The sequence below is a fragment of the Molossus molossus genome, unplaced genomic scaffold (assembly GCF_014108415.1).
Source record: "Molossus molossus isolate mMolMol1 unplaced genomic scaffold, mMolMol1.p scaffold_m16_p_9, whole genome shotgun sequence".
NCBI classification, from domain to species: domain Eukaryota; kingdom Metazoa; phylum Chordata; class Mammalia; order Chiroptera; family Molossidae; genus Molossus; species Molossus molossus.
In genome coordinates this window covers 22,863,219-23,007,397 of record NW_023425403.1, presented here as the reverse complement: position 1 = coordinate 23,007,397, position 144,179 = coordinate 22,863,219, and the positions used below count along the sequence as shown (strand labels likewise).

Sequence of the window (144,179 nt, the reverse complement as noted above, 5' to 3'; positions counted from 1 at the left end):
CAGGCATGGAGCACGACAGCTCCCGGGAATCCCCATCGCGGGACGGTTCTTCCTTGCCCGGAGAGTGGCTTTCTTCCTCCCTCGGACAGGCCTTCTCCCAGATTGTGCACCGTCTTAACGACCAGGAGTCCCGACGCGGCAGGGCCAGAAATCGAGCTCTTCAACACCTCGATGTTCTCCTGGAATCCAGACCGTGTCATCGGTTATTTGAGGGGAGTGGCGCATCGCTCCTTGGAATGCCCGAGATGCTGGGCAAGCTGGCAAAAGCGCTGGAGAAGTGTGCAGCCCCACCCAAGGAGCAGGAAGGTAGAGAGGATGGTTACTCTGAGGGGGCCGAGCAAGCGGCAGAAGTGGGATCACTGTTCATTAAGCTATTAAGAATAATTGTGTCTGCCAGGGGTTGCTTGCTTTTCCGTGAATGGGAGAGTGTCGTCCAGCACTTGGCAGGACCCATCTATATTTTTGCCGTCACGCACAGCTTGCAGCAGCCATGGACCACGCCAAGGTCTCAGTTCATTGCTGGAAAGGTGCTCGCCTTACTGCTTCAAATTACTGGATGTGATTCTGTGGCAGGATTCCTGTACGGAGAAAGTGAAGATGAGAAAGGGAAATTTACTGAGATTATGGAGCTGCTTAAGCCCGATTTGAATAAGTGAGTATCCCTGCAGAAAGGGCCAACTAATTGAACTTCAACCTGTTTTAGAATGTTAGAGCTCAAAGGAACTTTATAGTTCCTTCATCCCTAAGGTAAAGGTGTTGTAATAGCTGATCTCCTAAGGCCCAGAAAGGTTGTGACTTGCTGTAAATGACATAGCTAGATAGTGGTAAATTTGGCATTAGCATACAGGTGTTCAGACTTTATTTTTTAGTGTTCTTTCCTGTCCTCATGACGACTGCCCTGGAAATTGGAAGTTCTGTCTCATTTATTTACACTTAACTTTCTTTAGTTAGGTGGAGAGGATTTAAACTTAGTGTTTGAACTTGAACGTGAAGATCTTGAAACTTATCAAAGTAGATAGGGATAATCATTAGATATGGAAGCAGTGTTTGGGATGAAAAATAAAAGCTTTAGATTGTTATTAGATAAAGTGTTTTTTGTGCATTTCCACTTGCTACTTTGTATGTTAGTATTAGTGATTAGTGGACATTTGTTCATTTCCAAAACGACCATGGAGACATTTGACCCAACCAAAAGGTCCTTGAAATTTTGTCCTGTCCAAAATGTCCACGAAGACATTTGGTCCATGCCAGCCCATCTACCTAACCCCATGTGTCATGACCAGTGAGGTTATCCAGTTGAGAAAGATTATTCTTGACAATACAGTCATAACACAACTATTGGACCAGTAAACATGATAGTATTTTATTATTAATCCTGTAAACCAGGAGTATAAATAAACGTTATGGGCTTTTTGAACCTAGGGACATTTTCTAAGCCTGGGCATTGTTGTTGACAGGACCAAATGTTGAGTGCTGTTTGGCATGGATCAAAGATGCTCATGGATGTTTTGGACAGGATCAAATGGCCTGCAAGGGTATCTGTAACACTGTAGTAATAGAATAAAAGGTGTACATAACTGTCATTTTACTAGGTACTTGTAATTAAGACTTCGTTTTGAGGCTGATGGTGCTTCCTTTTATTGCTTCTGAGTAGGACCAGGTCAGATAATCTCTGTGAACCTCAGTTTTATTATTTGTAATAAAGATAATATTACCTATTTCAGTTATTTTGAAGATTAGTTGAGTAATGTGTATAAAATAATTTTATAAGCTACAAATTGCTGTTCAAATATTGATTCATTTGTTCCATAATAATAATAACTGAAGACATTTCTATTACTCATCTCTCCCTTCTCAACGTATCTTCACTGAAACCACCTCCACCATCACCACAGATGTTTTGCATTACTGTGGTTATGAATGGCTACTTTTCAGTGGATAAGCTTTAGACCCAGAATTCTGGATGAGTGTTAAATGTATTTAGTGTAATTTCTGTAAATTATTTTGATCCAAATCTTAAAATCTATGTTATAACATCAGGAGTTACCTTATATAGGGTGTATTTTTATTCAAAGACAAAGAAATACTTTGTTTAGCTTCATTTTCTTTGCTAGTTAATACCGTGTCACTTTACTTAATTTGGTTTCACATTCCAACTTAGGGAATCCTGGAAGAATAACCCTGCCACCAAACATGTTTTCTCATGGACTCTGCAACAGGTCACTCAACCCTGGCTGAACCAACACCTAGAAAAGATACTTCCGCCATCATTGCTCATCTCAGATGACTATCAAACTGAGAACAAAGTCCTGGGTGTTGACTGCCTCCATCACATTGTGCTTAATGTGGTAAGTAGTCTCTGTTCTGTCATCTGTGTTGGTGGGACAGACTGAGTAATGTTCCCCATTCATGATATTGCTATTTTATTGTTGCCTATGTTTATAGCCTTTATTAACCGGCTTTCTATAAATGCTGTTATGTGACTAAATTCACATATTTATATTTTTTCTCTTTATATTCATTCCATTTACCAACCTAGTAGAAGTTATATCTCATAGGTAATATGTATAAGAAACACAGGCTATTATTATGCACATGAAACATAGGCCACTGTCAAACTGAATAGCCAAACTTTGCTCCACTTTCAAGGAGCAAAAAAATCAAACTATGAGGGATTATACCAAATGTGGAAGCCATCACTCGAGGAAGTTTATTTCTTTCTTAACTGTGTGTCATGGAGCTTTTTAAAAATATATATATTTTAAATGAATTAATTTATTTTAGAGAGAGAGAGAGGAAGGGAGAGATAGAAACACAAATGTGAGATACATTGATGGGCTGCCTCCTGCATGCCCCCTACTGGGGATCGAGCCTGCAACCAGGGCTTATCTCCCAATTGGGAATCCAACTGAGACCTCTCAGTCCATGGGACAATGCTCAGTCCACTCAGCCACACTGACTGGGCTGGAGCTTTTAAAATATACACAGAAGTAGAGTGGTATAATGAATCCCATATACACATAATTCAGTTTTTAAAATTATCTACATTTTGCCAATCTTGGCTAACTTTTCTTTTAATTGGGTGATTTGTTTGATTGCAGCCAGCTGCTGATCTGCTCCAGTATAATAGGGCCCAGGTTGTGTACGATGCCCTTTTCAACCATCTGTATACACCAGAGCACCACCTCATTCAGGTAATTGTAAGATTCGTTGGTAACTGAGCCTGAGTTCTCAAATTTGAGTGGAAAGTGACATTATGTGAGTAATAATAGTTGAGAGGCATTTTCTTCTCTTGGAAAGTGAGGATGATAACTAAAAACATGGCCAAGCTGAAACTATGGAGGTAGCGATGACTAGTAAAAATATCTCAATACCAAGCCACCATCCCCATTCTTGAGTAGCCACAGAAATGCCAGCGTTTTGTCTTCATCTTGGGTCAATTACATATCATTTGTTTTAAGTGTCCTTCCTTCTGTGCTGCCTTATTATCAACACACACACTTGAAACCCCTTGTGTGTTGGATGTGTTAGTGTCATTTACTCTTTCATCCAATAGACATTGAGTTCACTGTGTGCCAGGAACCATTGTAGGTTCTAAGAGTGAATGAATCAGGATTTCTGGCCTTAAGAAACCCTTTGGGAGATATTTATGTAAATATGTGAATATTTATACATGTGTCTGCAGTACAGAGTGATAAATCTATTGAAAGAGGTTTGTTAAGTGCAGTGGGTGTTCAGCAATAGGCAGCTAACGAGGTTTGGTGGTGGTGGGGGTTTTAGGATTCCAGAGGAGGTGGTATTTGCTTATGAAGGATAAATAGGAGTTTCTAGGCAGGGACAGGACGCGGATGGCGGGAGGTGGGCGTGGGCGTGGGGGTGGGGAGGAAGTCTCAAGACAGAAGAAACAAGTTATATAAAATTAAAGGTAGAACAGCCATCTTTATTTTGTGACTGCCCACCCTTAACCCCTCACCTTGCCACCTTTCTTCTTTAAATATTATTTTAGGCATTGAGAATCCAGGTACTAACAGCTAGAAAGGTTAGGACTCTTGAAATGGTGTTTAAGAAGGAAAAAAACACTTCCAAAATACTACAAGAAAAAAACAAAGAGCCCAGGAGAGCTAGAGGGATCGCCTAGACCGTGAAACTTCAGATAGGGTGGTTCAGGTGAACACAAATAAGGACCATCTTAGATTCCATTTAGGGGCAAGTACATGTAAGTATCACTTAGACTTAGTAATACAGTGACAATAGACTCAGACTCCTAAAATTTAGGTTAAAATCCCAGCTCTGCCTTCCTGTTTTATAGCTTACCAAAGAACAGTCCTGAGGAAAAGGTGTTAATTTATTTGAGACCAAGATGGAAGTAAAAAGAAAAGATTAGAAAACAGGAAGTAATATATATTTAATGTATTATTACTCATAAATTTTTTAGAATTCTATGACAGTACATTAATCAAGTTGCTAGAAACCTCAGTGTTGTGACTGGGACTGGATGGCTGCAGTTCCTGCCCATGCCTTTCTTCTAGGCTGTGCTCCTGTGTCTGCTGAATTTATTTCCAGTCCTGGAGAAAGCCCTGCGCTGGAAGGGGGATACAGCTCGGCCCACCACACACTGCGACGAGGTGCTACAGCTGGTCCTGACCCACATGGAGCCAGAGCACCGCATCCTCCTGCGCAGAACCTACGCGAGAAACCTACCAGCTTTCGTGAAGAGGCGAGTGCCCGTCTGCTGGTCTGGCCACACTCCTTGGCTTCATCCCTTTGGTATCACATTTTCTCTTTTGTTTGTAGGTTGGGGATCCTAACTGTTCGGCACTTGAAGAGGCTGGAGCGAGTCATCCTTGGTTATCTGGAGGTTTACGATGGACCAGAGGAGGAGGCTAGATTGAAGATATTGGAAACCCTGAAACTTCTCATGCAGTATACTTGGCCCAGGTATAACAGCCAGCAGACCAGTGTGGTGAGGGGAAAAACGCAGGTTTTCTCTTCAGAACTTCATTGTACATGCAGTACAGAGTATTGAGAACACACCATATATTTGAATACCTCCAATTTTTATTTATGTTTTACTTTCTTTTTAGAGAGAGAGGGAGACGGATAGAGAGAAACATTGACAAGAGAGAACATCGATTGGCCGCCTCCTGCACGCCCTGCTCTGGGGATCAGGCCCACAACCCGGGTATGTGCCCTGACCGGGAATGGAACTGGCAACCTCTTGGTGCCAACGCTCAACCACCGAGCCATACCTCCGATTTTTACATACCTATTGGATTTTGAACTGCGAAAATGGCATTTAAAAGATAAAATACACCCATTGTTGCTTCAGGGGTACATCTTTAATGATGCACATTAAATATAAAAGCCCACGTAGAAGGGCTGCAATAAAGGCATGCCTAACTTTGTTCATCCTAATGTTTTTTATATCCATTTGAGACCAGAGCACTTCACTGCACATTGTTTAACAGTGATTGGGATAATACTCGTTTAGGATATGATTGCTTAGAAAGCGCTCCAACTCTGTCTTGAAGGTGTCAGGAACAGTAAACTGGTACCCAAATGTGTTAAGTCAACAAAAGGCCTTCTTCTCTTTGTTTTAATCCTCACACAAGGATATATTTTTATTGATTTTAGAGAGGATGTGGGGGCGGGGGGAAGAGAGAAACATTGATTAGCTGCCTCCTGTACAGGCCAGACTGGGGTTGAACTTGAAACCTGGGTGTGTGCCCTGCCCAGGAATCCCAAAACCTCTTGGTGTATGGGACAACCCTCCAACCAACTGGGCAACAAAAGGCTTTCTTGCATGAAATAACAAAGTTTAATTCATCTAGAGTCCAGTGCCTCAACTACATATCTATTCTGAACCATATTATCTGATTTCTTTATAATGTATCCAGGTGTTTCCTTAAGTCCCATTCGTAACCAGACTGTATTTGTTTACTCCTTTTTTCCCCTATTGAACAATGAGCTCCAGGATGGAAGACCACTTTGGAATACTGAGCATACCAAAGTTTACTTAGTACCTGGTATTAAGTACACAAATATTTGAAGAATGAGTGTACTAAAAGAAATGAGTAGATGGAGAAATGAAACTGAATCAGATTAATACTGTCAGGCCTTTAAAGAGCAGAGACCAAGATTCCAAAAGTAAGAGATTGGTGAGCAAATATAGGGATTAGAAAATGAATGTGAGCCCTGGCCGGTTTGGCTCAGCGGTTAGAGCGTCGGCCTGCGGTCCGGAGAGACCCGGGTTCAGTTCCCACTAAGGGCACGTACTTCGGTTGCAGTTTGTCCCCAGCCCTGGATGGTCGTGCGGTGGCAGCCACTCGATGTGTCCCTTTCACGTCGATGTTTCTCTCTCTCTGTCTCTTCCTCTCTCTCCCTCCCACTCTATCTGTACAAAAAATGGAAAAATGTCCTCGGGTGAGGATAAAAAAAAAAAAGAAAATGAATGTGAGCCCTGGTCGGTTTGGCTCAGCAGTTAGAACTACGGCCTGTGTTCCAGAGAGACCTGGGTTTGGTTCCTGCTAAGGGCAGTACCTCGGTTGCAAGTTGTCCCCAGCCCTGTTTGGTCGTGTGGGTGGCAACCACTCAATGTGTCCCTTTCACGTCGATGGTTCTCTCTCTCTCTCCCTCCCACTCTATATGAACAAAAAATTGGAAAATGTCCTCGAGTGAGGATAAAAAAAAGAATGTGAATATGTATTGGGTATTGTGAATGCATGAAGGAATGTATTGTGGAGGGGCGGGGCTTGGGAAACAGCAGAGTATACATTGATTGATGACAGGTGGAATGCTAAACAGTACAGATTACAGGAAACCATTTAATATTTTTTAGATCAAGGTAGGGGATACAAACTTTTCCCAGGCAGGTTGGAGTGTACGTGGGCAGTGTGCTGTAGAAAACAATGGGGCTTGCAGTTAAGAAATTTTGAGTCTCTCTGGTTCTGCTTCCATCGATGTGGCTTCAGTTCCTTCAGTTATGAAATGAGGGCTTTATACTAGCTGGTCCTTGAAGTTTCCAGTTTAACATCCTGATTTAGAGTATGAACATAGTTTTTCTCCTTGATTCCAGAGTTTCCTGTAGACTTGTGGTCTTATTGAAGGCTCTCTTGAAACTGATATGTGATGTAGCAAGGGATCCAAACCTTACACCTGAGCCTGTTAAGAGTGCCCTGTTAGAGGAAGCCACAGACTGCCTGCTTCTCCTGGACCACTGCTCTCAAGGACGAGTAAAGGTAAGGGACAGTCTGCAATGTGGTTTCAGTTAGGCCACTTTATCCTTGAGTAATTCCTATGATTTACTATTCACATGTCTGACCAAGTCTGTCAGTCAGTGTGGAGGGTTCAGGTCTCCACCTCTGGAGCTCTGTTGACTGACTTCAGTAGTTTGAGCAAAGGTCTTTAAAACTGCTCAGACCAAAAGGCAGGAGGATTAGAACATCTTTGGGGCTAGGATAGAGAATAGGCAAAAGGATCATGATCAAGAGTTTGTAAAATGTAAGTTCTGTTCCAGTCATTAAAAAAAAAACACAAAAAACAAAAAAAAAAACCAGGTGAAATAATGGGCTATATAAGCCACTAAGGAGTAATAATGTAGGTAGAGTAATTCATATCCCAGAAATGTTTCCAGTTTTTCAGGGGCAACTATGTTTTTCCATATTCTTACTTATTCACATGGGAATTTTTTCTTTGGTCTCACATTCTCCAAAAGATAAAGCCACAGCATATAATAGCTGTGTATGCATTTATATATATTTAATAAACTATTGCCTCATTTCTTACCCCCTTTTAGAAGTCTTCAATTAAAGAGGTATACAGCTGCGTGAAAAGAAATTCATATCCTAAAAATATTTAGAGATAGTATAGATTGTTGTTTTATTAGTTTATTCAGATTAAACTTCATTTTGGCTAAATATTTCAGGCAGTTTTCAAGTCCTAGATCCAATCTCATTCCTCTTGGCTGGCGTGAAGCTGCTTCTCCATGAGCCAGCAGCACGTTTCCAAGCACGCCAACAGTTCTTACAGTTACACCTGTTCTGTGAACTGGCCCTGAGTGCCATCCCTTTCCTTCTTTGAGTATGGTACCAATAAAGAAGAACCAAGGTAAAAGGAAAAGAAATAACAAAATCAAAGCCTGTTTGGTTTCACGTTTCAGGGTCTCCTGGCTAAAATTCCCCAAAGCTGCGAAGACAGCAAGGTGGTGAACTGTATCAGAAAAGTGCAACAGGTCTCTGAAGGCACCCCCTACAGTGGAACTTAAGATTTGTACTACTTTCTAAAAGAGAAGATGATTTTCTTTCTGTAGAAATGGAATTATTTAACGAAAAAGGTATTTTTATACTGGACATTATAATTTAGATCTTCTTTTTTCTTCTTTACTTTTACTCCCATAGAAGTAGGGAAAAGAACAAGGAAAAATTGAAGTCTAGACACTTCTGAATAAAGATGGGGGGAGGTGCACCCACTGTGAGTAGCATTTCAGATTTGAAACATTTATAACCACAAACTCATCTGTTAAGTTTCTTGGGCTCAAGCTGTCACCTCAACACATGCCAAAGCTATAAAAATACTCTGTTACAATTTTAAGGATTTCCTCCACTCCCTCCCAGACTTCTTGCTTCCCAGAAGTGGCATAAATATAAAACACAAATATTGTGTTAAATACAGCATAAAGAGTGAAAACTGGAGGTATGTATGTGATGAGGATAAAGTACAGAATGTTCAGTCCTGATATAAAAAGAGAAATCACGTAGTTTTGTCCTTGGCCACAGGCTCTGTCTCCTGCTCATACTCTATCTCCACATAGGCTCGTTTTCTCCGCAAAGGTCCTCTCAAGGGTGTCTTGCCTTTGTGTTTGGCATCAAGGGCCTTTTCTTCTTCCTCACTGGAGGATTTCTCGTCCTGATCTTCATCACTGCTGGCATCCAGTTTATCCATGTCCTACCATGGGGAGGGGAAAAAATAAGAGGAGAGATCCTAGGTTCATTCTCCACACTCCAGTGTCCTCTCAACTGAGAACTAGAGAATTCTCTGTGTTTGGAAACCCCCCTTTCTTTTACCCATAAATCTCACCTCAAAATCACTTATGTCACTCTCATCCACGTCAGCTTCCACAAACTCTCTTTTCCCCACGTCCTAAAATAAAGCAACTGTTAGGTTCAGAATGCATCATGAAAATTCAACACAGACATCTAGTTTTATTCTTTGATAAATAAATGCATAAATAATAACCAAAATCAGAATCTACTTGCTAGGCAACGAAAATCTACATATTTCCAAGTTTAATACTTCTGTAATCAGTATGTAAGATTTATAAACAGTTCTTTATACATTCAACTAAAATTATTAATTTCAAATAATCAAAAAATAGTTTACTATTAAGAAAAGTATGCCTCTCTACCTATGATAGTATACTGTGAGAATAAACATCTACTTGCTAAATCTGCCCTTTTCCTGACAACATATCACTTTAAGGACCTCTCCTATGTTAACAGTAAGATTAAATCCTTGTAAATTTCAGTAGGTTCCTTAATGGTATATTCTGTTGGCTGATATGGGTTCTTCATTTGTCATCTTGCAGGGAAAATGTTAGAATACCTATCAATAAGATTAAAATTGTCAATGCATACTTTGTTAGCCGAACCTGGAGAACAGCAGCCACTGCTGAACCAGAATTAACCTCATGCTAGAAAAATTAAGCTTTTGGTTAGGGGACTGAAAACCAAGAACTACCTCTCAATTACATTAAAAATAGATCTAGCCTTGGCCAGTTTGGCTCAGCAGTTAGAGCGTTGGCCCGCGGACCAGAGTACCGAGTTTGGTTCCTGCTAAGGGCACATACCTAGGTTTCAGTTTGTCCCCGGCCCCAGTTGGGGTTGTGTGGGTGGCAACCAGTCATTGTCTCTCTCTCGCATCGATGTTTCTCTCTCTTTTCCTCCCACTTTGTCTGGAGATAAATGCAAAAATGTCCTCAGGTGAGGATTTAAAAAAAAAAATGGATATAGTCCTATAGATTACTGCTTGACAGAGGAAAAATACAAACACTACTTACTTCCTCATCATCTTCCTCATCTTTTTCCTCAGCATCTGAAGAGTCGCTCTCTGCCTCCTGCTGTTCCAGGGCCTTGTCGAAGGCATGAATGGGGAAGTTGTAGATGTCGCCGTACTGAACAACACAAACAGACTGGCTGTAACCATACTTCGATCTTACACTCAAAGCCCACTGTCTGGCAAGCATATTATTTTTCTCAGTGAAATGAGAATACTTAATTTGACGAGTAATATTTCTATAATTGTTTTTGAGCCCAGAGCTGGCAGTGTCTTTAAAAAGCCTATTTTGACATTTAAATAATCAGTGGTTAACACCAAACTAGTAACTTCTGTGAAGGATGAAAGAAAATCACTTAAAACTTTAGTAGTCTATAAAACCCAAGGATTACAACAAATGTAAAATTTCGCTGGCAAAGAGGAAATAATAAAGAAAAAAAATTTTTTTATTCATGTTGTCTATATAAATGACATTAAATCCTAAGAAGAGAAAAAAAGTTCATTCTAAAGAACCTTAGAAGAGGAAAGGCAGGAGGATCGAGCTGTATGGCTATTGTAGGGCTCTGGAATCCCACGTCTGGGAGTAGGAGTTGGGGATAATGGCAAAGGGAAAGGCCTCACATACTGAATGGAGTGTCAAGAACAGTAGCATTTTAGGTGCTTGCAGCAGTGAGCTAATGAGGAAGCCAGGACCTACATGTTATTTATTCTAAGAATTAAATCAAGATGAACATCTTTCTAGCATCCTTAAAAATAAAACCCTTGTTCCACTAGTCCCACATTTCCTAGCATGATAGTACCACCTAAAAAATAAAATTTGTACCCCAGGCTCCGAGCTTTCTCACCGTATCTTGTTTAAGTCTCTCTAGCAATTCCTTTTCAATGGCATTGTCCAGCTGAGCAGCTATTAATGCCTTTTCCTGTAAGAGAAAAAGAGCAAACCCACTTCATCAGTACTCCTTTCCCTGTAGAGTAGTACCAAGTTCTTATAAGAAAGAAGATGTGATCACTTCTTGCTCTTATGGGGGCTTCTGCCTCTCCAACCAGATATATTTCTTTTTTACCTCTCGAACCTTCTTGGGAACATTTCAATTTAAAAAATTCCTAGAGTTTTTGTAAATAGCATTCTAAATTAAATTGTAACAAAGCCATTGATAGATACAAAGGCAGACAGGTCCACGTACATTTAAGCGTCTTAGAAAATTAGTAATCTTGAAGCAGATTCACAGAAAAGGGAACCCCACTCATTTACATTTGCTAAAACCATGTTAGATCCCATGTGATAGCAAAAAAGAAAAAATGCATCTTCCTTCAAAGATCTCTCATTGGAAATGATATGGCATCAACCTGTACCACCCACAACCAAACACAAATCTAACCTCAATCCACCTTTCTAACCTAATACAAACAATTAATTAGTGCAAATCATAGAGTATTTCAAAGTGTTACATACTGAAGCTATGTTAATAAGACGAACAGTGTGTCAGATACACCTCAATGCATAAGACTGCAGCACATGGGCCAGTTAAAAGTGTACTGTGATGTTCTACATTATTCTCTAAGGTGGGTACTTACATCTCTAGAGTGATCCACTGAGATGTAAGAACACATTCAAAACTAACATGTTACAAATATTTTGTATGCATCCGGAGACTGGTGCCTTGACTGTCCACAGAGCAAACAGCCGAGTGTCAGACACAGTGCACAAAATCCCAAGGGAGAAACACTGCAGTCTGAAAGAGGTGATCTCCTTTATTCAGATTATTACAACACTAGCTGTTTATGTTTACTTGGTTATGTGTATTTACAGATGACACCGAACTGTTTGCAGTAAGACAGGGAGTGGTTATAAAGGTATGCTGATTATTTAATGGTTTAGTATTTAAAGAGTCATAGAACTTAAAGAACCATGCATTTTTCACACACAAAAATGTTCCAAATTTGCCAACCTTTTCTAAAATGACAAATAGTCAGTAGTATGTAACACAGCAGGAGTTTTAAAAAGTAAATACACTGTCTCTTCTTTCAATCAAGGGAATATTTTACCAGGGAATTTAAAAGGAAAAGAAATTGTTCTGTAGATAGAACACCTTAAAAAACCTGTATGTAACATTGCTGAAAACATCTCCTACAAAAATTTGAATCACTTAAAAATTTTGGAGACAATTTTCCAACCCATTTAAAATTGTTTTCTATTTTCCAAGGATGTTTTTTGATGCCAGGAACAGGGAAACAAGAATGGGCCTAGGCAGAAGCAGCAACAGGAGAGAGAGCCTGGGCAGTGCTCTGCTTCGGCTCGCCGGAAACTGTCCAACCCACTTAAAAGTCTTCCACAGCCACATTTGCCAGAGGACTTCAAAATTGTCTGGTAAAAGCAGAAAATTTTAATTTCTTTTGAAAGGTTGTATGAACACCTGTTTAACAACTGGTGGTGCAGAATGAAAATAAAGAGCAAGCACTTAATGCAAATAATCCACAATGCCCTTCTATAAGTATCCCTGACGTGTCTATCAATTAGGAGAACCCTTAAAGACAAATTTATACTCAGCTAAGAACCAGGCCATCACAAAAAATTGTACCTATGACTGCAAGTATACATGTATAACATTTAAAAATAATATACTGGAGAGCATATGTTCAAAATTTTATTGATGGGCAAGTGATCAAAAAAGTTCAAAAACCAATGATAAAATAGATTTGAGATATGGAACTCTACACGATTAATGGAAACAAAAGCATCAAGATCATTTAAGTAATTTCTTGACAGAACATAAGAAATGATCAGGTAAATATCTACTGCAAGAAGGGAAGCAAGCAAAGCAAATGCCTAGAGTGAATCAATAGTTGAACTTGTCAGGAAAAGCTAATTTCTGGGTCTTGAAAAGCATAAGAAAATTCAGCTCGACTGAAGTACCAGTAAGGTGGGGAGGCAGACTGCTTTGCAACAAAGGCTGGAGTTTCCCGACCAGTCTGTCCATGGACAGCCGTCTATTAACATCGCTAGTCATTACTATGGTAACACAGCTGCCCAGTTCACTTAAAAGAAACAAATACTTCCAATCAGTTCCTTACTAACAATTCCAAAATAATAATTTAAAAAAAAACAAACTCAATTTAGTGGCCTAGTATGACCTGAAGTAACATGAGTCTAGTTAAAGAGATTTAAAAAATGCCTTCTAGTGTGAATGAACACTCTTATATTTCACTGCAAAACTGCAAGTGCATTTGATTAGAATGCTCAAACCCTGCTGAGGGTAACATGTAAGATCAGCAGCATCCCAAAATTCTGAATTCTGAAACATCTGACCTCCAGAATTTCAGACAAGGAGTTGTGGATTTCTATTTAAGGGATTCTATCTGTTCTCCATTACATATAGCCTCAAGCACCCACATTTTAACCTGTCCTAAAAGTCATAACCTTAAAATATGGAATATCATATCTTATGCAAGCATAACTGCTATCCATTAGTGAACCATACCCAGGGCCTGAACAGTTCACAATGGTGACTGAATCTCTCATGAGCTCTACCTACACAGCCCTACCCTCAACGAAAATATAGACACTATGAATGTCAGAACAGTAAGTTACCTCTCTTCTTTTTTCCCTCCGCTCCACTTTCTTACTCAAAGGAACAAGTTTCTTCCTATGGGAAATAACACATATTATCAGAAAACCCAAGTACGTGTGCTATGTGTTCCTTTAAAAAAAGAGAAAAACAAGGACTAGAATTCACTTTGTAGGGTTCAGCTCAATACAGCAAGATTATATACTTTAAATTGAATGCTATAAAAAAAATCAGACATTTTGCCCGGCTCGTGTGGCTCATTGGTTGAGTGTCGACCCATGCACCAAGAGGTTGCCGGTCTGATTCCAGGTCAGGGCACCAGGAGGCGGCCAATGTTCTCACTCATCGATGACTCTCTCTCTCCCCCTCTCCTTTCCTTTCTCTCTAAAATCAGTAAAGAAAAATTAAAGAAAAAAATGCAGATATTTTTATTACTATGTGGCTGTTTTTGTTTTCTTTAGGCATTCTGAGACTTCTGGGGACATTCACTATGCTAACAATGCTTCAGTGAACTAAGAAAGAGGAATTTTCTGTAGAAGACTGACATCTTCAGTATTCTCTGCAGGTCACAATTCAATTCATTATCACTTTTAACAAGTTTTCATTGAACTCAGAGTAAAGTTCTTATATTGTCCTGTTTACTCACATTTTTAAGGTAATTTTTAAATCCCTCATTGTAAAATTCTCTCGGGGAGTTATAAACAGAGTTCTGAAGCTGATTTCCAGACAGGGAGGGGATAGTCAAGTTCTACAAATCCTGCAAACTCAAAGGGCACGCCTTTAATCTGAGGTAAACTGTCTTCTTAGTATACCACAAAAGGCTGCCCAACATTGAATTTTATAGAAAGCGTTATTAGAGGCTTCACAATTTCTCAGCTTTATAATATGATCCATGACAAAATAGATTTAAAAATAAATAAACGATCTAAATACTTACTGTCGCTTGAGTGTAAGTTTTCGAATTCGAATTAGGTACTGGGTGATCTTGGTGAATCTCTGCTTACACTTGTGTCGAATGAAACGGGGCCAGTAAATTAGATTTTCATCTATTTGCTCCAGTGCTTTCTCATAGTTTTTATGAAGCCGGACCTATCAAACAGAAAAAGCTTGAAGGGCAGGGTCAATGACTAGGTCGTCACTGTTAACTTCAAAAGTTTGATCTAGATGTAGTCAAGGAAGAAAGAAAAATGTGGCCATTTTTGCTCTTGATCAATGGTTTTTGTAATTTTATGTTCCAAGCCTTACCCGTTCCCAGAGACGCCTAGGAAAAGCTGCTCGTTCTATCACCTTCATATACAAGTAGCACTGTCCTGCAGGATAAAATAAATACCTGTAATATTACTGAGAGGGGCTAAAGGACATCCTCTGCAAAGCTGCTGAGCAGTTCTCATGGAAGATGGAACTGGATGTTACCTTTTTCTTCCTTGATAGTGGCATACTGACTGTTTGCCAGGGGACAGGACGACCGGTTACACAGTCCAGTCAGGCTGTATTCGTTTCTGCAAAAGCTCTGTGTCTTGGTTCTAGAATGAGAGGAACGGCACGCACTATAAGATGGGTTACCAAGAAGGCCACTAAAGGAATCTTTATCCAAGCTGCAAATTTAGACCCACCTTATTTTGAAGGAACAAAATTGCTTGTTTCCTAGTGTATCCCAGATAACCTGCAAAACAAAGTATAAACCCATTTCAATTGCTCTGATCCAAAAGATGGCACATTAATTCAAGAAACAATGCCCTATGGCAGTGCCCTGCTTTACCTCTTGAGGAAAGGAGTCTTTAAGAAATGAGGAGGAAAAAAATGCTTTGTAAATAGTCTGACTTCTTTTCTTTACACAAACAAGTTTCTTATAGAAAAATGAATACAAATCAGCAATAACCATAACCCCATTATCCAGATATAAAATTTCATTAGTATTTATAAATATTTTCATGTTTTTCTATATGTGTGTACATTCCAAGGACTAGTATGTCTGTATGTATATTTTCAACAAAATGAGGTCATATATATTTTGTAAATTTCATTTTTTACTTAAAATGTTCATACCCACTGTAAAAAGCTACGCAGTACTAGACTTTTGGATACACGTACCATAATTTTATCTCACTGAGGGCAAGGAAAATCATCTGCTATCCTCCACTAAGGTGTTCTTTATTCATTCAGCAATTATATACTTAATTTATGTAAGGCACTGACATCCCTAAGTCCTGACACACAAGAGGCACTCAAGTATGCTGAATGAAAAAAGGTATAGTCCTTAAAGAGTGTTATCTTTCTAGTTATGGAGAACGATACATACACAAAGCAGTAGTTTAAGTACAAAAGTCGTGTGTAAGAGTATGAGCGCCACTGAGCGAACTGCCTTGAGAAACTGGGAAGGGCTTTAAAACAGTTAAAGGGAAAAACATAAATGGAAAACAGTGGAACAACATTTTTAGAATTTTACAGCATGTGTTTGATAGGGGATGGCAAGAAACAGGTCAGAGGAAATGAAACTGGAAAAGTAGGAGCTCAATTTGGCTGGTGGCTTTAAATATCATCTCTAAATTGATGACTCCTAAATTGTTATTTCCTGGTCAAAGTTCTCTCCTGAGCACCAGACTTGTATATACATCCAGCTGCCTACCTGACACCTCCACTTGGTAGTCTAAAAGGCATTATACACATTAACTTGTCCAGATGGAGCTCTCAATTCCACACCCCTCAAAAGAACAACACTGTGCTCCTTCCCTAGTCTTCCTCATCAACAGAAATAAAACCACCACTGAACTTTGCTCAAATCCCAAACCTCTTGATTTCTCACTTTTCTTTATCATTTCAGCCATCACCAAGTCTTGTCTATTAAACTGATAAAACATCTCGAATTTATCTATTTCTTTTCATATCCACCACAACTGCCGTAATGGAAGCTTCTTTCATTATACCCTAGTCTCCTTGCTTTCACTCGTTCCCTCCTTTAAAACGTTTCACACAATTAGAGAACTTCGCACAAATGTAAACCAGATGTCATTTCCTAATAAAACCCCTAAAAACATTTCCTACAAGACTCTACATGATCTTAGTGGCCTTGAATATATTCCTTCTCTCTTGCCTCCAGATCTTTGTACTTTACTTTCCCAAGTGCTTGGGCTGACTGCTTTCCCCTCAGCGGCGGTTCGTTCTCATGCTTCAGATCCCAGCTCCAATGTCTTGTATTCAGAGCAACCCTCCCAGACCAGGCCTATGTGAAGTGGTCTCCGGATTACTCTCCACTTCTGTTACACAGTGCAGTTGTATTTGTTCACTCTCTGTCTCGCCCACCAGAGTGCTCCAGGGAAGCAGAAGTCTTTAGTCTGGCTTATTAAGTACCAAATCTCTAGGAATTACCACAACGCCTGGCACACTGTAAGCACTCAAGTATTTCTCCTACAAATTACGAAACGAATGACTCTAGGATGCTTTCAAAATTATGACTTGGGCGGACAGTGGAACAAATGCAAAGAAAAACCTAAACACAGGAAAAGCAGCCGGAAAAGGTAACGTGCACGTGGATGAAACGGATCCTCAAACTGGATGTGTAACCTTCGCCGAATCGCCCACCCAGCCCCCACCCAGCCCCGGCCCCAGGGACCACGCCTAGTCCCTCACGTCCAGGCACCAAGGACTGGACCCGCCGACCCCCTGGACTGAGGTGCTGGCGTTCTGGCTCTTCAACCACGCGGGGGCAGCGGGCTGGAGGTCCAGGGTAGACACGTGAGCGCCCCACGCCCGGAAATCGGGGTTCTGGAAGCCTCGCTTCGGGAGCCACACGAGACAAGCGGGCCGGCTGAGTATGCGGCTCTGAGTCGCCTAAAGAGGGCGAGACACCCTGCCTAAACCCCGGGAGGAAGAGCAACAGGCGACTCACATCATCGGACTGCATGGTGTCGACAAGTCAGCGTGCGGACCCGGCCAGGTCCCGGAAGCGGCCATGCTTCTTCCGGCGAGTCACTTCCGGAATCCCTAGTCTCACCTAGCGCGAGAGCTCCGCTTTCTCAGACTCGCACGCCGCGCTGCGTGGCGGCCAGCTTGAGGGCGCCTGCGCGTCCCCGCTGCGTCCGACCGTCACTGCACGCTCACGAGCGTGGGTCTCGTCCCGGCTCACCGAGCGACGCACGCGCGGCTGAGGGCCTGGTGCCGCCCGCGCAGAAGTCACCCGAGTCCCGGAGAGCGGAGGCCGAGCGCGGCCGACGTGCGCTTGTCCAATGCGCAGTTTTGTGACAGCCCAGCTCGCCAGGCCCCTGTCCTAGTGCCCACGTCAGGCAGCGTTGTTGTACTCCTTCGCCCAATGTGTGCATCTCGAGCTCGGTCCTTTTTACCAGGAGACCCTCGCTCCCACCCATACTCCTCCAGCACTTACCCCTTCTCCCGCACGTAACCTCCCCCTGACCCCTCCCGCACGTAACCTCCCCCTGACCTCTCCTGCACTTACCCTCCCCCCTTACCCTGAAGGCACTCTTGGTGGGCATTGGGCTCTGACTTTTGAAACTGATGTATCAGGTAATACTTCAAAAATTTTTGAAGGTCTAGGAACTTTTTCAGCTTTTTATTTTAACAAGGAGGAAAAATAACCTTTACTAGCCCAGTTGTTTTTCAAAAGAAAGACCATTTTAATACCAAAAGAGTATGAAAGGCACAATCTCAGAATAAGAATGAGCCCTTACTTTGCATATCACATAAAATAATTACGTGTATCATAAAGAATATAACTTTGCTGCATGCAGGTGAAACTGAATTAGAACCACCCCGTTGGAAAGCATTGTTTTAGCACTGGTTTTTAGAGCCAAACTTAGGTTATAAAAACCAACTGGCATTTATTAAATACCTTTGGGCAAGTCAGTTAGCCTTTATGAAACTTTGTCATTTGAATAATGGGGGTATGTGAGGACTAGAGGTTTGTTAATGGTATACTTTACATTGATTCATAGAAAATCGTGATTGTTTTCACTAGCCTAGGGCCCTAGACAAGGCTGCTTTTGAAACCTAGAGTACACAATCCCTTCTACTTTAGTAAAATCAATTTAAAACAATGTGGAGGAAATCGAAAGCTGGATAGTACTAGCCACCTGCACCAACCACACTCCCTGAATTGTTTCAAGGAAAGAAAGTAGTGTATTTTTTCAGTTTGATTTGGGATAATACTCCTTCCCTACTCACCACCAACAGGTGAGTCCTGTGAATAATCTTTTTTTTTTTTTAAATTGAGGTATAAGTTGACATACAACTTTATATTAGCTTCAGTTATACACCATGATTCGATTTTTGCATATATTGTAAAATGTTCACCACAATAAGTCTAGCTAACATCCATCACCATAGTTATTCATAATTTTTTTCTTGTGAGAACGTTTAACGTATACTCTTAGCAACTTTGAAATATACAATACAGTATTAACTATATTCACCATCTGTACTTTATATTCCCATGATTTATTGATTCTATAACTGGAAATTTGTACCTTTTGACTCCACCCATTTTGTGCTTGCCCCCCCAACCCCCAATCAACAATTTGTTCTTTATATCTTTTTTTTCCCCTTAATCCTCACCTGAGGATATTTTCCCATTGATTTTTAGATCGAGTTGGAGGGAGGGAGAGAAACATAAGTGTGAGAAAGACACAGATTGGTTGCCTCCTGCACAACCCTGACTGGGACCCAGGATCAGACTTGCAACCCAGGTACATGCTCTTGACCAGGGATCTAACCCAAGACCCTTCATTCTGAGGGCCAGTACTCTAACTACTGAGCCAAAGCAGGCCAGGCTGTTTTCTATATCTTGAGCTTATTGTTCTGCTGTTGTTTGTTTGATTTTTAGATTCCACATATAAGTGAGATAACGTGGTATTTCTCTTTTCATGCATGACTTATTTCACTTAGCATAATGCCCTCAAGGTCCAACCATGTCACAAATAGCAAGATTTCATTATTTTTTTATGTTTGAGTAATGTTCCATTTGCTTCATCTATCCATTCAAAGAAGCTTGGAGACCCAGTAGCATTTGTGCAATCAGAACAGTTTCAGTCCTTTCTGGTCTAAGTTGGGAAGACTTTCACAAGTGTACAACTTAAAAACCTTTGTGATATTTCTATATGGAATCTAAGTTCACTCCATTAGACAAAAGCCATACACATGCTTTTTGTGGGTTTTTTTTTTTTCCCAGAGAAACTTCTCTTTGACCATAATCATGGCTCCTTTGGGTATGTCCTGCTACTATGGAAAGACATCTTTATGATTCCTGCTGGTTCTTTCATTTGGCTGAAAAGATTTTCTAGGTACCATCGTAATGTCTTAAAGATCTTCCAACGTTGCTTTGAGGATCTTTTACTGGTTGGGGAGGCTGGAGATGAGAACCAATTTTATTTTCCAATCTGCTAAATTTCGATTTCTCTATGTTCCCCCTAATTTCTGCCTATAAAGTGTTCTTTATTTTTTTTCCCCTTTAACTGATTTCTTTCTGGCAGTACCTTATAATAGCATTCTGCCTGAAATTATTTTATCCAAATATACAAGTTCATTAGTTATGTTTTATATCTTCCAATTTACGATTGGTGATACATTTACGAAATAATTTGCTAGTATGCAAAATGTGTCATCATTTTTCTAGTTTGCTATTGTAGCTTTCCTATTGCCTTTCCAGTCTTTGCCCACCACCTGGTCCCAAGGCCAATGCCACATATTCTAGATTTTTTTTACAGTAGTAGTCCAGTTCCAGATGTTAATTTCTATATCAGCTGTGTAACACACCTCGTGAAACCCAGTGGCTTAAAAAAATAAACATTTATTGTTCATGTTTCTACATAGTAAGTGCTCTAATTATACACATGGATTACAGAGGTCCTAATTCTCCATGTGACTCTGCATCTACTCCCTTTGCAATGTGACTTTGAAGCTCCCCATCAAGAAGTGGAATTTTTTTCTCTACCTCTGAATCCAGGCTGGCTTTGTGACTCGCTTTGGCCACAGAGTGTGGCTGAAGTGACAGGGTGTGAGTCCTTAGCCCAAGCCTTAAGAGGCCTTGTATGTTTCCACAACTTTTATTGGAATCCTGCCCAGCTACCAACTGAACAATCCCATAATGGACAATGAGGGATAATGACTTGGTCACTCCTATTGCTCCAGCCAATAGCCACTCAACTGTAAAATATGTGAATGAGGCCATCCTAGACAAGTGAGACACAAGCCAACTCACCAGGTGACTGCAGACAGGTGAGCAAGCCCACGTCAGATCAGCCAAGTCTGGGTGGGTCAGCAGTACTCCCTATCTGACTTGTAGAGATATTTGGAGAAAAAATAAATTAAATTTTAGATTTTATTTCGCAGAGGTCAGGCCTTGGTTTATTTTGGCAGTAAGAGGTAGAGAACAAGAAGTAAAAAGCAGGAGTTGGGTGCCAACACCAAGTATCAGTCGAGGAGATAGAGCTCAAATGTGGAATCACTGGGCATTCTAAAAGAGTCTTAAAACTGAGACAAAGTATTGAAAGCGCTTTATACAAGTGTCATCTGCAAATTTTATCAGTTCCATCAAAAGCAAACAGGAATTTCAGTTCCTATTCCAGCTGTTTGATTTCATGACTCACATCTCCACCCAACGAGGTTAACACATTTCTGTAAACATAATGCGATATATTAAGTCAGAGAGAAACAAGTGAAATGCATTGATGAGAAGATCACTACCTCATCTTAGGAAATTTCTCCTGTCTCGTTTACTCTGGCAAGTAGAGTAGTTTTATTTAAATTACCTATAATAACACTTAATGGTAGACTGGTAAGTAATACTACCATACCACCTCATAAAAAATAATGAAATCTTAGCAACACTGTGGCATTTATTAATCCAATTAATATGTGCTTGGAAAAAAATTTTTGACAGCATCAATGATTTGAGAAAGAATTAATGAGTTATAAAAATAAAAAATGGGATATTAAGAAAATGCTGAAGAATTGGACTCTTAACCTAAGCTCGTATGAAAGAATTTTAGGTGTAGGTGATTTCTTGACTATTCCATGCTGACCATGTTTTTATTAGTGTTTATTATATAGAAATACCTTAGCAGTCAGTCATGGAAAAACAAAATTAAAATTCATGCTAATTCTGAGTTTATGTGAAGTCCATGAAATTATAACTAGCAAATAAATCAATAAGGCAAGTGCCTTAAATATTTCTGAGTTTTATACAAATCAAATGTATAAGCAATAAAAAAAGATTTACTAAAAGCAGAAAAAATAGTGTCAGGGAAACTATTATTCTTATCCTCATATTATGTAATTCAGCCAAATATATGTCCATACATAGAGCAGGCCCCTCTAAGAGAAATCCAGAAACTGTCAAAATGTCTTCCAAAGTGTTGTGCATTTTGCATTCCCACCAGCAATGAATGAGGGCCTCTGTCATTGCACAGACTCATCAGCATTTGGTGTTGTCCTGCTATGGATTTTAACCATTCTAAGAGTGTGGTGGCATCTCAGGGTTTTAATTTGTATCTTTTCATGTGCTTATTTGCCATCTGTATTTCTTCTTTGGTGAAGTGTCTGTTCAGGTCTTCTGTTCATTTAAAAACATTGGGTTTTTTGCTTTCTTACTGTTGAGTTTTAAGAGTTCTTTGTATATTTTGGGTAATAGGCCTTTATCACATATGTCTTTTGCAAGTGTTTTGTCCCAGTTTGTGGCTTGTAGTTTCATTCTCTTGACCTTTATTATTATTTTAATGTCCATGGGATCAGTAGTGATGGCCCCTCTTTTATTTATGACATTAGTAATTTGTGTCTTCTCACTTTTTTTTTTTTTTTTTTTCCTCACCCGAGGACATTTTTCGATATTTTGTTCAGATAGAGTGAGTGGGGGAGAGAGAGAGAGAAACATCGACGTGAAAGCGACACATCGAGTGGTTGCCACCCACACGACCCAACCAGGGCCGGGGACAAACTGCAACCAAGGTACGTGCCCTTAGCGGGAACCGAACCCGGGTCTCTCCGGACCACAGGCCGACGCTCTAACCGCTGAGCCAAACCGGCCAGGGCTGTCTTCTCACTTTTTCATTGGTTAGCCTAACTAAGGAATTATCAATTTTATTGATTTTTTCCCCAAAGAAACAGCTTTTGGTTTCATGAATTTAAAAAAATTTCCTGCTTTCAATTTTATTGATTTCTGCTCTAATTTTTATTATTTCATCTTTTCTGCTTGCTTTGGATTTAATTTGGTCCTCTTTCTCTAGTTTCCCACAATGGAAGCTTATATTATTGATTTTAGATCCATCTTCTTTTCTAATATTCAATGCTATAATTTTACTTCTAAGCACTGCTTTTATGGCATCCCACAAATCTTGATAGGTTGTATTTTTATTTTTATTTAGCTCAAAATATTTTTATTTTGGGAATTCTTCTCCCACCCATGTGTTATTTAGAGGTGTGTTGCTTAATCTCCAAATATTTTGGAACATTCTAAAATATTCTCAAATAATTTGGGGTATTTCTGTTATTAATTTAATGAATTGATTTGGTTAGTTTAATCCCATTGTGGTCTGACAGCATATTTTGTATGATGTCTTTTGATTTAAATTTGTTGAGATGTGTATCATGGTCCACCATACCTGTCTTTTGATGTACATATGCAGTATGTTTATTAGGCATATACCTAGGAGTGGGATTTGTGTGTCAATAAATATGCATATATTTAGCTCTATTAGATACGAATACACAGCTTTCCAAAGTGGCTGTAACAATTACACTCCCACCAACAGTGCATGAGTTCCATGTGCTCCGTGGCTTTAACTTTGCTTTGTCCTGTCAGTTTTAAAATCTGTAGCCATTTTGATGGGTGCTTAGTAGATCATTGTCCTGTTAATTTGCATTTCCGTGGTATCTAAAGAAGTTAAGCATCTTTTCACTTACATATTGTCTCTTCAGATATTTTCTTGGTGAAGGGCTGTATAAGTCTATGGCCCCTTCCCTCCAACTTTAAAAAAATATATATTTTTATTGATTATGTAGAGAGAAAGGAAGGGAGGGAGAGAGAGAGAGAAACATTGATGTGAGAGAGAAATAACCATCAGCTACCTCCTGCACGCCCCTCACTGGGGATGGAGCCCGCAACCTGGGCATGTGCTCTGACCAGGAATTGAACTGGGACCTCTCAGTCCATGGGACAACGCCCAGTCCACTGAGCCACAGCAGCTGGGCTCCCTCCCACTTTTTATTGCATTCTTTCTTTATTCCATTGTAGGACTTCTTGATGTATTGTGGATATGGATTCTGTTAGATATATTTATTGCAGATACCTTCTACTTGGTGGATTGTTTTTTCTCTTTTTTTAAAAAAAAAAGTTTTATTGATTTTTTAGAGAGAGTGTAAGGGAGAGAGAGAGAGAAACACCAGTCAGCTGCCTCCTCCACGCCCACTACTGGTAATCAAGCCCAGAACCCATAAATGTGCCCTGACTGGGAATTGAACCAGTGACCTCTTGGTCCATGGGTCAATGCTTAACCACTGAACCACACTGGGTGGGCTGTTTTTTATTCTCTTATGAACAGAATTTACTTTTAATGATATCTGATTTATCAATGTTTTCATTTGTATTTGGGATTTTCTAGAAGTTGATACAATTTTTATCAACCCATTTTTATTTTATTATTTTTTTTATCCTCACCCGAGGACACTTTTTCGTTTTTTGTTCAGATAGAGTGGGAGGGAGAGAGAGAGAGAGAAACATCGACGTGAAAGGGACACATGGAGTGGTTGCCACCCACACAACCCAATCAGGGCTGGGGACAAACCACAACCAGGGTACATGCCCTTAGCGGGAACCGAACCTGGGTCTCTCTGGACCGCAGGTCAACACTCTAACCGCTGAGCCCAACCAGCCAGGGCTATCAACCCATTTTTAGAGAGGGTAGTTGAGGTACCTGGCACTGGAGCTCTGCAGGACCAGGGCTGGAGTGAGACAGGCCGAGGGCAGCCTCATTCTCAGGTTCCTGCAGGTGTGCCCAGCACCTGCTTGACTCTGGGAGTCAGTGCCTCCTCCAACTTGGAGCCCTAGGTCCTCACTTGCCCTGAGTCAAGTCCCAGCCCTCCCAAGGTCTTGAATTACTTCCCTAGCTTTATCACCTCCTGTCTAGACTAGGGCGAAATAATCTTAACTGGGTTATCTGGATTTGGAACTCAGAAGCTTAAAGTCAGTTAGTTTCATTTCACCAGTAAAAGAAAATCTAAATATTATCCTGCTCAATCTATCAAACACTGGTACCTGACTGTGGGTACTCACTGTTTTGCTTAAGGTTCTCAATTTTCCTCAACAGGTTATTTTGAATGTGCTTCAGCCTTAGTCAAGTTTGAGAGGCAGAAAGTGCCCCGTGACTAGTTTTACAAGAGGGTCTCAAGAGCCTTCTAGGAACTTGCCAGAGGGTTGTGCTGAATGGCTGGCCTGTGATTCCCGGGAATCCAGGTCCCACTTGCTTTTAAAGAGGAGGCATCAGAGAAAACCTGGGTCCCGGATTGCTGGGCCTGGACGTGCTGCGAGTTATCCCTCCTTTCCCAGATCTCCTTCCGAGTCTTCGCCTGAGCTGCGGGCGCAAACTGAAAGTGAACAACCGGGGTGCTGTGGGCACGGCAGCCTCCTTCACTGTGAAGAGGTGAGTGTATGTGAATCTCTGGTCGTGCTCGGGTGAGGGCTTGGTGGGGGCAGCGCCTTGGTGCCGAGAAACATACACTTTCCTGGTGCCCCCCCCCAAAGCTGGGATGCTGCCCGCGGTACTCACCGCAGAAGGAAGCCTCTTTGTGCCCAGAGGGAGTGTGTGTAAGAGAAAGACGGAGTTGTGTGCTGTTTTTGGAAACCTTGGGCAGTGCTTTCCAGAGTCACTGCCTGAGATTTAAACCTATCTGGCTGCTAAAACAGCCCGGGTGGGAGACAGATGACGCGCAGGAGTGCCCGCTGGAGCCCTGGGAGGCGCGCGGTCCGACTCCTGGGCGTGAAGGTTTTCTCCTATCTGCTATCTGCCACGATCTTCCCAGCCCCACCAGTTCGAGAACCTAACTCTGCCATTGTGTATGTGAATTGCTTCCCCGCGTCTCACTGAGAATCACTTGTTGCTGGAGTTGTGTGCTGGAGTAGCGATTGTAACTGCCCAGCTGCACAGAGTATTGTGCGTTTATTTAATGGAGAAAGTGCCCGGGAGAGCCCCCAGAACAGCAGGCTTTGGATCTACACGCAAGCCATTTCCTGGGTATTTTTGTATGCAGTTAGTGCCCTCGGAATAGACCTCATTTTGTGTAAGAGAGAAATAACGCTGGTGCAATTTTAAGATATTTTCTGGAGATCTTTTAATGACTCTTTAATATATACAAAATAACTTTTTCTAAGCTCCAACAGGCTACTCCCCACTGCATCAGTTCCCTGAAATAGTTGGGTAGAATGGTATATACATTGTGACTTGGACTGTTAATTTCATTTGTGGAATGCATTAAAAACACTCGGGCTGGGCACAGTTTTGAATATTGCACATTAGTCTTTGGGACCTCATTCCCTTTATACATCCTTCCTTCTCTCTGGATGAGACACTCCGGAAGCTTATGACCAATCTTGGGCTTGCTAGTGACGTCACACTACAGCTAGGGCATTGTTTCTCCATAGTCCACCAGGGTCTCTCAGATGGAGGGTTTCCGTGGGGCCTGGCCACCTGCAGTGAATAGCAGCCCAGGCAGGTATTTGCACAAAGAGTGGCAGTCACCGATCTAGTCCGCACCCTAACCTCAGTTTTAGAACTTTTCCCTCTGCCTGCAAGCCAGAGGTCACGTTTTAGTATCAGAGGATCCTTCAGGTCTGGTCCATTTTTGAAATAGCTGTTGTAGTAACTCTTCAGTTGCTGGCTTCCTGCTAGATGGCAGTGTCTAACAGAGAATTAAATACAATGTCTCAACTGTTAGCATTTTTATGACTCATCTTTTATTCTTCAATTTAAAAAGATTTTAAGTTTTCAAGTTTTATCTTACAAACAGCACATTTTTGAGAAAAAAAATCAAACTATGGTTAAATCTAGAAAATAAACAATTTGGATAAAATATAATGTTATTGATACATGTGTACGTATTGTTCATTATGCAGATATTTTCAACACATTTAAATGCTTTGTAAATTAGAAATGTAAAGAGTTGATTTCAGTAAGAAATGCAATACCTAATTCAATTACCAGCATTCTACAATAAACATTTGTTATAGTTTCTGAACATGAATTTTTAAAAATTAAAAAGAAACTTTTCATTAACAATGTTTTTCAGATATTTATTTCTTTGAGAATAAAATTTGAGTTTTCAAAAGTTAATGTTGAATTACTAAAAAGGCGAATGAAGATCAAGTAATCCTAAATTTGTTATATAGAAATATTTCTTGTTTTATATTTCCAGAAATCTTAGTTTATGTTGACAAAAGTTATCTTGATTAGTGTCTCTTCACTTGATCAATCTTTCTTCTTTGGAGAATTTTGCTCCTGGACACCATTTATGGGATCAGAGAGCTTAACTTCGAATGAAACCTGAGAAGATTATCCAGTCCAGCCCTTTGTCTGTAGGCCTGTGAAGTATTATCTGTGTTTTGTCAGCGTTATTTAACCAGCTCCTCATTCATGGTTACTTAAATGCTCAAAGCAGATGAGAGATTTTAATTCAGATCTGCCAAGTAGGAAAATTGTTACAGGCTAACCATAAGCCCTTATCAGAGAAGGAACAGCAACTAAGAAGACCTTACAAGGAAAAAGATGAGAAAGACTCCTGTTCTTGAGGAGTTGGCTCAGTTCTTCCTGTGACACAGAATCTTCAGTCTGTGCCCCTACCTCATTTAAAAAACCTAATCCTTTTGAACACTTCCCTTTGGGGCTTTGTATCAGTCTCTTTTTTTGTATGGGTATAATATATTTTTATTCAGCTTCTATATTAAATAGATCCACTAAGTGAGATGGTATTAGTACTGCATAATTTGAGAGCTGCACTATGTGTCTAGAATTTAAGAAGGGCGTCACCTTCAGCTCCACAATAGAAATGTGAAGGTGTTTGGGCTACAACTTCTGTCCCCCCATTAATCACTTGTCTTGATTCACATGGCTGCCAGTATCCCCTTCTCTCTCATTATTCTCTGATTGTCTTGCCTGAAATGCATGCTTGGCTGAAGAGAATGACCTTCCCAGATGGAAATCAGCAACCCAGCACACTCTAAAAAAATGTTTTTTTCTTCATTAATTTGAGAGAGAGAGAGGAAGGGAGAGGGAGAGAGAGAGAGAAGCATCAATGAGAGAGAACATCGATTGGCCACATCCTGCATGCCCCCCACTGGGGATTTGGCCCACAACCTGGGCATATGCCCTGACCTGGAATTGAACTGGTGACCTCTTGGTGCATGGGTTGATGCCCAACCACTGAGCCTTGCCGGCCGGGCCCAATGCACTCTTTACATAAAAATAAATGCTCAAAAAAATATGAAGTCCGTTAAAAAAAGAGTGAGGAACATATGAACACAAATAATAAAGAAAATTGGGTAAAAATGGAAACTGTAGACCATCATCACACATTTGTCAGGTGTCCAAGGAACAGTTGCAACACCAAAGAAGTCTGCAAATTAACAAAATAGGTCAACTCTTTAATGTTTAAGAATTATTTTATAAGCGCCCAGTAAAGCAGCTTTAGAAAGTGTCCTAATACCCCCCCCCCCCCCCCCCCCGCCGGCTTCCTGCATCTGTCCACTGCTGTAATAGGAACATGCACACAATGATATGAATCCAGACCTCCGGACTTGGCACTGGGAGGAGTAGGGCTTCTCCAGATGGGCAGCCTTGAAAGTCTTGGAGAATGACTAGGACAGTGAAAGGTATGGGTGTTGTAGGTAGGCACTAGAGCACAGAACAGGGAGCTACTTTCTGAGAATAGCAGGAACAAAGGGCATGTGTGGTGGAGAAAGAGGGAAGGAAGCTAGAGAAGGGGGGTGGAATCCAGGTAGCATTGTTTTCTTTTTCTTGTTTTTCAAGCTATAAGAGAAAGTTTTTTTTAGAAAATGACAGAGGCAAAAGAAGGGGCCCTTGGAGCTTAGGAGAGAGAAAGGTAAAGGTTATGTGCCTGGGGAAGAAGAGGGGGAGGGGAAGGCCCGGGCCTGCTGGTGCTGGCAGGTGGGAGGCTTGCCAGTGTTCGTTTCTGAGCTAATGAGATTTATCTGGATCTTGAAACCTTTGGGAAGCTATGGGAGGATATTAATCAGAGGAGAGAGAGCCAATCTACATTCCAGAAGCAACTCTACAGCTCTGGAGAGTGCAAGGTCAGATGGTGAGAACATAGTTATCAGGCTTTTGGAGTAACCAAGTAGGAACAGATGAGGGGTGTTGATGAGGACACACAGAGTTGAAGGGCAGTAGTTAAAAAGTGCCTGGAGAGATGTCCAAAGACCCTTAGACCCCTCCGTCAAGCCTAGCACATCATTTGTGTTTCCCAGACAGCCACCATTTGAGGGGTGTTCGAGGATATATACATTATAAAATGGAAACATATTTTGGGAGAGTCAAACCTACTTAAGAAATTATACTTCAGCCCTGGCCGGTTTGGTTCAGCGGTTAGAGCGACAGCCTGCGGTCCAGAGAGACTGGGGTTCGATTCCCGCAGAGGTTGCAGTTTGTCCCCGGCCCTGGTTGGGTCGTGTGGGTGGCAGCCGCTAGATGTGTACCTTTCACGTCGATGTTTCTCTCCCTCTCTCTCTTCCTCTCTCCCTCCCACTCTAGCTGAACAGAAAATGGGAAAATGTCCTCAGGTGAGGATAAAAAAAAAAAAAAAAAAAAGAAGAAAACAAATAATAATAAATTACACTTCAGTGTGAATGATTTAAGTTTAGTAGTTAGATACATTTCTTCTAAAGACTCCCTGGTAAGCCTTATGCTGAGTTAAGATAGTTGTTTATTTTCCCAACTGAGTCAGCAGTTACTAGAGGAGAGAGGTCACAGGAGTCTTCTCAGAGCTCTGTGCCTCCTGCCCCACCTTTTCCCCTGCCAGACACACAAACTGTTGGGCTGGGAAAACCCTTTGCGTCACCGAGGGTTGGTTTCTCATTTTACACCCAGAGGTACAGGACAGACAACATCTCTTGGTCCCATTCTGAGACCCTTGAAAGAACGACACCCCGGACGGGCCCTGCATGGCTGAAATTTGAAGCTGGCATCCTCAGGCTGCTTATTTGCTTTAAGGTATTCTGGTCTCTCTTCTGTGCATTTAATTCAAAATAAAGTGGAGAAATGTGAAATTACTTTAGGGTGAAAGTGTTGCTGGTTTGGACGGAATAGCATTTGGAGGCTATGAGGTAGTCACGCTCAGCTCCAGATCCCTCTCTGGGCAGCAGATGGCCAGCCCCACGCAGTGCTCACCAGCTGCACAGTGCTTGCTCGGAGCTCGGCCCCAGGGTCAAGAGGGCTTGTTAGTGAGAATCCATTTCCCATGTTGTCTACCATGGTTATCCGAACAAATGCACATTGCTCCATCCCGGAAAGGATTTTCTGGGGCGCCCTCGTGGAGGACTCTGAGATTCACCTTGCGTGCGGTGATGACACAAGGGAGCTCTCCTCATGGAGTCCTGTTGCATCGGACTTGCTGGCCATCACAGTGCCTCTGCAGGTCCATCTGTCCCACCAACTTGCGGACTGCTGACTTGATGACAAGCTCCTGAGTAATTAATACCATATATTAGATTGATATGCCCCAAGGCCTGGTTCATGGATGCATGCTGTCAATTGTAACACTGTCTACACTAGCTGGCTCTATTCCTTAGAAGTGGGCATTTGGCCACAGTTTGGTCCCTGAGACCCCACTGTACCTGTGGCTTTGGGTATAAAAGCTCAATTGAGATTCTTTGGATGGAAGGAGATTTGTAACCCTAAATTCTTCTGTCGTAGTTCTTATAGATGTGTAAAGACTTTATTTATTTATTTTATTTTATTTTTTTATCCTCACCCAAGGACACCTTTCCATTTTTTGTTCAGGTAGAGTGGGAGGGAGAGAGAAAGGGAGAGAGAGAGAGAAACATCGACGAGTGGCTGCCACCCACACGACCAACCAGGACCAGGGACAAACTGCAACGGAGGTACGTGCCCTTAGCAGGAACTGAACCTGGATCTCTCTGGACCGCAGGCCGACGCTCTAACCGCTGAACCAAACTGGCCAGGGCGACGTGTAAAGACTTTAAAAGCCCCAAGGATAGGCCTGAGCTATACAGTAGCTGTAAAAATAACCCCAGCTATGTCCTCTCATTTTCTTTCCATCTTTGGTTTTTTCCTATTCCTGACTCCTTTGTACTCTTAACAAGCTGCCACTGTTTTTCCTGTCTCTTTCTTCCACTGATCTCGCAGTCAGGTGACCTGATTTTAGACCCACTCCAGCCTTTAAAAACTGTGATCTGGGACAAATCACTTAAACTCACCCAGGTTTGGTGTCCTTATTTGTGGGAACTGAGCATAATACCTACCTTGCCTACTTTACAAATGGCTATCAGTAAGGTTGAGGGGAGTGATATATCTAAAAATCTTTTTACAATAGCTAAGATCTGAAAACAACCCAAGTGTCTATCAGTAGAAGAGCGGATAAAAAAGCTGTGGTAGTCCTGGCCAGTTTGGCTCAGCGGTTAGAGCGTCGGTCTGTGGACCAGAGAGTCCCGGGTTCCGTTCCCGCTAAGGTCATGTATCTCGGTTGCAGTTTGTCCCTGGCCCTGGTTGGGGTCGTGTGGGTGGCAACCACTCGGTGTGTCTCTCTCACATTGATGTTTCTCCCCCACCCTCACTCTGTCTGAAGATACTGAAGATAAATGCAAAAATGTCCTTGGGTGAGGATAAAAAAAAAAAAAGCTGTGGTACATGTACACAATGAAATACTAATGCAGCTGTAAGAAAGAGAGATCTCTTATCCTTTGAGACGACATGGAGGGACCTGGACAGTATTATGTTAAGCGAAATAAGCCAGTCAGAGAAAGATAAATATCACATGATCTCGCTTATTTGTGGAATATAATGAACTAAACAAACTGATGAACAAAATTGACCCAGAGACATAGAGGTAGGGTACAGCCTGACAAACCTCAGAAGAGGGGATGTTGAGGGCCAGGGAGAGATAAACCACAGAACTTATATGCATGTACGTATAACCATGGACATAGACAACAATGCTGGGGATGGGGAGGAGGATGTCAATGGGGGAAAAAGGAGAAACATCTGTAACAAAACAAATTAATAAAAATAATTTTAAAAATTAAAATCTTTTAAAATGATATAGTTTTGTACCCATTTCAGTTGGTAATATTTCATCAGCTGATCTCAGTTACATTAATTGTATCTATAATAGATTGCCTTTGCATATAAAATGATAATTTGATCTTTCTGTTAGGTGAGGGAAATGATAGTTAATGTGTATTGTTTACTATGAAAAACGGAGGTTTAGAAAGATTTAGGAACTTGTCCAAATCTATGTTATGTAAAATGACAGAGCCAGGATTGAACCCAAAGTGCTAGCTCCACATTTTATATAGTTAATAGCTGCTAAGGCCCACTGCATAGCAGGAGCCGTGCTTTTCAGATCCTTACAGATTTTTATTACAATACCAGCTACAGAGCTTTTCTATGCAGGTTTGTCTGTTTTTATCCCTGTGATTCAGGTAGATAACCTGTGAGTGTTGCCATTGTTTGGTAGGAATTGGATAGTCTTAGTGTTGAAAACTATAACAGAATACATGAACTTCAGAGTTTGACTGGTTTCTGGTTGTAGTATTTATCAAAGTTAGAGTCTTGGGCAAGTTACTTGACTTCCTTTACATTCAGTTTTCTCGCCCTTAAAAGTGAGGATAGTCATTCCCTGTTTCGTGGAGTTGAGGGGACTGAGTACGTTCATGCACGCTGGGTGCTTAGAGAGGACCTTGCTCATGACAGGACACTCAACAGATACCCGTGATCTCTCTTTGTTGGCAAAGTGATTATTTCTCCTTTTGATGTTCTGATAGATCAGGCTGCAACATACTTTATATGCATTCAACTTCATTTTCCACTTAAAGATAGAATTAAAATGATAATATTTAAAAATACAAGATAGCAAAGAGTTACTGGACATTTATGTACCAGACTCTGAACAAGTTCTTTTTTTTATCAATCTTATTCAATTGTCACAATATCTCTAGTATTAGGTAGCACTATTATCTACGTTTTGGAAAATCGGTTATGGAGAGGCTAGGTTAAACCAGCTGGGGAGCTGGGATTTGAATCCCTGCAGACTGACCCTAGAGCTCACTGTGGGTTGCAGGAATTCTGTGGATGAAAGAAGAAAAATGTACTTTTTTGCGACTTCTGAGACAGAGTCATTTTATTGCTGAGAGAAAACAAATATCGTGGAATTCAAAATAAATCAAGGTAGATCCATGAGAAGAGAGCACATCTTTAAGACCAAGGTTTTTAAGCTGAATTCTACATCATTTTTAGGTTCCTAATTATATGTTTAATTCTGTAGCTGAGAGATTCACATCCGACCTTAGAACAGACTTCGGAGTGCTTGAAAGCAGCACTCTGCATTCTGGAGGAAGGGAGACCCCTGCTCTGTTCTGGGCTCCACGGTGTCCTTTCCCAAGACGTTTGAGTTCATAGACCCTGCGACTAAAAGGCATTATGTGGGACTTGGTTCATTTTTTTTTTTTTTTTTTTTTTATCCTCATCCAAGGACATTTTTCCATTTTTTGTACAGACAGAGAGGGAGGGAGAGAGAGGAAGAGAGAGAGAGGGAAACATCGATGTGAAAGGGACACATCGAGTGGCTGCCACCCGCACGACCAACCAGGGCCGGGGACAAACTGCAACCGAGGTACGCGCCCTTAGCGGGAACTGAACCCGGGTCTCTCCAGACCGCAGGCGGACGCTCTAACCGCTGAGCCAAACCGGCCAGGGCCATTTTTTTAAAGTTTTGAAAAGATTATCCATTTTAGATAGATGAACATCTTATTTCAGAACTTCCAGAGAATCACTCTGCCCACATTGCCCACTGCTTTGTTACACGTGCCATAGACGATGAAACAGTAAGTTGATAATCATAATTCTTTATGTTGTGGCTGAAGCTGTTTTTCTTGGGAGGAGTTGGGGCTAATGGATCATTATCTATTTTTAATCAAAGCCTCGATCTTTTATTTATTTATTTTCCTAATTTTCGCAGGAGTGGGTGGATAGTCCTTAGGCCTGGTAATTTCTACTCCACTTCTCTACTCCTTTGAAACTTAGACAGAAGGAAGGGACTCCATGTGAATGACTTCTGGAATTCAATCTTCTGGCGGCAGAGAAAATTATGTGGAAACAGAATTTTAGATTTGAGACCTGACTGGATCTGTCACTGTGCCCCAGTGAACTGTGTGAACTTGAGCATGTCACTTTGCTCTCTGGGTTTGGTCTCCTTGTCTATTAGTAAAGACTTCACGATCTTAAAGGTTCCTTTTAGTTCTAAAGCTTTGGGCTTTTACACGGTAACCCCGAAAGACTACATTTGTTAAGTCTGCACTATGGCTAAAAGATTATTCATTTATTACAGAGCATTTTGATGCCTTCTGGTCTGAAGAAGCTCCAGCTGCTCTGATGATAGCTTAAGAAGACTGCGTGCTGTTCCCTCTCAATGCCAAGCCAGGCCCCGCGGAACCTCGGATCTGTCTGTCATGGAGACCAGGGCCCAGCAGGAATGGCAGTGGAGGAAATTGGCTCCCAGATGGTTCCTCCACGTGAAATGGTCTTAGGCTATGGGCCGACTCAAGAACACCTGGTAACCAGGCTTGCCCTCTGTCAGTCACCCAGAGCAGGGCATCATGGCACGGATCCAGAGGAGGAAGCTCTTGGCATCTTGCCTGTGCATCACAGCTGCCATCTTTCTGCTTGTCACACTCCAGGTACCCAGAATTTGGGTTGTGCAGTGTTGGTTCCTGGGCCTTCACCACCATCCTGCCCTACTGTTCTGTCCAAGTACTTTACTTTTTGCTTTATCTCTCAGGATCAGGGTATCCTGTCTAAGGCACTGGAAATTCTTTTTTAAGAGATGAAAGTGAGGTTTTAGTGAGTGAGCGTGTCAGGTGGGAACAAAATCAGTGACCAGGGGATTGGTTTGTGACTCTTGTAGGGTCCTGGTTTCAGAGGAGGGTAGAACTCAGTTCGTCTTACTGGGTCTTTGGATGGCTTCCTCCAAGTCCCCTGCTGGGGTCACTTCTGAAAGATGGTGAAGGCCTAGCTGTCCAGAGATCCAGACGATCCTGAAACCAGTAAAAAGTTATTGTTACTTAGCAGGGAGCTCAGTACTCATGGTTTGCTTCACCATCTCCATGCCATGGTGGGTATCGTTAGACATATATGACCCATGTTATGAATCCTTTAATTACAATAATAAGAAACCATTTGGTAATTTAACTCATTTTCCCTGGGATGTAATCACCCTGACTCTCATAGATTTCGTTAGGAGACTATTAATTATATTTTTTCTTTATTGATATTAGAGAGAGAGGAAGGGAGAGGGAGACAGAGATAGAAACATCGATGAGAGAGAACATCAGTTGGTCACCTCCTGCATGCCTCCCTTCCCCCTCCCCACTGGGGATCAGGCCCACAACCTGGGCCTATGCCCTGACCGAGAATCAAACTGGTGACCTCTTGGTGCATGGGTTGATGCTCAACCACTGAGCCTCACCGGCTGGGCACTAGGAGACTATTATTTCTGAATACTGCATGTGCCTGTGAAGTGGAGGGGAAACATGTTCTTGTGTTCAGTAGAATTAAGCATCCTTGTTGGTAGATATTTTGGAGCCCAGGCCCATGCCTTGGTCCCTGGAACCTGTGAATATGTTACGTTTCAGGGCAAACAGACTTGTAGATGGGATGCAGGTGACATACCTCGAGATGAGGAGATTCTCCAAATGACCCACGTGGGCTCAGTGAGAACCTTGCCTGGCTGTGCTCCGAGGAGGATGCGACAAGAGAAGGGTCAGAGATGCAGCACTGCTGGCTTTGAAGATGGAGAAAGGGGACCGAGAGCCCAGAATTGTGAGTGGCTCTAAAAGATAGAAAAACAAGAAAATGGATTCCCCTCCTCTTGAGTTCCCGGAAAGGAACGTCCTAGCCTTGCCATCACACCTTGGTTAGCCCAGTGAGACCGATTTCGGACGTCTGACCTCTAGAACTATATGATACTTAGTGTGCATTGTTTTAAATTACTAAGTTTGTGGTAATTTGTTACAGCAGGAATAGAAACCTGGTAAGAGACTGAATCATCAAGATGAATGGGAGATATGATGCAAAAGGTAATTAAACAGTCTAACTCTGGTAATAATTGTCTTCTCTTTTAGGTGGTGGTTGAGCTGGGAAAATTTGAAAGGAAAAAGTTTAAAAATTCCAATTTGGGAGATGGGCATGCAAAAATGGAGGAAGAGCCTACACATCTCTACCCATTCCCTAAGAAAGACACTCTTACCCTGAATAGGAAAAAAAAGTTGGAAACTGATAGCTACCCCGTCATGCTCTGGTGGTCCCCACTGACGGGGGAGACTGGCAGGCTGGGCCAGTGTGGAGCAGACACTTGTTTCTTCACCATCAACCGAACCTACCTGCACCATCGCATGACCAAAGCATTCCTCTTCTATGGTAAGTGGGGCTTTGCCTTTTGCCCTTTGCTTGCTGACACCCTTCTCTAGAGCTTACTTCCCAAGGAAGAGGTGGTGGCTTCCCCAGGACAACAGGGCAGCATACCTGATTGCCCTGGCATTTGCTCTGTGGAAGGCCTGCACATTTAGCAACTGCAATAAATCAGTATGCTTGGCCAATGTGGAGGTGGTTGGCTGGGCCACTGGCATTTATGGAGGAGAAGAGATATTTCTTCCCACCTTCTCACAGTTGGATCCTCTGCCTACTGAATTTAGTTTTGAGGGAATTTGGTTGATGATATTGCTGATATCAATTCAGAATGTCACATGACAATTGCTAGGAGATTTTGATGACCATAACAGGTGTTTAATTGGGCATAAACTAAGCACAGTGTTTTTTATTTCATTAGACTAATCAGAAATAAAAACAAAAGATTGCACAGCATCAGCTTCCAAGAGCAAGTTGGTATTTATCCCTTCTTAGGCTGATTCTGTGTCATGCTGGGATTGAGGGGCAACAAACCCAGGAAGGTGGAGTTGGTACAATGCTAGCAGCCATTGGAAATACAGGCCTCCTCAGTATGAGTGGTAGGGATAAGGGGGAACACACCTTAACAAACTCAAACGAGTGTAGGCAATGCTAATCAGTTAAGTTAGGAAGTCAGTAAAAGGAAATCTGTTCTAGACTGGTATATATGTGTTTGTGTGAATGTGTGTTTGTGTGTGTGTGTGTGTGTGTGTGTGGTAAGTATACTGTTGGGCTTTGAAGAGGTAGGACTGACACTGGGATGTAGAGCTGAGTTATTCTTGGTGTTATGCAGACATAATAACTTAAAGCAGAAAATGGGTTCAGCAGGTACCAGGGAGAAGGTGGTATATATGCCCTGCAGTTGGTCACGGTTATAGAGCAGTGGGCACCAGGCTCTGGTATAGGTAAGGAACCAGGGATATTCCAGGTATACGTGAAAGTCCAGATGTCATGGAGTCCAGGTCCACCCTGAAGGTCTGCTAATGTCCCATCCACTTGCTTTCCACCTCCAATCTTAAAAGGGAATCAGCATAGCTCAGAGCAGTGAGGGCCATTTATATGGGACCTGGCTGATGGCTAATTTGCCCTGAGGGGAGAACTACTACTTGAGTAGTATCAAATACTTATTTTGAACATCATTTGATTACAGGTTCCATGGAAGGTGTAATGTAATATATGGAATTGTATCATGATACCTTTCTAAAGAATTGTGAGTTCTGAAACAAAGCTGAGAATTTGCATAAGGGATTATTATTCTCTAGTTGTATTTGTTTTGTGATGAAGCCAAATTAAACATATGAGTTTAGCTTTCCAAACTTTAACAGAAACCCCTAGAAGTATTTCAGTTATACAAAAACATATAGATAGTATAATGGCTACTTATGTACCCTTCAACATAGCTTAAGAAAAAAATAGTACAAGTAAAACCAAAACCCTCTATGAACACTTCCCTTACTCCATCCCATTTCCTTCCCTCCTATCCCAGAGGGAGTCATAATCCTGAAGTTGGTGTGCATATGTGTATAGAAACACACAATAACATAAATAATATATATATAATTTTTGTAAAAATTATATAAGTAGTATATATTAACTTTCTATCACTAGTTTTTTCTCTTACATGTTTTTTTTTTTTTTTTAATCCTCACCCGAGGACATTTTTCCATTTTTTTGTACAGATAGAGTGGGAGGGAGGGAGAGGAAGGGAGAGACAGACAGAAACATCGACGTGAAGGGACACATCGAGCGGCTGCCACCCGCACGACCAACCAGGGCCGGGGACAAACTGCAACCGAAGTACGTGCCCCTAGCGGGAACCGAACCCGGGTCTCTCCAGACTGCAGGCCGACGCTCTAACCGCTGAGCCAAACTGGCCAGGGCTTACATGTTTTTTTTTAAAGCATACTTTATTGATTTTTAGAGAGAGAGAGAGAGAAACATCAATCAACTGCCTCCTGCATACTCCCTACCAGGGATGAAGCCCACAACCTGGGTATGTGCCCTTAACCAGGAGTTGAACCGGCAACCTCCTGGTGCATGAGAGGACACCCAACCGAGTCATACTGACCAGGGCTGTTACATAGTTTTTGAAGTTTATCGATGTTGATTGCTTACAGCCCCATTCCATTCATTTTTCACTGTTGTATAGTATTCCATTGTATCTATATATCACACTTCATGAAATCACCTTCTTGTTGTTGGACACAGGTTATTTTTCCAAACCTTACTTATGATAATGCTACAACAAGCAATCCATGTACATGTGTGAAATTTTGTGAGTTTTATACCCAGTGGTGGAATTTATGTTTATCGGCTGTTGCCAAACCAGTACCCAAAGTGGTTACATCACTCACTGTCTGTGAAACATTTACAACTTGTTAACATGTTATAATGCATACATAGCTCCTGTATTTCCAAATAATGTACTTAGATGGTTACATTTTGATTTTTCACTTTTAGACATTATATATTGACTCTTACTATGGAAGATAAGTATTTAAGTTTCCTTCCTCACCCCTGCCCCCAACGCATGCTCAATTTCTCATCCCTAGATCTTTGCCAAAAAGTCATACCTTTTAGGTGGGTTAATATTCAGTGTTTGCATCATTATATAGTCACGGTGAACCAAGACTACTGTAGTATACTAGGATTCCTTTTCCTGCACAACTTTTTTGCCCTGGAGTAGCATCAGATATTCTTAAAGAAATGTCTCCAGAGATTCCTGACCTGCTCTAGTCTAGAGCATTTATCCTTTTTGTCTGGTGCACATTCTGGGGCTTCTCTGTGCCTCCCTCTTGTGTTGGATTTTCTGTTACTTTTATGCCTTGTCTTCCTCTTTCTTGGTTTATGTCTTTAGTTCTGTGTGTTGTGAGAAAGTTTTGGGGGATGGGAGGTAAGTTTTTAGAGACTTTGTATTTGTGAAAATGTGTTCATTTTACCATTACTTTCACTGATGGTTTGGCTCAGCATAGAATTCTAGGTTGGAAATTCTTTTCTTTCTAAAATTTAAAGCTATTTCCCCACTGTCTTCTAGTTTCCAGTGTTACTGCTGAGGAATCCAAAGCTCTTGATTCCCCATCCTTTGTGCTTTTTCACCAGTTTGGAAATTCGGTAATGATTGCTTTGGTGTGTGTCTGTTTCCTTTTATTAAGGTAGGCACTTAATCTGGTTACCAGGACGTCTGCAAAGCAGTATTTAGCTTAGTGACTTTTTCCAGGACTCACAGATCTACAGGTTCACACACTTAATTTTATTAGCACCATAAGATTAGAGTTTTCTCTCAGGGATGGACTTGCCTCCTACCAAATTCCCAGAAGACTAATGTGTTAGCCAGATTGCTTTTGGTTTGATTTTCATATCGCAGATTTTGTTACTCTCCAGTTCCTTACCTACCAATGACTCTCACAGGAAACTAAATATATGTCATTTTTATTGTGCTGGCTGTCAAGTCTGTGTGCATTCGGACTCAGCAGGCTCTTAAACTATCAACTAAACCCTATGTTCAAAAAAACAAAGTGGCATACTCACCAAATTAGGCATAAGCCACAAGTGTCCCTGACTTAGCACCATTGTTTACTCCATTTCTGTGTCCCAGGGAGTCTCTTTTATATTTGTCCTGTTCAGATAATCTACTGAATACCTACCATATGTTTGGCAATGTGGAGGAATGATACGGTGTCTGATGTCACAGATCCGTATCTTGAGACAAAGATATTACCCAATGGTAATGCAGGGCAAATGACATATATACCATAAGAGAAATGCTAGCAAATCCGTGGGATTTCAAAGGAAAGAAAAAACATATCGGATTGGAGGGATCAAGAAAAGCTTCCTAAGACCTCCTTCATAACAAAGGAAATTTGCAGTGCATTTTGAGGGGTAATGGAATTGGATTATGCTGGGATTGGAGAATATTTCAGTATGAAGAACAGCATGAATGGGGCATGGAGGTAGAAACTTATGGGTGATACCTGAGATACAGTAAGACTATAGCATAGTTTTGTGTAAGAGAGAGATAAAAATCGAAGGATATGTTGGGACCACAGCATGGAGAACGTCTAATGTTGGCTTAAAATTTTGCATCAAATTAGGGGATGGTATCAGGGAGTTGCTGAATATTGAATGGCTTTTTAAAAACAAACTCAATTATAACACCTGTGAACCATCCCTGATTCCCCTCCATTAGATACAGCCTCTCCTCTCGATGGCCATAGAGCATCTTACATCTCTTTTATGTCATCAAATCAAGTGTCTACTATATGCCAGGCACAGTGCCAATCACAAATAAGGTAACTATGGCAATTGGTTTTGCCCTGTATGATCTTCTTTTCCCCAGAAGTGTGTAAAGTTCTAAATGATAAGGCAACATCAATTCATCGTAGTACCTCCCCTGCTTCCTATGTCTAGCATAGTGCCTTGTACATGTAGGTACTCAGGAAGTGTTCACAGAGACTTAGAACCGTAAAGGACCTGAGAGACAGTCTGAACTCCTCTTTGTAAAGATGCGAAGTCCAAGGCTCAGGACGACCTAGGAGTTAGCATAGTGGGGCAGAGGTGACAGCTGACCCGGCTCTCTTACCTATCCCCTTTTTGAATGTACACTCACGAACCTGGATATTTCGGTTTTGAAATTGTTTAAGGTGTATGGATTTTTTTTTTTTAACAGACTGAATTAGAAATTTAGTTCGTTAATAAGGTCTGTTGAGCAAAATAGAATGAAGACAACACACGTTTCTTTCCGAGGGTTCCGAATTCTAATTAAGTAGGTCACTTGAAACTGCAGGTGGGACTATGGTGCAGTAGGATTGAAAAGGAAAAGGCAGGGGAAATGACTCAGGTGTCAAAAGCTGACCTAATTAAGGGGAATGGAAACCCAAAGGAGTATGTGATCTCAAAGCTTCTGGAAACCAGAATACTTTTTAGTTTGTTCGTTTTCTTTGCAGCCTACTTTCTTTTTTCTTCCTGGAGATAATTCATTTACTTAATACAGTATCCACACATCTGGAGGCAGTAGAGACTTTCACCAGTGAAATACAATGCATGCGGAGTCTGGTTTGAGCCATTTGTGAAATGCAAGGTTTTGGCCACATTAACAGTTCTCTCAAACAAAATCTAAGCAGTCGCAAGTGAATAAATTACATTTTAAAACCCAAAGTCTGTAGAATTACTGAAATTAGTGTTAAACACTGTCACTGTTGTGATTTCAAAACACAACTCTGTTTTTAAAACAGGTCTCTTGAAACGTGTGCATCATGGAGGAGGGGTTGGGGTACCTGAATGAGAATGAATGGTGGGGGCAGGGAGCTGCTTCTGTTTAGGCGAGCTTCTAAATAGAAATTTTAGTAAATACACGGCTCATGGAGAGAGAGAAAAAAAGTAGCTACTGAAATATTTTACTTCCTTGGGAATATGGATGCTAGCACAGCTTGATGAAGTTTGGAGGTCATGAGGAGGAAGAACATCAGCTGGTCTTTCTCAAGGGACAACCACACAACAGTTGTGTAGGGGCTGGATCCCACGTGATTGGTGGGAGTCCTAGTCGCCCCACCCCTAGGAGCAGCTTCCTTGTTCCCCCTACCCATGGTTTTCCAACACTTTCTTGAATGTGATCTCACTTGCTTTTCAAAACAGCTTTATAGTTAACACATTGTATCTATTTTGATGAAGAGAAAACGAAGGCACCGAGATTAAGGGCTTGTCCTGGGTCACTTATTTGGGTGTAGGAACCAGGACTTTCTCTTAATGGAAACGTGTCAGATAATACAGGCCAACTTCTATTTCCAACCTTGGAGAAGACAGAGTAAAGGAACAATAAGCAACGGGTAGTATCATTATGGAAGGTTGCTTGAAGGACATGAGTTATGAGGAAGGTTTTTAGAAAAGAGGTTGTGGTCACCAGAGGAGAGTGTGGGCACAAGCGTCGTGGGCACAAACGTCATGAGCAGAGCAACAGAAATCAGCGTTAGAGCCAACTCCTCAGCCTGACACATTAACGGACAAGGTTCTCTGGGTCTGAAAAGGTCTCCTGAGTAACAGAGATATACACCGTCTATGGATTACCAGTTCTCAGAGACAAGTGACAGCAAACACAGTGGACACTTCCTTTGTTTCAGAGGACGCTTTGGGGGTTTTCAGATTCTTAGGGTCATCACTTGATTAAAAAGGGAGGGAGGTGGGAGTGGGAGCACAGCTGTTCGGACAGGGCCTCCCAAGGGTCAGTCCTCTGGTGGAACCTTCAGCCCTCAATGTCCAGTCAGCTCTTTCAGCTCACCACGCATTAGTCAGACTAATGAACTGCATGGCATCGATCTAAATAAGAAATTCATGCTTATACCCAGAAGCTGATTTATTAGTGTAGCTTCACATAACAGGAGTCCTACTGTTCATTATTCAGGGCACCTCCTCCCAATCACCAAGTTGGCTAAAAGCAGAGTGAGTGAGAATTGTAAGGTTACTTAGTGAACTTGGAATTAATTATAGTAAACATTCTGGTGGTCTTGAGGGTTGGTGGAGATAACCTGATTAGCTTTCTCTGTCACTGACCGAGTGTAGTAATGATCACTGTCATTATCAGTACCTACTCTGCTAGGCACCAAAAGACACTATGTATTCTCTTATCTAAAATCATCATAATACTGTGTATTACCCTAGGTGTTTTGGAGATAAGAAAACAGGCCCCGAGAATGTTAGTGATTGTCCCAAGGTCACATAGACAGTAAGTGTCTAAGCATATACCCAAACCTGAACATTTGATTCTGCAACTCATGTTCTGTTTATTCATGTTTTACCCCACTGTCTACACCAGAGGATATACACATGCATGCTAGATTCAGCATCCTCCTCCCTTGGGGATGCTAGATTAAACAGGGAATCCTGTTATCATTCATCTCTCCCTCTCCTGGCTCATGCAGGCATTTCGTTTACTCATTCCACTTTAGACATTTCATTTGGTCATTCAGTCATCCATTCATTCATGGTCTGTATGATGAACAAACATGATGGATGGAATGAAATAAACATGCAGAGGTTTGACAACAAAACAAAATAAATTTTCAAGGAAGAAATTGAACTCTTATGCACTGGTTTGGTGTAGCAGTAAATAATTATCCTTGAAATAACGAAAGCCATTTTTTTAATAAAAAATAGATGAGGAGGGAAGGCAAGTATGTGTGGGGGAGGGTGATAGAGGAGAGTTCAATCTACGTCCTCCACGGCAGCAAGACAATAGCTAATACTTAAAACTGAAAAAGCAAGGAAGAGCACGTTAGACGTGTAGTTCAAATGCATTTGAAGTGTATGTACAGAAGGGACGCACGCAGGAACTGGCGACGTGACTTCCGGCATGTGGAAACGGTGGGGGGTGGGCAGGGCACTGCTAATTTGTGTTTTGGGTCGGATAAGACAGTTTCACTTTTCAGGCTCCATGCAGTATTAATATGATATAGATGAAAATTTAATTCACGAAGATATTTTGTCCGAGGAGATAGTTAAGTACAAAGATAGTAAGCACAATTACCAATAAATGATCCAATTTCCAGACTTTTTTGTTTTATCAAGATCCCTTTCGGGAAGAGTGTTAATTATACAAAGACATTAATATTTCTTTTAGCGAAGGTACTCATTTCCTTCCATGAAAAAGTTGCATATTAATATTACTTGACTTTAAATCTTTCCAGTTAAAAATAAATCAACTGAATTTTGCTAGATTTAATTTGGCACAAGGACAAAGACTTTAGTAAGCCTCAAAGTGTTTATTTTAAGGGTTGTACAGTCAGGGCTAGGAATTTTCTTAGTTTTGTTTCTTTTCTTTTCTTTTCCTTTCCAGCACCATCTATCCCCCGGTAAGCTTTGCTTCCGTCGGCCTCTCCCATCCTTTCTAACCCTCTCTGTTCTTCAGCAGCGTGTGACAACATACAGATGAAGGGAGGAGCAAAAGTGGCTGAAAATCGGAAAGCATTGCTCAGGTTATCCTTAAAAATCCCCAAGGAAGCACAGGAGTGACTGGTGTCAAAGGCAGGTGCTTCCCTTCCGGCTGGCACCGCGCAGGGACAGGTTTCATTACTGCAGTTTCCGCGGCACCAAGCCAGCCCCGGGCTCCCTGCCGCCAGGAGCTTCGACACAAGCGGGCAGCTCCGTTCCGTAGCCAACACAACCGCATCTCTCAGGCACAGAAGAAAACTGCAGCTTTCACTGACGTGCTTCTCTCTGCTCTTAAAAATGAAAAAAACAAAACATAACAAAAACAACGCAAAGTGAAGAATGGGTATAGTACACCCGTTTCCCCCCCAGATGTTGCGCTCTCACCTCATTTGGATAGTCTGGGGCGCAGCTTGGAGGCTCCTGGCCTCTGAGAGGTGGGGCTGCTCGGGAGGCCTGGACCTGCCCGGCAGGAGCAGCCGGCGTCTCCCTCAGCACTGGCTTGTGTTACAGATTTGCTGCATAGGCGGGAAATCTCTTGCAATATGAAAAATTTTGTTTATTGGTGAGGAAAACCTCTCCGAAGGAACTGAACTACTACTGATGGTAATGGAAATGAAGACAAAGCGAAGTGTTTTAGGAAAAAATGGTTAGTAGGCAGAAGATAGCTATTTAAATAAAGAGTAGAACATTGGACAGACTTAGGGGTTGGATCTGTGTATAGCCCACATAGCTTCATTTTTATTTTTTTCCATTGATTTTTCAGGTAGAGGGAAGGAGAGAGAGAGAAACATCTATGTGAGAGACACATCAATTGATTGCCTCCTGCATGACCCTAATCAGGGCTGGGGATTGGACCTGCAACCCAGGTACATGCCCTTGACTGGGAATCGAACCCAAGACCCTTCGGTCCACCAGCAGACACTCTAACCACTGAGCAAAACCAGCCAGGGCACACATAGCTTCATTTATAAAAGGAAATCATATGCTGCAATATTTGTGATTTGAGAGAATGTCTCAGGATATATCCCTTGTTTATGTCAGGGACTAGAGTGGTGAATACAACAGGCTCTTCCCTCCTGGAGCCTACGTAATATGTCAGTGGGATGCTACTAGATAGGGATAAGACAGAGTGACCAGGGAGGCCTCTCTTAGAATATAACATTTGGGGTCGAGACTTGAAAGGTGGGAGGAGAGTCCTGTGAAGATAGATGGATTAAATTTGGGTATAGGGAACATCTGATACAAGTAAGAGTTCGATGGAGTTGAGAGGGTCAGAAAAAAGGTCCCTGTGGCAGAACACCTTGGGTGCAAGGGAAAATAGTACGTGCTGAGATTTGAATGGGAGACAGGCCAACTGGTAAAGGCTCCAAGCGACAGAGTAATAGGTTTGGATATAGTCTAAGTGTAATGGGAAAATATCAGGTGGTTTTAAGCAGGGGTGCTATGATCTGATTTAGGTTTTGTTCTGTTACGGTTTATGTTTTAAAAAGATCCCTCTTGCGTCTCCATGGAGAATGGGTTGGAAAATGAAATTTAAAGCAAGACATAGTTTCTATTAAATAAGTGGAAATGATGTACCCTGGATGGGGGAGGGAGACGGTGGAGAAAGAAAGAAATGGGTAGATCTGAGATGTGATTTGAAGATAGAATTGATGTCTTTTTCATAGACACAGCTGTCCAAAGAGAAAAATTAACTGTGCATATTCATTTAACTCCTTGGCCTCTCAGACACTTTGTTCAACCTTATGTAATCAAACATACCACAACAGTGATGCATAAAAACATAAATGCAGCTATTCATTTGTTCCTGCTGGGTGAAGAAAAATGTCAGTAAATTATTGATCACTAAATATTTGCTTCCACAGGAATGTAAATATTTAATCCTTCAGGTAATTGACATGTGCATATTTTCCTTTCCTGAGTGCAGACATCTAAATTGGATATCCAAATCATTGGTAACTCTAAATTCAACTGCCCGTGAGGAGCAGTGATTAAAATCTTAGTGTGCAAATGGTAGTCATGTAATTCCCTGCCAAAGACGGTGATGGCTAAAAATGTAAGTATGGATTCCCCAAACTCACCATTTACTGATGAAGCCATTGGCATTTAATCAATGAATTCAGGAGAAAACTATCCAGTGTCATTTATATGGGTCACCCCCCCACCCCCAGCCCTGCCCCAAGAGTCTTGGGAAAGTGCACAGTCCTATTTTTTTTTTTTTTATCCTCACCCGAGGATATTTTTCCATTTTTTGTACAGATAGAGTGGGAGGGAGAGAGAGGAAGAGAAAGAGAGAGAAACATCGACGTGAAGGGACACATCAAGTGGCTGCCACCTGCACGACCAACCAGGGCCGGGGACAAACTGCAACTGAAGTACATGCTCTTAGCGGGAATCGAACCCGGGTCTCTCCGGACCGCAGGCCGACGCTCTAACCGCTGAGCCTAACCGGCCAGGGCCTATTTTTTGTTTTTTTAAATTGAATCTCCTTACTTTGTGGTGTAATAATAGTGACTGATAATTCAGTTCACCTTTCGTCTCAGCTAAGGTTCCTTAGACCTAGAGCTTTACTAGGGATACGGTCCCCAGGAAGCAAGACTGAGGGGTAAAAGGAAGTGATGCCAGGAAGGAAGCAAAATACAAACAAGATGGTACAATTTCGCCAGAAAACAGCTGTGAGAAGTCCCTGGAGGGGCCGCGTGCAAACATGTCTTGACACTGCTTTTCACTGGCAGCGCTACTGCAATCTAAACATTCATCTGAATCAGCTGGAAAAATTAAAAGAAAAATACAGCATTTTGTTTCCCACCCCACGACAAATGAGTATCTCTGAAATGAGGTTCGAGGCTCTGCTCTTTATCAATCTTCCCAGGAAGTGATGATGTGGCCAGTCTGTGTGTCTGTGTGTCTGTGTGTCTGTGTGTGTGTTTGGGGGTAGTGGGGACAGCTCCTAGATGATCTCTCAGGTGGCTTCCACCACTAATGCTTCATGATTTAATATATCACCTCTAAGCTCCGTCATGGGAGTCTGTGGATGGAGCTTCGGTTTTGAATCCTGTTGTTTCTCATGCATGCCTATGAGTTATGAGATGCCTAGTCTTTGATAACAGAATATGTAATTATAACATTATGCCTTTGCTAAAATAAAATCCTCTTTAAGACATCTGCCTTGTGACAGAGTTTCCAAGAATGTTTTATGTTAAAATTGGAAAACTGTTTGTAGCTGAAGATGTGAATTTTGATGATTCGTTCACAGGAATCATGCAATTAGAGTGTTCTTTTAGCCACATGGGCACAATTTAGTCTTTCAGGAGCACTTGGTTATTGGACTAACACAGCATCTGGTGATGTCCGAAAGTGTCAGAACCACGACCTCCGCTTAGAATACGATTCTTATTACTTGGCTGACACTGAGCTAAAGCCTGGATCTAGGAGGCTAGAGACGCTTCTCTGCTGTCTGCAGCCAGCAGTGCACGGAGCCGGAATGCACCTGTTCCGGGGTGAACTGCACATGTTCCCATAGAAGTGTAGACATACTGACGTTGAAGGGGGCGTCGGGGTCATTCGACTTAGCTGTCTCCCACAGTGCACATGTCCCTAGATCCCTTTCAATTGCCCTTTGATCAGTGACTGTAAAGCTCCTGGTTTCAGAGACTCATTGGCTTGAGTGGCCCATATTCTGTTTATTTGTAAAGCAATTACATTTTAGTTTTTATTTTCATACATGACATTAAACAGTTAGCAGACTTCCCAGTTAAGTTGTCCCATAGTTTTATGTGCAGGCAGACACACTCTGAGTACCCGTTTCCTGCTGTGGCTTCTCAATCCAGCTTTCTAGACACTCTCTGGTTGGGACACCAAAACATGGAGAGGAGGAGATGAAATGGGCATTTTTGTTTGTTATGGCAACCCGGTAACTTCTGCTGTTGCTCATCCTGTAGCTTTGATCTCCTTAATCAGTGCTCTCTCTTCAAGGGTAATATTGGTGTCTGGTGCCAGGTCACCATTGTGCTGACACAAGTAGTTGATTTTCTCAGTCACAGTCAGTATGTGAAATGCTGGTAATGACGGTGGTGGTGTAGAGTGGTGAGTTTTGGCACACGGGAAAAATTCACTAGGCTTAAGTATGAACTGGATGATTTCTTTTTAACTAAAATCAAGTGTGCTGATATTCATACGTCCTCTGACTTACTTACTGGTCATCATTTCTGTCACTGTCTCCTCCTCCTCAATGGCTTCATGAATTTCTGTCATCAGGAAAGAATATATGTTCTTTGTAACACCCCTCACCCCCTTGCTCTCTCTTATATGTATCACATCACTCGTCAGGAGAAAGAAGCAAAGTGGTTTTACATTAGCCAAACTATTATTAAATACTCAGATGGACAGAAAGAACTTCTCTTTTGAGGAACACAGGCAGGACTAATTGTATGCTATTCCATGTATACTTTGCAGAGATAATGTTGGCATTTTTTGGCAGGGAGACGGCGGGGTGGGCTATGTCACCACCAAACTATATACCTCAAATTACTGGAGAAACTCTGTGGTATAATGGAAAGACCTGGGGTCTAAGAGTCAGTAAGAGGAAGGCTGAGTCATCTCCACCACCCCTCCATCTGGGAAACCCATCCAGGAGCCCCTTGGAGCTTCTTATCTCATTTGCATTGTGAGGGTAATAATTCCATTTTATTTAAGGTTTTGTGGTGGTTAGAGAGAATTCATGTAAAATGTACAGCATATTTTCTGGAGCATGGGAGATGGTCAATAAATCATGACAGAGTTATCATAATGTTTTTATGTTGATAATATTTCTTCATTATCATTTTGATGCCTGTGAGATCTGTAGTGATATTCCCTCTTTCATTTCTGATATCAATAATTTGTGTCCTGTCTCTGTTTTTCTTAGCCTGGCTAGAGGATTAATTATTTTATTGATCTTTTTTAAGAACCAACTTTTGGTTTCATTGATTTTTCTCATTGATTTCCTATTTTCAATGCTATTGATTTCTGGACTAATTCTTACTGTTTTGTTTCTTCTGCTTTGGATTTAGTTTGTTCTTTTTCTAGTTTACTAGGGTGGAACCTTGGGTTGTTTTTAGACCTTTCTTCTTTTCAAATATATGCATTCAATGCTATAAATATACCTCTAAGAACAGCTTTCTATTTTACAAATTTTTATTAGTTGTGTTTTCATTTTTATTTAGTTCAAAATATTTTCTTGAGGTTCGTTTCCGACTTATGTTATTTAGAAATGTGATGTTTAATTTCCGCATATTTTTGGATTCTCCAGTTACTTTTCTGTTCTTGATTTCTAGTTTAATTCCACTGTGCTCTAAGAGCAAACATTGTATAATTCTATTCTTTAAAATTGGTTAAGGTGTGTTTTATGACCACAGTGTGGTCTATCTTGATGAATGCTTCATGTGAGCTTGAGAAGAATGTGTATTCTATTGTTGTTGGATGAAGTAATGTGTAGATGTCAATTATATTCCATTGATTGATGGTGTTGTTCAGTTCCAGTATGTCTTCACTTATTTTCTGCTTGATGAATCTGTCCATTCCCAGTAGAGGGAGGTTGAAGTCTCCAACTGTAATAGTGGACTCATCTCTTTCTCCTTGTGGTCTCTTGGTTTTGCCTCATGTACTTTGAAAGTCTTTTGATAGTTTATACATGTTAGGGTTGCTATCATGTTTATACTCACATGGGCTAATATAAAGTTAAAGCACAACAATAATAGGATTATAAATGATTTAAACACTAATAGAGGTGTTTTTTGGGTAAAAAAAGTTTCTTTCCTTTTGATTAGTTGCTATTTCCCTTGCTGGTCCAGGGCATCCAAGTGTTTTGAAAGACTGTTACAGAAGAAAAGTTTGACATTCATATTCAGCTTTGTCATTCATAATGGGATACTTCCTGTAAGATAATAATAGCCATCTAGAGTCAGACTGTTCTTTTGAGGGAATTGTCTAAATTTCTCGAGCTCCCGCTTTAACATAACAGGAACTAAGGTGCGTACTTAGCTCATGGATTTTTCCTGTTGCGAAGATGCCCCTTCCAGCTGTGACAGCTTGGTCACGCGTCTTGCTGCTCCGTGGTCGAAGGAAGGGGAGAAGGCCTCATGTTCTCTTGTCCTAGGTGTTGGTGGGAAAAGAATTAAGAGAGAGAAGAGGAAGTAGATAGAGACCAGTGTTTTATATTTTTCCTTATCAACCCCAAATTCTGCCTGGGGGTCAGATTCTGAAGAAGTGACGTTAGAAGTATCTTGATAAGCTGGGGAAACCACAAAGACTGGCAGGTCGGGAGCTAAAGTGTGGGGTCTGGCATAGTTACATTGGTCAGACTGGCACGGCCAGGCGGGGCTTCTGGTTTGCCCTCCATGCTTCTCTGTTCTCAGAGCTTGGATGTGTCCAGTTACGTGAAGGTGCAAAGTGTCTACCGGCGAAGGCTGGAGGGAAGGCCTGGCCAACGTCTGGCAGAGACTTAGCTGCAGGGTGACTGGACCCTCTAGTTTGTCCAGGACACAGCCTGTTTTCACCTGCGTCCGAGCATCCTCCCCAGTTAATGGCCTCTGCCACTCTTAAAGTGTCCCAGTGATACCACAGATGACGTGGTGTCTTTAAGACGTGTGCTCCCAGCGAGCAGTGAGAGGACCAAGTCATCAGTGGAGCACCCCCAGGCCCTTACAGGGCCCCTGGGACCAGATCACAAGTTACACCCGGTATCAACTTTAGCTGCCAAAGCAGCCGGATGTTCACTCTGAGGTCAGAGCAGTCAGAGGACGCCACACAGGTTCCAGGACATCTTCCCCCCTGGCAGACATGGTCATGGAGAAGAGGTAGAGAGGGAGGTAGAATCTGAGAAATCTAACAGACATTTTTAAAAAATGTATTTTTATTGTTGAAAGTATTACAGATGCCCTCTTTCTTCCCCCCCACTGACCTCCTCCTCCCCATTCCTGCCCCCGCCCTGCCTTCCTCACACTGTTATGTGTGTCCATTGGTTATGCATATGTGCATATAAGTTCTTTGGTTTATCTCTTCCTGTCCCCCTTCCCTCTGAGGTTCATCACTAACAGACATTTTTACCTAGAGAGAATGAATAAAGCCATAAGCATAAAATTATTGATTAGTTTTATGGATAAGTGAATTTCTATATAATTTTTTTAATAGCCTCCTTTCTGTGTGGGACAACAGGGTGAGTTAGGGCAGTCTCTGCTACTCCCTTCCCTGTTCACTTGCTTACAGGAAGCTAGAATATGAGGGATTGATTCAGAACTCACAGAGCTTAACTTAATTTCATAAAATCCAGTAAGGTGAATTTTATGGGCTCTCTATAATGTTGCATACAGTGGGAGGGGGACCACTCTGAACTCAGGCTCCAACTCCAGGGGTAGTCCATGATCCTACCTTCTTCCCCTTTCTGTCTGGCCAACTTCAGCCAACCTGAGCATCCCTGAGTGGAGGGAGCCAATGCCATCAGATTCCACTGGAGAGCCAAAGGTCACATTACCAAATATATGTAGACAAGTCTTCCCCTCCTGCTCACCTTCTCACCACCTTCTGTCACTGTCCCTTTATAACCTCAACTGTCCAAGAAGCATGGCATCGTCACCTCCATCTTCTCACCCCACTCCTTACTCCTCAACTCTGCTCTGTCCCCACCACCCCACTGAAACAGCTTCTGCTAAATTATCAGTGACATCCCTGCTGCCAAGTCCTTGGATTGCTAAATAAGATGAAGGCAGTTCCGGGTCCTCACTCTATTTGACTTCTCAGTAACGTTGGACATGCTTAACAGTGTATTCCTCCCCTAAACAGTCTCTTTTCTCTGCCTTCCCAACCTAGCGTGTCTAGGTTTTCTCCTCCTCCATCTCTCTGGGCTGGTGGTCTGCCATTCTATCAGCCTAAATGCTCTCCTTATAACAAGATGTAATTAAAAAACAAACAGTGCCCTATCTGTAATATGAAGAAAGCCATTTATATGTAATAGGTGTTTTCATATGTGCGTGGTTGGCCATATGGAAAGCATAACTAAATAGCCAAATGCTATAGAACCATTGGTTGTGAACGTGGGGTGTTTCGTGTGTGGCGTCTGCGCTGCAGACTGACAGACGAATGGTGTACAGACACCCAGTTCCATGGGCAGTGGAGCGACTGTCAGTAGCTCTGGCTAAATACTAAACAACAGTCCACCTTTCCCTCAATTTACATTCCTGGAAAATTCATTGTAAATTGAAACCAAGCAAGAAATACAAGCCTTGGTGTTTCTATGGAAGATGAAGTTAGATTTTAGGCCCAGATCATTTAAAACACGTTTTTTACTTCCATGACTTGTGGGACCTGGGCCATTTTTTCTCTGTGAACTGTGCTGTGCCTTGCAAGGCATGTAGCATCCCAGGTCCCCTCCCATTGAATGGCAGTGGCAGTCTCCAGTCACTGTAAGATACCTGCCCTCATTTCTCTACCTCTGCAAAATTCCCCGTATCCCCCTGTGGGGTCCTACTCAATAGTTGAGAACCACTGCCCTGGGGAGTTTCCTCCTTGTTGGGGGCTGCAGATAACACACACACTTCCATCTCCCTTCAGACCTCCCTGCTGAGCTCCACATCTGAATGACCTATTGTCTGCTTGGTATCCAGTTTATGGGTCACAAAAGTCACCTCCAAACTCAGATAATGGCTGCGATGTCCATCCGTTATGCAGGTCAGGAAACTGGGTGTCGTCCTTGGAGCCTTCTATGCTCCATGGATATCCAATCCATCATAAAATTATTTTCATTATATTTCCTAAATACTGAAAATATTTTCTAAATGTGTTTTTTTAATCTCTTTACTCTACCAGCCTCTACCTTAACATTTTTACTCTAAACTACTGTAATCTCTTACTAGGACCACCACAGTGGCCTCTAGCTCACCCAGCTGCACCCCCTCAGCCTTTTCTGAGCCCGTCCTCCGACTCTCTTGTTTCCTCTGGCTGCACGGATTTTCCTGTGGTCCTCTGTAGTTACCATCTTTGTAACACATGTTTCCTCCCCTCTGGCGTGTGCCTCCTCCCTCTTCGTTTGTTTATTCCACTCATTCGTAATCTCAGCTTGTGTCACTACCTCTAGGAAGCCTTCCTTGACCTCTCAGACAACCTCCAATGCCCTGCCATTGCATTTCATAACACGTTTGTGTTCCGGCTCTGCGTTTACTTATATGATTAATTGATTAGTGCCTGTCTTTTCCCCTGTGCTGTAAGCTCCATGAGAGCTGGGGACTTTTCTGATTTTTCTCACTATTGTATCTCCAATACCTAGCACAGTGCCTGATACACTGTAGGCCCCCAGTAAAAGCTGGGCACTTCTGAAGCCTGAAATGAGATTTTTGTGGCCAGAACAGCAACATGTTCCATTTTACAACAAGAGGGGGCAGCAGAGAGCTGCTGGAAGAACAGCCTCTTGTTTGTCTTTTAGGTTAGAAAATCCAGTTTTTCAGGCTATTTAATTAGGAATGGAGAAAATGAGATACTTGCCTAAGGAGATGACTGTACATATCCTAAGTACTCTCTGTGTTATAGGCACAAAATAGTCCTGTAATGTCAATATTTTCCTCATCCAAAAGCTGAGTGTACCATTGCTCAGAGTTATAATAAAATGCTCCAAGTCACGTGGGTAAGCTGAGTTTTTAGCCCGAAGTCCCTTGGCTCAAAAACCCATGTTTTTTCCTCAGATATTCTGGTGACTTCTTAAAGATTTTGGCAATGGCTCTTTTTAACTTGCTGTGCCTAAAGAGAAGTATATCCATTTCACTGATGTGCCATGTTGGTAGATTCAGAATTTTTATTAGCAGTGATTATACCCGTTTAAGGAGTTGTTGGCTCTTAGGAAATTAAGTGTGCCATAAACATAAAAGACTGTATTTTAACTGGCAGTTTATAATCTCTGATTGCCAACAGACCCAGAATTTGAAGTGTCCGCGTTCTATATGACATGTTTGTGAGGGCAAACATTGCAAGAATTGTTACCCTGATTTTATATGGAGGGATGCAAACTAATCATGAGGTTTTCTCAGTGTTAATCAAGTGAATACTAAGGTAGGAACTAGGATCTCTGCTTATAGATGATGCACCAAAATTAGAAAGAATTTAAGGAATTTCTGACCTCGAATCTAACTACCGGAGAAGGAACATTCTTGTGAAACCCTATGAGAGAGCACTCCTCAAGAGAACACAACCCATGCAATGGTAGGGATTGACTGTAGCTTGACTTGAGCACCCTAGTCCAAGCCCATCTGTGTGATTACCGAAGCCAGAGTGGGGCGGGAGGCTTGGGCCTCAGCGGGGAGCTCCAGTGAAAGACGGTGAAGTCAGGGGAGGCACAGGGCACTCTCCCTGCTATCTAACAGCGAGCAAAACATCTTGGAGCTGGACATTGTGAAAATTTTGGCAGGGAGAAACGTGTGATTTTATCAAATAGTAAATAATGTTTAGAAAGAAAATGCATTCTTCTCATTGTAAAGAAAGCCGTGTGGTGAAAAGTGGATGTTGTCCCCCCCCCCCCCTTTTTTTTCTTTCACAAGGAGAGAAAGCATCAGTGTGGACCTTTAATTATTTATTCTCTTTAAGCCTTTCACCATTTACTCTCTCTGTTTTCTCCTCCAGGAATGATTTAAATCATATCATCTTGTGTTGCCTTGTCTAGATTTGTTAAATACTTGGTTTAAGTAGTTATTAATGACAACAGTTATCACTTTCCTGTGTGACACTTCATCCTTTAAAAGAATAGATTGCCCACCAATACCAAAGTGAGTTCTGGAATCAGTCACTCGCCAGACTCACTCAATGTTTTTTGAGCACCTACCTGTCAATCTTCTGTTTAGAACTATATTTGCTTTCATAGGCATGCACCCTCAGGAGTCCAGGGCATGGTGATCGAATGGGTTCTTTGCCCCAACTGAATGAACAGTTGTTTAGGACTCAGAACATATTTCTATGTTAATCATGATTAGGTTCCAAGGTCCTCCCATCAAAATCTTTTGAATCCATAATGAAGCTGTACTATAAAACAAGTAGACCAATCCTGAATTCTGGGTATTAGAAATAGGAGACTGAACTTGGAGATGATAGAAAACCCAAGACAAAGAACGGATGTGATATTTGAAGATTTAAGCAAATTTTTAGTTTATAAAATTTAAGATGCTTTCCCATAAAATGACACCAGAGGGCAGTGTGTACAGTCGAACCTCATTGATGGAACTGGCAATGGAATTCTTAGTTTCCAGTTATGCTTTTTTTTATGTTCAAATATCTATCACCTCTTAATTCTTTTTACTTCATTAAATAAATAAAGGAGAAAAGATATTTAAATTATATACCACCATAAGAAAAATATCTTAAAAAGATGAAGATTGTTAATTTAATTTTTAGCAAAGTAATACATTAAATTTAAAAAATCATATTGTATTAAAAGATTTTTTTGATTAAAAAACGTTGTTTTTCCCTGGCTGGTTTGGCTCAGTGGTTGGAGCATTGGCCTGTGGACCAGAGAGTCCTGAGTTCAGTTCACGCCAGGGGCACGTACCAAAAAAAAAAAAGTTCTTTTTCTCATCTGCTCTATCTTTCCTGAAGTGTCTTCTGGAATTTTTGTTTATATTTCTATTTTTCTATTTTTTAATTTTTTTCCTCACCTGAGGACATTTTTTTTTGCATTTATCTTCAGATAGAGCAGGAGGGAGAGAAGAAGAAAGAGAGAAACATCAATGTGAGAGACACACACTGAGTGGTTGCCACCCAAATGACACCAACCAGGGCTGGGAACAAACTGCAGCTGAGGTACATGCCCTTAGCAGGAACCGAACCCGGGCCTCTCTGGACCACGGGCCGATGCTCTAACCACTGAGAAAACCCATCCAGGGCTGTTCATATTTCTAAATAATGTGCTCATACTTATAGTTCTTGAGACGAGTGGTTATTTGATTTTTTAAAATGGATTTCCCCATATATATATATATTTATACTCCCCCCTAAATCTATCTAATATAGTCAAATTTTATTATACCAGAAATCTCTGTTTGCTCTGTGACTGTTGTAATTTTAAATTTTCATTATGGTACTTTTCACCCAGCTTCAACAACTATCAGTCTTTTCTTGTTCTTGTTTATCCCTGCATTGCCCTTCCTCTTCCTCATTTTTTAAACAACTTCATGACTATGAAATACTGCTTAACACAGAGTCAGTGATTACGTTTCCTTTGATATTTTACTTACCTAGAGCTCATAATTAAAATTTGTCTTAAAATTTGCTTAGTTTTACTTACTGGTCATTAATTTTATTATAATAGTATTCCGTCAGATATATCAAATACCTAATTATGTATGTAGCACTTTTATGTGTATAAATAACTTTTAGGTACGTAAATAAAATTTTAATACGTGACCAGATAATCTATCAGTTGCATTTCTTCTCAGGGAATGTTTTTTTCTGCAGCCCCCTCCTGCCTTAAACTTGTTCTCTGATCCCACTGAATATTCTCATCCGGAATTTCAGATATCCTGGGAGGTTTTTTCCTGCTTTATGATAGATTTTCTATTTCCTAGGTCTGTTTCCACTCCCTTGCTGCAGCCCATGTTCCAGTTGCTTCCCTGGAAGAGTAGGAGGGGAGCTTGGAATGTGAGGCCGGGCATCGTCTTCCACGGAAAGTTGGAGGGTTTGCTCTGTTGTCTGCTACAAGTCTGATGTCATCTGATTCCCCTTCCTTTGTAACTGAACTTTGTGACCAGTTTGTCACACAGGCCAGCTTAATTAAGGGACATTGGATTGTGGATTTTGGTTAGTGCCTGTACAGCTTTATGTCTTTGAAGGAAAGGTACTGTAAATACTAACTAAAGAGTACTGTTATCTAGAATTCATATCTAGATATTATCTAGAATTTACATCAGGTGATTATTCTTTGTATCTGCTAGTGCTTTGCTTCCTGTTCTTCCCAATAGCTAGTTTTCTATAAATTCTTGTCTGATGGTAGAGTGAAGATAGAGTGGCCACTGAAACGAGAAGGTATCTTGAGATGGAAAAATAAGGCAGGCAACTCCATAGAGTGTAATAGAATTTATTGTGGGGTATAAGTCACTTTACAGGCATAGAATCATAGCTGAAGGCGACAGGAGTCTATGCTGTGGAGATCAACTTCACTACCAAACAGTTGTTACAATAAATATTTGATAGTATAGCTAAGGCACTAATGACTGAACGGCAAAGGGACAGAGCATGTGGTATGTGCCAGGAACCATACATCCTAGTGGTCTCAGGAGCTGCTTAGTTTCTGAAGGGACATGTTTGAGGAGTATGGCCGCCAGCATTCTCAGAGCTGGTGGGGAAAGGTCCTGGGGCTTGGCTCCCCCTGCCCCTCTCACTCCCCGGGTTGCGGCTCTGCATGCCTCCCTGCCTTCTGTTGTACTCAGCGCAGCCACCTGTGGACACTCTTGACAATACTCTGAGAACAAACCTCCACTCTCCTGGCTGGGAGTGTGTCTGTCACAGGCTGCGTGGAAGGGAGAGGGGACCTGGGATTTTGCTACTTCATAGTTCTATTTTTCATTGATCCTAATTTTTTCATCCCTCAGCCCTGCTTCCCACAGTCCCTGTCACTTCCTAGTCCTGTGTTTCAAGCCTCCGGGCTCAGTCAGCTCCTTCCTGCTCCCGAGAACCTTCCTACACTGAGTTCGCCAGTTCCACATCTTTTGGGAAGGCATTTCAGTCCCTCATGTGACTCAACCTTTTCCCAGTTCTTTGTCCTTGTAGGTTTTATCTCTTTTTTTTTTATGATCTTGTAGGCTTTATTTAATTTTTTCTTCTTTTTTTCTTTAGTGGAGTTTGAAGATGGGGGAGAAATGAACTGGTATTTACCATAATGAGCCAGGCACTGAGCTCCAAGCCTTACTTACCCTGTCTGTGAGGTTCAATATTGCTAATATATATAAAATGATATACTATGTATTATTTATTATATATATTATTTATGACACTTGCTAAAGATGGTAAGGAAGACGTTATCCAAGGGAGCACTGTTGAGACAGGTGTGGGACTGTGGCCATGGAGTCTTGCTGTGGGGGAGAGAGACTGGAGAGAGCATGGCAGGTGAGAGTTTACGGCTGAGGAACAGGGTGGGACTGGTAGATGGAAAATTACTAACAGGAAACACCGGGGTGGGGGGTTCTGGCTAAATCTACCTAACAGGGTTCTTGCTGAAGGCAGGCCAAGGTGATAGACCTCCCGGGGCGGGGGGTGGACGATGAGAAACCCAGTCAGATACTAAGGGTGTTAGATGTGAAGGATGGAGGATTCTGGCTAAACTGACTTAGGGTTTTTGCTAAAATTGGGCAAGGCAGAGACAAACACAGAAAATCAAGAGTCAGGGCCTAGTTTAAAAAAGACCTTAGAGGAGCTTGGTTTGAGTTTGATCAAGAAGAGAATCATTGTCAGCATCCAAGTCAACTTTTGGGGATTAAAACAGCAGTAGAGAAGGAAACAACGTAATGCGTGGTTTGGGAATAAGAAAAGGCACAATATAGTTAAATTAAGGAAGATTTGTTGGTTAGATTTTAGTTTAATAACTGCCGAGCTTTTTCCCTTGGAAGGAAAGATACAGTACTTAGAAATCTGTTAAGTCATTCAGTTTAGCTCGTTTAGAGGGTGCGGCCTGCACGGGTGACCGTGGCACTGGACTGCTTCGTTCTGCCGGGCTGTTCTGGCGAGCGTGGAGGCCGTGGCACGCCGCCGCTGGGGCTGCTCCCGGACGCTCTCCCTGGCCTATTTGACGCAGTTGGTATATTTGCCAGAGTGACTAGGGAAGGACAGAGATGGAGGAGAGGAAAGACGACTTCGTTCCCAGCACTTAAAAATACATACATGAGTATTGAATGAATAAATAAGATAAACAAAACCCTCATGACCTTATGTCCCTAAGAAGTGAAATGTTTTTTGTTTTGTGCTTTTCCAGTCCCCTGTGCATAGACCCCCTGCTCCAGTGCCTTGGGGCCCAGGGTCTCCTAAGACATAGCCGAGTGACACCAGAGAAGATTTTCATTTGAACAGGTTAACTTGATGGGCTTCAGGCCAGTGGATCTATCAGACTGGAGCAGAAACAGCGGCCAGGCCAGAGCAGCTCCGCAGGCTGATCCCCTGAACCATGACCGAGGCCTGCCTCACATGGCCCTGTCGTTGAAGAATGAGTGGGCCGGATGCACGGCGGCTTCTGTGGTATCGTCATTGCTGAGCGTCAGGCTTTGAGGCCTCTTTATTTTCATGCTGGCTTTCGATGTATTCCCAGTGCTTCACTTCTGTTTTCCTTGGCCCTGGAGGTAATGTCTTTGAAAGACATTTTGAAATGTCTTGAATGACAGTGCACTGTTATTTAATCTGTGCTCCCATGTTAACTCGGGAAATGGTTCGTGTGGCCTGTGTGATGCACACAAGATGTGCCTCTTGGTGTCCAAGCAGTGGATGAGGACCCGGGAACTGTGCCCACTCTGAGCTGCAGACGGGGAAGGCCTCAGCCCGGTGCCCGCCCCGAGCCGCAGACCGGGAAGGCCTCAGCCCGGTGCCCGCCCCGAGCCGCAGACTGGGAAGGCCTCAGCACGTACCAGGAGGGCGTTCGAGGGTCAGAGCTCGCTGATGCTGCCCTGTGATCTCATGTGAACCTTATTCAGAGCTGGTCCCACAGTCGTGTTGCAGACTGCTCCCACTCAGTTTGGCACACTGTTTGAAATCCAAAATGAAGATTTGGAAGGTTCTTATTCTTATTAAAAACTGGTACTGTGCAGTTTTTGATTTTGAGGTAGAACCTTGTAGTCAAGTTGAAACCAGGGCATCCTGTTTGGCGTATCTGCTAGGGAACAGATTAACAGAAAATAAAAATACTACTCTGTTCCTCACTGTGGCCTCGTCCAGCTGTGCTGTAGATTGAAACCACCTCTGCACTTCCCTCTCCTGCTCCTTCGTCCTGGTTCGGTGTACTGTGTCTTAATTTCCTTACGTACCTTGGACCGGGGAGCGTGCTGTTTTTCTCAGGACGTCATTCACCAGTTCTAATCCTCTAATTCCTTTCATGCAAACTCATAGATCTCCGAGGTGCCATTATTTTTCCGGAGCACCAGCTCCAAGTTACTGGGGGAGGATTTATTTTCAAGGCTTGGCATCTGAATGGCCTGGGCCATAACACCCAGCAGCTGTCCACTGCTCATTATTAGGCAAAGGGGACTTGACGATATGGTAGGAAACCTGAGTGAAATGGCTGATAGGTGGTCAGAGTAACAGGCGGCTTGCCTGAAGGACCTGGCTTGGGTGGACGGTGCCGCGCTGGGGACCCCGCATGCCAGCTCAGCTCTTGGGTTGCAGAGGATGGATTTGGAGTTGATGTGTCACTGGGCCAGGATCTCAGCTAGGTGCTAGACTTCATTACATACCATCAGATGGGAGGGTCAACCCAATAACTTTCTATTTCCCAAGCGGGAAGTAACTCTGCAAAGATGTTTGGCTCTGTTGGTGTAGTGCAAAGAGCCACGTGACTGGCTAACGGGAATCAGCGGATATTTGGCACGTGGAAATATACATTCATGTACACACCCAAAGGCTCATGAGTCTGGTCCCTTGCTAGATCTGTATCAAGTGAGAGACTGGCTTTCACTTGAGAAATTTCCAGTGCAAGTTCATGGATGCTTCCCACAGGCCTTTTAAAGGTTGGACTGCGTTCTTCTCCCACAATCACCACCAGGTGGCACCTCCCCTCCTGTGGGTACTGTGCTCCTATCTCAGGGCTGTTAAGCAGCAAAGCAAATTCCATCCCTTCCAGCCACAGATGCCAACTATTTGCAGTGCATACCAATCCTCTGGGCAGTGTCAGAATCACGAAAGAGGCAGGGAACTGAAAAGTGATGGTTTCCTTGGACCAGGGCAAGATAACACTCTAAAATTCAAATACTCAAGGACTTTGCCTGTGGAAGGGTCACTTAATGATGCACTGAAGGACACCTGTGTGGGTCCTCTGGTCCTCTTCCAGGAACTTCCACCTGGAAGTCTGTGCCTCTATCCTCTAGGATCTAGCCAACTCTCAGAAGTCACTAACCTGGCAGTAAGTAAAGAAGACATCAAGGTCAGAATGGAGACCACCCCCTGAACCAAAGCCACTTCACACGCTTTATTAGAGTAGGTTCCCGTAGCTGGGATTCTCTGTACACAAAGCTGTTTGTGCTGGGCGGTTCTATTGCTCTATTTAGGGACACTGAAATCTACACCACCTTCCTTTCTACTTCACCTCTGGTCTTCTAGTCTTTTGATGCAGTCATAGCTAGAACACCAACAAAATAACGTAAAATGAAGAACACTAGCTATGCTTTTCTTTCTATATTTCCAGAGAACAAATCTGTACAACTTCCTGTGATGGACAGTGGAAATTCTGAGTGAATTATGGATTTATCGGACATGGCAGGGGGGTAACATGCTGCTCCCTCAGAACCCTGAGTGTGGAGTTGAAAGTGACCATCACTCTGTGACCTGCCCCAAGTCTCACGAATCCCTCCAACAGCAACCCTTAAAGATATTGTTCCAATCTGTCCTGAATCTTTAGGATGATGGGACACCTCTCTTTTCTTTCTATTTCTCTTTATAAAACAAACTTTTAAAAGGTGAAGTTTGCATATAACAGATGCACACATTGTAAGTCAGCAGTTGGTGACAACTTCCCAGTGAAGATATAGAGCATTTATCCACTCCAGAAAGACTCTTATGCCCCTCTGTAAGTCAGTGGGTCTCCCCTAACTTCCCACCCCCTGCACCACCTCGCCCCACCACATCCCCGCCCCAGGAAACCACTGATCTGATTTCTGTCACTGTGGGTTAGTCTTGCTAGTTTAGAGACTTCATATACGTTGAGTTGTATACTATGCACTCGTTTTTTTGTCTGGCTTCTGTCACACAGTATGTTTTTGAGATTCTTTTGTTTTCTGATCAAGGAGAGATGAAAGTCTGATGTTTAGCCCACATTGTAAACGTATATGACCAGGACTAAGACTTGACTGAATTTAATTCATGCCTCTTCTGCCCATGCGGAGGCTGTTAAGGGCCAGGGCATTTCCCCCCCTTGATTGGACTGTGGTCTGGGAAGGGACTGACCGTCCCGCGTTGCCCAGGACTCAGGAGTTCCTCGGATACAGGGTTTTACCATTTGTCGGAGGTAAAACTGGACAAGGCCCAGGCAAATTGGCATGAGTTGGTCACCCTAGTCCCCTCAAGCAGGTTCCATAAGGAACATTGGGGCACGAGGGGTGTGAGCTTCTAAACAATAGAGGCCGGGCAAGAAAAGTGGGCATTTATTCACCTTGAGGCTCTCAGCAGGGGGGGACCCAGCTCCGGGAGAACCCTTCTGGAGGCCATCTCCAGCTGGTTGGCGTGCATCACCTACCTGGTTTCAACCGAGGCTTCTTTTGTAAACGTTTGTATAGTTTGGTTTCTTATTGTATTAAGGACACATACGGTTTCATTACTCCTCTGCTTTGCAGAATACTATCTTAAGAGCTCTGACATTGCCAACATGTAATACTTTGAAGTGTAATCAAGACTGTGAAGTACATATTGGAAAGCACTAAGATTAATAAATTAAATTAATAATAGTTATTATTTCAAGGTGTTTGGTTTGATGGTCTCCAGCTTGATTATTTTGATGTGTTTAATTTTTAAAATCCAAACAGTTTTTTCAACTACATTACAAGGCATTGTTCTAACACAGCTTCTCTGAGGATACATGCTAATCTCGCATACTTAATCTGAAGTAATTCATTAGTTGGATGTTTGCAAAACACAGTCACCTGTTGATGTTGATGTTCACGTACTCCACGACCTGCCAGGTTTCCTTTGAGGCATATGAAATCCCTGGAAGTTAACTGTGCCATATAATTTTCCACATCAATGCTCAAATTTGATATTTATAAGCATGAAGGATTCCAAGGGTAATATTCCCTAAGTAGCACTGGGGATGCTATGTAGCTGTGAGCCTTTACATGTTCTACAAAGTTTGTGAGACTTTCTTATATGTCTCTTCAGAGAATTGTTTCTTTTTTCTTTTAATTTTTTGATTTCTATAAATTATAGAAGTAATGCACGAATATATCATTAAGGCAAAATTTAAACAATAAGTTCTGGCAAGAAAAAAAAAATGAAATTTTATCGTTTCTTTCTTATTCCCTGTCCGTTAGATTAAGGGCTATTTTTCCAGAATTTTTATGTATAATTGAATTTAGCCTATAGTTTTGTATGTTTTTCCTTAAACTGAATCATACAATAGATTTGCCTTTTTTATTATTTAAACATATGATTTAAAGTTTTTTTTTTTTTTTTTGGTTAGACTATACAAATTTACTTCATTCTTTTTAAAGCCTCATTGATCCAGTAGTCTGGAGGTACCTATATTTATTTAACCATTCCCCTGTCAATGATTTATTTAGATTATTGCTATTTTTTTGTTATGTTCATACTTGTATGTCTCTGCTCACATGTGCTATTATTTCTCTTGATATCTGAGAATGGTGTTGCTGTGTCAATGGATAAATTAAATTAAAATGTCAGTACATACTGCCAAATTGGCCTTGAAAAGGCTGTACCGACTTCCCCTCAAAGTTTGAATTCTTATTAACAATTGAAAATTTAAAACAGAATAAAAATGGATAATTAAATTTTGCAAGCTTAGACAGCAAATTTGTAATTTTTTCTGCTTTTAGTAAATTCTTTTTTATTGCTTACTTATACATTTGATTTGTATGAAACTCAGAAATATTTAAGGCACTTGGCTTATTGATTTATTTGCTAGTTATAATTTCATGGACTTCACATGAGCTCAGAATTAGCATGAATTTTAATTTTGCTTTTCCATGACTGACTGCTAAGATATTTCTATATAATAAACACTAATGAAAATATGGTCAGCATGGAATAGCCAAGAAATCACCTACACCTAAAAATCTTTCATACGATAGGTTAAGTAAGAGTCCAGTTCTTTAGCATTTTCTTAACATCCCATTTTAAATTTTTATAGCTCACTAATTCTTTCTCAAATCATTGACACTGTCAGAAACATTTTTGGCAATAACATATTAACTGGATTAATAGATGCCACAGTGTTGCTGAGATTTCATTATTTTTTCTTTTTTTTTATCCTCACCGGAGGACATTTTTCCGTTTTTCGTTCAGATAGAGTGGGAGGGAGAGAGAGAGAGAAACATCGACGTGAAAGGCACACATCGAGTGGTTGCCACCCGCATGACCCAGCCAGGGTCAGGGACAAACTGCAACCAAGGTACATGCCCTTAGCAGGAACCAAACCTGGGTCTCTCTGGACTGCAGGCCGATGCTCTAACCACTGAGCAAAATCGGCCAGGACGAGATTTCATTATTTTTTATGAGGTGGTAGTATTACTAAGTAATTTAAATAAAACTACTCTACTTGCCAGAGTAAACGAGGCAGGAGAAATTTCCTAAGATGAGGTAGTGATATTCTCATCAATGCATTTCACCTGTTTATTTCTGACTTACTATATCCCATTATGTTTACAGAAATGTGTTAACCTCATTGGGTGGAGATGTGAGTCATAAAATCAAACAGCTGGAATAGGAACTGAAATTCCTGTTTGCTTTTGATGGAACTGATACAATTTGCAGATGACACTTGTATAATGGGCTCCTAATACCTTGTCTCAGTTTTAAGACTCTTTTAGAATGCCCAGTGATTCCACATTTGAGCTCTATCCCCTCGACACATACTTGGGGTTAGCACCCAACTTTTGCTTTTTACTTTTTGCTCTCTACCTCTTATTGCCAAAATAAACCAAGGCCTGACTTCTGCAAAATAAAATCTAAAATTCAATTTATTTATTCTCCAAATATCTTTGAGTACCTGCTATATTTCAAACTCTCTTAAGTTTTGTAGGCAAAGATGAACAAGTCATGGGTCCTGGAAGGGCTTCCTTCCTGGTGTGGGCCCAGACAGTCCACACTTAGTTGCAACTGAGTATGGTAACTGTTGTAGTTCAGATCAACACAAAAAACAAAACACAAGATAACTGAATAGGGAACAACCAAAATGAGGAATTGGGCAACTTGGAAAGCTCTTCCCGCAAAAGCATTCACCTCCTAAAGATCCACAGTCAAGAGCAATTTGGCCTGTTCTAGAAAAAGAGCAGGAGAGGTCTCGCCTCCCGCACTGCCTCCGTGCAGACTTCGCGAGCAGATCACGGACAAACGCCATCGTCATTCACATGCATCAGGCGGCCGGCATGAAAAACCTGACCAAGGCGGCTTAGCGGGCATTTACTTACTGAACCCGCCAGAAGTCAGGTAGGCAGACTGTTTCGTTCAGCAGGTCAGCAGGTCACTGACAGCATCCCTCCACTTCGCCAGTTCTCCACACGGTCCTCAGAGCCGTGGCAGCTGCAAGCTCTTTGACCTCCCCTAGCTGAGCCATTCAACACCCCCAAACTCTGTGCGGTGATATCCCTGTCCGAGCACCCTCATTTTCTCTCTCGTGTTTCGTGCCTTGGCCCCTGCGCACCTGCTCCCTTGCTGGCCGGCCGCTCGCAGGTGCGCAGGGTTGGCGGGCAGGGACACGGGGCCTCTGCGGTGCCTTACCTAGGAGGCCTCTCTTGTCGAGATGGGCGTGTGTGCGGGAATTTTCATTTCTGGTTTGGGGACTCGTCCTGTTCTTTCTTTGACCCGCAGTGTCTACTGGATGAGGTTTTGGGGACCGATGTCATCTGTCTTTGAGTATGAACAGTGTGGCATAAACCGGTATCACTGCCACTTCTTTTTTATGTTCCTGTTTGAATCTGACACACTCGCGCTCACACTGTCACACCCGATGTTAACACTGCTTTCCTTTGGGAATATGGATGATGCTTCTTCTCCTCTTCCTTCTGCCCTCTCCTCCCTGGTTTATGTTTTTGAGTGCAGTAGAATTTTTTTTGTACTGAGTTTGTATTATACTAGAAATTTGATGAAAAGATTTAAATGGAATAAAAATCACAGGGAGTGGTGTATGTCCTCCGCCTTGTGTGCTCACTGCCTCGCTGTGTGCCTGCCAGGGGAGACCGGGTCTTTTATTTTTCATAATATCCCACCGGGGCCTGTGAAATGTGATTCCTACATTGTGTTACTAAGGATTTTTAATGTGGACCTAAACTTCTTGACCAAATGTGCTGTTTTGATGTTTCTGTGATGAGACATACGGACAGTAGAAAATCAAGTTGGGAGTCTCCTAAACATGGTTGACCGTGGACGACAGTGCATTTTTCTTTACAGTTTCTCTCTTGGGTAGAGACTCAAAGAGGATTAAATGGAGCGGGGCACTGGAGGTTTTGAGAATAAGAGTTTATTTTTCCAGATCATAGCTTCCAACTAAGGTCAAACGTGGCCCAGAAGCTAAGTGGAATATAATTAATGATTTGGCAGTCCTAAGTCTACCTGGGGGATAGACTCACTTTGAAAAAAGCCCTCACTTGGTGTCTTGATCATTCAGAGGCTGTAATGAGCTTAGAGCTTGATTGCTGTACTCAGGATTAACTTAGTGGCCCCTCTGGCCACGAGTCTGAGACGCATGGAGAGTGTGCGCTGAGGTTTTAGTTGTTGCCGGAGACATCAGCCGTACCAAGTGCCTTAGGATACCGTGCTGTTTCTTGACCCACTTTCCAGAGTTTAGTGTGTTTTTGTTTATGTGAAAAAAATTCCTTGATTCTAAAAAGCAGTTTTCTTTTCCAAACGTTACTATCTCTGAATCGGCGTGTGCTGCACCTGACAGCCTCCCTCTCACTGCCAGCAGGGCGGCGGCAGTGAGCATTTGCCATTGCCCTTGTGGGCACAGACTGGGTGGTCCTTCCCTCCGGCACAGCGGGACAGCTACAGCCCTTTGAGGCTGCCGTCGGCAAACCATTCAGGGACCATCTGAGCAAAAAATATGAGTCCAGTTGGTGTCTGAAAACTTTGGTGCCTGGTGATGCCAGGGAAGCACAGGCTGAGCTTGGAGATGGGTGCGCGTGGCTGGGAAGAGGACCTCAGAGCCGACAGCGGAGCCCCTTGTAAGCAGTGCTGTATGCTGTACCGCCGACGGTCCTGAGGGCACCGAGCAAAGTGCTGATGGGAAAACACTGACATCAAAGGTTCAAAAGTGATTCAGAGGCGTTGGACCCTGAATGTGAAGATGTTTTAGATGCTGTAACAATATAACGTATTTTCTCTAAGCATTCACAAAAGTGATAAATGGTAAAAAAAAATCTATAAGCAAATCTAAACGAGTACTCTCAATAAGTATAAATAAAAATTCTAAGTATAAGAAAGCATTTTGTCATAGTTTAATTGGAAATATTTTGCTTAGTGAAAAAATAATAGTGCACCTTATAGTTTATTTTTCCTAGATTTAATTAAATGTGATTTCCTTCCTTCCTTCCTTCCTTCCTTCCTTCCTTCCTTCCTTCCTTCCTTCCTTCCACTTTTAAAAAAATGCAGAATATACAAGAAACTGCTAACAGGGGAGGGACCTGGTTTTCTGGATGAATGGTGACACTTTTTATAATCTTTTGCTCACTTTATTTTTATTTTTATCAAAGATATATATACTTCAAGCTTAAACAGCAAATAATTATCTAGTGAGGTTACTACCAGCAGTACCTTTATCTGACCTTTTTGGTTGTTAAGCACCAGATCTCTAAGTAACATGGTGATATTGCTGTTTCATGCTTTTTCAGTGGTAGGTGTTATCTGTTGACCCAATCCCTGCTCAGCACACATAACCCTTCCTGTATCTCCATCTTTTCCTTATGTTACCACATTTGGTAGATCAATATTTACTCTACATTATTATAACTATGCAAATGAGCTTCACAGACAAACCAGATAGTGTACTGATTGCTTTTCTTGTTTGCCCAAAGTTAATAATTGGGTCATATTTATTTTCTTTAATTGCTTTTTTTAAAATGTACTTATCAGTAATTCAGTCCCAAACTCTTTGACCAGTCAGAAATAATGATTTCTTTGTTTCTCCTGCCAGGGCTAATTGTATGTGTTATAACTACTTTGAATTACAGCTAATGGTTTAACATTTATATTCGTAATCATAAAATCCCTGGGGCTTATCTTGTTCATCTTTAAAGCCCCAGAATTCCCAGCTTAGTACTTTCCAAGTAGCAGGACTCAGTAACAGCTTGCTTTTCCACAGTGGCTGTACGTCTCGGAGGTAGTGGCACGGTAATCTCCAGGTACGTGGGCTCCAAGAGAGAAAACCAGAATGAGAGTCTTGGAAACACCCCAACGAGGCTTTTAATAACAAAGAATCAATGCTTCACATGCCTGAGAGAGACCAGACCTAATCCAGGGTCGTGGAGCCTTGCCCTGAAAGTTTGATGTTGCAGTTCAGCAGAACCTTCTAGGACCCTGAAGTGGCTTTGCTTGGTGACACCAGCTCCCCTCTCTTTGGCGGAGGGGAGTGCCTTAGGCTGCATTGCAAACTGTTCCTCCTGCTCTGGTTTCTCCTTGGCCTTCACAACACCCAGTTCTCACTTTTTCTAATTATCACTGTGGAAGCAATTGACTTCCCTTTGTGTTGAATGTAGACACCCTCAGAGCACTTTATCACGCAGCTAAGTTTACAGCAGGGTGGTAGCGATTGTAATAGTTATCTTGAGCACTGGAACTTGTTTGAGCTTTATGAAATGAATGATTTAATCCAAGACAGGAAATTAAAACAAACCCAGTGAGGTCATTATGAGTTTGGCGACAGCTGGGGTGATTAACAGTAGATGTGATTTATGAACGATTGCTAATCCCCCACAATTGTGTTCTGCCCATTGTTTCATAAGCTTGAACATCTTTTGGCCTTAGAGGTTTTCATTTCCAATGGGTAAAGTGCTCTGTAGTAAAATCTTTTAGCAACAAGGAAGTCTTTATCTCTTCTTACATTGAATGTCAAGAAACACAGTGGAGAGGATTTGTAATTTGCGATAAAACTCAGAATGAGGTCAAATACAGTTTTACCGAAGACCTTCACCTCCACCTCATCATTCTTTGTAGCTACCTGAGTCATTAGTATTCTGTATATTTTAATTAGCAGCTCAGAGAAGGACTTTATAATGTAGTACCTGGATGAGGAATGTGCTCTTGGTTTCAAGTAATTTGATGGTTCCTTTCTTAAAGAGAGTCTCATTTTCTGATTTTATATTTTCCCTTCTTAAATGGGAGACTTGCATTATTTTTCTGTTTCCACGTTCTCACCAGATGGACTAAGAGAGAAAGAAAGCTTTCTGGTGACTCTTCTGAGGGGAAATAGGAACCTGGATGTGACAAGGGGGAAGAATTGTGAAGAAACAATATTTTTAGAAAAGTCAAGGAGCAAGAGAACAAGAGAAAACTTGCAACAAGTTGCAATCAGATGTAAGTCCCAAGCTTTTGAAATGGGCTTCTGTATTAATCAGTCTCATAGGAAAACAAATTATTCTAGGTATTTCAAACAGTGGGAATTTATTACGAGAGTTTATTACAAAGGAGTTGAAGGGTGAGTTGTAGCAAAATGGGGAAGTGGAAGATTATGCAAAATAAATCTCAGGAAACACCTCAGGGGGCAATCACTTTACCCACGTGCAGGATGGCTGGTCCCCAAGGCTCCACTGACGGAGGTGAGCAAGAACCCACGAGCCAGTACTCCCAGGTCGCTGCCGCTGCGGCTGTCACCACTGTCCGCATGACCCGGGTCTCCACTACAGCTGAGGTGGTCCCAGACCCCAGAGCTGCGGCTCCCTCCACTACATGAGAGGCTTTAGCAAGAGGTTCCTTCTTCCCCTCCACCTTCCAGTCCCCGACAGTGCTCCCGTTGGTGAGCCCTAATGGCACGGATGCTGAGGAATGCTGTTTACAGGTCTCAGCCTTGTACAATACAGAACAGAACATACCAAAAAATATCTGAATTGTGCCCTTGGTTTAAGGAATCACAAAAAGTATATCAGGTTCGTTTAGTGGAGAACATGAATTTGGGTTGCCAAGCAACCATGCTTGGGGGGGGGGTGGGAACAGGGGTGCAGGGGGGAATGAGTGGCAGCTTAAATTTGAACAATGGAACCCTTAGACTCGGGCGAGAGGGGTCCGTCTACTTTGGCCTTTCTCCAGCTGTGGGCCACGGTCACATGCCCACAGGGCCAGGCCTTGCGCCTTAAACACCACACTCCAAGTACCGGGACCCCAGAATTCCTTGCCCCAAAGGCCAAATTGGAGGCCACTCCAGAGCCCGCCCTGGCGCTTCCCTGGCTTACCTTCCCGGGGGCAGACGGGCTTGAAGTTGCCAGGGTGACTGCAAGGGTTGAGAAAGGCAAGCTAGACTGTTTGAGCTGCTGTAACAGTGAGAGGCTGCAGTACGGAACTGAACTCAGCTTGCACCCTCACCCCCAAGAGGAAGAGAACATGGGTGTTTCCCCTGTGACGGTCCTGAGTGACTGGAACTGGAGGTCTGAGGGGTTCAGTGAGGGTGAGGCAGCAAGTGAAGGAGAATCCTCTCCCTTCTCCTCTTTTCACCCCATGTCAAGCCCGAAGAAAATGATGAATTGTGGCAAAAAGGATGTTATCCCTATCTGGTGTGAACCACGGCTTTGCACATTTAAATAAAACTGTGATGTATATATGTTAAGGTAGAAAGGTAAAATGTTTAACAGCTTGTTAAATTGATCTATAACTTGTTGTTGTTGTTAATCCTCGCCCAAGGATATTTTTTTCCATTGATTTTTTTTTTTTTTTTTTGAGAGAGGGTGGAAGGGTGGGGGGAGAGAGAACCATCAATGTAAGAGAAACATCCTCCTGCAAGCAGCCAGGGACGGATCAAACCTGCAACCCAGGAATGTGCCCTTGGCTGGGAATCAAACCATGACCCTTCCCTTTGGCACATGGGCTGGTGCTCTCTCCGCTGAGTCACACCGGCCAAGGATGATTTATAGTTTTTAAATGTTTAGGCAGATGGTAGGTGGGACCCTATTTGTATCCTTGCCTTATACCCTGCACTTTTGGGAAGAGGACTGCAGAGTTATTGACCAGCTCACAACACAGGCTCAGGAAGGGGTCTTGAGAAATTTCCAGGCCCAAGGGTAGAATCGACAGATGCCTAATGGCATGTGTATACTTGGCAGAGGCCTGTAACATGTATAACAGAGAGGACTCTGTGACATAGAGTTCATTAAGGGGCAGGTAGAAGGACTTATGAAAAGAGATGGTGGGAAAGAGGGAAGACCGGCCCTGGCCGGTTTGGCTCAGCGGTTAGAGCGTCGGCCTGCGGTCCGGAGAGACCCAGGTTCGGTTCCCGCTAGGGGCATGTACTTCGGTTGCAGTTTGTCCCCGGCCCTGGTTGGTCGTGCGGGTGGCAGCCACTCGATGTGTCCCTTCACGTCGATGTTTCTGTCTCTCTCTCCCTTCCTCTCTCTCCCTCCCACTCTATCTGTACAAAAGTGTCCTCGGGTGAGGATAAAAAAAAAAAAAAGAGGGAAGACCGTGGGCCTGGAGTTAGTGTGAGACTGTCTGGGCTGAGTGCCCTGCCGAAGCCTCTGGGTTGGTCAGAGCCAGACGCCATCCTCAGGGGCACACATCGGTGCACTGGCTGACATCCTCGTGTGGCATGAACCTCCAGTGCCCCTGCTTAGAATTTAGCCTGAGGTCACAGGAGCCTTTCCCAGTTACCAACACCACTCTTTCACATTTTTAGTTAGCCCTCCAAACCGTAGAGAAAATGAATGACCTGATGCAGTTGCGAGGGAGAGTCGAGAAAATTCGTGTGAGATGGCTTTAAAAGTAGCAATGAACTATGCAAACGCCGGGTGATAACATTGAGGCAGCTCCGTGGCTGGAACTGTTTTTTCCTCAAAAGTGTTAGTTCTCTCTATTAGGAATATCTTTTGTGGTATCACATTTTACGGGACACTAAGGCATGCTGTCTTCTTAAGTGGACTGGGTTTAATCCTCACCCAAGGATATTTTTCCATTGATTTTTTTAGAGAGAGTGGAAGGGAGAGAAAGAGAGAAACATCGATGTGACGCATCAGTTGGTTGGTTGCCTCCCGCACATGCCCTGACTAGAGCTGGGGATTGAACCAGCATGTATGTGCCCTTGACCGGGAATTGAACCTGTGACCCTTCGGTGCATGGGCTGACACTCTAACCACTGAGCATACTGGCCAGGGCTAAGCTGGGTGATATTTTTGTGGGTGTACTTGGGAGTGCCAAAGGTAAGTTATTCAATAGAATCAGTGTTGTCACGGGGCCGGTTAACTCTCTGGTCTTTACCATTAGCCAGTCTGAAAATTCTGGTCCCCACCAGGGGTTTGTAGCTCAAAATGACTCAGAAACTGTAAGTCCAATGGGGCTAATAACATGTGCTGTTTTCTGTTTTCACCAGCTTGTCTGGGAATCGCTTAGGAGAGCATGAGAGCCTGTGAAGAAAAGGAACTCAGGAACATGTATCATCAAGTAGTGCCACTCCTCTGCTTACCTGCAGTTCAAATCCAGTCTCAGCAGTCTGGCAGCATTTGCCAGCATTAATTTTATGCCATCTGTATTCCAAGTTGCAATTTCCTTTGCAATGCACTTTAGTGCCTAAGATCTATTTGTCAGCTGTTATTGAAAGGAACAGGTAAATTTGTCAGTAGTCAGTAAATACAAAGTAACCCAGAGAAAAGAAAGTTTGAATCTGAATTTGTTCAATGTAAGCTCCAGTGAAGAGGACTAGTAAACCAATCGCACGCAAGTCAGTCACATTTTTTTTTTTTAAATTTATCATAGGTTAGTTGATTTTCATTTCTTTGAAGACCCGATGTCCAGCCGATGTTAGAGCAGGCATTTCCCTGGAGTCAGAGAGAGCTAAATAACTCGCTTGTTTCCTGAGCCGCAGCCAGGACCTTTTGGGAATTGCTCAATACCAATACTATTCTAGGCCGTGATGTGCTCAGTGATCCTCCAGGTCTGTGAGGGACCTAACTTCTGTATTCCTGAGGGTTTACCATCTGAAACTCTAGGTTCAGGGGAGGAACTCACTGGGCAAAATGACTTTTTAAAAAATATTTTGTCCGAGAATTTTAGTTTGTAAGAATATAGAAAACCTCTTTTAATGTGTATATGTGTGTGTGTTTGTGTGTTGTTACTTAGGGAAGTAACTAGTACTTTTTAAGATAGTAAATAATGGGAAATGTTTCTGGAATGTTAGGTCACTTTAATTTTTCTCTCTATTAAAGAGGCGTGCCTTCACTATTAAAGATATAAAGCCCCACTCCTACAAATTAAACAAAATTCAGGTGAAGGTATGAGAACCCCACACTTCATTTTTGAAAACCTCTGTTGCTTGTTAGTACAGGAATGTAAACCAGTGTTTCTTGCTTAGATTCTGCAGGCTTTTTGCTACTGCAGACTGCGTATGGGAGGGACTCAGGACTCTCCTCCATCCTTCCCAACATCAAAGTTTTCTTTTCTTCATTGATGTTTAGAGAGAGAGAGGAAGGGAGAGGGAGAGAGATAGAAACATTGATGAGTGAGAACACTGATTGGCCGCCTCCTGCATGCCCCCCACTGGAGATTGGGCCCACAACCTGGGCATGTACCCTGACCAGGAATCGAACTGGCGACCTCTTGGCGCATGGGTCGATGCTCAACCACTGAGCCACACCAGCCGGGCCCGACATCAAAGTTTTAATAGCAGCTTGGCGAAAGGTCCAAGGAGTTTATAAGCCCTCATCTCCTAGTTATAATGAATGCAAGGCTCACTATGAGCAGCACCTGTTTCAAGCTTGATTCCTAGTACAACGCAGCCGGGTGGACCCAGACAGTGGCCGTGGAGAGGTCTAGACGCAGCCGTGTGCCGTTTCCCTTGCACTTTCCTGATGTCGACCAGCAGAGACGAAACTCGGTTCTCTCCAGTATCTGGAGCTCTGGAGGCAGGTTTTGTGTCTTTCTGTTTCTCTGCTGTGCATTTTGGATCTTTCCCGTGGCATACCAGGGTGAGCCAGGTGCAGAATCAGCCATGTGCCACATAACTATTAGCAACTGACAGCCACCGGTGTTTGAGTCACTCACTCAAGACAGCTGTGTCTGATCCCCCAGTTAATTCCAGGTCCAGTTTTGTTTTAGTCCTCTCCCTCCGCTCTGTGACCTTACAGCTAGATCCTCACCACTGGTCGCACGGACAGCACTGCTGTGCCCTCTCCTAGGCAGATGGCCTTGACTCCGTGTTGTGCCGTCGGTGGAACCTTTATGTTCCAACTGAAGTTTTATGGGTTCCAGTTCCCGTCATTGGCCACTCAACCAACCTAGAACTTTTTAAAGCAGCAACCACTTCAATGCATAAATTGCCTAAAATTCTCTTCTCTTTCATGTCCTCATGTTACTCTGTCTTTTTTTTTTTATCCTCACCTGAGGACATTTTTGCATTTATCTTCTGATAGAGTGGTGGTGGGGGAGAAACATCAATGTCAGAGAGACACATTGACTGGCTGCCACCCACTCGGCCCCGTTGGGGCTGGGGACAAACTGCAACTGAGGTACATACCCTTAGCGGGAACCGAACCCAGGACTCTCTGGTCCGCGGGCCAACACTCTAACTGCTGAGCCAAACTGGCCAGGTCCTCATGTTACTCTCTTAACCTTCACCGACCAACTCTTTGTGCCATTTACTCTTTGGGGTGTGGATGAGTATTCTTTCTGATGCTAATGGTCAGGTATAGCAAATGCCAAGTAAACACATATATAACTATTTTTAGATGTTAGTCTTTCATTTTTGATCATTGAGAATAAAAGCCTGTTATCAAGACAGTACTACTTTCTTCAGCAATTTCTCTGTGCTCAGTATATGTCTTCCAACATAATCTTATTTGATCTTTAATTGTTTAAAAGCCTTTTTTGATTAATTGATCTCTCACTGATGTACTGTTGGCACCAAAGAGTATATATTTATTTGACAGTGTGCACTGGTATTAAATAATTAATTTTTATGAATTCTACTGGATAATATGATTTACTTCACTAGAAGCGTTTATTGGGTGCCTTTCTTCCCAGTGGGTGCTGGAAGGTGGACCCCCTCTTTTCCTTACATTTAAAAAATACAAATCAAGGGCCGCAAAATCATCAATGTCAGGAACACTTTAGAAGTTCTGTATTACATATTGTGATAGTGTCGTAACTCTTCTTTCTCAGTTATAGAAATAAATCCTTCCCGATTGGCCCTCCACCCACACAGTCAGGAGACAGTTGCTTAGCACATCCCTCACTCCTGTCTGCATGTTACCGTGTTTCAGAGGTTTCCCAGTGAATCCCATGGAAGCGAGAGCCACTCACAGTCATAATCCGGTTTTGCCTTCTTTATTTTTTGATGTGCTTGTTAATTCATGTCCATCCGCAGTGGTCTGTAACATAGTGCTATTATCAGCTCTTTCGTCTTTAAAAGCCTCTTGTCTACCATTCTGACAAAGATTGATTAACTGCACTTTGTTGAAATCGATCATTTGGATTAAAAAATCTATCCTGTATATTTGTTCTGGCTACTTTTGCATGATTCCACCTTTTTTCAGTTAATCAATCTGCCACGCTGATTGCTTTTCCCTTTCTGGCTTCCTTTCTCTCACTCTTCTCTTTCTAAGAACTGTCCATCTCTTTGGTGTTTATGTCCTCTCTTAGGCAACAGCCCCAGGAGGAAAAGCCTGTGGCGGGAGGCAGTGGGATGAACTCTCTCTTTGGATCTCAGCTAGACATTACTCCCATTTCCCTTTTCATCCCACGAGGAGGAGGGTCCTCTCCTTAGTGACTCCCCCTGGAGCTGTTTCCGGGGTGGAAGCTTCCTGACCGATGGCCAGGCACTCAGTGGACCCTGAGGCATGCTTTTGATTTACAGTCTTAAACTCCTCTGGATTCTGATCTTAACAGGTGGACTCAAACTTCAACACCAAAATTCTCTTGGACATGCTGATCTTCTCTTTTCTTCTCCTAGGAACTGACTTTAACATAGATAGCTTACCTCTGCCTCGGAAAGCCCATCACGACTGGGCCCTTTTTCACGAAGAGTCTCCGAAGAACAATTATAAGCTCTTTCATAAGCCAGTCATCACTTTGTTCAACTACACCGCCACATTCAGCCGGCATTCCCACCTGCCACTAACGACCCAGTACCTGGAGGGCATAGAAGTCCTGAAGTCACACCAATACCTGCTTCCTTTGCAGTCGAAAAACCACCTTCGAAAAAGACTCGCTCCACTGGTGTACGTACAGTCAGACTGTGACCCACCATCAGATAGGGACAGCTATGTTCGAGAACTGATGACTTACATTGAGGTCGATTCCTATGGTGAGTGTTTACACAACAAAGATCTCCCTCAGCAGCTGAAAAATCCAGCCTCCATGGATGCCGATGGCTTTTATAGGATCATTGCACAGTACAAGTTCATCCTTGCTTTTGAGAATGCAGTTTGTGATGACTACATCACCGAGAAGTTCTGGAGACCTCTGAAACTGGGCGTGGTCCCTGTGTATTATGGATCCCCCAGCATCAAGGACTGGCTTCCAAGTGATAGAAGTGCTATTCTTGTATCAGAATTTTCTCACCCTAGGGAGCTGGCCAGGTACATCCGACAACTGGATTATGATGACAGACTGTATGAGGCCTACATAGAGTGGAAGCTGAAGGGGGAGGTCTCCAACCAGCGGCTTCTCACAGCTCTCAGGGAACGGAAATGGGGAGTGCAAGACATCAACCAAGACAACTACATCGATGCATTTGAGTGCATGGTGTGCAGCAAGGTGTGGGATAATATTAGGCTTCTGGAAAAGGTAAGTGAATCAAGGCCTGGCAAGGAGGAGCTGGGGGGCCGGCTGGGTGGCGTCGGCCCCACTGCAGTCTCCTGTCCCGCTGCCTCATCACTGCCCTCGTCCCTATCAGAGGCCAGGCTCTGCAGGCAGGTGGACTGTCGCCTTTCTTTGAGGACTGCCGTGAAGTTTGCTGTCGTGGTCTTGTTCCCATAGGCCTTCGATTCTCCTTTATGGTTTCTGCCAGAGGACACCGTGCAGGTCTGGGCAGTGAGACGGGAGGCTGCAGGAGGAGGGAGGAATTTTATCCTTTGACCTTTTACCTTTCTCTCAATGCTGCGGTTTCTGCCAGACCCCTTACACGCATGCCTCCCAGGCTGCTGTTCTGAAACCTTTCAGTTCACATGCACGTTCATTAACCGCTCTCCTCTCTGATTACTGCTCTTTCTCCTCGTCTTTTTTTTTTTTTTTTTATCCTCACCCGAGGGCATTTTTCCATTTTTTGTTCAGGTAGAGTAGGAGGGGGAGAGAGGAACAGAGAGAGAGAGAAACATCGACGTGAAGGGACACATCGAGTGGCTGCCACCCGCACGACTGACCAGAGCCGGGGACAAACTGCAACCGAGGTACATGCCCTTAGCGGGAACCGAACCCGGGTCTCTCGGGACCGCAGGCCGACGCTCTAACCGCTGAGCCAAACCGGCCAGGGCTCTCCTCGTCTTTTTAATGTATAGAGAATATTCAAAGGATGGGAATAATCCTTAAAAGACTTTCTTTTCTTAAATTATTATACATAAAGTTCTTAGTAATGTACATAAAGTTCTTAGTAATGTCTTCAGAGTTCTAGATGCCTTTAACTTTTGTTTATTTGCTTATTTTTATTCACTTATACTAGGAATGGCCCCACTTTATATATAAATGATTTTTTTATAAGGTAATTTATTGAAAGAAAAATAAAATTTAGTTTTAATTACCTTTGAAATTAAAAAAAAAAAATTAGAGGCCTGTCAGTCCTTTGCCTGACTCCCACATACACATGTTTTATATAAATTCTCTAAAGGCAAACCAATTTTGTTAAATATTTAAATGTTTATTTTAGCTACCATATTGATTTCAGAAAGTACTTTTATGTACTACATGTGTACTACGTAAGCCTTTTTATACTAAGTATGTATATATTTAGACAAATTAAAAATATTTGAAATATTATTTTCCTAACTTTAATTATTATGAAATTTTAAATTATTTTATCTAGTTTTATATAATAACTTTTTACTCATAAACTCATTTATTTTAAGCTGAGTGGCTGGGTCAGCAACAGGAACACTTACTGTTACATCATTCTTCTCAGAAAATGCATCCTGATTTCTAATGACTTCTTTTATGACCTAATCTACAGGGCAACATAACAGCAGAAAACAAGATAGACATACTGCTGCAAAAGCACATGAGAAAGTAGAGACCATATTAATTGCCCATACTATACTGATTATTTATTTTCTAAACATGTCAAGCCTGAAACAGAACTTCTGAGGGTGATGACTTGCCTGCCCTGTATTTCACAGTCCTGAACAGGTTTGGAAATCATACTCAGAGAAAGCGGAAAGAACCACACACACCCGCACTGCTTCCGCACCTCACGGAGCACTTTGGCCTGATTACTGGGGACTGGAAAAGAGGATATAGCAACACTGGTAAACAGCTTTGTAAAAGATGCAGGAGAATACATATATTCCCGCATTTCTAACAGAAACAGCCCACTGCGAGTCTTCAGGGTGCCTGAGGGTGGTGTGATTGATGGGCTTTCCTCCACTACGCTGTTATTCCTCCGAGTGGTGGTCCGTGAGGATGGTTACGAGGCTTTGCTAGCGTTTCAGTGAACTTGCTACCGTTCTCTAATGCTAATGTGCTCATTATTGAAAAGCAAAACAAAACATACCATGACAGTAAATTAAAGGATATTGGACCAGTTGTTTTCATTTGCATTTATTTTACAAGATTTGGTGCAGCTTTTATAAGGCTTGGCTTAAACTACTTAAATATACATTTCTTCACTTTTGCTTTCAGCCAAAGAAAAGCTGAAAGAAATTATTTTATTTCCTTTGTGATTATTTTTTATCCTGCGTTTGATCACAGTTTAAATCATTGTACTTGAATGTAGAAAATATGATTAGAATATCAAAGGCATTTCCCCTTTATTCTACTTCTTCCCCTTCTCCCTCTCGTACACGTACAAACCCAGTACGTTATCTAGTGCTGTGTAAACAATACCACCACAAACGTAGTGGCTTAAAACAACATGTGCTTGGTATGTCACAGCTTCGTGGGTCAGGATTCTGGCCATGGCTTCGCTAGGTGCCCTGGAATGCTGCAATCAAGATGTCAGTCAGGGCTGGGTTCTCATCTGGAGGCTCAACTGGGGGCAAGTCTGCTTCCCAGTTCACATGCCTGTTGGCAGAGTCAATGTTGAGGCTGTAGAACTGAGGGCTTCTGTTCAGGCTAGTTGTAGACTGGAGGCTGCCCTCGGCTTCTGGAGGCCACCCACAGTTTCTTGTGTTGGAGGAAAGCCCCAAAAGTCTAAATTTAGGATCGATTCTGAAGAACTGACATGTAGTCTTTTTCAAATTCATAAGAGTTTTAATAGGAGAAACTTACATACATGGGAAATGCAGCTGACCCCAGTGGGGGCTGGCCAGGAAAAACTCACACCCCTCCCAGGACTGGCTTCCATTTAAAAGGGAGTTAATAACAAGGGTTGATAGCAAAACCAGCTGACAGGTAGGCCTCCCAAGAAAACAAAGAATCACTAAGTTCAAAGAAAAGTTAAAAGATAGTATCAGAAAGTTACTACACTCTCTATGTTTATTAACCTCCTTCCTGGGGACATGACGTTCATCTTGGGGCAGCTTTCTGGTTTTCCAGGTAGTCAGCCATGCGTAAGGTTACAGAGAGTTAAACAGTCACAGGGAGTTCAGCATCTCCCAGACGCCTTTGCTGCTGGGGCCATATTGCGTCTCTAAAGTGAATTCCCCTTCTCTCGTCATGTGGGTTTCCCCATCGTGGCTGCTTACTTCCTCAAAGCCAGCCAGCGACTGAGAGATCCCAGCAAGACCAGTGCTACAATCTTAAATATGTAACCATATACACACAGTTACAGACATCCTCTCATCTTTGCCATATCCAGTTGATTGGAAGCAAGTGACAAGTGAAACCTACTCAAGGGGAGGGGATTACACAGGTCATGACTACCAGCAAGCAGGGATCCTGGGGACATCTTGAGTCTGCCCTCCTGGCGAATCCAAGTAGGCTTATTCTCAGTGTTGTTTGCTTTATTTATGTAGGAGAAAGTCTTTCAGTATTGAAGACATCACCATGAGTTCATTTTAGGCAGTTAAAGAACATTTATTGATAAATACTCCTGTGCTCCAAGAGGCTAAAATAGGAGAGATGGCATGTAATCATGAGAAACATAACTTCGTGGAATAAGAATAAACTTTAAAAAAAATTTTATCTTGATTGTTGGAAGTATTACAGATGTTCTTCCTCCTCCCCCTCCTCCATTGACACCCTCCTCCCCTGGGATACACTTTTAAAAAATAGCTTTATTGAAGTGCAGTTGATGTTCAATAAACTGCATATATTTAAAGGGTACAATTTGATTAGTTATGACATGTACATATACCTGTGAAGTTACCACCACAGTTGAGATGACGAACATTTCTGTCATCCCTCAAATGTTTCTTCATGTCTCTCTCACCCCTTGCCTCAGGCACCCATCTGCTTTTTGTTACTTTTGACAAAAAAGCTTAGGCAGTTTTCTAGAATTTTATAGAAATGGAATCATGTAATGTGTACTCTTTGTGCCTGGCTTCTCTCACTCTGCATGATAATATCGACATTCATCCACTGTGTTGAGACACATATTAGTAGTCCATTTCTCTTTGTTCTGAAATTTGGACCTGCTGATGGACGTTTGAGTCGTTTCCAGTTTTTGACTCTTACAAATAAAGCTCTATGGACATTTCTGTAAAAGTCTCAGTGAGGATGTATGCCTTCATTTCTCTTCTGTAAATACCTAGGAGTGGAATTGCTAGAACATATGGTGGATGTATGTTTAACATTTTGAGAAACTACTAAACTGTTTTCCAGAGTTGTTCCATTGTACAGTCCCACCAGCATTGGATGAGGGTTCCAGTAACAGTTGGTGTGGTCAGTTTTTAAATTTTTGCCATTCTGATGGGTGTTTAGTGGTATCTCACCGTGGTTTAACTTTCATTTCTCTAGTAGCTAATGATATTGAATATCTTTTAATGGTTTATTTTTCATCAGTACCTCCTTTGGTAAAATGTCTCTTTAAATCTTTTTCTTATTTTTTGAAAATTGAGTTGTCTTGTTAATCTTGAGTTATAAGAATTCTTTATATATTTTGAATATAAGTCATTTGTCAGTTTTGTAATTAACAGAAGTTTTCTTCCAGACTGGGGTTTCTTTTTAAATTTTATTTTAAATTACAATTTACATTCAGTATTATCTTTTAATTTTCTTAACAGTGTGTTTTGAAATATAAAGTTTTTAATTTTTTTTTTAAATCCTCACCCGTGGATATTTTTCTATTTATCTTCTGATAGAGTGGGAGAGAGGGAGAGCAGGGTAGAGAGAGGGAGAAGGAGAGAAACATCAATGTGAGAGGGACACATTGACTGGTGTCTGCCTGCATCACCCCGACCAGGACTGGGGATGAACCACAACCAAGGTACATGCTGGTGATCAGAATTGAACTGGGACTCTTTGGTCCGATGGCTAATGCTCTAACTATGGAGCCAAATCGGCCAGGGCTGAAGTTTTTAATTTTGAAAAAGTCCAGTTCATCATTTTTTCCTTTTGTAGTTTATGCTTTTTTATGAACTGTTTAAAAATCTTTGTATAACCCAAGGTTGCTAAGATTTTCTTCATTTTTTCCCCCCCTGAAATTTTGTAGTTTTAACTTTTATGTAGTCCTATCATCCATTTGGAGTTAATTTTTATAATGTATTATGCTGTAAGAGTTGAGGTTTGTTTACTTAGATATTTATATCCTCACCATTTGTTGGAAAGATTATTCTTTCCTGCTTGAATTACTTTGGCTTCTTTTTCAAATATTAATTGTTGAATATATGTATGGATCAATTTCTGGACTGATCAGTGTTTGTATTTGAGTTTTGAAATGAGGAGTATCAATCTTTCAATGTTCTTTTTTAAAAGACAAGTCAATTACTAGACTTAGTGTGCTGATCACAGGCATATAAATGTTGAATCATATATTGTACACCTGAAACTAGTATAATATTGCATACAACTATATTTAAATAATAATAAAAATCATTAGAGTAGTCTTTTACTTTCTGCTTTTTCTCCTTCCCAGAAGCACTCATTTACCTCTACAAATAGCTAATTATTTTGGTATTTACTCAGTGTTTTTAAATAACCTGCTTATACAGTATTTTTAAATATTCAGTGTTTGTGTGATTATGACTACCTTGTTTTATACTATCATTGGTTTCCCTTGTCTATACAGCTTTCTGTTTCCCTCTGGTTATAATCGTCTTCTTGTTCGATTATTCTTCTATGTACTTATCATTAATTTAATTCTTGTTGATTGTCTAAATCTCCTTTGAAGAGGTTCAGATATACCAGTCCTCCAGTTCATTTCATCTCCTTGAAGCAGCCTCACAGCGCATCCGACACTCCAGGAGGCGCTGGCTGCCTTCCGCATGGGGAGCGGCAGCCTGAACTCCCTCCCCCCCCCCCCCCCAGCACTTTGGGAATTGCCTTTGTTGTCTTTTCCTCCTGTTGACACCTCTGTTTCCTGTAGGCTTTTCTCCCTTTTTCTTGGTTTGCTCTCTTGCTTTGGTTCATGATACCCCCGTAAATCTTCCTGAGAAGGGGGATATGGGTGATATCTGAAATGTCTTCATTCTACTGTAATATTTAAGCAATAGTTTAGCTGAGTGTAATCTACTAAAATGGACATCAGTTTTTCTCAGAATTTTGAAGGCAAATTTGGTGGCCTTTTAAAAAAAAACTTTGAATTTTGAAGTGATTTATTTGTTTTTTATTTTTATTTTTTATTTTTTTTAAAATTAATTTATTTTTTATTAATTTTTGCTACAGATGTTTCTCCTTTTTTCCCCCACTGATTTCCCCCCCCACACACTGTCCCCAGTTTGTTGTCCATGTCCACTGTTCATGCATACATGCATATAAGTTCTGTGGTTTATCTCTCCCCCACCACCCCCTCTTCTGCGGATTGTCAGTCTGTACCCCACTTCCACGTCCCTGGGACTACCCCATTTCTCAGACTGTTATGTTCATTATATTCCACAAATAAGTGAGATCATATAATATGTGTCTTTCTCTGTTTGGCTTGTTTCACTTAGGATGATACTTTCCAGGTCCCTCCATGTAGTCTCAAAGGATAAGAGATCTTTCTTTCTTACAACTGCATAGTACTCCATTGTGTATATGTACCACTGCTTTTTTATCCATTCGTCTACTGATGGACACTTGGGTTGTTTCCAGATCTTAGCTATTGTAAATAGTGCTGCTACAAACATGGGGGTACATATATTCTTCCTGATTGGTGTTTCAGGCTTCTTAGGGTATATTCCTAGAAGTGGGATCACTGGGTCAAATGAAAGTTCAATTTTTAATTTTTTGAGGTAACACCATATTGTTTTCCATAGTGGCTGCACCAGTCTGCATTCCCACCAGCAGTGTACTAGAGTCCCCTTTTCTCCACACCCTCGCCAACACTTGTTGTTTGATGATTTGTTGATGGAGGCCATTCTGACAGGTGTGAGGTGATACCTCATTGTTGTTTTAATTTGCATCTCTCTGATGATCAGTGATGATGAGCATTTCTTCATATGTCTCTTGGCTATTTGTATGTCCTGTTTGGAGAGGTGTCTATTTAGTTCCTCTGCCCAATTTTTAATTGGCTTTTTTGTCTTTCCTTTGTTGAGTTGTATGAGCACTCTAAATATATATTGGAAATGAACTCCTTTTCTGATATATCATTGGCAATTATGCTCTCCCATACAGTGGGTAGCCTTTTCATTTTGATGATTGTATCTTTCGCTGTGCAGAAGCTTTTTAGTTTGATGCAGTCCCATGTGTTCATTTTCTCCTTTGTTTCTATTGCCTTAGGTGATGTATCAGTGAAAATTCTGCTGTGTATGATGTCTGAAATTTTGTTGCCTACAGTTTCTTCTAGGGTTTTTATGGATTCATGAGTCACATTTAAATCTTTTATCCATTTTGAGTTTATTCTTGTGTAGGGTGTAAGTTGATGGTCTAGTTTCATTTTTCTGCATGTAGCTGTCCAATTTTCCCAACACCATTCATTAAAGAGGCTGTCCTTGCTCCACTGTATGCTCTTGCCACTTTTGTCAAATATTAATTGAGCATATTGCCTTGGGTCCATTTCTGGGTTCTCTGTTCTGTTCCACTGGTCTATATGCCTGTTCTTGTGCCAGTACCAGGCTGTTTTGATTATGGTGGCTTTGTAGTATAACCTGAAATCTGGTAATGTGATCCCTCCAACTTTGTTCTTCCTTTTCAAGATTGCTGTGACTATTCGAGGTCTTTTTTGGTTCCATATGAACTTTTGAAGTACCTGTTCTAATTCTTTGAAGTATGCCGTTGGTATTTTGATGGGGATTGCATTGAATCTATAGATTGCTTTGGGTAATATGGACATTTTAATGATGTTAATTCTCCCAATTGATGAACAGGGTATGTGCTTCCACTTTTTTATATCTTCCTCTATTTCTTTTTTCTTTCTTTTTTTTTTTTATCCTCACCTGAGGACATTTTTCCATTTTTTGTTCAGATAGAGTGGGGAGGGAGAGAGAGAGAGACAGAGAGAAACATCGACGTGAAAAGGACACATCGAGTGGTTGCCATCCTCATGACCCAACCAGGGGCAGGGACAAACCGCAACCGAGGTACATGCCCTTAGTGGGAACCGAACCCGGGCTTCCCTGGACCGCAGGCCGACGCTCTACCGCTGAGCCAAACCTGCCAGGGCTCTATTTCTTTTTTCAATGACCTATAGTTTTCTGCGAACAGGTCCTTTATTTCTTTGGTTAAGTTTATTCCTAGGTATCTTAATTTTTTTACCGCAATGGTAAATGGGATTGTTTTCTTAGTTTCTCCTTCTGTGAGTTCATCATTGGTGTATAAAAATGCTGTCGATTTCTTGACGTTAATTTTGTATCCTGCTACTTTGCCACATTCATTTATTAAGTCTAGTAAATTTTTGATGGGGTCTTTGGGGTTTTCTACGTACAGTATCATGTCATCTGCAAATAATGACAGTTTTACTTCCTCCTTTCCAATTTGGATCCCTTTCATTTTTTCTTCCTGTCTGATTGCTGTGGCTAAGACTTCCAGTACTATGTTAAATAAGAGTGGCGAACGTGGGCATCCTTGCCTTGTTCCTGTTCTTAAGGGAAATGCTTTTAGTTTGCCTATTGAGTATGATGTTGGCTGTAGGTCTTTCATACATGGCCTTTATTATGCCTAGTATGATCCCTCTATTCCCACATTGCTGAGCGTTTTTATCAGAAATGGATACTGGATTTTGTCGAAGGCTTTTTTGGCATCAATTGATATGATCATGTGGTTTTTATTCTTCATTTTATTTATGTGGTGTATCACGTTTATTGATTTGTGAATATTGTACCAGCCTTGCATCCCTGGGATGAATCCCACTTAGTCATGGTGGATAATTTCTTTGGTGTATTGCTGGATCCCATTTTCTAGTATTTTGTTCAGGATTTTTGGCATCTATATTCATCAGGGATATTGGCCTATAGTTTTCTTTCTTTGTAGTGTCTTTTTCTGGTTTTGGAATTAGAATTATGCTGGCTTCATAAAACGAGTTTGGAAGTCTTCCTTCTTCTTGAATTTTTTGAAATAGTTTGAGGAGAATGGGTATTAGTTCTTCTTTGAATGTTCGGTAAAACTCCCACGTTAAGCCATCCAGGCCTGGGCTTTTGTTTGCTGGGAGAGTCTTGATTACATCTTCAATTTCTTTTGTTGTTATTGGTCTTTTCGTTTTCTATCTCTTCTTGGTCCAGCTTTGGGAGACTATGGTTTTCTAGAAAGTTGTCCATTTCACTTAGATTGTCGAATTTGTTGCTATATAATTGTTCATAATAGCTGTTAAGGATCTTTTGTGTTTCTGTGGTGTTGGTTGTTACTTCTCCTCTTTCATTTCTGATTTTGTGTATTTGGGTTCTCTCTCTTTGTTTCTTGGTGAGTCTAGCTAAGGGTCCATCAATCTTGTTTATCTTTTCGAAAAACCAGCTCTTTGTTTCATTGATCCTTTGAATTGTTTTTTGGTCTCTATGTCATTTATTTCTGCTCTGATCTTTACTATTTCCTTCCTTCTACTTGCTCTGGGGTGTTCTTTTTGTTTGCTCTCTAGTTCTTTAAGTTGTGAGGTTAGATAGTCTATTAGGGATTTTTCTTGTTTTTTGAGGTAGGCCTGTAGTGCTGTGAACTTCCCTCTCAGAACTGCTTTCGCTGCATCCCATAGATTTTGTGTTGTTGTGTCTTCATTTTCATTGGTTTCCATAAAGTTTTTATTTCTTCCTCAGTGACCCATTCATTGTTTAATAACATGCTATTTAGCTTCCATGTGTTAAAATGTCTTTGTATGTTCTTCTTGCAATTGATTTCTAGTTTCATGCCATTGTGATCTGACAAGATGCTTAATATGATTTCAGTCTTCTTGAACTTGTAGAGACTTAGTTTGTGCCCTAACATGTGGTCTGTCTTTGAGAATGTCCCATGTGCACTTGAGAAGAGTGTGAATTCTGTTTTGGGGTGTAATTCTCTGTAGATATCTATTAAATCCATTTGGTCTAGTGCTTCATTTAGAGTCTCTGTTTCTTTACTAATTTTTTGTCTATAGGATCTATCCAGTGATGTCAGCAGGGTGTTGAAGTCCCCTGCTATGATTGTATTGCTATTGCTTTCACCTTTGAAGTCCTCCAGAAGATTTTTAATATATTTTGGTGCTCCTATATTGGGTACATATATATTTACCAAGGTTATATCTTCCTGTTGGATAGATCCTTTGAATATTATGTAGTGACCTTCTTTGTCTCTAGTTATGGCCTTCATTTTGAAATCTATTTGATCAGATATGAGTATTGCTCCCCCAGCTTTTTTTTTTCCTTTCTATTTGCTTGGAAGATTATTTTTTCCATCCCTTCACTTTCAACCTATGTGAGTCTTGTTGTGAGGTGGGTCTCTTGTAATCAACATATAGATGAGTGATGCTTTCTTACCCAGTCAGCTACTCTGTGTCTTTTTATGGGAGCATTCAATCCATTTACATTTAAGGTGATTATTGATATGTACTTATTTATTGCCATCTTTGTTTAGTTGGTTCTATTTTTCTTCCCATTTCTCCTGCTAATTACAGCAGTCCTTTTAACATTTCTTGTAGTGCTGGTTTGGTGCTAATGTATTCCCTTAGCCTTTTTTTGACTGGGAAGCTCTTTATTTGACCTTCTATTTTGAATGATAGCCTTGCTGGGTAGAGTAGTCTTGGATTCAGATCCTTGTTTTCCATGACCTTGATTACTTCATGCCATTCCCTTCTGGCTTGTAGTGTTTCTGTTGAAAAGTCAGCTGAGAGCCTTATGGGGTTTCCTTTGTAGGTAACCTGTAGCTTCTCTCTTGCTGCTTTTAGGATTCTCTCTTTGTCTTGAATTTTTGGCAGTTTGATTACTATGTGTCTTGGTGTGGGCCTGTTTGGGTTCTTCTTACTTGGGGCTATCTGTGCTTCTTGAACTTGAATGCCTTCTTCCTTCACCAAATTAGGAAAGTTTTCTGTCACTATTTCTTTGAATATATTCTCTAACCCTTGCTCATTTTCTTCTTCTTCGGGGACTCCTATGATGTGAATATTATTGCATTTCCAGTTGTCCTACAGTTCTCTTAAGCTGTCTTTCTGTTTTTTAATCATTTTTTCCTTTCAGTTTTCTGATTGGTTGATTTTTTCTACCCTGTCTTCTAATTCACTGATCCGGTCCTCAGCTTCCTCCTCTGCTTTTTAGACCTTCCAATGTGTTTTTTCATTTCTGATATGTCATTTTTTATCTCTTCTTGGTGGTTTTTAATTTCCAATTGGCTTATTTTCAACATCTCTATGTCCTTACACATGCTGTTGAGCTTCCTCAAGATCATGGCTCTGAATTCTAGTTCTGTTAACTTGCTTAACTGCACCTCATTTATCTCATCTTTGGTAGAGGTCTCTTGTTTTTTCATTTGGATTTTGTTTCTGTGTTTCACCATTTTGGCTATCACAGTGGGCTTTGGAGTCTGCCAAATTTTCTCTGTGGGTGTTGGTGTTCTGCTGTTTGTGGCTCCCTCTCCTGGGTTTGGATGAGGCAGGGAGGACCCACTTTAAACACCACTGTCAAGTCTTAACGTTCCTGGTTAGAGTTGCTAGCCCAGGGAATGGTAGTTATCCTCTAACTTTTTTTGCCTGGAGGCTATTAGTAGAGGTCACCTGAAGAACCATGGTTTCTGAGTTGCCTGAAAAACTCCCTCAGGTGTGCAGTGTAAGAGGATTTCCGAGGGTGGGGCAGATGCTGGTTGTTAATGGACCTCAATTAGCATTTTAATGGCCACCAGGTGGGGTTGAAGCTCGGAGGGAGGGGCCTCTGCCTCTCCCCAGGGCCCTGGGAAGGAGTAAGATGACCACAGTCCTGTGTGGCTGCACTCAGCAAAAGCTCTGAGCACCCTCCAAATCCTGAGTGCCCCACACAGTTTCAGTCCAGTCTGCCTTCCCTCTGCCAGAGTCCAAGGTGAGTGGGTGCTGCCAATTTAGCCTCTGTCCAGACTCTGCGTGGAGGAGCTGCCTGGGACTTTAGCCCGAGGGCGCTGCTCCCAGCTAAGGGCGGCTGAGTCTGCAGCACCAGCCGAGGGCATAGCTCCCAGCGTAGTTCGCCTGACTCAGCCACGGTCGCTGGACACAGCCGAGGTGGCAGCAGCTTCCAGCCGAGTCCCCTGGTCCCAGCCAAGTCTGCTGGTCCCAGCCCAGGCCGCTGCGGACTGTGGGCTCCCGGCCCCCTCTCGTGTCCTCGCAGAGCTACCAGGATTGATTCAGTGTCCCTGGTTATGTGGTCTTCCAGGCTGCCTTTCGGTTGCTCCTTCCTGACGATTTGTCTTTATTTTCGTTGTAATTCCAGTTTGGTCCTGGGAGATGGTCTGCGTAGCTCCATTCACCCCACCGCCATTTTTTTTGTCCTGAAATGATTTTAGATCGACAGAAGAGAGTTAGACATCTAGTACAGAATTCCCATACCCCCTTCACCTGGCTTCCACTAATGTTATTTCCATAACTATGGCACCTTTGTCAACACTAAAAAATTAATATGGCACACTACAGAGTTGCACCAGCTTTTTCACTAATAGCCTTTGTGTGTCCCAGCGTTGATTCCAGGATCCCAGGTGGGAGTCAGTCATCACGCCTCTTTTCTCTCCTCCAGTCTGTGATGGTTGCTCATTCTTTCCTTATTTATAATAACTGACACTTTTGAAGAGTACTGGTCTCTACATAGGGGTCTTCTGATGCTTTTTCGTGTTAAGACTTGGGTTTTGGATTGGGGGAAATAATGCCACAGAAGAGAAAGGGCCCTGCTCATCCCATCGTATCAGGAGATGCATGATATCAACATGACATTACTGATGATGTTAGCACTGATCACTTGGTTAAGGTGGTATCTGAGAGGTTTTTCCACTGTGAGGTCACTAATTTTCTCTTCCTACCAAGGTAGTCATTAAGTCCAGCCCACACTCAAAAGGAAGGGAATTAGGCTTCACCTCCTCAAAAGAGCAATATCAAATAATTTGTGAAACATATATTAAAACTAGCATCATAATTATGGTGATATTTTGAGGCTGTACAAATACCCTTTTTCTCCTTAAAGTTTTACGCACTGATGTTAACCTTCATCACTGAATCTCACCATTGCCTTTTCACTTCCAGTGTTAGTCAGGAAATCTGAAACTGTCCTAAGAATTAGACCTTTTCTCTCAGGGTGATGGTAGAATCTCTTCCTTCTTCCTCGTATTCTGAAATTTCATAAAAATGTACTTTGGAAAGAGACTGTCATCCTGAGCTCCCAGTGGGCCCTGTCTGTCTGAAACTAGGTCCTTCAATTTGGGGAAAATTTATAACTTTAAAAATTATTTCCTTGGATATTCCTTTCCCTTTCTACTCTCTCCTTTGGGACTCTTAATATTTGCCAATTGGTCCTCTGAGACTGGCCCGCTAATGTTAAATAACCAATCAGGTGGTTCGATATTCAGATTTTTTTTTCCATTTCTTTATCTTTTTCTTCTAATTTAGGGAATATATCTCAACTTTGTCTTTTAACCCCTCATTAATTCTTTAATTTCTGCTATTATATATATCTAACTTCTAAGATCTCATTTCTTTTGGTCCTCTTAATATTTCCTTTGCTGGTACCTGATTCTTTTTTGGTTGATCTCTCTCTCTCTTTCTTTCTCTCTCAGTTTTCTTAAATTTTCTTCTTGCCTTATCTCTATTTTTCATTTTGGTAACTTTTCTTGGATTATTTGTGATCTTGGTAACCTGTTCCTATTAGGGTGGTTTGATTGGCAGCTCTGAGTAGTGTATATTGGCTGTGAGCTTCATCGTAGGGTGATATGGCTAGGTGGATTCCTTAGGGAATATCTGAGTTACGTCCTCCTGGACATATCACGTTCCCCAGAGAGGGCTGTTCATTTTCCTGCCTGGATTGCAAGTGGCTGCCAGCGTTGTGGGGATGAATTGTAGGGAAAGAGCAGGAGGGTCTCAATATCTGATATTCCCATGTTCACTGAATTCTTCTGTTTATAGTGTCACACCACTGCCCTCAGCTTTGCCTCATGTTCTCCAGGTTAAAGATTTTGTGTTGTATTTCTTTGGGGAATAAACCTCTAGTCTCTTGTCAGACAAGGAAGAGGAAGACATTTGGTCACGAGGAGAAAAGGAAGGAATCTGATTATCTGACTACTTTGTAAGCAAATTTTCTATGGACTCTCTTCCTTTATTTTGCTACCCCCACTCTCAGGGGTGTCGTCTGGTGCCTCCTGAACCTTTAGGGCTCTGCGGTATAAAGTAGACTGACTCCAGCTCATCCCACTGCTGCCTATGTTTTTCTTTTATTATTATTATTATTATTATTATTTTTAATTCTTACCTGAGGACATTTTTCTATTTATCTTCAGATGAAGTGGGAGGGATGAAGAGAGAGAGAGAAACATCAATGTGAGAGAGACACATCGATTGGTTGCCTCCCCCACAACCCTGACCAGGGCTGCAGACAAACCTCAACCAAGGTACATGCCCTTGACCAGAATTGGAACCCGTGACTCTTTGGTCTGCAGGCCAACACTCTAACCGCTGAGTCAAACCGGCCAGGGTTGCCTTTTTCTTTAAAAAAAAAAAGAAAGAAATGTTAAATGTTTTACTACTTTTCCATCTGCCTTTCATTCTCTTACATTTGGTTACTCTTCTGCCCTCTCCCATTCTCCTGGTTCTTACAGGTTAGTGTCTTTGTAGAATAATTCTTTTACTCTCATTTTAATGGTGTTTCAGGAGGGAATGAAATTAGATGTGTGTGTATTCAATCTGCTATTCTGGAGATTTCTGTCTTCCTCTCTCTCTTGCTTTCTCACTCATTTATTTCCTTCCCTCTCTTAGAAATGATCAGAGGGCCAAATACGGAAAGGGTCTTGTGGGCCATTGTAAGGACTTTGACTTTATCTTGCAATGCAAATAGCTATTGAATTGAGCCTGCAGTGAATCAAGGCTGGAGCCAGAAAGACTAGTTAGGAGACCATGGAAATCACCAAGAGCTTGGACCAGGCTCATTGCGGTGCAGGTCTTTGTAAAAGCATTTTGAAGGCTGGGAGGTCTTATGCAAATGTCAGGTGTTACTGTTTTGTGCAAACATCTTAGTGTAGGGGACAGTTGAGTGCAGTGGAAAAACAAGGGGCTAAATGTACATGTGGCAATGTGAATACATGTAAAAACAGTACTTGGTGAGACAGTAACAAACAGAATGAGATATATAATAACACATAAGTAAATTAAAAGTAAATGCCCAGAAAATGAAAACACATGAAAAAAAAAAGATTAAATTTAAATACAAAGAACTGTATTAAATGCTAAAATGTTTGGGGAGAAGGGTAGTGGCAGTGAGCTATAAGGGAACCGGAAATGAATAAATCACTAAACAAACAGCAGAGGGAGAGGAGCGAGTCAGAATCTGGAGAGCTAGGTTCAATCGGGGGTATAAACTGATGTAACTTTGTGGAGTTCTGGTTGTCACCTCTGTAAAATGGGGTAGCAGCGTCCAGTTGTTTGCCATAAGAATTAAATGAGACAGTCTGTGTACAGTGCTTAACAAAGTGTCCAGTGCACAGAATATTTTCAATAAATGTTAGATATGTTCCATCTCCTTCAACTAGTCAACAGTACAACTACTGAGACATGACCGAGTGAAGATATTTTCTTTAGGGAAAATACGTGCAGGGTTTTGTTATTGTGAGGCGGGAACACGGGACTTGGCTTCCTTATCAGATGTTTTAATTCTGTTTTCCCCTTCCCTCAATGCAGGGCTTACCACCCAAACGATGGAAGGCAGAAGTCACCCACCTGAGCTGCCCAGAGCCCGCCGAGTTTGCTTTCTCACCCGTGGCCCCACACGGGAGCTCTCTGCAACAGATGTGGGTACCCAGCTTCCAGCAATCCAAGAAAGAAGCCCAGGCCCTGAGGTGGCTGGTCGATAGGAATCAAAACTTTTCCGTTCAAGAGTTTTGGGGCCTAGTATTCAAGGACTAATTTTTAAAAATATCAGAATGATATAGACTACAAAATTCTTAAGGTTTATTTTCTAGGTTGCCTTAATATCTGGATATACTAGCTACTCTGTTTATCCTGTAGGATAAGGATTGCTGCAGTACTCACAATGAGCCCTATGAAATCACAGATATGAATGATCCTTAGGGGTCACCTCTATATTTTTTTATACTCAAAAGGTAAATACGGTAGTTCCCCCTTATCTGTAGTTTTGCTTTCCCTGGTTTAAGTAACCCACAGTCAACCGCAGTCTGAAAATATTAAATGGAAAATCCAGAAATACACAATTCCTATGTTGTGAGCGAGGCGCCCTTCTGAGTACCGCGATGAAATCTCGCGAGTTCTCTCCGCCCGGCCGCCCGTGGCTCATCCCTTTCTCCAGCATCTCCCGCTGCAGACGCGCTCTGCGTGTCAGTCCCCCACCAGAGGCTCAGTCACCACGCCGGCTGTCGGGTGTCAGTGCTCGCAGTCAAGTCACCCGTATTTTAGTTACTAATGTCCCCAGAGTGCGAGAATGGTGATGATGACAACTGGGAGGTGCCACAGAGAAGCCGTACAGGGCTGCCTTGCAGTGAAAAGCTGCAAGTTCTCGACCTAAGACTTTTATCATCTCACGTCAAAAGAAGGGTAAGTGCAGTACAAGATATTTTGAGGGAGAGAGAGACCACCTTCACGTAACTTTTATTACAGTATGTTGTTATAATTGTCTTATTTTTATCATTAGTTACTATTGTTAATCTCTTACAGGGCCTACTTTATAAATTAAACTTGATCACAGGTGTGTATGTTTAGGAAAAAACATGGTATATGTAAGGTTTGGTGCTACCCGTGGTTTCAGGCATCCACTGGGGGCCTTGGAATGCATCCCCCGTGGCTGAGGGGGACTACTGCATTTCTCATGGACGCTGGTCACCTTCGGTTTACATGTCTGGACCCATTACCTGCTGCCTCTGTGGAAGCTCACCTAATGTAGAGGGAGTGCTGTCCTCGCTGAAAGGGAGGCGGAGGGTGTGGCTTTGGATTCTTGATACTCACCTCACCATTTGCAGTTTATTGGTGTTTGGCAAACTCAGTGTCCTGATGCTGAACGTGAGCATGAAGTGCATGGGGATTTGGCAATGAAAGGTTCCTTCTGTTGGTTTACAGGGAAGTAAGTGAGTAATGAAAGCTGTGTGCCGTTTATCCATCTACTCTTCAAGCTGAAAGAACATGGGCACATCTCTACCTTCACCATACTCTCAGTCACCTCTGTAACTTTTCTTGGTTTCATTTTGCCCTTTTCCCCCTACCCCCTGCAAAGCAGAATGTCTTGTGAAGATGTTTCTCTTTCTTGTGTGTTGTGATCAGTGAGATGTTCCCAATTGTCCTTTACACTGCTGAGCAGAATAATAAGTGTATGATTTGGGCTGGACAGCCTGTACATTTTGATCAATGAGAGGGTAGAAGTGAATGGCCCCAGGAACTCCAATTATGTTGAAGCTGATTTGTCTTTTCTTAGGATGAAATACAACCTGTCATGGGGGGCAGCCCCATTGGTTTGTGAGCATTCCCTGTCATTGCTGATCCTGTCACCGACCAAGTTCGGCTGCTTTGTCTAGAGCATCTGCTGGAGCCCCGTGAAAGACAAGGAGAAAACACGTGCTCTCATGTTCTAGACGATGCTGAAGCCTGGTGCCACCCTGTGTGCCATGGCTTTGGTACTTTTTACTGTGAAAAGATGTAAGCTCCAGGGGACAGGAAGAGTCGCTGACACTCTTGTCCCTGATGTGGCATGATGGGGACATTTAGGGGGCTCCTGCAGCACCAGCTTCCCTTTTATCACAGGCCAGTGGCTTTCCGTGCCTACCTCGAGCAGTCTCTTTCTTAAGTAGCTGTCTCTCTGGCTGGGCCAGGGAAATGAGGACTGAAATCAGTACACTCATTTATTTTATTTTATCTTTAAATATGTTTTTATTGATTTTTGGGGGGAGAGAAAGAGAGAAACATCGAGGTGAGAGTGATATATCAATTGGCTGCCTCCTGCACACCCCCTACTGGGGATCGAGCCCACAACCTCGGCATGTGCCTGACCTGGAATCGAACCTGGCCCTCTCAGTCCATGGGATGATGCTCAATCCACTGAGCCACACCAGCTGGGCCCAGTACACTCATTTAGAAGAAGGAGCACATTGCTGTTGCCCTATGACTTGGTTCTTTCTCAGTCTCAGCTCTGCCATTAACTAAATATGATTTTGTACCAATCTCTTAAGCTCCCTGGGCCTTAGCTTTTATATCTAAGGGAAGTGATTGGGCTGGTCTTTGAAGTTTTTCTCTGTGTAACATTCTTTGTTTATCAAAATTTAAGAAATTTGGCCCTAGCTGGTTTGGCTCAGTGGTTAGAGCATTGGCCTGCAGACCAAAGGGTGGCGGATTCGATTCTGGTCAAGGGCATGTACCTGGGTTGCAGGTTCGATCCCTGACCCTACCCTGGTCAGGGTCATGCAGGAGGCAACCAGTCAATGTGTGTCTCTCACATCAATGTTTCTCTCTCTCTCTCTCTTCCCCTTCCTTGCATTCTATCTAAAACTCAATGGAAAAATATCCTCAGGTGAGGATTAACAAAAAGAAATATTTAAGAAATTATTTTGTATGTGTTTTTATTACGACAGTAACCAGCCATTTCAGAGCCAATGTGTTTTTCAAGGGAAACACACTCTTCTTTGGAGAAAGAACCACACTGTTGAGTAGTATGGGGGATGGAAAGGAATTGATCTCTCTGCCATTTTATTTGGTAATATCAAGGGGAAAGGATTCACAAGGGGGTTGTTTGTTAAAGACCAGATTATTAACTATTATTAAATGAGGTGTTTTTGTTGTACTCTTTATTTCTAAGTTTATTTTTATTTTTTGTGTGCACAAATTAATTGTTTTCAGTTTTCTCTCTAAGGCAACTATAACCAAGAACAACTTGAACCAAGAGGCCCCTGAAGTTCTTAGATTTATTAGAATGATTAGAAAGAGATAAAAATGTTTTTGAGATAGCAAAAATGGAAGCTCATCTTTTTTAAATGTGATTTTATTTATTAAGATAGTGAAGCAGGACATATCAGTTACACGCGTAGCTTATTTAATGCTGTATAACTAATAAAGAACAGACCCACATTTCAAACCTGTGATTGTTTTCTTTGTTCATGTTCTTTCTCCCATGGGAAGAGATGGAGGTTGTGGCAATTCTTTGCAATACCCCTGAAAAAAATAAAATGTCCCTTTTCCACACTCACACGCAAAGAAACCCCAGTTCTACACTTATGCACCAATAGGTCACCGGTTCAATTCCCAGTCAGGACACATGCCCAGGTTGTAGGCCCAATCCCCAGTGGGGGGCATGCAGGAGGTGTCCAGTTGATGTCTCTCTCATCGATGTTTCTATCGCTCCCTCTTGCTTCCTCTCTCAAATCAATAAAGGGGAAAAAAAGTCCTCCATGCCTTCTCAAATTAAAAAATAAGTAAATAAAATAAAATATAAGCCTGGTCAGATAGCTCAGTTGGTTAGAGCATTGTCCTGATACACCAAGGTTGTGGGTTTGATCAGGGCATGTACAAGTATCAACTAAAGAACGCATAAATAAATGAAACAACAAACTGATCTCTGTCTTTCTCTCTCCCTCCTTCTCTCCCTCCCTTCCTCTCTCTTTCTAAAATCAATCAATAAAATAAAATAAATCTCTTATTAGTGGAGAGAGGCTGTGTATGTGCTTGTAAGTTACTCTTTCCCCCCCCCCAGAAACTTTCTTGTGATATTGGAATTATAAATAATGGGTTGAATGTATTAAACTTGGGAGCACTCATATGTTGGCCTTAAAAGATACTCTCCATTTTGGGAAGGCCTAGACTTGGTGTCTCACCTGATTTGTTTGCTGGGTGCTCATGTACTTCTATATAAACAAGTACTTCCGCTTCCCCATTGTGAGAGCTGGCACAGCAAAGCTGACGAAGGACCTTGAAGTAATGACGGCACATTTGTGCAAACAAGAAAAACTCAGAAAAGTAGTGTTGGGATCTGGAAGTGACACTAGAATAAACCGTGGTCACAGTTACGGAAAACCAGCTTTCGAGTTCTAAGCAGATAGCATGTGATGTCATTCCAGTGCCGTAGTTATTATCCTACCCACCTCATGCAACTCCCAGGTCTAAAACCCAGATCCCGTAATCAAGTCTGCGATTCTTTCTACTTTGATGCTTACCTGAGCTTTCCTTCATTTTTGCAATTATAGAGGATAACATGGCTCCGTAAAACTCATATTAGAGCCCATGTTTTGAAAAAACAACACCCCCAAATAAACTTTATAGTAAGAGGCTTTCACGCTTTCAGAAAGTTAGGGGGACTGACAATGACTAGGGACAGAGGGGTATGGACAATGAAGAAGAAGAAGGAAAAATGCGCTTTGTGAGGAGGATACAAAGGGCGGTGAGCCGGTGAGGCGAATCGCGCGGTGAAGCTGATGCTCGGCCTTAGCTCCAGGCAGGTCTTTCCAGGGGCTTCCTTCCAGGGGCCAACCGCTCCGGTTCAGTTTCAGGAAATCCCCAAACAGGAAATAAGATGTTGCAAGCTTTGGGCTTTGGGACAGACTTGAGAGATAAATTTTAAAAACCAAAAATCACGCAGTGACTTCTTGGCTTCTGAGGACGTGTAACGGAGCCAAGGGGAGGCCACCCTTCCTGTGGCCGCCCGGCTCCAGTGCCCGGTCTTCCCCGGGTCGCCCCCGGAGCCAGTGTCTCGGAACCGGCGCATTCCTCCCCTCCGCTGGCGTGCACCCCTTCAGCAGGCTGGAGGGTCACTCGCGGAGGGCAAGGGAAACGGAGAAACAGCCCCTAATCTTGTGCGGAACAGAGAGAATCTGTTCTGGCGGGGAGGGTAGGACTCGGGGTTGCAACAGTCTGATCTCAGCGCTGGCAGCCTCTGCGGTGACCTTGGAAAAGACCTTGTGTCAACTTGATTGGAGCCTCCAGACAAAACACGCGAGTCCGGCCAAACATTCGAGTGTTTCCAACACTTGCCTGTTTAACATCATGCAGGGGCAGTCTTCATTGTGTTTGGCTTCAATGTAACTCTCAAAAAAGCTCTTTTGAAGGGGTCCCTCCCCACCCCCACTCCCTCCTTTTCAACACCCGCACCAGTGAATGGGGGGGAAACGTTGGGCAGTGCAGCTATGTCGAGCTCTCGGTCGATTCACTTATTACTTAGAACACAAGTGCAGTTGGATTTCGATGGATTTGGACAGGACTGGGAAGGGCCTCTAGAGATTGGGAACCTGGATGTGTCCACCAGGACTTACAAATCTTTTATGTCGTTCCCCGCGTATATGCTCGCTGCTCCCAATTAAACAAGGAACTTGGTCGCAGGCTGTGCACAGCTTCTCTCGTGTTCACATGTGTCACATATTTCTTCAGGGCACTGCCCACTGGGACACTGATTAATCTGAGGTGGTCATTAATTGTTTGATGCCGGTTACATGGGAGGATAGGATGGTCCCAGGGTAAATATAATTTGAGAATAGCCAGGGGTAAGTGACAGCATCACTGTTCTCTCATCTCCCACTGACTCCAGACATGCAAAGCCAGCTTGGCAATTATTGAACTGAGAAAGAAAGAAGCAACATGTGGTTTTTCCCAATGGGGGATTTTATTGTCCATTTGGGTCCTTTTGTTTATTGCATCTCAAAGAAACCATGACAACCATATTTGTCTTTATTTCCTCTCCCCTAGATGCTTCTGGTTCCATCTGTTTTATAGTTACCAATGAAGTCAACTTTTTGTCTGTTTTCTCATTGTAAGTGGAAATGTACTTATGTGGGTTCATTTTGTTTTTTTGTTTTTTTAAAGGAAAGGAAAATAAAAATTGGAAGGTGGTGCTTGGCTTGATAACTATTAAATACCTTCTCTATAGTTTTTCTTTCTGGACCGCAGGCCGACGTTCTAACCGCTGAGCCAAACCGGCCAAGGCTCTATTCTTTTTCTTAATTTTCACTAGCGTGTGACATGTTCATTGATTAGATTTGTCAGAAAGTACCTGTGTAATGTGTATGTATCAAGCCAGGAAAACAAAACTAGAAATGCTGCTTGGCACGTGTACGTTCGTGTGATGAAAAACTGCCTCTTCTCTTCGCAATCATAGTCGTGCATACCTGGTTCTAACCGTATCCCTTTCTACTTCTAAAATCTCCGAGGCAGGAGTGGCAGCTGGGAGCACCTCCGTCCTTCCTCACCAGGTGGTTTTGTCTTCTGAGGCTCTTTACAAGCTTGTAAGTTCACGTGGTTCTTTGACCAACCCTGCACACAGAAAGCAGTAATTAAGAGAGAAATATATGAAACAACTCCAACGGGACACTATTGCCATTTCTTTTTGTGACATAGGGTGTCCTTTTGCTGAGTCTAACTGATGGAGCAGTTTTTAACGCAGAACCATCCCAGGCCCAGGAGTCCTGGCCTGTATTTAGTTTTCCCTTTGCTATTAACTACTTTTGTGACCTTGAGCAATGCATTTTAGTTCAATATGAACTCCTGTTCCTTCATATGTCAGATGAAGCAGAACTAGGTGACATAAAGGTCCAAAGGTCTTTAAAACAATGCTATTCTGTTTCATGCCCAAGCACTAAACACTGGCTAGTTTTCCTCTCCTACCTGTTATATAGAGTTCTAGCCTCAACCCTCTTCTTTAAAAAAACAAACAAACAAAACATTTCTATTGATTTTGGAGAGGGAGAGAGAGGGAGGGAGAGAGAAAGAAACACCAATGTGAGAGAGAAAAATTTATTGGTTGCCTCCCATATGGGGTACAGGATGATGCTCAGCCAACTGAGCCACACCAGCCAGGGCTAGATCCTCTTCTTCTTCTTTTTTTTTTTTTAAAATTATTTTTAAATTGATTTTTTAGAGAGAAAAGAAGGGAAAGAGACAGAAACATCAATGTGAGAGAAAACCATCCATCAGCTGCCTCCTGCACGCCCCCTACTGGGGATCAAGCCACAACCTGGGCATGTGCCCTGACTGGGAATTGAACCGGGACCTCTCAGTCCATGGGACGAAGCTCAATCCACACCGGCTGGGCTGGATCCTCTTCTTATCTCACTCTATAATCTTTCTCATCTATCTTGTCCACTTCACATTGACAACTCTCATTAGTAGACTTATGACTTAAAACACTTTAAAAATGAACTTTACTGCATTGTAATCACGTAAAATACAACATAACCATTTCACATTCAGTGATATTTTTTCCAATGTAGACAGTTAGAACATTTATGTCACCCCAATAAGTTCCCTAGTTCCCTTTATATTCAATACTCACCACTCCAGGCCCTAGACAATCACTAATCTGCTTTTTGACACCAAACATTTTTTTTTCCCTCAAAGCCATGCTTCTAATCATGGGAAAGTTGACATAGATGCATCACAGGTTCCTTGACCTTAATGAAATGGAAATCAAGATCTTTCCCCATAAATCTGTCAAATCACCAAAATTGCACATTTGAGATTCATCTGTATTCCTTCCTTGCCTCCTCTTCCCATATTAGTCCATCCCACTTAGTAATCTACTCACTTAATGTATCCACATCTGTTCCTTTCTCCTGCCACTGTTTTGGGTTAGGACCTCACCAAGCATAATCTAGTCCCACCAAGTTCAGGACCTCCACGATCTCTTCCAAGGTCATATCCCTCATTCTTCCACCTCCCAGCTCAGATGACCTCTGCATAGTCTTTTCCTAATATGTCTATATGGTATAAACTACATTTTATGCTCTCTCCAGGCCCTTTCTCTCAATAAAACCTTTCACTGGTAAATTAAACACTTCCTAGTTTAATATCTTTTAATAGCCACTCATCCCCTTTGGGGGAGCATATGTCCTGATAGAACCCTTACCTGACTTCCCTGGCTCACCTCTTCTTCTCCTCCATCATTAGTATGCTCCTGTGCTGTCCTATACCATACTAATTATATGTTGCTTGAACACTCCATGATTTCTTCATACTTCTACATCTTTGCATACACTGTTTTAATTCCTCTGCCTGGAATATCAGTTTAATGAACCCCTATTTATTCTTCAAGACTCAGCTCAAGGTATTTCCTCAGTGAATCCCTCCCTAACACTCTCAAAGGCTATTACTCTCTCTCCTTTTTTCCCCATTACACATTGTATATTTCTTCTTTGTAATCACCCATATTACACTCCACTGTGGAAAGGGAGGGAGCAGTCCAGATAACCCATTCCCAAAATGGTCTTGACACTTGATAGGTTACGCTTATGAGTACCTACCCGCATGTGTGCACATCCGCACACCTACAGGGATGGCAGAACACGTTTAACAGTCTTTGACTTTTGGTTTAAGTTCTACAATTTAGCTCATTTAAGAGTTTGAATGAGGAGTTGGAGCCTTGAGAGTGCATCTTCTGCCACTTTTCATTAGGTTCTCCTTCTCCAGTTTCTTTCACTGGTCTGGGACTTAGTGTGTCTATTGTCCTTTGTTCCCCACTCAGGGTCCTGCTTCTCTGCAGGGGTGGCCTTGAGCTCTGCCAAGGCCTCTGCAGGATGCCACTCGAGGTGGAAGGAGAGAGGCCTCCCGGGTGTTCTGGACTGTGAGCATCTGAAGTCTTTTGTGTGTATTCTGTAGATTATACTGATAAGATATCATCTGTTTCCTGTTACCTTCTCTTATTTGAGTCTGGTATACTTTTGACATCAGGAGGAGAAAAGCAAGGTGGGAAAAATCTATTGGGCAAATGTTTATAAAAGGACTTATTATGTTGCAATTTTTATGATCTGCTTACATGTTTGTCTCCTACAGACTGTTTCTTGAAGGTTAGATGGTACTGTTTTTTGTATGTTTATTTGTTTTATTTATGTATATCCCTAGTGCCCAACACAGTGCCTGGCAAAGCCAATCAGTGAATAAATCTCATTTATGAATTTGAATCCTGCCTATACTTCAATTACCACATTAATGATTTAGGTTAAGTAGCATGTTCTGTCTTAATTAAAAACCTGCTCATGAGTAAATGAAAATGTATTTGAATATCTACAAATGTCTTTGAATTTAAAACACTTTTCATTTAAAATTAACTCCACACGCAGGCAATTATTCTTCACTGCATTCTTCTTTTTTAATTTTTAATTTTTTGTTGTTGTTACAGATGTTTCTCCTTTTTTACCCCATTGGCACCCCCCACCCTGTCCCCGGCTTAATTGTCCATGTCCATTGGTCATGCATACATGCATATAAGTTCTGTGGTTTATCTCTTCCCACCGCACCCTACCCCCTCTTCTGAGGGATGTCAGTCTGTGCCCTACTTCCATGTTTCTGGGTCTACCGTATTCCTCAGACTGTTATGTTCATTATATTCCGTATATAAGTGAGATCATGTGGTATTTGCCTTTTTCTGCTTGTCTTATTTCACTTAGGATAATACTTTCCAGGTCCCTCCATGTCATCTAAAAGGATAAGAGATCTTTCTTTCTTACAGCTGCATAGTACTCCATTGTGTATATGTACCACTGCTTTTTTATCCATTCGTCTACTGATGGACACTTGGGCTGTTTCTTAGCTATTGTAAATAGTGCTGCTATGAACATGGGGGTACATATATTCTTTCTGATTGGTGTTTCAGGCTTCTTAGGGCATATTCCTAGAAGCGGGATTACTGGGTCAAATGGAAGTTCAATTTTTAATTTTTTGAGGTAGCACCATATTGTTTTCCATAGTGGCTGCACCAGTCTGCATTCCCACCAGCAGTGTACTAGAGTCCCCTTTTCTCCACACTCTTGCCAACACTTGTTGTTTGATGATTTGTTGATGGCGGCCATTCTGACAGGTGTGAGGTAATACCTCATTGTTGTTTTAATTTGCATCTCTCTGATGATTAGTGATGTTGAGCATTTCTTCATATGTCTCTTGGCCATTTGTATGTCCTGTTTGGAGAGGTGTCTATTCAGCTCCTCTGCCCATTTTTTAATTGGGTTCTTTGTCTTCCTTTTGTTGAGTTGTATGAGCACTCTATATATATTGGAAATTAACCCCTTATCTGATATATCATTGGCAATGATGTTCTCCCATATAGTGGGTTGCCTTTCCATTTTGATGATTGTTTCTTTTGCTGTGCAGAAGCTTTTGAGTTTGATGTAGTCCCATGTGTTCATTTTTTCCTTTGTTTCTGTTGTCTTAGGTGATGTATCAGTGAAAATTCTGCTGCGTATGATGTCTGAAATTTTGATGCCTACATTTTCTTCTAGAATTTTTATGGATTCACAGGTCACATTTAAGTCTTTTATTCGTTTTGAGTTTATTTTTGTGTATGGTGTAAGTTGATGGTCTAGTTTCATTTTTTTTGCATGTAGCTGTCCAATTTTCCCAACTGCATTATTCTTTAAAATAGAAATTAAAGCCAAGACAGGAAAATTAATTTGTATAATTAATTTGTCAAGTCTCATTGCTGGTGGTAGACATGTCAATGTAATGTATAGGAACAAGCAGTATTTGGAGAACCTAGGATACAGTAAAAGATACGAAAATAAACAATCAGAGAAAATGCAACCCAACGATGTACACATTTTTCTTTAGCATGTTCTAAAGAGGAAGGGAAGTGTCGGTTCAGAGTGCTGACAGCAGAGAGCAAGGTGGGGTGCTTGTTTTCCTCAGGGAGTAAGAGCCTGGATGCATTCTTTTGTTTCTGTACAGATGGTGACAGGCCCAGGAGAAGAAACACCTGGAAATTAGCTGGCTTTTGATAAACGTTTGTTGAAGAATAGGTTGCGTTGCTAAGTGTCATAAAGTTAGGTAAAGCATCCAAGAAGTTCTTTGGCGATATATATATGCCTTAGAAATACCAACAGTGTGCTATAATTTCAGGTATTATGGCGAAATCATTCTCCGTAGTCAGGGGCTAAAATCTCTTAGAAGTTAACCCTAACCATTTGCTGGCTTTGGATTACCATAACATTCGTGTGGGTTGTCTGTATTCTCTGTGTTTTTACAATGGAAATGATGCCTTAGGGTGCTCCCAAACTGTATCTCACCTACTGGATTACCTTGTCCTGGAATTTATGTCTTTGTATTCTTTATAGCTCAATATGTATCGACTGTGTTCCAAACATTTTTACATAAGGCTGTGATGTGATTTGACTCTCAAAGCAACTTTGTGAAGTGAAAATATTGTCATTCTGATTTTTGCAAATGGGAAAACAGTTACAGAGTGCCAAAACTGACACAACACATAGTGGCAGAGTCCAGATTTAGATCAAAGTTCATAATATTTTGTTCTACAATATATTTTTTAATATGTTTTCCTCACTGGGAATTGACCTGGGACCTCTCAGTCCATCAGATTACACTCAGTCCACTGAGTCACACTGGCCGGGCTACAATATACTTTTTAAAGAAACAGAATTAGCCCTGGCTGGTTTGGTTCAGCAGTTAGAGCATTGGCCTGCGGTCTGGAGAGACCCAGGTTCAGTTCCCACTAAGGGCACGTACCTCAGTTGCAGTTTGTCCCTGGCCCTGGTTGGGTCATGTGGGTGGCAACCACTAGATGTGTCCCTTTCATGTCAATGTTTCTGTCTCTTCCTCTCTCTCCCTCCCACTCTATCTGAACAAAAAATGAAAAAAATGTCCTTGGGTGAGGATAAAAAAAAAAAGAAAGAAACAGAATTATTCCAAAAGGTATACTTAGGCTTCATTAGCTGACAAAATAAAATGGACACCAGCATTTTGTTGTCATGCAATTGGTGTGTGTGTGTGTGTGTATCTATTTTTTTTTTAAATTAATTTATTTTTGTTACAGATGTTTCTCCTTTTTCCCCATTAACACCCTCCTCCTGATCCCACCACCCCCATCCCACCTGGGGCATTGTTGTCTGTGTCCATTGGTTATACATATATGCATATAAGTTCTTTGGTTTATCTCTTCCCTCCCTCCCACCCCCCCTTCTGAGGTTTGTCAGTCTGTACTCTACTTCCATGTCTCTGGGACTGTTTTGTTCATCAGCTTATTTTGTTCATTATTTTCCACGGATAAGTGAAATCATGTGATATTTATCTTTCTCTGATTGGCTTATTTTGTTTACTATAATACTCTCCAGGTCCCTTCATGTCATCTCAAAGGGTAAGAGATCTTTCTTTCTAACAGCTGCATAGTGTTCCATTGTGTATATGTACCACAGCTTTTTTATCCATTCATCTACTGATGGACACTTGGGCTGTTTCCAGATCTTAGCAATTATAAATATTGCTGCTATGAACATAGGGGTACACATATTCTTTCCAATGGGTGTTTCAGGCTTCTTAGGATATATTCCTAGGAATGGGATCACTGGGCCAAATGGCAATTCCATTTTTAACTTTTTTTTTTTCAATCCTCACCTGAGGACATTTTTACATATTTTGTTCAGATAGAGTGGGAGGGACAGAGAGAAACATTGATGTGAAAGGGACATATCAAGTGGTTGCCACCTGCATGACCCAACCAGGGCTGGGGACAAACTGCAACCAAGGTACTGCCCTTAGTGGGAACTGAACCGGGGTCTCTCTGAACTGCAGGCCAACACTCTAACCACTGAGCAAAACCAGCCAGGACTCCATTTTTAACTTTTTGAGGAAACACCATATTGATTTCCATAGTGGCTGCACCAGTCTGCATTCCCACCAGCAGTGTACTAGAGTCCCCTTTTCTCCACACTCTTGCCAACACTTGTTGTTTGAGGATTTGTTGATGGCAGCCATTCTGGTAGGCTTGGAAGGGGTTCTTTGAGTAATATGGCTACTGTCCTATGAGGGAGTGATTCAGCATAAAACTCCTGGTGTCCTCTCTCCCTTGAGCCATGGACCCTGGACTTTCTTCACACAGTTTCAGTCCAGTCTGCCCTACCTCTGCTGGAGCCCAAGGTGGGCTGTAGCTGATTTGGTGCCTTTTTTTTTTTTTTTAATCTTCACCCGAGGACATTTTTCCATTTTTTGTACAGATAGAGTGGGAGGGAGAGAGAGAAAGAGAGAGAAACATCAACGTGAAAGGGACACATCGAGTGGCTGCCACCCGCATGACCAACCAGGGCCGGGGACAAACTGCAACCGAGGTGCATGCCCTTAGCGGGAACCGAACCGGGGTCTCTCTGGACCGCAGGCCGATGCTCTAACCACTGAGTCAAACCGGCCAGGGCTGGTGCTTTTTAACCCCTGCTTTCTCAGTGGAAACTGCTCACAGCTAAAACAGCCCTTAGCTGCTGTCTGTGGGCTCCCAGCTCACCCTCTTACACATCCGCAGTTCCTACCAGGCTCGATTTGGTGTCCTCTTTCTGTCCCTGGTTATATGGGTTCCCTCCAGCTGCTTTCCAGTTGGTTTTCTTTATTTCCCAGTGATTTGTCTTTATTTTAGTTTAACTTCCAGTTTGGTCCTGGGAGATGGTCTGTGTAGCGTCCATTCACTCCGCCACAATTTTTTACCCCTTTTCCCCTGGCCTCGCTCTGCAGCCTCCCCTCCTCGGGCAGCCAGCAATTGGTATATTTTTGTCATCTCAGTATTACGTCTATTCTATGTTGGTCATTCATGGAGTGTATAATCCAAAGTTCCACTTAAAAATTTTTTTAAATATAGTTTTTAAACTTCGTTTTTCAATTACAATTACATGCAATACTATTTTGTATTCATTTCAGGTGTACAGCGTAGTGGTTAGGCAATCATATACTACCCACCTGGCTGTACATCCTTACTGCAGTATTATTGACTATGTTCCCTATGCTATGCTTTACATCCCCATGACTGTTTTGTGACTACCAATTTGAACCCTTTTCATCTATCCCCATACCCCTCTGCCAACCATCAGTTCCAAGGTTCCACTTTTAATTGGTACTTAACAAAGAAGGATTTGCTTTCCAGCAGTGTGAACTAGACCCTCAGATTATAGAGGATGGGTATCCATAGATCTAGTTATCAAAAAACAGTAAGGTACGCACTCCTGAAAGGAATTTAGCTCTCAATTAGGGTATTGAGTACCTCTCACAGAGTTTTCTTTTTTCCTTTCCTTTGCACTTAGTGGTGGCTATTATTTTAAAATGTAACAAATACCAAGTTCTGTAATTGCCTCATTATTATCATCTTTTCTCTTTCCACTCCCCACTGTTTCCCTGCCATCACGATGACACCTCCCTCACGCACTCACACAGCTCATCCCTTGAAAGTGGAGTCTAAAAAACATAGTAAAATACGCCGCACATGGTGATTAATTGTCAAAAGATTAACCAGAATCTTGATCTCAGACCTATCCTTTAAATGATGTAAATCCAATTTATCTCACACTCAAGCTACTTTGAATTTTAGTGTCTCAATCACCCTGTGGTAACATTGCTCTTTTCTTCAGGGTAATTTAATAAAACAATGAAATTACTTTATATACATTTTTAATTGCATCTCTTTAGATAAAATAGGTTGATGTCAAAAGAGTCTTTTCTTCCGTGAATCAATTGCAAATGTGTTTTTAATAAAACTATGTTAGTCCCTGCCCTGGCCAGTTTGCTCAGTGGTTAGAGCGTCTGCCCGCAATCAAAGAGTCCCCAGTTCAATTCTGGCCAAGGCATGTGCTTCAGTTGCGGTTCGTCCTGGGCCCTGGTTGGCCTCGTGCCGGAGGCAACCAATCGATGTGTCTCTCTCACATTGATGTTTCTTTCTCTCTCTTTCTCTTTCCCTCCCTCCCACTCTATCTGAAGGTAAATGGAAAAATATCCTGTGGTAAGGATTAAAAAACCACAATAAACCATGTTAGTCCTTAAGAAATCTACTGGATCAGTAGAATGTTCATGAAAAATATGCCCTGTTGGCTAAATCATGAGTCCCAATTGCATTAGACAGTTTTACGTTAAATCTTGAATTTTGGTGCCTCTTATTATTCAGCTTTATTTATTTCTGGGGACCATATAGGGTGTCACAATTATAAAATGGGCCATAGATGAAATTATCTCTAGGTACAAAGTAAATTATTCATGTACATATGAAGATAAATCATACTACCTACTTTTACTGAGCAAGGGACTTGCAGACTGTCTCTGGGATAATTTGGCAACAGTATGTTGGGTTGTTTTCTGTCCTTTTGACACTTGTCTATAGTCTCTAAAGCACCTTAGATTTTAGCTGGAACATTCACTCTCATGGCTCCAAAGCAGAGCTAATTTGCTTCCCGCATCACACGTTCATCTGTGTTTTTGTTTTGCCTCAGCAAGTGAAGGAAAAAGATCAGCACATTCATCTCTCACTCCATTAGAAGGATGCATTTCCGTTTTCATCCAATTAGCTGCTGTAATTTGAAGCTTTTGGTGCCTGCCGATAAGGTGGGAGCCTGGCAGCAGTAAGGGTCATGGGAAGCTTTCAGAAGGTACACAGCAAGTTGTTACTGTGTTTCACTCAAAAGCTCAAGTGTCAAGCTTGTTCGCCCCAGCCTTCTCCTCAAATCCTTATGTGTTCACTAGCCGTCCATAAGTGGTTACTCAGGGAGGTCACCGCGAGGCTTCAGCAAGGTCTGCAAGGTCTCCAGGCACATGGACCAAAGCAGCCAGCGGTGAGTTCAAATCTCAGTACAGCTTGTTCTCAGGGGCAAAAGGCTTTAAGCAGCTCCCTTCTTTCCCCTGTTCAAAACATGGGTATCTAAACCTAGAAACTTTCATTTGGCTCCATTTATTCATATTTAGTAACCTCTTTGATAGTAACAGGACAGAAATAACAAGCAAAAGAAATTAAATCTGTTATTTCTGGAAGCCTGAGAAGACTCCTGTAAATTCCCAGCACAGTGGGGTGATGATTTACATAGACAGAAGGGTGTGGAGGTCCTAACAACCCATTTCTATGTCTCTCTACTCTACCCGCAATACGAGTGAGGAACACATACACGTCTTAAAATAAGGCCAGAGAGTCTCTGAAAACTCTGGCCTGAATATGAAAGAGAATCTGCCCCAAATTTTGGAGTTGAATATTTTCTTTTCCAGAATAATCTCCCATTTTTTCCAGGACAACCCCAGCATCAAGAAGCTGTTTGTGAGAAATAACTGCACAAGTAAAAGACCTTCCACACAAAGAGAAAACTCAAGGATTTGAACTATCTAGTCAATTACTTCTGAGAGCAAGGCTAGACTTGGTAAAATTGAGAAGTCCGATAATAAACTTGGGGTCTGGCTCTCTCACATTTTACTTCTTTGATTTCCTCATCCGTAAAATAATTGCTAATACATACCTCTTTCGGTTTTAATATTCTGTGATTGGTGAGGCAGCATATTTCTATTTAGGATTGAAAACTATTAAGTTTGTATATTGCCATTATTGCTGATTTATTCGTGGCAGACACCTCCAATTAATTGTGAAAACTTTCTGCTGACCTTGGAATTCCAAGGCCCTAGAATCTTTCTCAACACAGAAGTTCAAGCAGCCACTATCCATCAGATGAAGACAAAACTTAAATGTCATTTCATATATAATGGACAGAGATGTAGTGACAAGACAGAGGCCAGACAGAGGTCTGGTCCTGCGTCTGCTTTTACACTTCTGTGCGACCTTTGAGAAATCAATGAAACCTTTAAAAATTAAGTTTGATATAGGGTTTTGTGTGACAATAAGTTTTCATTTCTCTGGGATCAATGCCCAGAAGTGCAATTGCTGGGTTATATGGTAGTTGCATATTTAGTGTTTAAAGAAATTGACAGAATTTTTCAGAGTGACTCTAACATTCCCACCAAATATGTATAAGTGATCCTCTTTTTCTGCATCTTCCCCAGCATTAAGTGTTCTCATTATTTTTAATTCTAACCATCCTGATAGGTGTGTAGTGAAATTGCATGGTGATTTTAATTTGCATTTCCCTAGTCACCATTGAAGTTGGACATGTTTTCATGGGCTTTGTTGTTGTCTATATATCTTCTAGGAAATGTCTCTTCATGTCTTTAGTCCATATTTTAATTGGATTGTTTCCTTTTTCATCTTTGAGTTTGATAGTTCTTTATATATTCTAGTTATTAGTCTTTTGTAGGATAAATAGTTTACAAATATTTTCTCCCACTATTTAGCTTGCCTTTTTATCATTTTAACAGTCTTTTGCAAACTAAAAGTATTTGATTTTGAATTTATCATTTTATTATAAAAATTTATTACCTTATTTTTAATCATATATATTTTTAATGTCTTTCTATTTATTTCTGTCTTTACATTTTTTCAGTAGGGTTTTGTAGTTTTCAGTGTATGCCTTTGCATCCTTGCTTAAGTATTTTTACCAAGTATTTTATTATTTTTGATAGTATTATAAATGGAATAATTTTATTTTTAGGTTATTCATTGTTATTGTATATAAATACAACTAATTTTTGTGTGATGAATTTCTATCTTGTGACTTTACTGAATTTGTTTATTACTAAATTCTAACAGTTTTTCTATTTGTGAAATATTTAGGGTTTTCTGCATATAAGACCATGTCATCTTTGAAAATAGATAATTTTACTTCTTTCTTTTTCATTTTTACATTGTTTATTTCTTTTTCTTGCCTAATTGCTCCATAAAATCAGACTAGAATTTCCAATATTATGTTGAATAATGGTGGTGCAAGTAGGCATTCTTGTCTTATTCCTATCTTACAGAAAAGCTTTCAGTCTTTCGCCACTGAGTACAATGTTAGCTATGGTTCTTTTTATAAATGGGTTCTATTGTATTGAGGTGATTTTTCTGCTATTCCTAGTTTATTGGGTGCTTTTTATCATGAAAGGGTATTGCATTTTATCAGATGCTTTTTCTGCATCAATTGGAATTCCCTCCTCTAATCCTATTAATGTTTTGTGTTACTTTGACTGCTATTCATATATTGAACCATCCTTGCATTCCAGAAATAAATTATCCTTGGTCATGGTATATAATTCTTTAATGTGCTGAATTCTGTTTGCTAGTATATTGTTGGGGATTCTTTCAGTGTTCACCAGGGATATTGGCCTTTAGTTTTATTTTCTGTTGTGTCTTTCTCTGGCTTAGTATCAAGGTAAGGCTAGCCTTATAGAAGGAATTTGGAGTGTTTCCTTCTCTTCAGTTTTTGAGAGTTTAAGAAATATTTGTGTTAACTTTTTAAAACATATTTGGTAGATTTTACCAGTGAAGTCATCTATCTGGTCTAGGACTTTTCTTCTTGGGAGGTTTTAATTACTGATTCAATCTCTTTGTTTGTTATAAGCCATTATTGGCTGAATTGTATCCCTTCAGAAGTCATGTTGAAGCCCTCACCCCCAATATCTGAGAATGTGACTGTATTTGGAGATAGGACCTTTAAAGTAGTAAATAAGTTAAAGGGAGGTTGCTAGGGTGGGCCCTAGTCCAACATAGCTATTGTCTTTATAAGAAGAGATCAGGACACACACAGAGATACCACATATGTACATGCACAAAGAAAAAGACCAAGTGAGGACACAGAAAGAAGTTGACCATCTGCAAGCCAAGGAGAGAGACTTCAGAAATAAACAAAACTTGCTAACACCTTGATCTTGGACTTACAGACTTTAGAATTGAGAGAATAAATTTCCGTTTAAGCCACCCAATTTATGTTATTTTGTTATGGCAGTCCTAGCAAATTAATATATAAGTCTATTCAGAGTTTCTGTTTCTTTATGATTCAATGTTGGTAGGTTGTATATTTCCGAGACTGCATTTATTTCTAGTTATTGATTTGTTGGTATACAATTTCCATAATACTCTCTTATACTCCTTTATATTTCTATAAATAAGTAGTAATGTTTCCTCTTTCATTTTTAAAACATTTTTTATTCTTAATTGATTTTAGAGAGAGAGGAAGGGAGAGAGAAACATCGATGAGAGAGAACATCAATTGGCTGCCTCTTGCATGCCCCCCACTGGCAATTGGGCCCACAACCTGGGCATGTGCCCTGACTGGGAGTCGAACTGGCAACCTCTTGGTGCATGGGTTGACACTCAACCACTGAGCCACACCGGCCAGGTTCCTCTTTCATTTTTTATTTTAGTTTCTTGGTTGTTGACCAGAGCAGAGGAATTATTGTCTAGCAGTTTTCTGCCTTGTGAGGCTGTCCCTTTCCTGGTACTGAGGAATTTTCTAGTTGCCTGCTTCAGCTCTAAATCTGGTATGCATTAGAAAGACAGGAACCCCAGCGAAGTCTCCATTGTGTCATTTCTTGGCTGTCAAGTTTTCTAGCAGGTCTACCTTCTCACTGTCTTTCAAGAGTCTTTCTATGTTTATTTTATATACAGCATGAAGGGATTTTAGCTAACTTTTCAAAGAAATAGGGAAAGTATTTCTCCATCTTTTTGGTCATAGAAGTCTCCATTCATTTTTATAGTAATTTGTGAAATATGGGGACTGGACTAGTTTATCTCTAAAATCCTTCCCCGGTCAGTTGTTTTTTGGACAGATTTTCTGATTTAAAAATGACGATATCCTAATTAAGCAAATAGAGCTACTCTTTCTTTTAGGCAGGGAGTAAATAGATTAAGACCCATTGCTCACCTCAAACCAAAGGCGGAGTCTTCATCCTCCTCCTCTGCCTTTAGAGAAAACTTAGGTTTCTCTAGAGCTTTACATGGTTAGGGGTGGAGTTCAGGAGTTAATTTCTCCCCCTTTCTTTCTCTTTCTTATTGCTGGCAAACAGTGGGCTGAATAGTTTTGCTAACTTTTTCTAACATTCTGGTTACCCTACTGTCAATCAGGTGCCTAATTGGCACCAGGGGTCTGGAGAGAGCACCTGCACCTGGAGTCTCTCCTCCCCACCCTCCTTTCTCCTTTGGGAACTTTGTATCATCTCAGCCCTCTGCCTTGTCCCTACTAAGGTCCGCTGTTGGGTAGGACAGCTTGTTTTAGTTCTCTCCTCGCATCAGGAATAGGTCTTTCATATTCCACTGTGATTCTATGACTTCATCTGCCATTTGTCCACCTGGTCAAAAGCTGGTATAGACCCTTCTTAGGATGAAATCCCTAGGCTCCCCGATTCCCTTTCTATGTTGTTCTGAAACCTCCCCATCCCACAGACCCAGTGGTGTGCTGTAGCCGGCTCTTACTGGCTCGGATGAGCCAAATGTTAACATTTTTAGGAATTTTGTGAGCTGGTTGTTAAAAACAACCACTATTAAAAATTAAATTATACAAATTTACAATGCAATACGTTATCTAAAAACACATTCGGAATGTATCACTTCCTAATTATTGTACTCCAGCTTCCTACTGCGTGTACTCTTGCAGTGATAGCGTGCTCCCACGTGTCTTCCCAACCTCCAGGCAGTGTGGAACATTGGTGGCTTGAAACCAGTCATGGTAACATGAAAGTTAGAAAATGGCATACATCAGGGCTTGGTTTATTGTTTTTTGTTGACTCCCTAGACTTAAGAAATGATGAGAAAACATTATTAATGCAGATTAAACTTAAAATTGTGTTATGTCTGTAGCTATTACATTATGCATAGCCCCAAAATTGCAGAAATAGTCTTCCAGCATTCAAAACTATTATCCAGTTCTGCAAAGAAGTCCTCCTCATATGACTAATGAGTGAAGTCCTAAGACATTTGTTTCACTGTTGTCCTATTCATTAATGTGAGCAAATACATCGACAGTTATGGCAGGACTGCAGTTAACCATCAGTGACATGAATAGCTTTTTGCTAAATTGCCTTCTAATCAAGCGTTTTTTTCATAGGCTGTTTTTGTCAAAACATGGTTGAATTGCAATGATAGGTTAGCAACTGGCATAAGAGTTTGGCAAAAATAAGCAATCTCTGTAGAGAATTTACAACAAAACACGTTGTACACTTTATTATTTATGAACTACGTGCTGCACACCCTATATATATATTTTATATATATATATTTGCTAATGTATTTTTTTCCTAGCAAGCTGGTTGTTAAACATTTATCAGCATACCACTGCTCAGACCCTACTCCTTATCAAGGTATTTCAGACTTCTGATTTTAAAAGGTTTCTTTTCCAACCAGAAGATGCACTTAAAGATAAGTTACAACTGCGAAAAAATTTGTTCCCTTTATTTTCCTTAGTGCCTCCTTATAGAAATGTGCTTAAAATGTAATCCACCAATTTACCAGCAGGTGTCACTGTGGTGTAGCGCCACAGTCACAAGGACCCCTGATTCAGCTTCCTCTGGAATGGTTGGGGTTGAATTGCTTCCAGTTAAGTTACACACTGAACAAACATCTCCTGAAGTGTCTTTATGGAAAGACATGTCACATCCAGGTTCTCTGAAAACAGACAGCATGATAACAGAGGCATAATCTGCTGGTTCTGTTTATTTGCTTGTTTTGTATTTTTAACTGTTGTTATATAATATTATATGATGTTCAAAATATATAGCAATATATGGCTTTACTGTTGAAAGTGTGGTTCATGGACCAGCATCATAAGCCGTACTTAGGAGCATATTAGAAATGCAGAATCTCAGGACCTGCCCCAGACCTATGGAATCAGAATTTGCGTTTTAATAAGATCACAGGAAATCTTTAGACACATCCAAGTGTGAGAAGCACTAGTGTAAGTGCCCCATATGTTGGCAGTTACTGTGAAGCTAAAAACACAATGGAAAATTAACTTTCAGCCTCACTGGGCAAGAGAATGAAGTTAGTGGGGAAGAGAGAGACACTTGTTGAGAGAGATGTCTGATATTTTCCTTAGTGAACATTAGATTGCCTATCTTTTTTTCTTTTCTCTTGGAAAGAAGAAGTTTCTAGGTCTTTTCCTGCATAACCAGACCCCAGGATTCTTTCTCCATTTATCTCTTGCCACCTCCCTCCCTAACATACTGTATTCAGCCATACTATATCATTAGCCAACGTGATCTTCTTAAAACTCCAACCCAGTTATATCACTCCACTACTTAAAGTGGCTTCTCTTGCTCTTAGGACACGCACCAAAATCTCTGCCATGTGTTACAAGGGATCCTAAGACCCAGCCGTCTCTCACTTTGTGGCCTCCCTCCTCAGCACCTCTCTCCTCCTTAGACTCCATGCTCAGCTTCACTGGGCTTTTGTCTCAAATGTACTCCATTCTCTCTTGATTCTGGGCCTTAGGTCCTGCTTCCTCTCCCTGGAATGTTCTACTCTCTGCCCCAACGTCTCTATTGCCAGACAGATACTTTCTTTAAAGAACTTGGGGAGCCTTTTCAAAACCCCTGCTCCAAAGTCCTTCATTATATGATTCTCTAATGCTTGCGTTTTCATTTCATTGTGCTTATCATGTTGGTGATGATTCTATTTTAGATATGCCTTTTTCCTGGTAGATGGTTTCTCTATGAAGGAAGGAAGTATGTCTGCCTTGTTCATTCAAAGACTCTACCACAGCTTTCAACATCCTCAGTTGTCTGGTCTCCCATCCCCTAGTGCCCTTGATCGCTCTGCTTTCACCATCTCTGTGCCACTCTCGCCTCCTCCCCTTACTTGTTCTCCTTGCTGTCCCCCAAACATATCAAGTTCCTGTTGCCACAGGTCTTTGGACTAGTTGATCTTTCTTCGAGGGCCCCTTCCTCAATTTTTTCAGAACTTTAAGTCTTTTAGCCCAACCCTAGCCATACTTCTAGAGCCAGACCTAATGGTGGGGGGTTGGTTATTTGTCTTGGTTTAGGTCTTATACTGCATCTGCCTTTCAGTGGATAATTCTGTTGCTCACTGATATATAGAAAATAGCTGATCTTGTGTGCATAGTACAAAGAAGTGGCTCTGTGCAAAAGCCCTCCCCCAGTTTTTCCTGTTCTGCTTGTTTATTTTGTTATTTAAATTCAATTATTGATAGATATGTATTTATTGCCCTTTTATTGTTCATTTTTTTATCTTTTTTTTTCCTTCTTAAAGAAGACCCTTTAACATTTCATGTATTACTGAAACATTTCATGTATTATCCTTTAGCTTTTTCTTGTCTGGGAAGTTTTTGTATGTCCATCGATTCTAAATGATAGCTATGCAAGCTAGAGTAATCTTGGTTGTAGGTCCTTGCTTTTCATCACTTTGAATATTCTTGATGCTTCCTTCTGGCCTGCAAAGTTTCTGTTGAGAGATCAGCTGACAGTCTTATGGGAGCTCCCTTGTAGGTAACTAACTGATTTCTTCTTGCTGTTTTTAAGATTCTGTCTTTGTCTTTAACTGCTGGCATTTTAATTATGTGTCGTAGTGTGGGCCTCTTTGGATTCATCTTGTTGGGGACTCTCTGTGCTTCTTGGATTTGTATGTCTATTTTCTTCATCATATTAGGGAAGTTTTCTGTCATTATTTTCTCAAATAGGTTTTAAATTTCTTGCTCAATCTCTTCTTCTTTTAGCAACCCCATGATGTGAATGTTGGTATGCCTGAAGTTGTCCTTGAGGCTCCTTACAGTATCTTAATTTTTTTGGATTATTATTATTTTTTTGCTGTTCTGATTGTGTTTTTTTGTTTTGTTTTGTTTTTTTGTTTTTTGTTTTTTTATATTCCGAATCGCTGACTTTATTTTTGGCTTCATGTACTCTACTGTTGATTCCCTGTAACTTATTCTTCATTTCAGTTATACATTCTTGATTTTTGACTGGTTGTTTTTTATGGTTTTCATATCCATTTTTATTTTGAAGTTTTTACTAAGTTCATTGAACATCCTTATAATCATTGTTCTGAATTCTGCATCTAGTAGATTGCTTGTCTCCATTCTGTTTAGTTCTTTTTATGGAGTTTTGTTCTGTTCTTTCATTTGGGAAATGGTTCTTTGTCTCCTCATTTTGGCAGCCTCCTTGTGTTTGTTTCTATGTATTGGGTAGAGCTGCTATGTCTCCTGGGCTTGGTAGAGTGGCCTTATGTAGTATGTGTTCTGTAGGGTCTAGTGACACAGCTTTCCCTATCACCCAAACTAGACACTCCAGGTACATACCCCCCACCCCACCCTGTGGGCTGTGTACACCCTCCTGTTGTAGTTGAGCCTTGGTTACTATTTACATGTCAATGGGAGGGATTTATTCCCAGACCGATTGGCTTCAAGGATTGGCAGCAACCAACCAACCACCATGGAAGATCAGCTGTGCAGGGCCCCACTCCACAGAGCACGACTTTACTTCATTGGGGCTCTTTTGTCTGCTAAGTCTGTCCCTTGAGTGTGTCATTTGTGGAGGTGGTTGGATAGTGCTTCGACATGGTCTGAAGCTGTCTACTGGATACACTGGCTCTTGGGCCTCCTGGGAGGTGCATGGTCAGCCTCCACCTGTGTTCTACCTGGGTCACCTGGCATGAGCTACAGTGTTCTGAAGATGGCTGTTACTTTTGCTGGGTTTGGAGGTACCCAGGCAAGGCCAGGCTGTGATCCAAGGTTGGTTGCTGCTAGTGCTGGGCCTAGAGCCACTTAGTGAGAGGTATGGGGCACACTGAAGTCAGATACTGCTTGTTTGAGAGACTTTAGGAAAGTCTGAAACATGAGCCAAGAGAGGTCATTCCTATGGTAAAGCCACTGGAAACAGCTTGGGTGGGCCTGAAAGTTGGGTGGGTCAGGGTCTCAGGGAGTCACCAGGGTGGGGCAAACAATGTGAGCCTGGTTGATGGAGACTCGAGTGTGGAACCCTCCTGCTTGCTGTGTTGGGGGAGGACTCAGAAAAGAAACAGTGGCCTCTGCCAACACTCTGTCTGGCAGACAGCTGCGTCTTGGCCTTCACCCTGATGCCAGACAATTCAGTTCCTCCCTGTATGTCCTTAGTTCCTTTCAAACTGCTGCCCCAGTTCAAGGGGAGTGAGTCCAAGTAAGTCTGTGCATGAGCTTTTTAAGAGGAACATCTGGGACTGCAGAAGTCCTCTGTCTCACTCAGCCACAATCCCCTTGGTTTTCACAGACAGAAGTTATAGGGACTTCTCTTCCTGGCACTGGAACCCTGGGCTGGGTGGTGTCTAGTATGGGTCTGGGACCCCTCACTCCTTAGGGAGACCTCTGCAGTTGAGATATCCCTCCTGATTCTTATCTGTTACACATGTAGTCGGACCAGTCTCAATATGGCTTTTTTTTTTTTCAGTTTTAAAAATGTATTTATTGATTTTAGGGGAAGAGAGAGAGAGGGAGTGGGGAGAGAGAAAGAGAGAGAGATATCAATTTGTTATTTCACTTATTTATGCCTTCATTGGTTGATTCTTATATGTGCTCTGTCCAGAAATTGAACCTGCAACCTTGGCGTATTGGAACAACGCTCTAACCAACTGAGCTACCTGTCAGGGCTGGCTTCTTCTTTATATCTCTAGTTATAGGACTTCCATTCAACTAGACTTCTGGAGGTTCTAAATGACGGTTGCTCTGTAGTTTATTTGTCAAAAGTCCCTTTTTTTGGAACATCTGGTTGCTCAGGTTTGCTTCTGCATAAGCTCAGACCCAAAGGTGAAGAAGAAGAAATCTCTGTTGTCTATGGGAAATATGAGCGGGGCCAGGGAGACTTGGAAAATGGAGGAATTTAATGGTATTGAGAGTCGTTTGTTACTTTTTAGGTTATCAATTCAAGTCTGAGAAATGGCTAAGGCCCATTCCTTCCTCCAGACCCACGAGTTTCCACAAATTATATTATTGATGCAGGGGAGACGCTAACATGAAGTCGAACCATCCAAGTTGTGCTTTTTCTTAACATGGAGAAAAGTTGTCGCTTAGAGAACAAGGGGGTGTCTCCATTTTTTCCTTCGTTCAGCTCCCTGCCTACAGAGCACCTACACTATGCAAAGTCTCGCGTTTTCTTAAGGCAACTAAAACAGTTAAACACACCAAACCTCAATTCCCTGAAGAATTTATCCTTCAAAGCTTGCAAGTTCAACTGTCTGCTCCTGTGAGAAACATACCCTGATTTATTCCCTATGAAAAATTCCTCTCTTTTCCTACTTTGATGCATATCGTTTTATCCACACTATTTCATTTAACACACAGTTAATTCAATTGAACAAATAAATGTTAAGTGTCTTTCCCCCTTCTAGGCAATGGGCTAGGTGATTGAACGATAAATGTGAAAACTCACAGTGCCTTCCCTGTGGGGTTCACAGCTGCTTTGGGAAGTCCACTTACATGGACAAGATAGAACGAAAATCACAGACTTAGCAACTTGAAGTAGCACGACGTGTCTGGGAAGCAGCCCCTGGTTTGGTGTGATTGGAGTGTAGGATTTAAGGAAGGGAGGAAGAAGGAGCTGATGGGAGATGAAGGAAGAGAGAGGCAACAACAATAACAATAACAATAATAATATTAACCACCATTACATTTATTTGCCAGGCACTGAGCAAATGCTATAAACAAAGCAGTTCACAATAACTCAAAGATGTTGAGTAACCTGTGCAATAGCACCCAGCTTGTTAGTGGTATGGCTAGAATTTGACTCAGGAATGGTGTGGTGTGAGAATTTGAATTTTCCTAAAGGTAAATCATCAGGTCAACAAGCATTTAATAGGGACCTTCTACGCATGAGACGCTCTTCTAGTTAATGTGCATGTCTGTTCTCCCTACTAGTTTGTGATTTCTTTGAAGGATGAAAATCTTTTTATGTTTATTTTTGTCATTCCCATATCTCAGAGAGCGTTAGAATAAAGCGACCATTTAAGGAATTGTAGTTCCTTTCCCCCTTTCCTTCCTTGCCTTCGGTAAGCAATGCCCCTCTATTTAAGGATCGGAGCTCCCTCTAATCACCAAACCCAGCACCTTCTCATCCCTTCCCATTAGTGTTAGGTATTTGCAGGTGACGTGATTTAGAGGGTAAAAAGGATTGTTCTTCTTTTATTTTCTCTTCAGGCTTTGCTTAAGTAAATCTTTGGACAGAAAGCAACTAAAATGTTCCTTGAAGAGGAAAGACCCATTTGTAAGAAATACCAGGAGGCTAGTGTTATATTGATGGCAGACTAGAAACATATTAAATCTTACAAGAACACCTCATTATGAACACTCGTAATTATTGGCTGCCCTCATTTACTTATGAGTGGAATGAAAATGAGGGGGTGGGTCGGCTTTTGTTTTCCTGTAGCATTGCTCGTAGCTCTGGGGACTCTCGTGAGGAGGGGGATAGTCAGCCTTGGGTTCCCTTCGCAGTCCCGAGAATTGTGTGATAGAAGTGACGGCTGTTGGTCCAGTAGCAGAATGAGAACAAGAAATATTAAGGAAAAGGTAATTCCTAGCTTTCCAGCTCCTCCATGAAGATAACAGCCTCTCTTTTAATAGACATTACGAGATTAGATTTTGTCTAATCCATCACTTTGCTTTCTGAAAACATACTTGAATGTAATAACATACTCTTAGACCCTCTAAATGTCCTGTATTACAAATTTTCCCCGAGATAAGCATGACTGATTGATTGTAACACATAGTTCCCATCTGTTTTATTCTGAAATATTTATTTCTAAAAATTTTCTGTGCGACTCCTAGAGGTGGGAGAGAGGGAACTGACTGGGAAAGACAAGCCATGTGGCGCGGACAGGTCACAGGCAGCGCGACGCGGGAAAAGCACCGCAGGCGGCCCGAGAGGGCAGCTCCTGGGAGTTGTACACACGGCCTCGCGTCTTTGGAAAAGTATGTTTTATGTACTATTATTTCCAATAGCTTCTCTAGGCATTCCATAAAATACCCATGTGAAATATCGAAATTACCCGAGACGTTATGTTAATGAGTGAGTGTGAGACTATGAATAAAAAGGTATGTAGGGCTCTCTATGGATGAGACGTCTGCCCCGCATCCCTTCCTCAGGGAAACACCTTCTTCCTGCTCCCGTGTCTTCAGAGTCTCTGCCTTTCACTGAGTTCTCCTTATTTCACAGGCTTGAGTGTGGGCACATGAAGGGCAGCCACGGTGCTCGGGGTCTCCCTGGCCATGGTAATTGGTTCATAGTTGGGCAAGGACTCACCAGGGACCAAAGGCTGTGGCTTTTATTTCTCTGCCAAGGAAGGCCTGGACTGGGGGTAGATTTTTAGGTCAAGCTTTACCCAGTGCATGAAGGTGAACAAAACAGGCAGGTATCTGTGCCGAAGTGCTGTTGACTCATGAATTTCCCCCTAAAAAAACTCTGTGCCCAGAGACCACTCTGGCCACAGCTGCAGGCTTCTCTCTGTTTTCCAGCTCTCTTGCTTTTTATCCCTGTTCTGAGATTTCTGAATCAGTGAGCAGCTTTTTTGTGCTTACAGATAACACAGAGGAAAAGCCTCCCTGGATAATATGTCAGGGTCCAACCACTGCATCCCTTCTTTCATAGATGGAGTTAAATGTGGACTCGGCTGGGCTCGGAGGGAATCTTGTCTCAACTCTGAATCTGTGAGTTCATCGGATGGTGGGGGGGAGGAGGGGGGCGGGGACTGCTCCTTCTCTGGTAGCCAGCCCTGGAAATTCTGTTTCACTGAAAACAAAACACAAAAAACTAACAACAGCAACAAAAAAAGACATTGACGCTGTCTTGAATGAGTTTATCAACTTTGGAGCCACTGGAGAGATAAGAGAATAAACCACCACTTTTCCCGGAAAAGAATAAAAGGCTAAATGAGAAGAGTTATTTATACTTCTGGCTGTCACCTTGAGCGGGCAGTTAAGATTGCCCTATTGAGTGGCCTCTGCTTATTAATAGAAGAAGTGAAGAAAGAAAAATGGAGTTAATGTTGCAATAAAGACATGACAGAGCCCCTGGTTTCCAGGATCAGCCTGAAATGAATTAAAGCCAAATTATACCAACAAATCTGTCATGCTGCCCTGAAAACAGGAAGTCTAGGCTGGGCCAACAGGAATTAGTCACGGCACATGCTGGCAAACCCTACCCGACCAAGGAAAGAAAAATGTGCTTCATCTGCAAAAATTAACTTTTGGAATTTGTGCAGTGTTTTCCATTACCCACTTTCTTTCCTCCAAAGGCCAGTCATCAAACACACTTGGCTTACTTCTGCTCCTGCCGCACCATTAAGTGTATGAATTTGTATGTGAAATGGAACCTGAGCTTGCTGGGTGCCCTTGGATACGTGACCTCATCTTTCTGGACCCGAGCTTTGTCTTCCGGAAAATGAGGCTGGCATCGCGTGGTCCTGGGACTCGAGCGCTCGTGGGGCTTAGGAAATAACGTATCAGACATTCGTGGCGCACCCACAGTGCTCGGGGCTGAGAAACGGAGAAACAGAATGAAGACGATAAAGTCTTTTCAAGAATGACCGGTATCTTCAGGGAGATGCACGTTTAGAGAAATTAGAAAGAGGGGCAAGGCCAGCAGAGGTGGACATGCATATCAGGCACTTGGAGCAGGTGAGAACGGGCTTTCGTCGGCCCCAGAATTGTAGTCAAGGCCCCGCGCACACTCCGTTCCCGGTGAGCCAGGGAGGCCTGCGCTGCCTCCCTCGGGCTCACTGGGCGGCGCTGGGCTGGCTCTGTGTCTCCGCCCCGTCGGGGGGGGCGATGGGAAGGGGGTCGGGGCTGAGTGAGTAGCGTGTGCTCCAGGTGAGACTGCTGCCCACGGCCCTGCAGCCCGCGGGGGAGAGGTCTGCGAGCATGTCCTGTAAGCCCGCAGGAGCCTGGAGGCTGGACATGGGCACCTCATTCCACGACGGCGTGTGCTGCCCCTGCTGCCTCTGCAGGGCGAGCGCTCTCTGGGCTACTGGAGGACGTGGGAACCCCAGGGCAGCGCTTCCAGTTTCCTTCTCAGTCCCACAGTCTCCAGGTTGGGAGACACACGTGAACAAGAGAGTTTAAATCTAGACATTTCCGAGGATGAGAGGTCACTGCAGCGGCCGTGATAACACCCTTAAAAGGATGGTGAATGGGGAGGAGATGGGACAGTGGTCCCTTACCCCAGTTCTTCCCTGGCCTGGAGGGTGCAGGAGAGGACTTTGGCCATCCAGGTGGCTCCAGCCGGAGAGCACCAGGCTGGGCCGATGTGCAGCAGCTGTGGGGTGGCCTGGTGAGTGAGCCAGCTGGCCGCATGCACACTGCCGGACCCAGAGAAGAGCTGGGTGGTGCAGAGATGGTGGCGGCCTTCCGGGAGCTCCTCCGTCCAGAGGGTGCCAGGTCAAAGCCAGACTCTCTGAGAACACCATTCACACCACCTACTTGGAAGGCACCAGCATTGGTTGGAACTGAACTGGACCCGAGCGAGTCCAGGGAGAGACCCTTGCCCTGCAGGAGACCTTGCCTCCACTTGAGGAACATAAGGCTAGAAGGAGGAGCCAGTGCCTTAGGTCCAGATTCCGAGACTTTCTGGTAACAGGTCCTGGAAATTCACTGACTCTGCTTCATGGTGTGAAGGGAGCTACTGCCCCAAGGGAAAGAGGGAATCAGCATAGCTCAATTGAAGGTAGTTACTGGAGTAAAACTCAAAAGTTTCCTATTTATATGTCAATAAGCATAGAAACTTTAAAAATTAAGTTAAATTATTAGGATGGTGAGACTCTCTCTGCTTGGGAACATTCAAGGACTCGGAATCCCACCATTAAGTGTATGAATTTGTACAGGCCCCATTTACTTTAGGACAAATCATAATTGACGAGTGGTCGGGGCAAGCGGAGCAAGGCCCGATAAATGTGACGTTGACTGCTATTCTAATGAGGCGATATTTGAACTGGGGACGAAAAATATAAGAGAAAGAAAAAGGGTGGTCTTCCTGGATACAAGGACAGAATCAACAAGACACGGAGAGTGAAGAGCGTGAGGAGTCGGCTGTGGTTGGAACAGAGAAAGGAAGGTGGGAGGTGTGGGAACTAGGGCAGAATTCAAGACCCTCCCAGTTTGGCCCAACCCACCTTTCAACTTTAAGGATTGTGGACTTTATCCTTGCGGACAATAAAAAGCCCTTTGAAGTGTTTGAGAACGTATTTTAGAATATCTTAAAGATATTATTCTCACAATATGATGGAGGGAGAGTTCGAGGAAGGAGAGACCGTAGAAAGGGTGAACCTCAGCAGGATTTTTGCAATAGTTCAGTTGAGAAGTGATGAGGGTCTGAGACAGAACATGACAATGGGAATGAAGATCAGGCCCAGCTCTGAGAGTTATTTGAAAGTGACTGGGTGATGGTAAGAGCTGAGTAAGGAGTCAAATATGACTTCCAGCTTATGGATTAAGTAGGTGATCGTGTTATGAAGCATGAGAAGGAAGACATTTGTGGGAGGAGGAGGAGGGAGGGAAAGTAATCATAATAACCAACATTTATTAAGCATCCACTATGCACCAACATTTATTCCGAGTGGCTTACACATAGTAAGTCCTTGCATCCTTAGCACAACCTTATGCATAGATACTATTAGGATCTCCATTTTTATAGATGAGCACAGATAACGAATTTGGCTTCACGTGTGTCGAATTCGAGGTGCTCATTTGATAATCAGACAGTTGTACAACAGGGTTTTGGAAATCTCCATCTTGAATTTAGGAGGAGAGTTTTGGCTGGATACTTGAGAGCATCCCATAGATAGAAATCCTTGCATCCTGAAAGTGTCTTATAACACTGAGACGGACCCCGTGAAGCCGGAACCCCACCACTGACAGAGCAGGGAGGAGAGGAGTGTGGCAGAGATGGCCAGTTGATCACCGTAACCCATATTCTCTTCTTCCCAGGCACCCGGTTAGGGGACATCGCTCAGCCTCCTGGCAGCTGGGTGTGGCTGGCTGATTTCTAGCTACACTGGTGTGAGCAGAAGCGATGTGGCCACAGTCCATGCAACTTTTTACCTGGGTTTCTTCACACTCTTTTCCCTTCCAACTGACTGAGATAGAGAGCTCCAGGGGGACTGTCCTGTGTTGTTGACAAAGCCTCCATCGGCCTGGGTCCCTGAGTACCTGTGTAGGGCAGAGCCCGTCTCTCATCACCGCCAAGCCTGAGGATTTGAAGTTGCCCCGGGCCCTTAGGTGAGCAAGAAATACATGTCAGTTGTATGTGAATCACTATATACTCCTGAGTCTACTTGTTACCGCAGTTACATACCCTAACCAAAGCAGACAGACCTACAAAAGACAGTAAGAAGCATGAAAAAGGGACGAGGCCTCATTTATGCAGTTATATCTTACGTAGAATTCATATTTTTTTCACACTTAGGTTAGATTTGTGGAATAAGTCAATAAAGTGACTTCACTTATTATAACATTTATCATAAAACAGGTAGAGATCTGAATCCTGGGGTGACTTTTAAAAAATTATTTCCCCCAAATTCCTTCTCAAACTCCTGGTTTGGGTTCTGCTGTAACTTGAGTTAGGAGTAAGTCCAGAGTGAAACTCCTATCACATACTGCAGGGACAGCTCATTGCTGACTTCAAGGCATCTGACTTGCACATGCTCTGCTCTGCAATATATCAGGGTTCCCTTTCTTTGCAGGCACAGCACAAAATGAAGGTCAATCAGCACATAATTGTAAGAACATTGCTGTGTTGAAAGCAGACTTCATTACCCTTTGTGAGTGCTACCTGATATTGACTAAGGCATCATAAAGAGAAAAAAGCTTAATGCATCCTGCATATTTTGCAATGCAGTGTACTGTGATTACTGCAGAGGATGTATTAGAACTTGGGTTGAAAATAAAGTACCTTTCCAATAGCATTTTGCACAGTAATATTGTAATGGGATTCACAGATACAAAGCACACTGTCCAAAACATTAGGACACACATTTCAGACATGTTTTAGGGCCAGCTGCTGAGTCATGGTTCAGACACATGCCTACTGCAGATTCCAGCTCAAGCCACCTGCAACTTTGAACTCTGTGTATGCAAGCATGTATATATATGTGTGTATGCATGTGTGAGTGCATGCATGCACTCCCCTTCGAGCAGGAGAAGCACAGAGTTTGCACAGGTAAATGAAATGCCCACAGGGACCACTGAATAGGCCTGACCCACTTGTAAAATTTCCATCCTCAGCATTGAGACCAGCATGGGTGGAAAAATGATTAATTGTCATTTAAACAAAATAAATCCCCTCATATCTGAAAGTCCCACCTTGGAAACAAGACCTACTTCACTGAGGTCCAAAGGATAAAAGAAGGAATTCAGTGCACCCCCTCACCCCCCTTCATCATATATCTCTGAGAGAAAGCCAGTCTCATAAATTTCACATCAACTTAGTTTGGCCTCTAAACCAAATCTGCCTTAATGCTATTTGTAGATATAGATTGCTGTCTTTTTCATTACCGTTATCAAATGATGCATTTGCGGCTCAGCTCTGAGCTCCTTGACCCATTAAGTGGATTAGATTGCCTGTTGCCTTTGTCATTTTGGCTTTTGCTTTATCCTCAAATATTCTACCCTTCTGTACTATGTATATAATATGCATACATTATTATGTATGGCACGCACATACACATGCCTCCAATCCTAATTAGCCCAATGACCCCAGCCCTTCTGGTTTTTAAGAGGACTGTGTTCAAATCTCTTATTGGAGTCATCAATTCTTTCCTGCAGCAGCAGTAGCAACAGCAGCTGAAATCCTCTGAGATATGGTATGTCACAAGCCCAGCTCAGGGCTCCTTGTAGAGCTACACTCAGCAAATTGAAGATCATGCTCCCTATTAAGCTCCTGGCTGGTGCATCATGGTAGATTCATTTTCAGTAGCAGCATAGGCCCCCACCCTGTCTCTGTCTTGTGCATGGTAATCACTACTCCAGCCCACAGGAGCTGCTGCTGAAAAAAATGGGCTCAGGACAAGTCTTGATGGTGTTATTAACCTGAAAATAGGCTTTTGCACATTTGGGGAAAAGTAAAAGAGGGATACAAAGACCAAAGGTTCAGTCTTGACCCTTTTTTTTTTTTTTTTTTAATCCTCACCCGAGGACATTTTTCCATTTTTTGTTCAGGTAGAGTGGGAGGGAGAGAGAGGAACAGAGAGAGAGAAACATCGATGTGAAGGGACACATCGAGTGGTTGCCACCCGCACAACCGACCAGGGCCGGGGACAAACTGCAACCGAGGTACGTGCCCTTAGCGGGAACCGAACCCGGGTCTCTCAGGACCGCAGGCCGACGCTCTAACCGCTGAGCCAAACCGGCCAGGGCCAGTCTTGACTCTTGAAGCCAAAAGATAGCCATCAAGGTTTACTGTAGACATAATCAGCCTCCATGGTTGGCTAACAGTTATTGATGGTTCACTGCATGTGTGGTACTGTGCTGGGTATTGGGGATGCAGCTGGGCACAAGACAGGTACCCTCAGCAGCAGCTAATAAAGGAGACAGACACATAGTTAAACAAGTAATCTTAGTCAATGCTACTGTATGTTCATTTTTTATTTGACCATTGAGAAGGAACCCCTAATGTGTTCTAGGGTAAAGGGAGCTCTAGACCCAATTCCAATGTGTGTGTGTGTGTGTGGGCGCGGGGAGGGGGTTCTCCGCCCACCATCAAACAATTCTTGGACGCTAGCTAGGTGTCCTGCAGTTCAACTAAATTCTGACACTACTCGGACACAGCATCAGACCCCAAAAGTTAAGGGCTCAGTTCCCTGAGACTGCCCCCACTCCCGTCAGTTGCAGATTGCAAGTTCAGGATGTCATCTGTGCTTCTAACTGATAGCTACAGACCACGGGTTCTAACGACTGCCTCCTAGGTTCAGTTAATTTGGTGGAGCTGCTCATGGAACTCAGAGAACATTTTACTTACTAGATCACTTACTTACTATTTATTATAAAAGTACAGAACTCAGGGACAGCCGGGTGAAAGGAAGACGGAGGACAGGTAGGACTAAAGGGCACAGGGCTTCCACGCTCTCTCTGGGCACCATTACTGTCCTCAAGTCTCCAAGGGTTCGCAAACTGGAAGCTCTCTGAACCCCATTCTTTCGTGTGTTTTTTTATGGAGATTTCATCACAAAGGCATGATTGATAAAAATTAATTGGCCATCAATAGATGAGTGGCTAAAAAAAGCTGTGGTACATATACACAATGCAACACGATGCAGCTGTAAGAAAGATCTCTTATTCTGTGAGATGACATTCAGGGACCTGGAGAGTATTATGCTGAGCAAAATAAGCCAGTCAGAGAAAGACAAATACCACCTGATCTCACTTATTTGTGGAATATAATGAACAAAATAAGCTGATAAAAAAGACCCAGAGACGTAGAAAGAAGTAGGGTTCAGACTGACAAACCTCAGAGGAGGGGTCGGGGGGAGGGAAGAGTTAAACCAAAGAACTTATACGCAGAGAGGGGGTGGCAGGGTCCGGAAGAGGGTGTCTAGGGGAGAAAAGGAGAAACATCTTTAACAAAAATAAATTAATTAATAAAAAATATTAGTTGGCCATTAGTGATTCATTTAACCTCAGCCCCTCTTTTCTCCTGGGAATCGCCTGGTTGGTTGTCCTGGCAACAGGTCTCCATTCTTCTTTGTGTTTCAAAGTTCACCTCATTAACAGAGCAAAAGACACCTTGATATCTCTCATCAGGAAATTACAAGGGTTTTAGGAGCTCTGTGCCAGGAACAGGATGAAAACCAAGTATATATTTCTTATTATAAATAACAATATCACATAGGGAAATCAAGGAAAGCCACTTTGAGGAAGTGACGTGTGGGCTGAGATGTGGTAAGTCGGTGGAAGGCCTCCAGCAGAGCTCTTGTTTGGGGACGGTAGTCAGGAACACTTGTAGCTTGGCTCCAGATGGCCACCATCAGTTCCTTTCCTCACTCACAGGCATGCCACTCTCCCGTCTGGAAGTAGAGTCTGTTTCCTTCCCCTTGAGTTTGGGCTGGTCCTAGTGACCTGGCTTGATAATGTAACATGGCAGAAGTGCTGTTCTGGAACTTTTAAGAACATCTTTGGGGAAATCCAATGACCAAGTAAGAAGTCCAGCTATTCTGAGACCACCCTGCTGTGAGAAGCCAAAGTCATGTGAAGATGTGCTGTGGAGGGACAGAGACTTAGAGAGAGAGAGAGACACCAGGTATGACCATGGCCCCAGATGTGAGTAAAGAAGCCACCTTGGACATGATCCACCTGCCCCAGCTGCTCCAGCTGATGCCAAACATTCGAGAGCATCTTATTTCTGTCTTTATAGAGCCCCCTCCCCTGGAATCTAGCCTGGTGCTATGACTCACTGTTGGCCAATAAAAAGTAGCAGAAGTTATACTGTATAATTTCTGAGCCTAGAAGACTTGCAGCTTTTTCTTGGGCCTCTTAAAATACTTGTTTGACTCTCCCTCTTGAAATCTGGCTGCCCTGCTATAGGAAGCCCAAGCCCTATGGAGACCACCCATTTGAAGTTCCAGGTGAGCTCTCAGCCAATAGCCAGCATATTAACCGCCGGCCACATGAGTGAGCATTTTGTTCTTCAGCTCAGTCAAGGTTCAGATGGCTGCTCACCAATCTGATATAAGTGATCCCAAGTGGAAATCACCTAGCTTGGCCCAATTAACCCTAGAACCATGAAAGGTAAGAATTGTTGTTGTTTTAAGTATTAAGTTTTGGGGTGGTATATTGTGTGGCAGTAGATACCCGAAAGAGAAACCATCTCAACTAGTGTTTAATTTGGAAGAATTCATTATGAAACCCAGTGTTCCAGAAGCATTTAGACTGGCTCAGCACAAAACATTTTAAAAATTTAAATGTAATATGCCAGGTACTAGAAGGCAAATAAACTACTTCAGGTTAGTAGGAAATTATTTGCAAATTGTCTCATTATCATTGATCATGATCTTATTTTGATCTATTTCTCTTTGGGTTATACTCTCTCCTTAAGTCATTTTGAGAAGTGAAGATGTTGAATTTACTAGAAGGGAGGATATAATTCTACCTCTAGATAAAAAAAAATGTATATCAGGTGCCTCCTTTTCATATATGTTAGCAATCAAAGCATCGGTCAATCCAACAACACACAAACGTTTAATGATCCTTTATATACAACAAATACAGCCCTGTTCTTAGGTACCCTAAGCATTTCCTAATACACTCTTTCTAGGCAGAGGGTGGGAAAGCACAGAGCTCTGAACAAGAGGAAACTGTATAGTTCATCCTAGTGTCCGGCAAACAGTAGCTCCTTAGTAACTGTCGAATGAATCAGCCAGGAATTCAGTACCAAGTGCTGGTTACCAACTCAAGTCCAGGTGCAGCTGTTGAAAAATGATGTATGCCACAGGGCCTGCCTGCAAGTCTGAAAGTTCTTCAATCAATGTCAGAATCAGGGAGGCCAGAATTGAGAATGAGATATAGGTACATATATCTATATGTGTTTGTACACATAAATATATGTATGTACATATGTGTATAATCTTACTTCCCTCTCCTTTCAATTTGTTCAAGATAATATGTTAGACATTGTAGGCCTTCTGTAAATGTCTTTTCCTAGCCTTCATGTCCAAGATTCTGAATTATTTAATTCCCCTCCCCCCTTTTTTAAAGATTGAAAGAAATAGTATGCTGTGCAGTAGTTAAAACTTCAGAAGGAAAGATCCTCAATAAATATAGAACAGCATGAAATAAAATAAGCATGAAATAAAATAAGCCTAAACACTTTACTGCACCACAGAATTCTTATCTGGAAGCTCAGACAAAGAGACATAAGAACTGTTCCAAAGCATCATTAACAGAGTATTTATGCTGACAGCGTCAAAAGACGCTCCTCCTCAACTCATTTCATACTTTGCCTCCATGAAAGGCAGGTTTTGGGGACTAGCATTGTATTCATAAGACATTTGTTTGCAAATATATTACACTAAAGGAACAATCTAACCACTGAAAAACCAACAGGCAGCAAGATCGTGAATACATGGGAGGCAACCGAAGTGGGGCTCAAGGATGGAGAGGTGAGGCTGGAAACAGCTGGGGTCCCGCCAGGGGAAATGAAAACTGGCTGGGAACTCAAGTCTGGGGCTCTGGGTGCTGAGGACAGCGTGATGGGAGGAGGAAGAAGACAGTGAGCCCCTGAATTGGACAGAATAATTATAGTGAATCCCTCAAGCTAGGAACATAAGACAGTGGGGAGGAAATAGTGGAAAAAAACATGGAGAAGAGGAGGATTCATTGCTCTACTTTAATCTGTGTCACTTTTTCTCATATTCACAAACATGCCTCATTTTTGCTTCAGTAAAACAGTTTTCAAGACCCACTAGACCTTTCTATTTTCACTTACTGACCATAGCTGTCACCTCAGGGATGAGATGCTTCCTCTTAGTAGCTGTGATCGCGCTGTGCTCACCAAGGCCAAGCAGAGATGATGGAGACTAGGCATGCACAGAGAACCTTTGGAATCCCTCCTGACCTCACGATTGCCACCAGCCTCAGAGATGGCAAAGAGACTTTTCAAGCTCAGGTCAAAGGGTTCAGAGAGGTTCTGTATGAATGGAGAACCCTTTGACCTGAGCTTGAAAAACCTCTTTGCCTTCTCTGAAGCTGGCGGCAATTGTGAGGTCAGGAGAGATTTCAAAGGTCCTCTGTGCATGCCTACTTTCCAGAACCTCTCTGATCCCCATAATGACCCAGATCACACAGTAAGTAGTAGGTTGGTGACAGGAGACAGAGGATGAAAAACCCTGCACTCCTAACACCACCTGCCCCATTGGCGATGCTTCCACGTAGATCTGTGTGTTCTTGACATTTGGCAGCCAAGAGAATCAACTTCTGTACAACTAGATACTATCAGGAAAAACCATAGCTATAGTTGTCTAACTATAACAACGTGTTGCTTTAAAGGAGATGTCCCTGGACTTAAATGACCCCCCATAAAGGCAGTATCAAAGGGAAGAAGGAAACATATTTGTTAGGATTTTTTGTTTGCAGTGACAAGTTCCAAGTGAGCTTAAAGAAGAAAAGGGGCCCTGGCCGGTTTGGCTCAGCGGTTAGAGCGTCGGCCTGCGGTCCTGAGAGACCCGGGTTCCGTTCCCGCTAAGGGCGCGTACCTCGGTTGCAGTTTGTCCCCGGCCCTGGTCGGTTGTGCGGATGGCAACCACTCGATGTGTCCCTTTCCCATCTCTGTTCCTCTCTCTCCCTCCCACTCTACCTGAACAAAAAAATAAAAAATGGAAAAATGTCCTGGGGTGAGGATAAAAAAAAAAAAGAAGAAAAGGGGACTTATCTTCAGATGCCAATGGGTGTCAGGAATCCAAGATCAGGGCTGCAGAGTCCAGGAGCAGCTGGAATGAGCAATAACTCATCACAACCATCCCTGCCATCCTTTTTCATTGGTTTCTCCCAGTTTCTCATGCTTGTCTTCACCTTGACTGCCTCGTTTTCTCCTGAAGGCAAGGCAGGACACAGTCACGAAGTGCTCTGAGCCTTAGTGCCCATCTTGTAGGCAGCAGAGAGATACTGGCTTTAAGCTTTTGCCTCAAGTCCAAAACCTGTATGAAGAGGCTCTGATTGGCTTACATCAGATCAGGATTCTCGACTGGACCAATCAACCTGGGGCTAGAGTCGCACAGTGTAAAATGGCGGTTCCCAAGGAAACCATGAATGATGGCTGTGGGAGTAGAAGTGAGAGAATGGGAGGGTACAACCTCCAGAAAATCCCGAGAGCTGGGCAGGCCGACGATATAGCCAGCTGAGAAAGGCAGACCTGAATGGTGATGTGGGTATAACATGGCTGCTAAGAGACCATTTCTAGAAGAACTGTGCCCCCAAATCCTGTGCGAGTGTCCCTCATTAAAGCATCACAACAGAGACCCTCATTTAGTCATGACTGAGGCCTCACCGAAGTGTTTCCCCACAGATCTTTCTCTCTTACATGCCCATACTTCATAGTTTCACCTGCTGTCTCAACATGGCATCTGAGGAGGGCATGAGACCACTGTCCCCTCACCCTCTGGCCTCTTCTTTGTAACCATCATTGTGCCCTTGGCCTGCCAATCAGCCTCCCTGGGACTGAAGGGAAGTGTGGGAACAGTGGCCCAAAGAGCTGCTCTTGCTGGTAGCCAGGCTGTGGATCTGCTTGGACGCTTGCTTCATCACCCATGGAAACCATTTGTTTTCAGCAATTAATAATTTGGATACAGGGCATTTCTAGGGATGAATGACCAGGTGGTTAAAACTGACTGCTTACAGCCTTGTCAAGGGCTGTTTATCAGCAGGAAATAACCTGCTTCAAGGTGACTGATGGTATTGACTTGGAAAATTAGATGAACAAGGGCATATGTTCACTTGGAGTGATTCAAGGGAGGCAGTGTAGTAAAAGCATTTCTTATGCAAGGCTAGTTTCTGGATTAGCTACTAGAAGCCTGTTGCCCTTGGTTTTACACACTTAAAGTAAATCTCTTCTCTATGAACTATTTTCTTTAAGTGTACTGTCAACGGCTGGAATGATGGAACAAGAAAAATACCTATGTCACTGTTGTACAGATATCAAATCCTAAGGATCAGCAGGAATATGAAGTTGTATGATGCAGTGGAAAGAACAATAGATCCAACGTTGGGACCTGACTCTGTCATTCCTTACCTTTGTGACATGGACAGGTCCCTGCACTTCTAAGTTTATTTCTGTATAAAGTGGGGCACGTGGAAGGGGTGATTCTAGCTCTGCCACCTTACAAGGATGGCTGCAGACTATCATGCAGCACCGAGAGGAAATCTGAGGCAGTCAGAAATAGGGTGCTGTAGTTGTGAAATGCTGTTTTTTCCAAGGCGGTCAAAGACGTCTGCACGCACCAGTGACACGGGCTACTTGGCAGTGTACTTTCAGGACTGAGGGGCTTGCCTGTGAAGCATCACACTTCCCGCTCTTGTTAATCCGATCTCAGTGCTTGAAGTGCCCACTCTCTTAGTGCCCTTCCACCGGGCTGGTCCACAGAAGCCCTTGCTGTTAACACATCTCAAAGGGTAACCCATAAGCTCGTAACCACTGGGAACATTTTACGTCATGGCTGCCAGATTTTTGGAAGAGGGTTCTAAATAATGGATGGGGGGTTGGTAAAGGGAGTCAACGTGCGTGAGGATATCATAGAATGGGGCTCCAGGAAGCTCACTGGGCTGGAAGAAACGGTAGCTTGTGCCTAGTGAAACCTCGGCAGCCCGGGCAAGAGAAATGGCCCCTTGTTAGAAAAGGTAAGTCAGGAGCCAAAGTCTCTCTGTAGTGTTAGGATGATGAAATTCTCTTCTTCAAAAACAATCTGCCCTGGCTGGCTGGCTCAGCAGTTGGAGCGTCATCCTGTGCACCAAAAGGTTGCAGGTTTGATTCCCAATCAGGGCACATACCTAGGTGGTGGGTTCAATTGTTAGTTGGGGCACAAATGAAAGACAACCAATTGATGTTTCTCTCTCACATCTCTCTCGTCCCCTTTCTCTCTCTCTCTCTAAAAATCAATAAAAAGAACAAATCAGTGAGGATTAAAAAAACAAAACAATCTTCTCCAACCAAGTATGCACCTTGCAATTTGGACACCCAAAGCTATATATTCCATAGGCATTTTTGGTGCACGATGAACACTTCACTCACCGGGATCCTACAACAGCTCTGTGAAGAAGGTGTTATTTCCGTTTGGCATATGAGAAAGTTGAGGCTTATTTAGAATAAAAAACATCGTCAAGGCCATGCAGTTGAATTCAGATACAATTCCTTGCCTGTCTGAGCCCAGAACCTGTTATGTCACACTGTTTCTTCGGGGAAAGCACCGCACAGATAATCTGCTTCCAAATAATTGGGAGGGAACTATGAATTTATGTATTTAATTTTAACCCCGAAAGGAAGCTAACACTTCCATGGTGTTCACTGTGTGCCAGTTACTGTCCCAAGTGCTTCCCACATGGAACTCATTTAGTGATTACAATGTGTTTCAGACACAGCTACTATTATTAACTCTGTTTTACGGCGGGAAAAGGGAGTCACGGAGCAGTTGAGTAACTTATGCAGATTCCACAGCCAGTGATGGTGGATTTAAACCCTCACGGCAGCAATAAGAAACTCTATCTTAGTGCCTCTTTGGATGATTTGTCCTTGTTGATTTTGGAAAGTAAAGTAAAAAAACAACAACAACAAAAAAAAACCACCCTGGGATTGGGTGTAAGAGCATTTTAATCTCCATTCTACTGGTTTAATTTCCACGGGGGAGCAGTGCAGTGTGAAGAGAGTAGGCGTTTCCGTTGCGGCCCCACCTCGGCGGGAGAGGCTGCAGGGCAGGCACCCAGCCCGCTCCTGCTCAGACAGGGGGATTCACCTCTGGCAAGGGAAGCAAAGGACAGAAACATAAGCTGCCATCGATTGATTTCTTTTTAAACAGTGGGGGTGGGGGGAGGATAGGCAGATGATAACTCAGCACTTTAAAGCTTTTCAGGTTGGGATGGTGTTAATCAAATCTCTAGGATAAAGTAGGCAGGGTTAGAGGGGGCAGAAGAGGATACGTAGAGGTCATTATATACTGTGTCCTGAGAGCCACGACTTCTGCACTCACGGGTTCAATTCTCCTCGAAGCTTGGAATCAAGAGGGAGGAGACTACACAGAGTGGAAGGAGCCTGGGACATAAAAATGTATTAGCACTCTTACTGATTCTAGGTTCGGTGTGAGGCAACAGTACAATAGGGTTCCAGAAAAAGTGGGCACAATTGCGTTTGCACCATCAGATATAAAGTGTGCAGAGTAAAGAATGTCAGAGGTGATGGTCCGTTTTATTGTGTTGGTTAGAGCCCACCTGGAATAGGGTATCCGTTCTGGGAACCATATGCAGACAGAGTACCACTGAAGCAGAGACCCCAGAGTGATTGCAATCATTAGCCCCAAAGATGAGGAAGGATTATGACTGAAGAGGGCCTAAGGCTGGAAGAGAAGCTATTTCAAGGAGAGGAGAAAAAGGTGTGGATCTTAGGCACCGGAGAATGACACTTCTGGAGAATCAAAAGGAAAAACCTATTGTCATTCAGAACAACAAAGAGTTTGTACAACCAAGCGGTCTTGGTAGTTGCATTTTGCTCTAGTAACCAGAAGTTGGTTTTTCCTGATTTCCCTTTGAAAATTGCCCTCCTACCTGACCCTTTTCTTTATCCCATCTCCCTACTGAATTTTCCTCTGTAGTCTTTTCAATACCTGACATGCTTTATTTGATTATGATCTTCACCTATTAGAAATTATACTCACAGGGGTATTCATTGCACATTTCTCTCCTGTTATATTATTCCCAGTGCCTAGAATTGGGCTTAACACAAAGTAGTTAACTGAGTGGATGAATGAATGAATAAATGAATGAATGAATGAATGAATGAGATAGCAACAGCAGACAGTGAGATACTGAGGGGACGGGGCGATATGCATGTCCCACTGCCTAGAAGCCTAGATGACTCTGACCAAGACAGATTGTGACTGTTCTTGTCAGGTGGGGATTGACTGAGGTGATCATTTCTGAACTAGTAATTTTATAAAACTTCAGGGAGATGGAGGGAAAGGATGGAAATAGTTTTCTGAGAATTTGATATAAGGTCTGGCTCTGGATAGAATGAACTCTAAGTGAAACTTTAAGTTTTTCAATTACGGAGGAGCTAACAATCTGAACGAAAAAGGGGCTCTCTAGACTATTATAAACTTTCCTAGTTTTGGCAGTCTTTGGTGCCAGGAGAGGTTTTGAGAAACTTTATTTGAGATGATAAAAACCCATGTAGCTGTTGGTAGAACTAGCCCATCATGGCTGAGAGCTAAAGATGGAGAAAGGCAGGTGGTACGAAGTAGGAGAGGGCTCGTGTTCTCTGAAGGCTTCTGGGAGAGTCCTTCTTTGCTTCTTGTGCTTCTGGTGGTTGCTGGCAATCCTCGGTGTTCCTTGGTTTGCACAGACATCACTCCAATCACTTTCTGCCTCTGAAGTCACATGGTGTTCTCCTGCATCACAGGTGTCTTCCATCTCTGTGTCCAAATTTTTCATTTCTTAGAATGACTCCTGTCATTGGATCAGGGCCCCACCTAATCCTGTATGACCTCATCTTAACTTGATTATATCTACAAAGACCCTATTTTGAAATAAGTTCACATTCACAAGTTTTGGGAGTTAGGACATAAATAAACATGGCTTTTCGTGGGGCATAATTTGACTCACTACAAAAATGGATCAAAAACCTAAGAGTGGGCATTTGAAGCCTGAATGAACCAGTTTTTCCTAGAAAATCAAACCTCGACTCCCATCCTGACACTCACTCTGAGGGTGCCTCCCACCTTTTGGGGATGCGTGTGTGTCAGGAATAGAGACCCTCATACTTGCTCCCTTCCATGTTTAGAAATTGCAGGAGAGTACACTCTCGCAAATGTTTTTTAAAAATTTATTTTATAAAATTATTGATTGATTGGCAGGGAGGGAGTTGATTGAGAGAGAGGGAGAGAGAGAGAGAGGAACATTTGTTTGTTGTCCCACTATTGATGAATTCATTGATTGACTCTTGTATGTGCCCTGACTGGGCATGGAACCTGTGACCGTGGCATATCGGGATGACGCTCCAATCAGCTGAGCTACGCAACCAGGGATAATTTCATTTTTCAATTACAGTTTACATTCAGTATTATTTTGTATTAGTTTCAGGTGTATAACATAGTGGTTAGACAATAATATACTTTACAAAGTGTTCCCCCTGATATTTCTAGCACCCACCTGGCACCAAACATAGTTATTACAATATTATTGACCATGTTTCCTATGCTGTACTTTACACGCCCATGACTATTTTGTAACTACCAACACACTCTCCCAAACTTTGACCTTGTAAGGACAGAAAACATAAATGAAAATAAAAACAATTTAATCTCAAAGTTTTTGCTTGGGTCTTGCATAGCTAAAGTAAGGCTCTCAAGGGGCAGGCTTCTCTATAATAGAATTGCAGTTAATATTATTGTTCCTTTCCTTTGCTGAGAAACTAATGATGGTGTTTCCTCTCCCATGCCGGTGATTGGCTCAGGTTTAAGCCGATTTGAACCAACATGATATATTTATTCCTCATTCATTCAACAAATAGCTGTTGAGTTTCTATTACTTGCCAGATACCTCTAAACTGTGGCTTAAACTGCTCTATGCATAAGATTGTGACCTCTGTTATTCACTTTTGAAGTTTATTAATGACAAAAATATATATATATGTCTAAAAGAACATGGATAAAAATGGAAGTTTGTCCAGAAAATGGGAATATGCTGATAACTTTTAACTGGCACGCAGAAGGTCATCATCACTACCCCGAAGGTGCTGAGCATATAGGAGGAAAGGCAGAGAGCAGGCGCATTTGAAATTTCTGCAGAGAAAAGCCAGGGTCCCGCTCCCACTGGGTGTGAGCGAGGATATGTTGTTGCAGTTGCTGACTCTGGCACCAGCTCTACGATGAAGCTATTGCTTTGTTCAGAGGCAGAGGGAAAGAGCTCACATCTCTGATGACATTGCTGAGTAACTGAACCAACCAAACCTTGTATTAGGACATTGTGTTCAATGAGAAAATACAGTTTGAAAATGAAAGCCCTGAGAGAGTAAAGGGGCGGCACGGCTTTATGTAGCAATATTCTGCCTTTACTGGGGGTTGTTGTAAGAGAGCGAATTGTGGCATTTTGGGGGGAACAAAGCCGTTTAGTTAGAGGAGAGCACGGCGTGGACGGAACAGTGGGAATGACTTGTGTCTTCAAGGAAACCACATGTCAACTGCTTAGTGTGTGTGTGTGTGTTTGAGCTTTTTTTTAAAATAAAGCACAAAGTTTAAAAACCTCTCCCTTCTATTATTAGTATCCTTTTCAGTTACCTTCACTGCAGTAAAATCTCAACAGCCGTGAGCCATGTGGTGGGATCCCGGGGGGCAGAAAGAGGAGGGTGGAAGCAGTGTGGCCCGCCCCCAGTCACCGCTGGCTGGTGCACATGAGAAGACACCGCACCAGGAAGGTTAGAGGCCCAGAGTCCACACCAGTGACCAGAGGCCGATGGCCAGTAGAAGTAAACGTTCACTCAGCCACGGAGGCCCAGCAGGTAAAGCAGTTGTAGCGTGGAACGAACTTGGAGGAAGCAATGAAATAAACCCGCCTTTTCTGAAACACAGGAGAAAATATTCACTTCGGGAGGTTAGGGAAATGCTGGCATTTGTGTTCTACTAACCAAGAATTTAAAGAAGAAACTTAATTATATTTCACACACCTTAAATGATTCAAACAGGAATGCCCCTATTAATATGCATTTAGCATCCTCTGTTCTCCGGGTGATTTCAGGACCTCTCTTTTCAGCAGTTTACTTAGACTGCATGCAAACGTGCCCCGCTCTGTGCCTGTGCAAGAGGCAGACCTGCGGTCACCTGGGGACGAGAGCTGGCCCTCCTTCAGGAGCTTACGTCTGGAGCAATGGACGCCTGCCTCCTTTCCCACCCTCCCTCTGCCCCTTCTAAACAGATCCCACATCCCTTCTCCTGAGAGTTATCACTGGCTGTGCTTCCGGATCTGGGATGAGATTCTCTCATCTTCGTTTTGTCACTTTTTAATTGTAAATGTTTTCACTTCTCTGCCATCTGCTTTTCCTCCCTCCTCTTCATTCACACCTCCTCATTCCCCATGTCTCTAGTTATCCAAATAAGATTGACATATATTTTAGACTTAAACTGGCATTGACAGATTTGCTGTTGCCTAAAGATAGAAGCAAATTCCCACAAATTTCCAAATAGGAGAATCTGTTGTTGGAGAAGGATTATTGTAACAAAAAAATAAATAATGGTGGGCCTGCTTTTTATTTTTTATTTATCTATTTATTTTATTTATTTATTTTTTATCCTCACCCGAGGACATTTTTTTCCCATTTTTTTGTTCAGGTAGAGTGGGAGGGAGAGAGAGGAAGAGAGAGAGAGAGAGAGGGAGAGAGAGAGAGAGAGAGAGAAACATCAACGTGAAAGGGACACATCGAGTGGCTGCCACCCGCACGACCAACCAGGGCCAGGGACAAACTGCAACTGAAGTATGTGCCCTTAGTGGGAACCGAACCCGGGTCTCTCTGGACCGCAGGCCGATGCTCTAACCGCTGAGCCAAACTGGCCAGGGCTGCTTTTTAAAGTTAATGAATTAATTTATTCTTTTTCAAATTTTTATTCTTTGTCATCTCTCTTCTGATTTCTTATTTGTTTGTTGTTGTTTTTGTTCAGATTTTTGTTATTGTCCTTCCAGATCCTATCCTATGTCTCTTATTACCAAACTGCTTTCTCAGAACATTTGGGTATTGGCCCTGGCCAGATAGCTCAGTTGGTTAGAGCGCCATCCCGATATGCCAAGGTTGTGAGTTTGATCCTGGTCAGGGCACATAGGAGAAGCAACCAATGAATATATAAATAAGTGGAACAACAAATTGATGTTTTTCTCTCTCTCTCTCCTCCCACTTCTTCTCTCTCTCTAAAATTAATTTTTAAAAGTTTGGGCATTGCCTTAGTTTGCTACAACTGCTGTCACAAACTGGGGGGGCTCAAACAACAGAAATGTATTGCTTCACAGTTCTGGAGGGTAGAAGTCCAAGATCAAGATATTGACAGGGTTGGTTCCTTCATGAAACAGGGAGAATCTGTTCCATGACTCTCCCAGCTTCTGCAAGCTTTGCTGATCATCTTTGGTGTTGTTTGGCTTGTAGTTGAATCACCCCAATCTCTGCATTCATCTTCATGTGGTGTTCTTGTGTGCGTGTCTGTGTGCAAATTTCCCCTTTTTGTAAAGACATTAATTATATTGGATTAGGGCCTACTTTAATGACCTCATCTCAACTTGATTATCTGCAAAGATAAGATCACATTCACAAGGACGAAGTTCGGATAAACATATTTTGGGAGGAACACAATTCAACCCACAGGTATTTTAAGATGAGTCACATGGCCAATCTTCTTTGGGCCCCAAGCACAGCTGAATATTGTGATTTCTTCTCTACATGTCAACAGTACATCAGGGATCTCTTAGGGACCATCCAAGTCAAGAATATGATTCTATCTGTCAAAGCTGTAACTCGGATCAAGTCTGCAACCTAGTCAATAGATCCACATGAAAGTAATATTTCTCAAGTGGGCACAGAATTATAATTTTGGGGTAAAATTCCTCCCATCTCATCATAATTTCAATTCACTCAGGCATGGAGAAGGCATTAACAATAAGAGCATAAATCATACGTAGAGTGGGGGTTGGTAATTAAGTGGGAGAATTGGGTCTGGAAGACTTCCTTCAGTTGTCAGAATTGTTTGTGTGACCAGGGTGACATAAAGAAGGAAGCATTGCCTCAGATAACCTGGGACTTAAATTTCCCCGTCAAGTAACTGGTTGGCTTCACTTACAAGTGAGCCTTGGCTAAAATGTTTTTATTTACAATCACCTAAAGGCTAATATAATTTCAAGACTGATCAGAGTTCATGAGACAGGTTTTAATTTATATCTACTGGGTATTGACTAAGGGCCTGGGAACAAGTTAGAATGATACTTAGAATCAGAAATTGAAATAATGGAAGTGACAAGGACCTGAGGATTCATCAATTACTGTCTCACTTCATAGATGAGGATCCTGAAATCTGGAGGCCTGCAGATACTGGGCTGATCGGCAGAGAAGAATTGACTCCAGGTCTCGAACCCCTGCCTAGTCTTCCTTCCAGAGGGAAGTTCTAATGGGGGTTTCTCTCAGCCTCTCTCACCTCTGCCACAAGCCCTCGTCTCTGAGATCTCAGTTGACATTCTGATAAAGAAATTAGATGCGTTAGAATGTTGGGGTTCAGTGGAGCCTTGTAGATCATCTAGTGACTAGACTAGACTCTAGTCTAAACACCTCACTTTACAGACGAGGAAAGTGGGATCCGAAGAGAGCAGCTGACAGTTCCTGCTGTAGCTGGAGAGGGAGCTGGGACCGGAGCAACAGTGTCTTAGTGGAGCTCAGTGTTCTCTCTCCTGACTTCTTTCAGGTTGAGTAATATTTAATGATTCCATCGATCTTGTGTGTTGGCTTATTAACCATACCGCTTTGCTTTGCTTTCTTACTTAGTCATTTCGTTAAGGTCTGTAGTATATATTTTTATCTCATCACAGTCTGTGTTTAAATGATATTATACCACCACTTCGCATTTAGTATGTGAACTTTATTTTTCTATTTCTATGCTATTTTTGCCATACATTTTACTTGTGTCTATACTATAAACCCCAAAACACAGTACTATTATTTTTGTTCAGATAGTCAATTACATTTTGAAGAGATCAATTAATAAGAGAGAAGACTTACATATTTACCCATGTACTTAGCATTTCTTGTGCTCTTCATTCCTTTGCATCTGGTATTTTTTTTCATTGGTGACCCATTTTTTTCAGCTTTTATGGGTCTGAAAAGGTCATTTCATCTTCATTTTTGAAGGATTTTCAGTTGGAGATAAAATGATAGGTGGACAAGCTTGGACTACGCTGGTTTCTCCAGCCTCTCAGATTCGTCTCTTCAATTCAGAGAGTCTGCTGGGCTCTTTCTGAGTCGTCCTCCCAGAGCTGCAGCCTGGAATTCTCCCACGGCAGTGAGTGGGACAGTCACGGGGCTCACCTCTCGTGTCTCATCTCTCAGGGCTCACTGCTCTTCATTACCTGATACTCAGTGTCTTAAAAGCTGTTGTTCCATATCTTTTTTTTTTTTTGTCCTTTGGTTGTTTAAAGTAGGAGGACAAACTTGGTTCCTGTTACTTCATCTTGGCTCAATGCAGAAGGCTAGGAGAGTAGAAATGCAATCTTGGTGAATTGAGAGGATTTTCCACTGCTCTAGGGTTTTGTCAAGGGTCAGGGCACTTCATGTAGCTCCGAGATACTGGCTGGCAGGAGCGCGTGAGGACCGTAACCACTGGCCTGTGCAGGTGGCTGCTGAGACCACTTTTGTCCCCATGATCCTTCAGCGCTGGCAGCTCTCTTGCTACTCCAGGGCTGTGCTGGATATCCAGGGTCTCGGTGAGTCCATTTGGCCCCCTTACACCCGGACCCAGCGCTATGGAACCATTCTGTATCTTTCTGCGATCGGCCATCTCCCCTGCCCTTTGCTGGAGAGGATGGGCAGGTTCCTGTCCCAGGAACACACTGATTTCTTGGTATTATTCGTTTCCTCTCTCCCCTTACACCCTTGTTAGCCTTGGAGAAATCATTTCCTTATCTGAGATGGGAATGGATATTGGGGCCTTGTCTGTAAGTGAATCCTATAAATTCCTCCAGGGGCTTGGGACTTTGGGAACACAGAACACGGAGCCTCTCAGCACACTTGTGCTTTCTGCCTGTCCCATCCTCCCCTAGGCATTTAGAGGAGGCTGATTACTTGTCTGAAGACAGGAGGTAGAAAAGGAAGAAATGCCATGATGAAAAAAAATTTCCAAAACAGGTATGCCACAGTAATAAGAAGTACTCTTTATTTTGCTGAGAAATTTACCTTTTGAATTTATTCCATTTATAGCTATCTAAAAAGTAGCAAAGTATTTTTTTAGGGAGAGTGTGCTAAACAGAGGCTTAACTTTTTAAAATTTCATTTTAGTAATCCAATATTTATATAGTAAGTGAAGCTGGATTTGGGATATACAACTACTTGGCTGTATTCAGCGGTCACGTTCAAGAGGGCACACAAAGCTGTTATTTTTAACATCCCGAATAAAGATGTTTTCCCTTCTTAGACTCTCGTCTCCCTTGCCGCATCCACCCAAATTAACCTTAATACATTATTCATGTATTCTCAATACGTTTCTATATAGAATTTTTAACCAATAACATTTTTTTTAGAAGGATTTAAGATTCATAGTTGCATAATTGTGGATCTCTGATGTACTCAGCATGGCCTGGTTTTCAGACTCTAAAATCTTTCGTTTTGATAGCGATGGCCACAGGAGCTCCTTCTGGTCTCTACAACCAATTATAACTTCAAAATAGGTAGAACCTCTGTCTCCTATGCCCACACTGTGAGAGGGATTTCCAAGTGGTTTCTAGGTCACCCCTGCCTCTGCTCCTGGTTCACGCTGAGCTTTTGCTCTGCTTCTGAGATGCAGACTCACTCTGAGTCCCAGTTCAGGTGCTCAGGCCCCTCTCTCAACAACACATCTAGTGTTGCTGTTCTAGGATTGCTCACTTCCTTCCGGCAGAGGGAATGGGCCCTTCCGTCCTCGGACAGTCTTCTCCAGGGTGAATCCCATGCTCACACACCCAGATTTCTCTGTGTTTCCTATTCTCAGGTCCTCAGCCTAAAGCTCTGCCTATGTGTTGGACATTACGGCAGTCAGAGGTCTTTTCTAGCACCTTTTCCCCATTATATGCATTATTTAAAGTGATTTTTCCCCTTAGGAACTTCTATTGTCACTTGTATATCAAACCCCTCTGTTGGTAAGTGGTCCCGTATAAGCAGTGCCCAGTAGCAGATATTTCAGTTGTCTGAGAT

The 144,179-nt window shown here is 42.2% G+C and overlaps 3 protein-coding genes across 4 annotated transcripts in view; 2 read left to right on the top strand and 1 right to left on the bottom strand.

Moving 5' to 3' along the window:
• TTI2 (TELO2 interacting protein 2) overlaps positions 1-8,454 on the top strand; it is an 8,824-nt gene extending 370 nt beyond the window's left edge. The window contains exons 1-7 of the mRNA XM_036250272.1: positions 1-652; positions 2,162-2,348; positions 3,102-3,194; positions 4,530-4,717; positions 4,795-4,938; positions 7,076-7,238; positions 8,159-8,454. The exon at positions 1-652 is cut by the window's left edge and continues 370 nt beyond it. Of these exons, the coding sequence (XP_036106165.1) occupies positions 6-652; positions 2,162-2,348; positions 3,102-3,194; positions 4,530-4,717; positions 4,795-4,938; positions 7,076-7,238; positions 8,159-8,263 (1,527 nt within the window). The 5' untranslated portion in view covers positions 1-5 and the 3' untranslated portion in view covers positions 8,264-8,454. The remainder of the gene's footprint in view (positions 653-2,161; positions 2,349-3,101; positions 3,195-4,529; positions 4,718-4,794; positions 4,939-7,075; positions 7,239-8,158) is intronic.
• MAK16 (MAK16 homolog) lies at positions 7,777-17,590 on the bottom strand. Of its 2 annotated transcripts, XM_036250274.1 has the most exons (10): positions 17,503-17,590; positions 15,230-15,279; positions 15,030-15,139; positions 14,862-14,926; positions 14,554-14,705; positions 13,640-13,694; positions 10,896-10,970; positions 10,055-10,168; positions 9,076-9,138; positions 7,777-8,943 (listed from the first exon to the last, which is right to left on the bottom strand). In XM_036250274.1, exons 1-10 carry the CDS (start codon positions 17,515-17,517, stop codon positions 8,749-8,751), a joined length of 894 nt encoding a protein of 297 aa, XP_036106167.1. In that variant the 5' UTR covers positions 17,518-17,590; the 3' UTR covers positions 7,777-8,748. The 2 variants fall into 2 exon arrangements, with proteins under 2 accessions (XP_036106167.1, XP_036106166.1); XM_036250273.1 differs by lacking the exon at positions 17,503-17,590 and having other exon boundaries at positions 15,230-15,303.
• Positions 17,591-24,984: 7,394 nt separating this feature from the next.
• Positions 24,985-93,637, top strand: FUT10 (fucosyltransferase 10). The gene is made up of 5 exons (XM_036250078.1): positions 24,985-25,258; positions 34,191-34,539; positions 35,983-36,277; positions 76,230-77,065; positions 92,733-93,637. Exons 2-5 carry the CDS (start codon positions 34,459-34,461, stop codon positions 92,955-92,957), a joined length of 1,437 nt encoding a protein of 478 aa, XP_036105971.1. The 5' UTR covers positions 24,985-25,258; positions 34,191-34,458; the 3' UTR covers positions 92,958-93,637.
• The last annotated feature ends 50,542 nt before the right edge of the window (positions 93,638-144,179 follow it).

Bases quoted from the DNA above. Each gene is read 5' to 3' on its own strand.
- MAK16 (XM_036250273.1), bottom strand. From the start codon at position 15,303: ATGGGTTTATACTTTGTTTTGCAGGTTATCTGGGATACACTAGGAAAC. The intron at 15,140-15,229 runs GTGGGTCTAAAT...CTCTCATTCTAG, and splicing joins TTTTGTTCCTTCAAAATAAG to AACCAAGACACAGAGCTTTT. The intron at 14,927-15,029 runs GTAACATCCAGT...TTTATCCTGCAG, and splicing joins CACTATCAAGGAAGAAAAAG to GACAGTGCTACTTGTATATG.
- FUT10 (XM_036250078.1), top strand. From the start codon at position 34,459: ATGGCACGGATCCAGAGGAGGAAGCTCTTGGCATCTTGCCTGTGCATC. The intron at 36,278-76,229 runs GTAAGTGGGGCT...TTCTTCTCCTAG, and splicing joins CAAAGCATTCCTCTTCTATG to GAACTGACTTTAACATAGAT. The intron at 77,066-92,732 runs GTAAGTGAATCA...CCCTCAATGCAG, and splicing joins ATATTAGGCTTCTGGAAAAG to GGCTTACCACCCAAACGATG.